This window comes from Balaenoptera musculus, chromosome 5, assembly GCF_009873245.2.
Source record: "Balaenoptera musculus isolate JJ_BM4_2016_0621 chromosome 5, mBalMus1.pri.v3, whole genome shotgun sequence".
Taxonomy (NCBI): domain Eukaryota; kingdom Metazoa; phylum Chordata; class Mammalia; order Artiodactyla; family Balaenopteridae; genus Balaenoptera; species Balaenoptera musculus.
This window is the reverse complement of record NC_045789.1, coordinates 42526610-42654301: the sequence shown is the minus strand read 5'-3', so window position 1 is coordinate 42654301 and position 127692 is coordinate 42526610. Positions and strand designations below refer to the sequence as shown.

The 127692-nt window shown below is 40.7% G+C and overlaps 1 protein-coding gene and 1 non-coding gene across 2 annotated transcripts; both read right to left on the bottom strand.

The window, feature by feature from the left end:
- Positions 1-13975: 13975 nt before the first annotated feature.
- Positions 13976-103837, bottom strand: TMEM150C (transmembrane protein 150C). The gene is given in 10 exon segments (XM_036853907.1): positions 13976-16256; positions 18860-19037; positions 22222-22349; positions 28915-28939; positions 28942-28984; positions 29452-29484; positions 29615-29668; positions 30925-31014; positions 93486-93608; positions 103779-103837. Coding segments are annotated over 8 exon segments (750 nt in total). The 5' UTR covers positions 31005-31014; positions 93486-93608; positions 103779-103837; the 3' UTR covers positions 13976-16047.
- Positions 35145-35285, bottom strand: LOC118896224. Its single transcript, XR_005020132.1, has one exon. It is a non-coding gene; the product is annotated as a U4 spliceosomal RNA (small nuclear RNA).
- Positions 103838-127692: the final 23855 nt, after the last annotated feature.

Genomic DNA, 127692 nt, shown 5'->3' with positions numbered 1-127692 from the left:
AGAATTGAGCTGGAGAAGTATCTTAGTCCATCTAGGCTGCTGTAACAGAATTCCAGACACCGGGTGGCTTACAAACAACAAAACTTTATTTCTCACAGTCCTGGAGGCTGAGAAGTCCAAGATCAAGGTGCTGGCAGATTCAGTGTCTGGTGAGAGCCTGTTTCCTCACACATGGCTGTCTTTTTCACAGTAACCTCACATGGCAGAAGGGGTAAAGCAGCGTTCTTGGGCCTCTTTTATACGGACACTAATCCCATTCATGGCCCCCAAAAGGCCCCACCACCCATACATCACCTTGGGGGGACACTAACATTCAGTCTACAGCAAGAGACATTTACTATCCATGATAAAAAGGGTACCAGAAAAACTGTGTAGTTTATCCTGAGTAGCTGAAGATGGAAATAGATTAAAAAATTAAGGGAAAGTTGTAATATCAGATTCAGTTTCTCAGAGTGGGGTGTGAAGGAAGGGAAAAAAGAAGGTGAGTGGAATATTCCTGAGGTCTTAGGAAACGCATTCATAATTAACGTGATGGAAAAGGATCTTAGGAAGAACTTGAGTCATAAAGTAGGCTGGTCATGAGGAAGGGAAAAGTGCCTAGAGAGTGGGTAGTGAGCTAGGAGGTGAGTCCAGATCAAATCATGAGCCTTAGTAAGGGAAAGGGGAAAAAATTCCCACCTCTGCAATTTCCAGAAACAAAGTTACTAAATTTTCTCAGCATCTTGTCCGCAGAGAATGCAGGGGACAAAGGCCCCTTAAAGTTGTGGCTCTTTTTCTTCCTATTTGTTAATCCAGATCTGCCTTACTTGTGCTCTTTCCCTCAGGGGCACTGATTTCCAATGTTGTGTCAAAACCCAAGTTGGTTTCTTAGAAGAGAAGCCTCAGGCGTCTCTAATCTTATCAGCACTTCTGGGGTAGCAGGGCTTCCTGTTTGGCCTTCTGCAAGGCTGGCTTGTGTTGCTAAGCCTAACTGGTGTCCAGTTTATGGTGGCACAAGAAGTTGAGAGCCCAGCGTTTATCACCAAGACAGGTGCACAGCAGTCTTTGCCCAGCAGATGGTGCTGTTTCTCTAGAGACTAGCAAGTGTGAGGCCTCCCCAGACACAGCAGATGGGAGCTAGGAGGTAGCATTAAGAGAGGAAAATGAGTATATTTTTTCTTGAAAACCATAACATGGGGCTTCTCTGGTGGCGCAGTGGTTAAGAATCTTCCTGCCAATGCAGGGGACACGGGTTCGAGCCCTGCTCCAGGAAGATCCCACATGCCGCGGAACAACTAAGCCCGTGCGCCACAGCTACTGAGCCCCCATGCCACAACTACCGAAGCCTGCGTGCCTAGAGCCCGTGCTCCACAACAAGAGAAGCCACCGCAATGAGAAGCCCGTGCACCGCAACGAAGAGTAGCCCCACTCGCTGCAACTAGAGAAAGCCCGCATGCAGCAACAAAGACCCAATGCAGCCAAAAAAAAAAAACAAACCATAACATGATATTGCAAAAATCAGAGTAGTTTTGAAAAAATGGCAGTAATCCTGAATGAAATCTACCCACTAATATTACTCTTTCCCCCCCTTGTTCCCTAAGTCACATTTTAAAAAAATCAGTGATTTTTGGATAGCTGGTGTTTCCAGCTGCAGTGTTAAAATGGACTTGTTTTGGGGTTTAAAAAAAACCCCATTGGAGTACAAAGTTGAATGTAATGTGTGCCAAAAGAATTTGTAATTCCCAGCACCCAAGCCTAGATGGTAAACTGCTGTTATCCTCAACTTAATATTTAAGAATAATTTGTAGTTTTTGTTGAAACATTGGAGTAACTCTATCTAACAGAAGTAAAATTCACTCTGCTTGCAGATTTTACCTAAGATATTCATGCAAATATTTATTAAGCATCTACAGTATGCTATAAGGGGACAAAGTCCCTCCCTACTCTCATGGTACATCCATTTTTGGAGGGAGCAGTCAATAATAAACAGCAACAAAAAAATAGACACCAGTAAGTGCTCTGCAGAGAAACTAGGGTAGAGCGGCTTTTTACAAAGGGGGTGCCAAGAAGGTGACATCTAATCTGAACATGAAAGACTAGATATTTGAGAAACTAGAAGGAAGAGCATTCCATGAAGATGGAACAGCATGTAGTAAAGATCTAGGGCAAAGCTTGGCCTATTCCAGGAATTGAGAGAAGGCCAGTGGCTGGATGCCATCAGAGAGGTGGGCAGAGCCAGATCGCTAGGGCTTGGTACCGCAGTAAAGAGTTTGGGTTGTTTTCTAGGTGTGGTGGGAAGCCACTGGAGAATTTTAAACGGAAGATGGCGTGATGTGATTTACATTTTTCAGGGAATTCTCTGTTGGATGGAGAATGGATTGTAGGTGGGCAAGTGTGGATGCAGGAAAACCAGTTAGATATATCAGGGTTGAATGCCAAGGCAGAAACCGCTTTAGGTATTTTATTCAGAGAAGGATTTAAAACAAAGAGCGAGACATTTACAAAATCGATGGGAAGGACTGGAGTAGTAGTAGTGGGGGGGCTACTGCTGGACTACGGAGCTGAAGGGCTCCCACAGTAGTTGAATCCAGAGTTCAGGAATCCTGCCACCCCTGACACTGCTCCTCGTATCCACAAAGCTGGCCAGATACTGGAATACCAAGTTAACCCTTACAACTTCCTCCAAGCCCTGGTACTCTGTGACCTCGCTCTCCAACAGCAATACCAATAGGAAGATTGCCTCTGTCTTGCTTCTCTTTACAAATATTGTGCTAGTGCTTTTAACTGGCAGTATCTGATTCTAACCCAGAACTCTACATGTTAGGGTGTCTGGGACATGTTTTTAGGTTTATAACATCTCCAGTTCATGAATAAAATGGTGCTTCAGAGAGACAGTTTGCTACATCGAAGATAGAAGGCTATTGCAGTAATAAAGGTAAAGGATGGTGGTGGCTTGGCTTCGGGTGGCAGAAGTGGAAATATATGGAAGTGGACACATTCAGAGTATGTTTTAGAGGTGACAATGATAGCACTTGTTTATTGATTGGATTTGGTAGGATAACTTCTAGACTTTTAGCTTGAGCAGTTGGATAGGTGGTGCCACTGACATAGCACGTAAAGTGTGAAAGGCCAGTGTAAACGTGACCAACAAGCAGTTGAATTTAAGTCTAGAGCTGAGGGTCTTGCCCTGGCTGGAGATCAGATTTGTGAGGGAGATTCTATTAGAAGCCATGGGATGTGGGCACATAAGAAGATACTGTTGATAGAAAGCCTAGACAGAGCCCTTAGGCTCCAACGTTAGAGATCAAGCTAAGGAGAGAAGCCAGCAAAGGAGATGGAAAAGGATTGGGCCTAGAGGAGGGAAAATCAGGAGAGAAGCATGAGAGCCAAATGAAGAAGGGGTGCTCAAATGTGTCAAGTGCTGGTAAGAATTCAAGTCATTTGAGAATAGCAGTGGCCCTTGGATTGGACACATGCAGTCTCAGTGGAGTGGTGGGAACAAAAGTAAGATTAGTTTAAGTTGAGACAATATGAGGTCTAAGTAAAGATTTATCAATTTTGTGGATCTTTTCAAAGAAGCAACGTTTGGGTTTTTTGCTTCTCTATTTTACTTGTCTCTAATCTTCATTCTTTCCTTCCTTCAGCTTGTGTTGGTTTTAGTTTGCTCTTCTTTTTCTAGTTCCTTAAGGTTCTCTATTTTATTTGTCTCTAATCTTCATTATTTCCTTCCTTCTGCTTGTGTTGGGTTTAGTTTGCTCTTCTTTTTCTAGTTCCTTAAGGTGGGTGGTTAGGTTATTGCTTTGAGATCTTTCTTATTTTTTTAAATATGGTCATTTATAGCTGTGAATTTCCCTCTGAGTACTGCTTTCACTGCATCCTGTAGATTCTGGTATCTTGTGTTTTCATTTTCATTCATCTTGAAGTATTTTCTAGTTTCTTTGTGATTTCTTCTATGACCAATTGGTTGTTAAAGAGTGTGTTGTTGAGTTTCCACATATTTGTGAATTTTCTAAATTTCCTTCTGTTATTGGTTTCTAATTTCATTCCATTGTACTTGGAGAACATACTTTGTATGATTTTGATCTTTAACAATTTTTTGAGACCTGTTTTGTGGCCTAACATATGGTCTGTCCTGGAGAATGTCCTCCATGCCATGGAGAAGAACATTGTATTCTGTTGTTAGGTGGAGTGCTCTGTAGATGTTCACTAGGTGTAGTTGGTTTATAGTATTGAGTCTTCTGTCTAGTTGTTTTTTCCATTGTTAAATGTGGAGTACTGAATTCTCAATCTATTATTGTTGAACTGTTTCTCCCTTTAATTCTTGTCTGTTTTTGCTTCATTTACTTTGGTGCTTTGTTTTAGGTGTATATATGTCTATAATTGTCATATCTTCTTGATGGATTGGCCCTTTAACATTATCATGAATAAACTTTTTTGTGTCTTGTAACAGTTTCTGTCTTAAAAGTCTATTTTGCCTAATGTTAATATGACCACTCCAGCCCTGTTTTGGTTACTGTTTACATGGCGTATCGTTTTTTAATTTTTTTATTTTCAACCTATTTTTACCTTTAAATTGAAAATGTGTTTTATGGAGACAGTGTATAGCGGATTATGTTTTAAAAATCCATTCTGTCAGTCTCTGCCTTTTATTTATTATTATTATTATTTTTAAAATTATTTATTTATTTATTTATTTATTTATTTATTTATTTATTTATGGCTGTGTTGGGTCTTCGTTTCTGTGCGAGGGCTTTCTCTAGTTGCGGCAAGCGGGGGCCACTCTTCATCACGGTGCGCGGGCCTCTCACTATCATGGCTTCTCTTGTTGCGGAGCACAGGATCCAGACACGCAGGCTCAGTAGTTGTGGCTCACGGGCCTAGTTGCTCCACGGCATGTGGGCTCTTCCCAGACCAGGACTTGAACCCGTGTCCCCTGCATTGGTAGGCAGATTCTCAACCACTGCACCACCAGGGAAGCCCCTCTGCCTTTTTAAATTTATTTTATTTATTTTTATTTGTGGCTGCGTGTGTCTTCGTTGCTGCGCGCAGGCTTTCTCTAGTTGTGGCGAGCGGGGGCTACTCTTTGTTGCGGTGCACGGGTTTCTCATTGTGGTGCCTTCTCTTGTTGCGGAGCACAGGCTCTAGGCGCGTGGGCTTCAGTAGTTGTGGTGCGTGGGCTGAGTAGTTGCGGTGCACGGGCTCAGTAACTGTGGCTCGCGGGCTCTAGAGCGCAGGCTCAGTAGTTGTGGCACACGGGCTTAGTTGCTCCGCGGCATGTGGGATCTTCCCGGACCAGGGTTAGAATCCGTGTCCCCTGCATTGGCAGGCGGCTTCTTAACCACTGCGCCACCGGGGAAGTCCCCCCTCTGCCTTTTAATTGAAGATTAATCCACCACATTTCACGTAATTACTGATAAGGACCCACTTCTGTCATTTTGCTATTGGGTACAAACTTGTAACTAGAAGATGAATAAGTTCTGGAGATCTAATGCACAACATTGTGATTATAGTCAACAATACAGCATTATATACTTCAAAATTGATTTCTATATTTCTTATATCTTTTTTGTTCCTCAGTCTTCCATTACTGACTTCTTTTGTGTTAAAGAGGTATTTTCTAGTACGCCGTTTTAGTTTGCTTGTTGTTTCTTTTACACTATATTCTTGAGTTATTTTCCTAGTGGTTTCTCTGGGGGTTATAATTAACATCTTAGTTTATACCAATCCAGTTTTAATTATTACTACCTTAATTTTAATAGGATATAAAACTTGGCTCATATGTAACTCCATCCCCCCCCACACTTATGTTGTTGTCACAAATTACATCTTTATTGTGTGCCTATCAACATAGATTTATAATTATTTCTTTATGCAGTTGTCTTCTAAACCAGATAGGAGAAAAAAAAGGAGTGACAAACAACAAACATATTTATATTTTCTTTCAATATTTACCTGTTGTATTAGTTTCCTAGGGCTGCAAAGTACCACAAATTGGGTGGCTTAAAGCAATAGAAATTTGTTCTCTCGCAGTTCTGAATGCCAAAAATCTGAAATGAAGGTGTCAGCAGAGGTGGTTCCTTCTGGAAGCACTGAAGGAGAATCTGTCCCTTGCCTCCTAGCTTCTCATGACAGCTGACAACCCTTAGCAGTGCTTGGCGTGCAGATGTATTACTCTAATCTCCATCTCCATCTCACATGGCATTCTCCCTGTGTGTCTGTGTCTTCACATGCTGTCTTACAAGCACACCAGTAGTATTGGATTAGGGGCCTACCTTACTCCAGCATGACCTCATCTTAACCAACTGCATCTGCAACAATTCTATTCCCAGATAAGGTCACATTCTGAGCTATTGGAGATTAGGACTTCAACAAATCTTTTTGGGGAGACACAATTCAACCCGTAACACCAGGAATATGTCAGAGCTTTTCAAAGCCCTTATTTGCCGAAGCATCTCATTCTCCACTCTTTCCTCTCAAGCTTTTTGGTTAGTCTGTCGTTTGTCCCATTTGTTATCCAGTGCTCCCGGTAGCTGTGACTAATACACTGCCTTTAAACGTTTTTTGACAAATGCCCCTGGGCAGCTGCCTCAACACTGGCAGAATTCTTAGTTCGGCAAGATAAAAGTAAACGCTTTGAGCCAGTCCTCCAAGGAGCCGCCAGGCAGGTGGTTATGGACTGAATTGTGTTTCTAGGCCTCGCCCCCCAACCCCGGCCCCTCTCAGATTCATATGTTGAACTCCTGACCTCCAGTGTGACTCTATTTGGAGATAGGACCTTCAGGAGATAGTTAAGGTTAAAGCAAGTCATCAGGGTGGGGCCCTAATCCGATGGGATTGAGGTCCTCACAGGAGGAGGAAGAGACACCAGAGAGCCCTCACCAAAAACTGAATCGGCCAGAACCTTGATCTTGGACTTCCCAGCCTCCAGGACTGTGAGAAAGTAAACTTCTGCTGTTTCAAACAACCAGCCTGTGGTATTTTGTGACTGCAGCTTGAGCTAATACACAGCTCAAAACAAACAACCACAGTTCTTGGCAAATGAGGCCCATTGTTCTGCTCCCTCTGGTGCTCTTGCCCGTTCCAGAAATACAGGCTGTTATTGTCTAGGCTACCCCTGAGCTGGGGAGCAGGGATGGGACCAGGATGAGTTAAAACACCACCAAGCTCTATGTCTTTACCGAGATTCAGCTGTTTTTGCCTTGATTAAGCATTCCCCCGGGGCTGCTGTAAGCTTTTATTTATTTTCCAGAATTTTGAAAAAGTTGATTCTGACAGTTTTTGCCAGTCTCTTTGTTGCTTTTTTTGGAGGGAAGGACTTTTGATGTTCCTTATTCCTCCACTTTCACTGATGTCACCCCACGTGCTCTTTTAACATTGTGACACTGACACTCCTCCCACTAAGAGGTGGGGGCCTTTGTTCCCGTCCCTTGAATCTAGGTGGGAGCTTATGACTGCTCCAACCAAAAGAGGCCCACAGAAGTGATGCTCTGTGACTTTTCAGGGTAGGTTATGAAAAGGATACAGCTTCTATATCCTTTTTTTCAGGAGCTAGGCCTCGGACACTTGCCCTGGGGAAGCCAGCTACCATGCTGTGAGGGCCCAAATTAGCCCATGTGGAGAGACCAGGTGGAGAGGCCCCTGGGGAGAGGAAAGGAGGCCCCAAGCTGACGCCAGCCTCCATCTGCAGACATGTGAATAAACTAGCCTTCAGATGCTTCCAGCCTCCAGCCTTCAAGTCTTCCAGCTGAGACCTCAGACATCGTGGAGCAGAAATAAGTTGTCCCTGCTGTGCCCTGTCTGAATTCCTGACTCACAGAATCTGTGAGCATATTGCATAGTTGTTTTTATGCTGCTATATTTTGTGGTAATTTGCTAGGCAGCCACAGTAACTGGAAAGTCACCAAGTGTGTCATATGGTACCAAGCAGTGGACAGACTTCTCATCCCTTTCAGCACAGATGGATTTAAAGGGCCCGTGCTGGAGAGTGCAAGTGAGGAGCATCAAGATTGTCTCATGTGCTCCCTTTTCCTCCCTCCAAACAGTGGCTTCTCTTGTCTTCCTAGATTTTGTGAGTGTCTCCACCTTCCCAATCATCCAGGCTTGAAACCTCAGAATGTCTGTGCTTTTTCCTTCCCCTTCACCCTCCTCACGTGGGTAGCAAGTGACACCCACTGTCTTTTTCACAGCCTCACAAATTTGTTCTTTACTTCCCATTCCTAACAGCCTGTACTTGAAATTCTAGGAGTTCATTATTACTTACAGAATACAATGCAGTGGGGTAGAAAAAGACTGCCAGTAATAATAGGCATTATGCTCTCAGGTTTCATACTAGCAAAAGGAAGCATTTAAAGCTTTCCAAGGGCAAGAAATGATAATGCTTATAGATATGAGATGGAAGTCTGCTGTATTTTGAGAAGGCGCCTCCAGGGCCATTCAAGAAGCAAATCACTGGGTAGTCTCTGGAGTACTTCTTTATTTTTTATTTTTTATTTTTTGTTGTTTTTTTAAAAAAATTTATTTTAATTTTTTTTGGCCGCACTGCACGGCTTGTGGGATTTTAGCTTCCCGACCAGGGATCGAACCCTGACCCCCTGCACTGGAAGCGCGGTGTCCTAACCACTGGACCGCCAGGGAATTCCCTGGAGTGCTTCTAATCCTTGGATCCACTTTGTTCCTGTGTTTAGTCAAAGCTCTTTTGCTCCAGCCCCTCTGAACGATCCTGGGCTACAAATCTAAACTTCGTTTACAAAAATCTAGAGGTGTTAGATGTTATTCCAATATTGACTGTTAAATAAATCCCTTAGTTCTACTTTCTACAAAAATATTCATTCAATAACTTACACCATTTTCTTTATCCTAATCCAAACAGTATTTGTAAGGAGAGTTTTTGACGAGTTAAATTTAAAAAATCTGAGTATGACCTGCAGAGTCATCTCAGCTTCCTGTCTTAAAACTATAAAATAGATGCAATTTTCCTCAGGTGAGGACCCAGTTATCCAAAAATAATGATTTTATTTTTGAAGCTCCATGAGAGAAAATCAGTTACTGACACAGAGTTTGCATAAGGATTATTTCAGGTCCTATTTAGAACTTGGGTATTTAACGTGTACTAGTTGCTGCAGACATCATAAGAAAAAACCCTTTTTATAATCTAGAATTTCCTCTTTAAGACCCAGAAAGCTGTTTGCTATGAGAAGCAGGGGGACAGTTGCATCCTCTGAAATCTGACCCTGTCAACCATTGTTTCCTAAGTGCCTTGAACACTGAGCAGCTCATATTTAAGAGACTAAATTTTAAAAAAGAAAAGAAAAGAAAAAGAAAAAGAGGGGGATAGTAGCTACCAGTCATTCATTTATTTTAAAAAATATTTACCAAAGTCAGAAAGAGAAAAATACTGTATGCTAACACATATATATGGAATCTAAAAAAAAAAAAAAAAAAAAAATGGTTCTGAAGAACCTAGGGGCAGGACAGGAATAAAGATGCAGATGTAGAGAATGGACTTGGACTTGAGGACACGGGGAGGGGAAAGGGTAAGCTGGGGCAAAGTGAGAGAGTGGCATGGACATATATACACTACCAAATGTAAAATAGATAGCTAGTGGGAAGCAGCCACATAGCACAGGGAGATCAGCTTGGTGCTTTGTGTCCACCTAGAGGGGTGGGATAGGGAGGGTGGGAGGGAGGGAGACACAAGAGGGAGGGGATATGGGGATATATGTATATGTAGAGCTGATTCACTTTGTTATACAGCAGAAACTAACACACCATTGTAAAGCAATTATACTCCAGTAAAGATGTTTTAAAAAAAATTTACTAAGCACTTAACTATGTGCTGGGCACTGTTCTAGGTGCCAGGTATATGGCAGACAAAAATCCCTGCCCTCGTGGAGCTTGCATTTTAGGGGTAGAGAGGATGAGATAATAAAATAAGTAAAAGGTGTTAGAGAGTGTTACGCACGTCAGACTTTTAAGTAATCACAGGACCATGTTTTTTTTTTTTAATAAATTTTTATTTATTTTTGGCTGCATTGGGTCTTTGTTGCTGTGCGCAGACTCTTTAGTTGCAGCGAGCGGGGGCTACTCTTTGTTGTGGTGCTCGGGCTTCTCACTGCAGTGGTTTCTCTTGTTGCAGAGCACGGGCTCTAGGCACACGGGCTTCAGTAGTTGTGGCAGGTGGGCTCAGTAGTTGTGGCTCGTGGGCTCTACAGCGCAGGCTCAGTAGTTGTGGCACATGGGCTTAGTTGCTCTGCGTGGGATCTCCCCGGACCAGGGCTCGAACCCGTGTCCCCTGCATTGGCAGGTGGATTCTTAACCACTGTGCCACCAGGGAAGCCCAGGACCATGTTTTTAAAAATGCTATGGAGCAAAATAAAGCTGGAAAGAGTGACAGTGTTGGGATGGGCTTGAGGAGGGTAAATTTTAGAGGCCAAGGAGGCCTTAGTGAGAAGGTAACACTTGAGTAGGTGAAGAAGGTGAGAGATTTAAATATCCGGGGGAAGATTGTCCAAGCCAGAGGTTTTAGCAAGTGCAAAAGTCCTGAGGTCAGAGCATGGCTGGCTGTTGGAGGAACACAAGGAGGCAGAGGGAGTGGAGCAGGCGAAATGAAAGGTGGTGAGGCAGGTCCTGTTGGGGCTTGTAGGGCATTTTAGTGAATGGGGTTTTTTAGTAGGAGTACAAGAGAAGCCATTGGAGGATTTTAAGCAGAGGAGTGATGATCTGAGATCATTGTGACTGCTGTGTTGAGGACAGTCTGAAGGGAGCAAATGAAAAAGCAGAGAAACTAGTTTTTGTAGGCTATTATAAAAGTCCAGGAGACATGGAAGTGGCTTGGATTAGATGGTAGCAGTGGATGAATTCTATTATAATTTGAAGATAGAGCAAACCAAATTTGCTGACAGATGTGGGTGGGGTGTGAGAGAAAGAAGAGATAAGGATTACTTCAAGGTTTCTGCCTGGTAACTGAAAGATGAGTTGCCCTTAACTTAGATGGGAAGACTCCTAGAGGAGTGAGTTTAAAGAGATCAGATCAGGACTGTTAAACTTTAGGTGCCCTTCAAGGGGAGATGTCACAACGGTAGTTGAATATACAGGTCTGGCATTTAGGATAGAAGTCTGGCATTTAGGATAGAGGTCTGGGCTGGAGAAGTTGGGAGAGGTCAGCATATGGCAATTGTTCAAACTAGAAGACTGTATGAGGTCACCAAGAGAGTGAGTGTAGATGGGAAGGAAGAGTTCCAAGGCCTGAGCCATGGGGGACTTCAACATTCAAAGATGTCAGGGAGAAGAAGGCCCAGCAAAGGAGACTGAGGAGGGGACAGAAGCAGGAGGAAAACTAAAAGAGCATGGTGTTCTGGAAGCCACGTGAAGAAAATGTTTAAGCAGGTAGGTGATCCAGTTGTGAAGTGTTGCTAGGTAAGGTATGAAAAGAATGAACTGTGTATATACCATGACAAGGTCTTTGGAGAACTTGAGTAGAGCAGGTCCAGTGAAGTGGTACAAGTAAGACTGGAGTGGGTTCAAGAAAGAATTGATCCTATTATATAGCACAAGGAACATATTCAATATCCTGTGATAAACCATAATGGAAAAGAATATGAAAAAAATATATATGTATAACTGAGTCACTTTGCTGTACAGCAGAAATTAACACAACATTGTAAATCAACTATACTTCAACAACATTTTTAAAAAAAGAAAGAATTGGGGGCTTCCCTGGTGACGCAGTGGTTGAGAACCCGCCTGCCAATGCAGGGGATACAGGTTTGAGCCCTGGTCCGGGAAGATCCCACGTGCCGCAGAGCAATTAAGCCCGTGCGCCACAACTACTGATCCTGCGCTTTAGAGCCCGCGAGCCACAACTACTGAGCCCACATGCCACAACTATTGAAGCCCGTTCACCTAGAGCCCGTGCTCCACAACAAGAGAAGCCACCACAATGAGAAGCCCACGCACTGCAACAAAGAGTAGCCCCTGCTCGCCGCAACTAGAGAAAGCCCGTGCGCAGCAACAAAGACCCAATGCAACCAAAAAAAAAAAAATAATAAATAACTTTAAAAAAAAAAAAGAAGAAAGATTTGGGAGAGAGGGGCTGGAGAGAGCAAATATGGACTTTTTTTTTTTTTTTTAGATAGGAGAAATAAAAGAATAGTTATGCTAATGGAAAGATCTTTGCTTTTCCAGTGAGGAACCTAGCTTTCTCACCCACCCTCCCTTCCTTGGACTTCAGATTTGGATATTTGCTGTTTCTTGGAACCCTCACTTTGAGGAATGTTAATAGGGAATCTGAACTGATATGGAACTGAGGATTGTGAAAATCAACTTATTTCACATGTGGAATTCTCTTTCCCCAACTTCCCACTACTTTGGGGGAAATAACACATGTGGCCAGGAGTCCACTTACTGTGGCCAGTAAGTTACTAGGCTGTTCACAAATGTTTCTCCCATTCTGGGCACATGGCAGGAGAGCCACTCTTGGGTACGGCCATGTGGTTTTGTTTGTCACTTCATAGCAGCTTTAAGACCAGTGAGCAGTCTCCCACATTGCCTTGGCTGACAGCAACTGTGGAAGCAGTGTTAAGACGAAGCATCTACCAGCCAGGGTCTGAGCCATAGTGATGAGCAGAGCCCCTTTGCTAAGCCGGGATAGACACCTAGTATGAGTAATAAACTTTAGTTTCGTTAGTTTTATTTTGGGATAGCAAAACCCAATCCATCCTGACACAATGCCTAAGGACCAAAATAAACAGTGATGTACCGGTCTCCACAATAACCAGCAGATTGCAAATTTCAGGGTACGCAAGTTTTACTTTCCCATACCAGGGGCAAAGAAAACCCAATAAATAACACAGGTAATAAAACTTGACCTCACTGTCAGTTCTCCATTAAATCAAAAACGATTGAACCTTGAAAATGTTAATATTGTTCTTAAAATATTTCTCTCCTAACCAGGAAGCCAACTTTTCTTCAAGAGACTTAGCTAGACTACCAGAAACATAGTGTAGTATATTTACTATTTTGTTCTCTGAGTCGTCTGCGTTTGCTCCTCCAGGAATGCTCACTCCAAATGCAGATTCCCTGGTCCTGTCCTCCTAGATGAATGCTGTGGTCCTTAACTCCTAAGAGGTTCTGTAATCTTGATCTTTATGTGTCTGTGTGGCCTAATACAAAAATTTATTTGGTCTTTGTCTTCCGGTTCCTGCCAAGAGCTGCTAAAACTCTTGGAATTTTCTCAGTGATAGGAATGGTTTTTTATTTTTTGTAATGAGCCCCTTTGATCACACTTGAGTTTATGCTAATGAGATCACTAAGGGTGAGGCCACTAGATGGCCTCAGGATGGAGCTGGTCACCAGAAAGACCAAGTGACTATACCTCCTGACTGACCTCCAGGCGTGGGTGGCAGAGGGGGCTGGAGAGGGGTCTATAAACTCAGCAACAGTGAGATTCAGAGAGCTCCTGGGTTGGTGAGCACATTGAACCCCGGGAAGATGCTGTGTCCCTGCATCCCTCCCCTTCCTTGCCCCATGCATCTCTTCCATTTGGCTGCTCTCAAGTTATATCTTTTATAATAAACCAGCAAATGGAAGTAAAGTGTTTTCCCAAGTTCTGCGAGCTGTTCTAGGAAATTATTGAACCCAGAAGGGAAGGGAATTGTGGGAACCCTCCAATTTTATGACCAGGTTGGACCGAAGTGTGGGTAATCTGGGGACATGATACTTGCGACCGGCATTTGAAGCGAAGGAGGTCTTGCGGGACCAAGCCTTTAAACCCATGGGGTCTGAGGATAACTTTGGGTAGTGTCAGAATTGAACTGAATTGTAGGACACCCAGATGGTGTCCAGAGAATCAGAGAATTGGTTGTTAGTGTTGGAAAACACCCTAGAAATATGCTGCCAATGTAACACTGAAGTTTTCAACATAATGTCTGAGTCAGTTTACACATGCTTTAATATTAGAGAAGAAATGTTCTTGTAAGAGACAAAAGAAAAATCACAATTCTGCACAAAAGAATTTTATTTAGTGGTCAGATCCCGATGAACAATGCCAGTCATTGCTTGATTCTGTTAAAATGCGCTATTAGATATACTCTTAAGAAAGTGTACGGTGCATCACCAAAAGCTATTGAATTTGGATTGTGTAGAGTAAAAGAAAACTTCATAAATCTTTGTTCTTTGATAAACTTTTTAAAATATAAAAATGAAAAAAAATCCCCAAAAGCAGTATTCAAAAATAATAAATGTCACCTTGGACTATTTACAGTAAGATGACTTTCTAATAAGAGAACACTCTCTGCTTGTCTCTTTTTTTCTCACATTTCACTTGTCCCGTAGAGGTGTTCTGCCTCCCCCATCTAACCCTTACTCGTGATTTCTTCCATTCCCGTCTTGCATGAAACGGTCATCTTCTATTCTCTCACACATCTTTGAGTCTTTCTCTGATACTCCTTTTTCCTACTGTAAATTACCAGTAATTCTATTCAACAGATGTTTGTTGAGCACCTAATATGTGCCAGGCACTGTGCTAAGAGGTGGGGATAAATATAGAGATGAAAAGTCATTGAACCCCCTCCTCAAGAAGCTCAGAGTTTGGGTTGGATTAAAAAAACGTTTTTCACATTATATTCTATGAAATCCCAAGCCCCTATGAAGTAAGTTTGGGGATTTCTTGAAACAAAGTGCACTCACGGAGGGTCTATCAGCTTGGCCCACTCCAATGCATTTTGATTTAGAATTCTGCCCTTTTTTATGAAGCACAGCCTCTAAAGCCCAGGAATAGAGTTTGAGTTCTAAACTCTTTGCAGGAGGGAACTACATGATGGGTTGTAGGGGACGAACTGAACCAATTTGTTTTTGGGGGAGGGTAATCTTTTAATTGGCTTCTACAAATTCTGAGTATGAAAAGTCCTTAACCCTCCGCCCCCCAGAATACTAAATTTGAGCAATAGATACATATTAAGAAACTCCTCCTTGATTTGGATTTACAACACGATCCTCTGAAACTCCTCTCTTTTACAAATGTCCAGCAGGAGCTCTTTTTATTACCTCCACACGTATTTCTTTGTGCTTTTCTGTGAACATTTTCTTAGCTTCAAACATAAAAGCAGCAAATTACACCTGCAGGTGACCTTTCTTTTTTTTTTTTCTTTTATCATGTTGAACCCCAAACAAGCTCAGTTCTTGCGTTTGGCCTACATCTTCTCTGTCCACGAGGCCTCAAGAGAACCATGGTAGTTACTTAAAAAAAAAGAAAAAGAAAACAAAGCAAACTATGAAATAGAAAATAAAAACTGAACATAGCATACTATGGAAGCAAAACCGAAACCACACCCTCACTGCCCCCATCTCTCCATGCCTGGCAGACCATGGCCCTACAAATATTCACATTTGGAAATATTTTCTCAGTCACAGTAAAGTCCACATTGTGGTGGTGGGCTTCCCCCCCACAGCTTGTAGCGTATTCCTTTTGTCGAATCTGCTCAGCCAACCACTGAACGATGATGAAGGGAGTTTTTGTGGGAAAGTTCTATCCTTGATCCAACATCATCCACAGGTTACACGGGGGTCACATCTCTGTACAGTTTCCGTCCAACCAAATGATACTCTGTCCATTCAAGAGCCCTAGTGCCAGATTCACAATGTCCTCATGAGCTGGTTCCAAGCCCTCTGGATCTGAAGGCAACTTTGGGAGTTGGCGTTATTCCCATGTTACAGTTGGCCTGCCCAAGGTAGGGTGATCAGGATGTCTGGAATATGTGAAGACGACAAGAAGAGCAGGGGGTGTTGGGAGAGAGGGGAAAAGAGAGGTGATCATGCACAAGCTTCTTGCTCTGTCGTGCATTATATTTTCAGTGTTAACAGCGTGTATTTCGACACATAGGGCTTGTGCTTTTTCGTTAAATAACTCGCCCTGAAACGCTCGTTTGGCAAACGTGGCCATGAATGTGTGTGTGCGTGTGCACGTGCCTGTGTTTACGATGTGTCATGAGGCTGTGTGTCAAGTCCTGTGGGTGTGCCTTGGCCCCTCCCCTGCTGCTACACCCACCTCGCCAGCAAGGAAAAACTGATGGGTTACACCTGGTCGGTTTGATATTCAGAAGCTTCAGACAGGCTTTCTGAGAAGCTTAGGAAAGTCTCCTGGTGTTCGGAACAGACGATCTCGTAACGATAATGCCGGAACTCCACAGCAAAGGTGCCAAAATAAGACAGGAAGCACATGACCAGGCCCCACTGGACCCTGGCTGCGTACAGGTGGATGCCCTGGGCCATGAGGATGAAGTCTGGGGGGAAGTAGTCAAGGCAAGTTCCTCTATCGGCCACATTAAGACGGGGCTGTTTTCTGGGCAGAGACAGGTTACAGGAAAAGCCTGGCTCCCCCACCTGACCAGCGGAAGAGCGTCACGGAGTCAGCTGAACACCATCTACATAAATAACACAAGGTAACATTACTGAGCCCTTACTCTGTGCCAGACATGCTTCTAGGTGCTTTCATGGAAAACCTAACTTACTCATCACAACACCCTGTTATCAGCAGTTCGTTTAAAATAGGGAAACGGAGGCCAAATGGGTAACACGGGTATTAACTGGTGGAACTGGGATTCAAACACAAGCACTCTGACTCCCTGGCCACGCATTCGACCGCTGTACTCTACGGCTGCCTAATAAACTGTGAGACTAGCTAAAGAATTACAATTCCAAAGTAATTAGTTGGCCAGGAAAATAACGATGTATTTTTAAAAGACACTGCAAATGATGATGGAACAATGTAAACGTATCAAATAGCTAACTACCTCCATATAAGCTGTGTTTGTCTCTGCAGTGCTACTAATAAGGTCTAAGCGGCCCCTCTTCTTTCTAGTTTTCAATGTTGCCTTTCAGACAATATTCTATAGGCTGGTTTCATTCCCGGTGTTGCATTTAAACTTGTGCCAAATGAAAGCAGGCAATTAAAAAACCAAAGAACAGACGAGACGTCTATGTCTGAATATACACAGAGTGTACACAGACACACACACACACACACACACACACACACACACACACACACACACACACACACACACACATCAGTATATATGAAGGTAGGAGCTGGGAAGGAGAAAGGTTCATAACGTTCTATAGTGAAAAGCTAAGAGGCCAAGGACTAAATAAAGTTATTTAGAAAAATCAGAAATGCTCCCTTAGAATTAGTTCTACCTTCAGAACTTAGCCTTAAAATCTTGGGAAATTTTCAGAGAGTGAAAAAGTCCATGACAACTACTTCAGCCAAACTTCGGTCTCCTGACTAGGCCTGGATTCATTCACCTGGGAACCACGAAATGGTTCCAAGTCTTCGGAAATATCATGGATCAGAATTGTTTGGTATAAGCTCAAAACTCAGAATGATTTAAAATCTGTACATACTCTTCTGACTGAGGGTTCAAAATGTTTGCCAAAGCAATATTAACTTATAGGGGAGGGATACATCTTCAAATCTCGCACTGGCAGAATTCTGACCCGTTTACTCATAAAATATTTTACCAGGTTGCTAGTAATAAGCAAGTTTTTTGGCTTGAATTTCAAGTCCTTAAATGTTCTCAATCTAATGTGACTTAAGAAAACCGCTAAAATGACTGAATGGCAGTTTGTGAGGGAAGAAGAAATAAATGGCTCCAAATACTCCACTAACGAACGTCTCTGAGCGCTAAATGTTTTCGTATTTTAAAGCCACTCTAAGCATAGTGGTTAAGAGTATAAGAACTGAGCCTGAGTTTAGAACAAATCGACACATACCATGTGTGATCTTGGGTAAATAACCTCCGTTTTTCACTATTCTTACTTGTTAAGTGAAGATTAAAAGGGTTGACACATTTAAAGTGCTTAGAATACTGCCTAGCACATCATCAGGACCCAATAAATATTGGCTATTACATTGATGATTGTAACTGTGTTAGTTATACCGTTTGCTGTCTAGGAACTCCCTTCTCCAGTTTCCAGAAGACCTAATGGAGTGAACACTTAGGACTGAGTGACTGATCTGATTGGTGGGCTCGTTCCTGGCCGACTTCCACTGGGCCCTGTGATAGTAGGTGGGGTCACTGTGCTCTACCTTAGACCAGGCCCTCTGCGATCTGTTTGGGCTTCAGCTGAGTGTAATGCTCTCCTCTGCCTTTCCCTGATTTCTCTGCTTCTTACTGGGTGGATAGATTGAATTCCAGGGTGTGAGATAGGAGGCCTGCACTATTTTCCTTTCCAAGTTTACTAGGAATGAAGGCTGATTTCTCCATCCCCATCTGGCTCCTTGTGACTGTTCTCCATTGGTTCAAACTCCGAGGGAGGAAGGGAAATAAATAGCACCTCAAAATTATTTGTTTAGGACAACAGTACATGCAGTGGTAATCTAGTTCTTGAATTTCTTTTCCAGAAAAGCTTACTTGCTTTCCTGAAAGATATAAATGTATTTTTGTCCCTAGAAATTCATTTTAGAGTTAATAGATTAAATGAAATAACAGAGCCACTAATAAAGTCGCAAATGAAAAGAATTTTTCAAGATGAAAGGAAAAAAACCCCACAATTCTCTTTTGGTTATGCATTCTGTGTTTTTCACAAAAGGAAACTTTACATCAAAAGGAGAATGCATGGCACCATTCCTACAGATTGAAACAGTTTTGAGAAGGCAGAGCTTGTTTTATCTTTAGCTCTCCATCTCCTCTTTGGCATGAAAAATAGGTCTGAAAGTTTTCATTTTTATACCCATTTATTTTTCTTTTTTGTCTAATATTCTGAGTTGATACGACAGTATATCCTAACCAACTGAGAATGGCAATCTTCTCATCTTCTACATGGACAACTTATCTGTGTTTTAATCTCACTGGAAAAGAACGTTTTCACATTCAAAGGATACAGAGGACCACGCAGAGAGTGACAGATGCTGAGAGAATAACTCGTGGAATTCCAACTTTCCGTCCTTCATTCTTGATGTTTACTTTGAGTGTCAATGCAGCCTGGATCCAGCAGGCCAATGTGCCAAATCCAAAAGTCAAGGAAGTTCCGACATTATGGATTTCTTCATCATTTGTGAGCTAAGGGATGAACAGATAATGACCTGTGGAGGCCCATTTAGAAAATACATACAAGCCACTGGAATACGTGAAGGAGAAAAAAATAGGTAAAGAGATGTCCCAATAATGGGATGATAGGTTGTAGAAAGAGTAGAATCCTTCATCTCCACTGGCTCTTTGTGTCTATTCTCCATTGGTTCCAACTCTGAGGGGAAGTAGAGAAATGAATAGTACGCCCACACCTCAAAACGTTTGGAAGAACCATACAGGCAGTGGTAATTTATTCTTTGAATTTATTTTCCAGAAAAGCTTTGTAGAAAAGTGAAAGAAAAAAGCAGGAGAGTTATACAAAAAAAGAGAAATGTCAAAGTTTCTACAGACATAAAGCCCAAACTCTGTTTTCTAGACTAAGAAATGAGACCAGAATCCGGCTGTGCATTTACTGATTGAGGATGGCCAATTCTAAGCAGGTCAAGATTTCACTGGCCTGGACAACTAATAACACTTGAGCTGTTCTTTACTCTTACAAAACTGGCCAGTCTATGTAATGCAGCCAATTCATTGTTAATGGGCTTTTGTTTTGTTTTCCTATTATAATAAGAAAACTGCACTTATGAGCTTTTGCCATATCTGGAGACCCAATAAAGGCAACAGTGTTGGAAGATTCCTGGTCAAGGCTTTTATACAGTTAATAGGTTAAAGGAGACCCATCTGGGTTATTTCAATTGGGGGTTAGAGATGTAAACTGCCCAAATCATTACCCACTGATTTAAAAAATATATCTGTCACTTAAAACACCTTTATTAATTGCATATATTTTTAACTACACATATAGTACCCCATATATATAGGAAACATACAGGAAATAAAATGTACTGTTGAAGAGATGGCTTTAAAAACATGGTGAAAATATCCTTTTGAATCGCCATTGCCTTCAGGTGTTTTATTGTTTAGCGTTGCTATGAATAATGGTTGTATCAAATCAATATTACTTTCCCTTTACAATTTTTTTCTATTGTTTTGGCTGTAGGACTTTTTTCTTCTTTGAAGAAGCCATTTTCCCCCCTCACAGTTCAAAACACATATTTTTGAAACATTTTATTTTATTGTTATTTATTTATTTTTTGGCTGCACAGCATGTGGGATCTTAGTTCCCTGACCAGGGATCGAACCCACACCCCCTGCATTGGAAGCGTGGAGTCTAAACAACTGGACCTCCAGGGAAGTCCTGAAACACTTTAAGTAATGATTCCCCAAATCAAATTTTACTTCTAGGAAACTGGTTTTCCATGCTCTACATAGTCTGTTCATTTATTTTTTAATTCTAATTTTAAAAGTAGATGATACAGTTACATGGGTCAAACTTTAAAAAATTGTAAAAAGAGTATAGATTGAAAAGTCTGTCTCATCTCATATACTAGCCACCTGGTTTCTCCACAGGCAACTAATGTGTTATTTGTTTCCTGTGTAATCTCTGTAGATATTCCAGAAAATGTTCTTCATATATAGCGTCATCATTTACAGTTTTGAATATCTGTGGTTCACCCAAACAACGCAATCACTGGGATTCTTCGGGGAACTTTAGTGAAAAACAAAATGTCTACTCAGTAACTTCCATCTAAGACCTGGTTGAGAGCAATGATAGTTACTTAGCATTTTACAACATGCCGGCCCCTGTAGCACAGATGGATAAGTGGAGGAAAGACTACCACCGAAATCTCAATAAAAAATGCTCTGTGCCCTAACATTTTGGAGCTTAACAGATAAACTCTCAAATATTCTCCTGATAATTCATCATCCTAGCCAATATGTTCTAAGAATGCAGCTTTCTCATTATCTAGGTTGATATGGAATGAGATCTAGAATAGTTAGAGGAATTGGTGGGATTGCCTGCCTATCTGTCAGACAACCCATTAAGTAAAAAATACTTATTGAGGGCTTCCCTGGTGGCACAGTGGTTAAGAATCCATCTGCCAATGCAGGGGACACAGGTTCAAGCCCTGGTCTGGGAAGATCCCACATGCCGTGGGGCAACTAAGCCCGCGTGCCACAACTACTGAGCCCGCGAGCCACATCTACTGAAGCCCACGCGCCTAGAGCCCGTGCTCCGCAACAAGAGACGACACCGTAATGAGAAGCCTGCACACCGCAACAAAGAGTAGCCCCTACTCGCCGCAACTAGAGAAAGCCCGCACGCAGCAACGAAGACCCAATGCAGCCACAAAAATAAAAATAAATAAATAAATAAATTTATTTATTTAAAAAATACTTATTGAGTTGCTACTGTGTGCCAGGGGACATCTTGGGGAATGAGTTATCCTAATTTAATGAATTATCAGCACCGAGGGTCAAGGACAAGAGACAGTCTTAGAAAATCCACTACCATATTTTCAGTAAGAACATTCCTAAACACTCACTAGAATGCTGAGTGTCTGGAATGCCTGTACCATTTGGATTTCACTCAGCAGACGGGGGAGAAGTGTCAGGACCGGTGTTTGACTGCAAGGAGGAAGTTTCTAGCAGCAGTATATCGCAGAGGCCGGAGGAAGCTGGGGAGGGCATGGAGGCAGGGAAAACAGAAAGCCACTGTAACTGGGCAGGGTCCCCATGTCTAGTTTACAAATGAAGTCATTTAGGTCAAGAGTTGTGTGAGGGTATTGGCAAGGGAAATTATGCTTAAGTGACCTTGGGCTTCTACATCTCTGGGAAGAAGAGTTAGGGTTAGTACCTCTTTATACAAGTCACAGGTGTTCTAGAGAAATTCTGGGTTTTCAAACTGACCCCCATGTGAGCTTGCTCATCTAAAATGCAAGGTTTCATCCAATAAGGATGTTCAATGTTTAATTACAGAAAGGCAATGATCCTATTAATTTTCTAGAAAGGTACATTAGAATACAATTTGTTATGAAAAAAAGTATACAGCAGTTTGAAAGCCCTATTTTAGTAGATACATTTCCCAATAGCTGTGCTGTATTTCCAATGCATAGGGAGGAGTTTCTTACGTTTAATTCAGACTTACGTAGGCGAGGCTCAAAGAACAGATGGGCTGACTGCTGGAGAAACTGTGCATATCAGGGACCACTGTCAGCATTTTTTTAAAGATTCATGGAGAATTCTATGGGCCACGTAGTGACTATACCTCAGTGGCTGTGATCATCATATAGGTGAAGTGTGAGATGGAGGTGAAAAAGGCCAAATGAAGTACCTGAAAATTACCAAGTAAGGTCATTCCGAAGGAAGCCAGACAGAGCGCCACCAATCCACTAATATTCAGCCACGGATTTAAAACCTTTGGTTTCAGTTGTATGAAGCGCAGAACAGCTACCACCAGAGCTGGGAATAAAACAAAATGTTATAATTGAAAAAGTTAAATCACACAGTCAGTCTAGGAAGCAGCGTTCTAAAGCCACAATGTGCAGAAGTAAACTTTTTGCCACAGTACACCTTTAAATCTCTCTAACGACAGATGCATTTTTAAAAGAAGTTTTCCATGTGATGTTTCTGATTATTGAGATGTTTTATTCTAGCTAACCCGGGGAAAGCAGAGAGGAATTGAAGCAGCGTGCTATATGTTATTTGGGTGACGCAAGACGATAGACTGGTAACAACTAGTGTTGTTCTCAGAGTTTTCAAAAACAAGGTCAGCACAAGACAGACTGGCTTAGGAGGACATCACAGAGGCTTGGCACGCAACAGATCAGACACAGAGAGACAGCCCGTGGCACGGGAATTCACTGATTCAATCAGTCTTTAGTTTAGAACCGTGTTAGAACAGATAGGGCAAGGAAACACGGGGAAGAAGACAAGGTTACCAATCTAGACAAACCTGCGGGTCCCTGTGCCAGAAATCATGCCCGGGGATAGGAAGGAAGATAAAGGCACATATACAAATCCCTTTATTACTGGTTTATTCCCTCTCCCTTCTGATTCTACCTGTAGGTGTTCATTGTCAAAGGACAAAGGCAGCTCATTCAAATTAGAGCAGTTACAGCAATCAAATCATGGAATCTGTATTTTAACATAGCAGATTTGGGGGTTTGGTATGTACTGAAAATCATATTGATTATATTAAGAAAGCTCAATTCTTCCAAATGATGTTAATTACTTATTTTAAAATCCCACTTTTTTGAATCAAATTGTCATCGGAGAATCTGCAGAGAGAAAAAGGAAGTTACTTAGATTTCAAATCTGACTTCTAATAGTAACCTTGAGACCAGTCCATACTCAAGTCACTAATCTAAGAATCCCCTTTTATTAATTGCTTAGTGCAGGGATATTTTCATATTTATACAAAAAGCTGGGAGAGGTCAGTCTACAAATGATTTTTAAAAAGCACTTGCAATTAATATGTTATATCTAGTATAAAGAAATGCACTTACTACTTCCTAAGGCAATTTATTTTGACATTAAGGTTTAGCAGGGAGGACAATTAGGAATTCAAGAATTATCCTATTTATACAGCAATTAGTAGGCAATTATTTGCTATAAGTCTGCCTTGATTTCAGGCCATTATTAGTAGCCGTTAACAAAGAAACCCATTCACAAGTTTGCATTTCCCAAGTATGATGAATTTCATAGTTTCAAGCTACAAAGTTAGTTCAGTGAGTTGACTTTCAGTTCCAAGTACCTCTGGTCAAAGAGTGGTATACAACTTGGTTAATAGTTGGATTTTGGAAACAAAATAGAAATAAACTGCAATCTATGAAATCTTAAATTGTTTGGATCTGATTTAGCTTTTAGTATATTTATGTTAAAGCTAATGCCCATGATTCATCATCAAATTAATAGATTATACTTGAGTTGATAATAGTTATTTTTTTTAACATCTTTATTGGAGTATAATTGCTTTACAGTGGTGTGTTACTTTCTGCTTTATAACAAAGTGAATCAGCTAAACATATACATGTATCTCCATATCCCCTCCCTCTTGCATCTCCCTCCCACCCTCCCTATCTCACCCCTCTAGGTGGTCACAAAGCACCGAGCTGATCTCCCTGTGCTATGCGGCTGCTTCCCACTATCTATTTTACATTTGGTAGTATATATAAGTCCATGACACTCTCTCACTTTGTCCCAGCTTACTCTTCCCTGCCACCCCCCGACCGTGTCTTCAAGTCCATTCCCTACATCTGCGTCTTTATTCCTGTCCTGCCCCTAGGTTCTTCAGAACCATTTTTTTGATAATAGTTTTTCAACCTAATGGCTTGAGGGATCCAGTTAGGAGTTATCATATTATCAGAAGTCTATTAATGTTGACAATAACTATCTTAGAGGATGAAAAAATAAGCACAATTTCTAATACTTTTGGGGATACGAATAGGAGGAAGAAGTGGGGAGATGAGAAATTCAACATAAGCACCCTGACACAAAGTGATCTTCAGATAAATAAGCCATTAGATTTAGACCAGAAATCTCCCCACAAGGCACCAGGGGAGACATTTGCTAATTAATTGTGTGTGGATATTAGGACATAATGACAGAATACCAAGGCAGCACATTTAATTTCTTTTAAAAACGACTAGTGGAGAGTATGACTCTGGGAACTTTCTGGTTGTCACCCAGTTTGGAGGGCTAGGATGGTGCTGGAACTCTGGCCGAAGCCCTAACCCACTGCCAAAGCAGACACCGAAATGGCTGTTCACGTTGACCATCCAGGTAGTTTGTGCCACTCTATCCAAAAGGACACAGTCAGTGCCACTGTCTGTGTTACTCATTTCTCGCCAGTGAACTCTGGACGTGTACCAGTCTCCTGGCTCCAGCATTGCTAGCCTTCTCATTTGTAATATGGATGGTAAATCACTTCATCAAGAACAGATGATGACATTAAGCAGGAAACAGAAACCTCCCTGAAGACAGGAACCAACCCAACATTCCCAACTTCCAGAACTGCATTCCAAACACCACACTTGGCCCTTTTAACCTATTAACTCCATTATTAATCAGCTGAGGCTAGGCCTACTTTCTTTCCAAAATAGGGTCTAGTTGAAATTTTACGGTTGTGGAAATAATAAAGCTTCCGGTCCATTAACGGTTTTATTAACAGGTTTAAATACAGACAGATTCAGACTATCTGTTATGAAGTCCATTTACAACCAAGTAATGATTTAATTATACCTTATTGAAAAAGTTTTCTTGGGCAGTAGGGCAATTTCAAAGCCATCTGTATATACGTCAACCAATTTTTACCACATTAACGTTCTGCTCAATAGATATATTTTTTGTTTCATTTAAAAATTTAAAATTTTACTTACAGTTTTAGAAAAGATTTTTAAAACCCACCCTTTTGTTGTTTTTGATATTTCCAGCAGTCCTTTGCTATACAAGTGTCCCTTATTTATCTGTCTGTTAAAAAATGTAAATATTAGAGTAATTCCTTATTTTCTTTGTTAAATTCTTCTATTTTGAAGCTGATCAAGTTTTTAAAGTTCAAACTCAAAATAGCAGCTCTTCACTGCAGTTCTAGACTGGTGTCTGGCTAAATTCTTTTTCATTTTGTTTAGTTTTACTGTTTATGCATCAATAATTCTTATTTATGACAGCAGTAGAACATGACAATCGATATGTTTTGGCTGAAGGAGGGAAAGACGCCACTATTAGGTGACCAAAATCATTCAGCTATTAGTTTATCCTCACAACCTCTCCAGGGCAGAAAATAATATTCTTTTTAAGAAATTTGTCTTGGTCTCCAAAGAAGACATACAGATGGCTGAGGCACGTGAAAAGCTGCTCAACATCATTAATTATTAGAGAAATGCAAATCAAAACTACAATGAGGTATCACCTCACATCGGTCAGAATGGGCATCATCAGAAAATCTACAAACAACAAATGCTGGAGAGGGTGTGGAGAAAAGGGAATTCTCCTGCACTGTTGGTGGGAATGTAAACTGATACAGCCTCTATGCAGAACAGTATGGAGGTTCCTTAAAAAACTAAAGACAGAATTACGATATGACCCAGCAATCCCACTACCGGGCATATACCCTGAGAAAACCATAATTCAAAGACACATGCACCCCAATGTGCATTGCAGCACTATTTACAATGGCCAGGTCATGGAAGCAACCTAAATGCCCATCGACAGATGAATGGATAAAGAAGATGTGGTACATGTATACAATGGAATAGTACTCAGCCATAAAAAGAAACAAAATTGGGTCATTTGTAGAGATGTGGATAGATCTGGAGACTGTCATACAGAGTGAAGTAAGTCAGAAAGGGAAGATCAAATATCGTATATTAACTCATATATGTGGAATCTGGAAAAATGGTACAGATGAACCAGTTTGCAAGGCAGAAATAGAGACACAGATGTAGGGAACAAACGTATGGACACCAAGGGGGGAAAGTGGGGTGGTGGTGGTGGTGGGATGAATTGGGAGATTGGGATTGACATATACACACTAATATGTATAAAATGGATAGCTAATAAGAACCTGCTGTATAAAAAGAAATAAACAAACAAATAAATAAATAAAATTTAGGAAGTAAAAAAAAAAAAAGAAATTACCCAGCCCATAAAAACTAACCACCCTGTGACCTGGGGCCTTTTGACTTCTGAGCTGACCCACACTCTGTCTGTGGAGGGTGTTTCTCTCTAAATAAATCCACTGCTTACCTAAAAAAAAAAAGAAATTTGTCTTAGGTCTTTACACCCCACCCCCCAGGAGAAACGAAAGTGTGGATTCAGGACAAAAAGCATAACTAATTCTATAAGGAAATCACTGAGCATTTGATCTTTGATCAGTCCATCAAAAAGATATAAAATCTTTGCTAACTGATTTTAATAAATGTTATACCAACTCATTTGTAGGTTGTAAATTATAATCTATACAGCTGCCAACAAACAGTGATTTATAGGTGGTCTATGTTGTTTCTTATAGTCAGTGATGTCGTCTAAAGTAACAGCCTGAGGTCTAAGAGGGATAGGCCTGGGGAGACAAAAGCAACCACAGTTTAGAGCAAGAATCATTAGTAAACTGATACTTTTTCATTCCCAGATAAATAATTGTTGGTTCACTCCCACTGAACACTAATCTTAATCAGTTCTGTGTTTACCAGATGGCACTAAAAATGATGAAAGATAATAAAGTATAAATATTGGATGCTGCAATACCTTAGAGCAAAAGCTAGTAAAAACTTAATTGCTTCTTGGTGGAGCAGGGGAGGACTGGAGAGTCAGATGATGACGAATGTCATCTGCAAGAGGGGAACTTGTTTTCATGATTATCCACAGAATCTGGTGTCCACTGTTGGTCCTGGGGCCAATCCCCCACAGATACAGAGGGACAACTGTTCATATTCATATGAATGTATTTGTAAATACTTTAAAATAATGTTTACTAGTTCAATCATGCTAAATTCCCCATTTCTCTTCCCTTCTTGTTTCACCCAAAGTAAATAATAAGAGCAAGTAATAAATTATGCAAAGCATAAAACAAGCACTTAGCATTATGCCTGGAATATTAAGTGACTGTCATTAATTATTGTTATTATTATGCTCCGTGGGGATGATCATATGAGTCTGTACCAACCTGCAGGCCTACGTGGTGTGATTGCAGAGGGGCTGGGAAGGGTGCCTGACCCTGCAAGTCCAGATTCACCCTTGGGACTTTGTGTTCTATTAAATGCAAATATCTCCTTAGAGGTCATTTATGCTTTAGCATGAATATGTTTATTAGAGCTCTTCAGAAGAGTAGTGTCAAGACTAGGAAAAAAGAGTGAGTCTACAGCTCCTGGCAACTTTGAGGCTAAAGGCAGTGAGGACAAAACCGGACCCACTAGCACTTCCCCTGGTGCCTCACAGGGAACATTCTCCATGTTTCTCACATTATCAGCCTTCTGAACCAACTAAGATTCTGCCTGTGTTGCATGTTGGACCAACCGTCTCCCTTGATTTTCCAGGGAATTCTACAGGTCTTCCCTTTTCCTACAGCAAACATTAAAAAGGAACATGTAAGAGTGAATAGAAATTTCTTTGTGGGGCGTTTATAAATAGATGAAATAACAGGGCACCTCTCTGGGGGACAGGTGCCAATACTCCCTCGGTAATAATATCATCATTCTCTCTTACTTGGAGTGAAAGTCTCACTATGCAAAAGAACCACTTCCAGAAAACCACTGTTGAAAAATTTAGCTGTCACTGGCCGACCCAACAATATGCCAGTGGTGGTAGCTGGTTGACCCTTTGAAAGACACCGAGGAGTCCTGGCCTGGAGGAGATGGGCTATAAGGTCATTTGGAGGAAGCAGAGAGCATGGCTGGTTCCCACGATCCCCAGGGAAACAGTACAAAGGGGACAGAATATTAAATGAGGGCCTTGGTCCCTAAAGGAAAAGTGGGGAATTGGGGCCAGACATGAGTACAAAAGGTTTCTTTCTTTCTTTTTTTAACCTATGTTTCCATTTGCCAGCTTGATATGTGTATAGGCGCAGGGGAGAGCATCACCCTAATATTAAGGCTGACCTTTAGATTTAAAGACAATATCTACACACATCAATATTTATCACAGAGCCTAAGCATTTTTTCATCCTTGCCAGTGAAGGAAAAAATAAGGCATTCTTTTTAAAGCAAACATATTGCACAATATTACATTCTCATGCAGGATTTTATGGCTCATGAAATATATTATTTCATGCAGCAAAAGAAATAAAGTCAAGAATTGGCTGAAATGATTAAAGATGGTAAAGGGAAAAGAAAACGTAAGGTAAGCAGGTGAATGTAAAAGGATTTATGAGAAAAAAAGACCCTCAAAACAAAAAGCCCTCTTCAGCATATTGACATGATATGACACCGAATTATCAACTAAGCCCACCATACATTTGATATGGGTTTGGGAGAATTTAAAATAAAAAAGAAACATACCAAAGCACATAAAGCATTCTTTATGCTCTTCTTACCTAGGAATGCTGCCATGTTCCATAACTTTGACTAAACACACAGCTTGCAGGAGGTTCATCACCTGCAATACTTGAAAAACAGGAAGTGTTTTATTATTACTATAGTAAAATCGATAACTCTCTGCCATTGACTGAATGTCTGTGTCCCCTAAAAATTCATATGCTGAAATCCTAACCCCCAATGTGATGGCATTAGGAGGTGGGGCCTTTGGGAGGTGATTAGATCATGAGGGTGGAGCCCTGGTGAATGGGATTAGTGCCCTTATAAAAGGGACCCTAGAGAGCTCTCTTGCCCTCTTTCTGCCATGTGAGGACACAATGAGAGGATGGCAGTCTGCAACCTGGAAGAAGGCTCTCATCAGAACCTGACCATGCTGGCACCCTGATCTTGGACTTCCAGACTCTATAGAGGTGCGAGAAATAAGTTTCTCACGTTTAGAAGCCACCCAGTCTATGCTACTTTGTCCTAGTAGCCAGAACTAATACACCCTAAATTTTCCTAAGATCCAACAGATCAGAAGAGAATTATCAAGTTACCTTATATATGGTGCATGCTTCACACCAGGTTTCCTAGATAACAGAAGAAAACCCAGAAGCTCAGGTTAAAGCATGGTCACTTGTGCATAGTTTAACTTCATCAGTGGCAAAGTTTTTGTTAAATCTACTGATGAACAAAGAATTACCCAGAGATAAATTTTACCTTTCAGCTGAGTTTAATGGGAAAATTTTGTCATCTTCCACAGCTATAAAGTATCTATGAAGAAAAAACAAAAAAATGTATAAAACAAAGTAATGTAAAAAAAACCCAAGAATCATTTGTTTCCCAGTTTTATTGGACTAACCACATTAAATCATATTCATTTTTTTCTAACTGGGAAAATGTTGTTTTACTACAATGCTTTACCTATAGCTCACCTAGCCCTCTGAACCGTAAATGTCATTAATAGTATTTCTTTAATTTTCAAAAGAAAATTAATGGCAATTAATTAATGGTAATCATTATAATCTGGAAACTGGGAAACAAAGAAATAAGACTATACAACTTTGGGCAAACTAAAATTAGGATTCAAAGTTTTTAATTTCTCAGGAATACGTGTCCACCTTTCTTAATGAACTGCAAGGAAATAAAATAATTTTCTAGAAGTAAACAGTACTTGAAATAAGCAAGTGTGGGAATGTTTTGTGATAAGCAAGACTTCTAATGTAATGATACCCATTTTATAAACGTACCAGACCCAGTCACACACACCAAAAAACTGGACTATGAACGGGGCTGTGAATGGAATCTTTCTAGCATGTTAGTGTCAAATTAGCAAATCTTGCAAATAATGAGTCCACATCACCAGTATTCTTCACCGTCTGCTTTGCATAATTTATTACTTGCTCTTATTATTTACTTTGGGTGAAACAAGAAGGGAAGAGAAATGGGGAATTTAGCATGATTGAACTAGTAAACATTATTTTAAAGTATTTACAAATACATTCATATGAATATGAACAGTTGTCCCTCTGTATCTGTGGGGGATTGGCCCCAGGACCAACAGTGGACACCAGATTCTGTGGGTAATCAAGTCCCATAGTCAGCTCCACATCCAAGGGTCCATATCCTCGAACTCAACCAACCATGGATCATGTAGTACTGTAGTATTTATCGAAAAAAATCCACATATAAGTAGTCCCTCGCAGTTCAAACTCCTGTTGTTCAAGGGTCAACTGTAACCTACGCACATCCTCCTGTATACTTTCATCTCTAAGTTATTTATGATACCTAATAAAATATAAATAGTTGTAAATACAATGTAAATGCTATGTAAGTAGTTGCCAGTGAGCAGCAAATTCAAGTTTTGCCTTTTGGAACTTTCTGGAATTTTTTTTCCCCGAATAATTTTGATCTGCAGTTGGTTGACTCCAAGGATGTGCAGTCTGCAGACACAAAGGGGCAACCATACTATCAACACTTGACATTTTTATCTACATTGCACCTGAGTCCTTAAATAAGAGAATACTCACACTATCCACAATCCAGCTGAAGTAAACAAGGTAAATACAAGGGGTAAAAACATCCATATGCTGCATTTCTTCCCATCCATGCCTGTACCCCTGAAATAAAGTGAACAGGTGTTAATAACTAAGGCAAAAATTGATCTCACTCTTTCAAGATGGAATGGAAGTTTACTTTAATCTAAAAAAGTGTATTTTATGAATCCGTGTTTCAAATCAGTGTCATTACTGTTACCTACACAGGTAGGAAATCCCTTGAGGAAGCAACATGGAAGACTGTTTTCTATCATTAGTTTAAATATTCCAGAGTATTAGTTAAGAACTGATGGAAAATTTCTCCTGAAGACGTGTATCATTATACAAGCATCAGTGTATTTAAGAAAAGACCAGAGAGTCTGGTTTAGGACTTTCAGGAGAAAAGCTAGATATCAAAGGCATACTCCAACCTACTTTTACTGCTATTATTAACATTTATGGATTATGGATCTATGGATCTGGCATGTACCTATGTCTACAGCTTGGCAGACAAGAGTGTGAGAAACAAATGGTTACTAAACAAATTAGCAGCGCAGGAAGAAATGACAAATGCTTTGGAAATCTGAACTTTCCTCATGACATGTTATCGAGCAACAATCTCAGAAGACTCTAAAGACAAATGCTCTAGAAAACAATGTATTGTGTATAACTTTAAATTCGCTGCAACCAACACAATCAAAAAGGATACAGATGTCAGGTACTTTGTATACTATATTTTAAAAGAAAAACATATGAATAAAAAGTTCTCCACAAAAATGAAGTGAAAACCAGAAGCTTCAGAAGTGTCTGTGAAAAGTTATTGGTACAGAACAGAAAGAAACAACTAATTATCACTTTCCTTCTTTGCCCAAAGCCATCGGACAAAATCTATTTGAGACTCTGGATGCCAACAATCCTTAAGGCAAAAGAAAAAACCTGTTTCAAGAAAATAAAGTGCCCTAGTGACTTCCGCAGGTGACCTGACAAAGAGAAGGGTAAAGTGATTAAATGGCACCTCTAAGGAAATATCACTGCTCATTATTTGGGGTTTTACAATTAACTGCAAAAAAAGTCGCTTACTGGGTTTGAACCAGCGCTGCCACATTTCTGAGCACCTCTGCAATACCTGCTTTCATGTGCTGAGACTCCCTGGCCCTTCCGAGTGTTGAGAACAGAGAGAGAACACAGCCTTCCCTTCCAGGCTGGTAATCTGCGAGGTCTCAGGAAGGTCTTAGTTCCCAGAACTGACCTACCTGATTAGGTAGATCTTTCAGATCAGGGGACAGACAACTGGACCTAATAATGTGTCTTTGAACAGACATGCTGTAGTGTAAACACCGACTTGGGTAGGGGTGTTAAATAAATTACAGGATCTAGGAGTCGAAACACATTAGAACCACTTTCAGTCAATTTAATTCAGTCTAATCCAATCTGATCCAGTTCACAGGTATTGACAACCTACTTGTGCCAGGTACTATACCGGGCAGTGGAAATACTGAGGTCTAATGAGTGTAACTCTTTGTATGTAATAGTCTATGCAATATATAAAAGCTATTATCTGAGCCAGTGGTGCATGGCTGCCCAGTTTATACGATGTCGAAAATGATGAACATTTTAAACATATACAATATGACTTTTCAGTGTCTATTCATTTATTTATGTCCAGAAAATTGTGGGCTCATAATAGAGCTATCAATAATGCTAACAAAAATAATTCCACCAGTAGCCAAGATGCAGAGGGAGTACAGAAAATAGGGATGTTCACTGAGCATGTAACCAATTTTCTGGATCTGCCCCTGAAATAGGGCACTCTGACAAGATGAGTACAGCCAAAAGGGTTCCACTGGAGTAAGAGTTAGGGGACCTAGTTCTCAGCTTTCGCTTTGCCTGTAACTGACTCTGTAAGCCTGAGCCAGTTACTTAAATCAGCAACACCATTTCCCCATCTTGCCGCATGAAGACTGAATTCTAAGAGAGGGAGAAGGGCATCAAAGACTGAGGCCTCACAGGGTGGGTGGTACCTTGAAGTTAACCCAAGTTCAGCATCTTATATTTTACAGTACAGAATGCTCCCATATCCCAGAGTAATCAGCTGCAGAAGAACTCATGCCTATGAACCATTTTCACACTAGGCTGGTGAGTAAATCACAGTGTCACTTACTGATATACAGTGAAAAACGCAACTGCCAAAAGGTTAATATTCACATGGGCTTCCCTTTTAAGGAATGTCTATATGGAAAATCAAATTTTGAAGCAGGAAATTAGAGTGAAGAGAGTTAATGAGATAATTCTAAGACCCAATGGCATCAAGCACAATAGCTTTGTGTGCTAATTTCCTTTACAGAGAAGCAGTATGGAGGACTGGAAATGGTATGGCCAGGCATAGGACTGAAGCCCAGTTCGCCACTCCACTAGCTGTGTGATCTCTGGCAAGTATTTATCTCTTAAGCCTTAGTTTAATGATGGAGATAACTTCTATTTTGTAGAGTTGTGCTGAGGATTACTGACAAGGCAGGTGAAAGTACCTCACACATAAATACATGTTCTGTAAGTGGCGTCCCTGCCAAACTCTAACTGCCAAGCAGATCAATACACCTGTTAGGACAAGGCAGGGGCCTCACGACAGCTAACACTTTCTTCTCTGGGCTCCTGCTTTTCTAGAACAAGGCAGACTCCCTTCCTGATAGTATTAATAATAGTTTCTTTCTTTAGATGACTCTCCAAAAAATTAATTAATACCTTTTTCTTACACATATATTGAAGGCCCACCTTCTTAAGTTTCTACCCTCTGGTTATCATTAAGTATGCATTGCTTTTCTTATTTTGTTTTGGAAGCAGCTAAGGTGGCTAATGGCTACTCTCCTACTAAATTATTTTAGTTGTACTAGTTTAATTCTCATAGGGAAACCTTATATCCAAATTATGAGAAAACCATACTGTATCCCTTGCCTAATGATAGATGAAATTTCCCTTTTTTAACCCAAAAGGATGCCTTGGGAGGTGATAAGAATAAGTCTATGGATAATTGTATTATTTAGCTTCTAATGGAACTACTTTGGTGCTTCTTCAGGAAGTTTACATTGGTTATGCTTTTTTTTTTCCCTTAGAGAAAACTGCAAATTCATGGGCAGTTGTAAGAAAGAAAACAGAGAGATCCTGTACATCCTTCACTCTGTCTTCCCATCCTGTATAACCACAGTACAATGTCAACACCAAGATACTGACATTGACATAATCCTTTCACTTTATTCAGATTCCACCAGCTTTACATGCTCTCCTTTCTGTGTGTGTGTGTGTGTGTGTGTGTGTGTGTGTGTGCACGTGTATTTAGTTTATGCAATTTTACTACATGTGTAGATTCATGTGTCCACCACTACAGTCAAGGTACAGGACAGTTCCAACACCTCAAAGATCCCTAATGTCGCCCTTTTATAACCACACCCACTTCCCTCCCCTGCACCCTCCTTAATGATCTCTAGCACCCATTAATCTGTTCTCCATTTCTATAATTTTACCATTTCAAGAATGATATACAAATGGAATCATGTAGTATGCAACCTTTAGGATTGACTTTTTTTCACTCATCATAATTCCCTGGAGACCATCTAAGGTTTGTGTTGATCAACAGTTTGGTACCTTTCATTGTTGGCTGGTATTCCATGGTGTGGACGGACAAAGTGTGTTGATTTACCTCTTACAAGATATCTGGTTTGTTTCAAGATTTTGGCCATTACAAATCAAGAAGCTATGAACATTAGTGTACAGGTTTTTGTGGGAACATAAGTTTTTTTTAATTGATTATTATTATTTTTAAAATATTTATTTATTTATTTAGGCTGTGTGGGGTCTCCGCTGCTGCGTGCGGGCTTTCTCTAGTTGTGGCGAGCAGGGGCTTCTCTTGTTGTGGAGCACAGGCTCTAGGCACATGGGCTTTAATAGTTGCTGCATGTGGGCTCAGTAGTTGTGGCTCGTGGGCTCTAGAGCGCAGGCTCAGTAGTTGTGGTGCACGGGCCTCGTTTCTCCATGGCTTGTGGGATCTTCCTGGACCAGGGATCGAACCTGTGTCCCCTGCATTGGCAGGCGGATTCTTAACCACTGCGCCACCAGGGAAGTTCCAGAACATAAGTTTTTATTTCTCTGGAATAAACACCCAAGATTGCAATTGCTGGGTCATTTGCTAATGCATGTTTAGTTTTTTTTCTTTTTTTATTCAATCTCCATAGAGACTGTCAAAAATTGCCATTGCGGACTATATTTCAAGTCGTTATGGTGGGGTATTGGGACAAGTTTTCAGTTAGCAATAATCACTCCTTGGATAAACCTCATTGGCTACAATATTGCCACTGCGCAAAGCTAATACATGTTTAGTTTTTAAAGACTCGGTCAAACTGTTTCCAGAGCAGCTGTACCATTTTATTTTCCTACCAGCAATGTATGATTGATGCAGTTTCTTCACATCATTATCACTATCGATATCACTATTTGGTGTTATCATTAAATAATCGGTGTTGATTGGTGTTATCACAATTTTTTATGTTACCCATTCTGATAGTCATATAGTGATACCTCATTGTGGTTTTAATTTGCATTTCCTTGGTGGCTAGTGATATTGAACATCTTTTCCTGTGCTTATTTGTCATCTGTATGCTCTCTTCAGTGAAAGGTCTATTCTTGTCTTTTACCCATTTTCAACTTGGATTTCTTTCTTTCTTTTTTTTTACAGTTGAGAATAAAAAAACAGTCTAGATTAGATAGATCAGTATAGATTTCTTCATATATTCTAGATACTAGTCTGTTTTGGGACGTGTAGTTTGCAAATTATTTTCTTCAAGTTTGTAGCATCTCTATCCTCTTATACAGGGTCTTTTTAAAAATTATTTTTGTGTATGTGTGATAAAATATACATAACGTAAAATTTTTACCATTTTAACCATTGTAAGTGTACAATTCAGTGGCATTAAGTACCTTCATCTTGTTGGGCAACCATCACCACTATTCATCTCCAGAACCTTTTCATCTTCTCGAACTGAAACTCTATACCCATTAAACAATAACTCTATTCCCTCCTCCCCCAGCCCCTGGTATCCACCATTCTACTCTCTATTTCTATGATTTTGCCTACTCTAGCTACCTCATGTAAGTGGAATCATACAGTATTTGTCTTTCTGTGTCTGGCTTATTTCATTTATTATAAAGTTCTTGAGGTTCAACCATGATGTAGCATGTATCAGAACTTCATTTCTTTTCTTTTCTTTCTTTCTTTCTTTATTATGTATTTATTTAATTTATTTTTGGCTGTGTTGGGTCTTAGCTGCGGCACGCAGGACATTTGTTGAGGCATGCGGGATCTTTCTTTGCAGTGTGTGGGCTTCTCTCTAGTTGTGGCCTGCAGGTTTTCTCTTCTGTAGTGGATAATATACCACTGTATGTATATGCCATATTTTGTTTACCCATTTATCTGTAAATGGACACTTGGGTTGTTTCCACCTTTTGGCTATTGTGAATAATGCTGCTATAAACATATATATAGCATACACAAATATCTATTCATGTCCCTGCTTTCAGTTCTTTTGGGTATATACCTAGGAATTAAATTGCTGGTACTTGGTGGTCACATGGTAATTTTATGTTTAATTTTTTGAGGAACCCCCATGGTAGCTGCACCATTTTACATTCCCACCAGTGATATACAAGGGTTCCAGTTTCTCCACATTCTCACCAACACTTGTTATTTTCTGGTTTCTTTTTTTTCTTTTTTATTTAAACAGGGATTGTGTCAGATTTTATTTATTTATTTATTTGGTCACACTGTGCAGCTTGCAGAATGTTAGTTCCCTGACCAGGGATTGAACCCGGGCCTTTGGCAGTGAAAATGTGGGGTCCTAACCACTGGACCACCAGGGAATTCCCTATTTTCTGGTTTCTTGATAGTATCCAGAACTATTTGTTTAAAAGACTGTCTTTTTAAATTTTGATGAGTTCTAACTTACCAAGTTTTCCTCTTGTGGATCATGATTTTGATGTCAAGCCTAAGAACTCTTTGCCTAGCCCTTAATATCGAAGATTTCAGCCTGTATTTTTTTCCCTAAAAGATGTATAATTTTACATTTAAATCTGTGATCTGGTTATGTCTTTTTAAACAATAGATTTCTATTGTCTTATTCAATTGGATTAGACCCTAGACCATTTATAAATCACTTTAACAAGGATCAGGAAATAGGTGATGAGCTAAGTCAGTCTTCTGACTTAGTAATAAGTAGTAAAGAAGATTCTTATAATGAAGAACATACATTTAAGCCATAATACACCCTACCATGCCAGGTTCTTTTGTCAACTGATGAGTATGAGGTTAAGAACAGAACAGTGAGGTGTATGTGTGTAGATGGGGGAAGTTCCCTTACTTACTTCACCTCCCTACCCACCTTTGAGTTACCATGGAGACCAGAAAATCAAAGTAAAACGCTCTTTCAGGACCGGCTTCTGGTTTTGTTAACCTACCAATACCCCATCTGACATATCTTGATGCTCTTATTTCCTTCTCCCTCCCTGGTGGGACTGTGTTAACCAAAGAAGGGGACTCTGCTACATATACTTTTCTTGTCCAAAATAATCTATTTGTCTTTCCTTAGCACATACCCAGCTGATAATGTAACCAAAGAACCTGCAATAGAAAAAACACTGATATGCTCTCTACTTTCTGTGCTGGAGGAGGATTTCTGGAGATGCCAGGAGATGAATGTTTGATTTGGTTTGGTTCATAAGGTGTTCTGGCTTGACAAGTTCAGATGTTTGACTGGAAGTACTTCTAAAAGAAAAAAATGAATAGATCTATTCAATCAACTCTCTTCATTGCCTCGATGTTATCTAAGAATTAAAAGTTAAAACTGAGAGGTGGTTCTCTTTCTCCCATGCTTCCAGACACCATTAAAATAAACTGGCCCAATGCTTCCTATCACAGTAGAAAGTGTCACACAAACTTTACTTATATTTCCAAGCAAGGACAAGTTCCACTCTTTCCCTGAGCTGCATCAACATGGTACCTACCAGCTATGAGGATACATTTTTCCTTGCCTTTTTAAAGAAAGAGGGGAAGAAGGAAGGACTACTCCATACTCCTAAGATAGTTTTATCTGTGCATTCTGAATTATACTTTTTAAAATTTTTGTGTAATATTTACCCCATTGATATTGATCTTCCAATAATACCTCATAGGAAAAAACTTAGGATAATTGCTTCCATGTCCCAAATGGTAAACTATATCTGGAACAATGTCACCCAATGCGTTTCTGACAAAAGGAGGAAAAGAGCCAGAATTGCATAAACCTTCTCGAAAGGGTTCTGGCATTTAGACTCAGTTTGGAAGACTCCCCTCCAAATGGTGTCATGTACCCAAATGATTTGCAAAGCTGTTATCCAGATGGTCAAATCCCCCTTGAATGCCAGTACTGCTAATCCCCTGTACATTTCTCTTGCATGTTCTTTTCTTCCAGTAAATAGCATTCTCAAAATTTGAGCGATCTTCAGTCTCTTTCATGGAATCTGTGGTAGGAGTGGGACTGCACAGTGGGGACTGCTGAGCACTCAGAGTCAAAGGCTGAAAATCTCGATCTGCTCCCTGCTTCCCTGAGCGTTCCTTCTTCCTCAGAGAGAAAAATGAACTGTCAAACGTTTGCAGTGGCTCTGCTGTCGACACTTTTGTTCCTCTGTAAGTCTTCTAGCTTTAATGCTCAAGAGAACCCTTGGTCATTTGAAAATTTACAATCTCATGGAAAGAAACAAAGTGTTATTTAAGCCCACGTTTGCTCAGCACCCAAGACTCCAACTACATGAACGTGATTTGAAAAACGTGATTTGACTCCAACTACATGAACGGGTCTTGATAAAGTTGAGGTCACATATTCATAATTTTAATCACCAAATTCCAAGCAGATGATTCTTATAGTATAATCTAATGAAGCCACTCAAGTCAAAGAATATAGCATACTGTTACCAATGATAATCCTTGAAGAAAAACTTTCCATTCTTTCAGGTGGTGGTAAAACTCCTCCAAGCCACAAATGGAAAAGGAAAGCCCATTGTATCATCTTGATTTACAGATTTTAAAACTTTATTAATAAGAAACTACTTATGACAGTGAAATGTCTCAAAAGTTAAGATAATATCTTTTGGGGCTGGAAACGATTTGCTTGTTATGAATTGGAAGGATTTTGTATAACCTAGGGTAGTGGTGAGAGGCAGCTAGAGTTCATGGGCTCAGGAGCCAGCTTACCAGGGCTTGGAATCCCAGCTCTGCCACTTACTATAGTGGTTGTGTGATCTCGGTTGTTCAGTCCTCTCTGTGCCTCAGTTTCTTCATCAGTAAAGTGGGAACAATAATAGTACCTACTCATCGGGTTTTTATGAGGGTTGAAAATACATTTAAGGCTCTGATAACAGTGCCTAACATTTGATGGCTTTTCAATAGGTCTTAACTATATGCCACTGCAAGTGATCTTCGGGGTCTTCAGTTATCTTTCTTAAAATTTTGTAATTTATCAGGAAATAAGCTCTCTGCCGAAGGAATTTTTCATTCTGCTCCCAGAGCCAGCTGGTATGGAGCAGGAAAGATTAACGAGTCACCCACTAATGACCAGGATTGTTGCACTGTCTATGGACCAAGAGCATCCTTGATTTTTTTTTAACCTTCTGGGAATCTCGAGTTATTTTCCATGTGTATCATAGACAAATGTGGAGAGCGTGTGTTATTTTGTAATTCAATTACAATTATAGATGGTAATGACAAGGACTATTTGTTTTGTTTTGTTTCATCCCTAAAATGTTTACAGGGTCCCAGATGTAAGTCAGCATAGAGATCTGCAATACAGCAAACTCAATATGCTGATGGTTAAAATTTTGCTTTCAAAATCCTAAGTTTGGGAAAGCATGATAGCTTGAGTGACTTGGTGTCATATAAAAATATATGACTTCCTTTAATCATACAGATATAAACAATACTATTCAAGCTATGAGGTCAATTTTGAGCCAAAATAATTTCCACGAGCACTGGAAAGAAACAATATATTAATTAATAATGGAATTCTTTAAAATATTGCCATCTCCAAAAGAATATGATAGTTTCTATGTAGAACGAATGGTGACTGGTTTTTCTTCAATGGGCTCTTGATTTCTAAAATCAATCACTTTCATTCAGTTGACAAATGACTTATAGGGATCCATTCACGCTAGTGGCCCAAATGATTCTTTTTCTCAGAAATAGATGGAACATACTGTCCTCACACCATTCACGGAATAATCCCAGAAGGAAGTCCCTTCTTCCAGTATTTCAATTCAATAATAACCTCTTAGAATTTCTATGCTGAGATCCTCCTCAGAGTCCATTTATATCTTCAATAATAAAAATATTTCCCACATATGGCGGATATAATTGCCAACTCAACAATCATTTCTCCTCTTTTTCTTAGCTAACAGAATCTAGTTTTACCCAGGACAGCAATGTGTTCAGCCCAAGAGTATAAGTCATGGCCAGTATAAGCCAATCATAGCTATCTCATTTTCCTTAGACAAATATCTTTCCAGACTCCCTTGCACCTGGCCAATGAGATACAATGGAAAGCCTCTTTTCTGCCCACTCTTCTCCTTTCCCACTTGGGATGCTGTTGTGAAAGTATGATACCTAGTGCTATGGCAGCCATCATGTAACCATGAGACAACAAACACAAGGACCCAAAGCCAAAATACTAAGAATGGCAGAGTAGCAGATGGAAAGAACTGACTCCTTGATAATATCATTAGACACTGTATTTAATTCCCGATATCACCAGCTCCCAAACTTCTTGTAATGTGAACCAATTAAGTCTTCATTGCTTTATTACTGTAGGTTGGTATAGCATCAAAATCCACTCTCCCTTCTTCCATTATAACTGGGCAAGTGGCTGCTCAACTACACTATAATTAGCAGCCTCCCTTTCAAGTGAGTGTGGCCCTGTGTGTAAGTTCTGTCCAATGGAATGTGAGTGAAGGTTCTTACAATAAAAATATTGTATTATATAGGAAAAGGTATCTATTTTCTAGAGATGCACACTGAAGTATTTGGGGATTAATTGTCATAGTGTCTAAAATTCACTTTTAAAAACTTCATCCATGGGGTGATGAAAGAATTTTAGAAATAGAGTGGTGACGGTTATAAAACATTGTCAATCTAATCAATGCCACTGAATTGTATACTTAAAATGGTTAAAATGGTACATTTTACGTTATATATATTTTACCATAATAGAAAAATAATTTAAAAAACTTACATCATCAAAAAAAGGTGCACCACATCACACTGATTAGGATGTCTATTATCAAAATCAAAACCAAAACCAAAAAACCCCAGAAAATAACAAATGTTGGTGAGGATGGAGAGAAACTGGAACCCTTGTGTAGTATTGGCAGGAATATAAAATAGGGCAGCTGCTATGGAAAACAGTGTGGTAGTTCCTCAAAAAATTAAACATAGGATTACCATATGGGCCAGTAACACATTTCTGGATACACACTCATAAGGACTGAAAGCAGAGACTCAAGAGATATTTGCACACCCATGTTCACAGCAGCATTTTTCAAGGTAGCTAAAAGGTGGAAGCAACCAGTGTCCATCAATGGATGGATAAACAAAATGTGGTGTAAACATACAATGGAGTATTATTCAGCCTAAGGAGGAAGGAAATTCTGACATATTATACAACATGGACATTTTGAGGTCATAATGCTAGGTGAAATAAGCCAGTCACAGAAGGACAAATACTGTGTGATTCCACTTATATGAGGTACCTAGAGTAATCAACTTTATTGAGTTGGAAAGTAGAATGGTGGTTGTTAGGGGCTGGGGGGAAAAGGGGATAGGGAGTTAGTGTTTAATGGCTACAGAGTTTGCAAGATGAGAAGAGTTCTGGAGATGGATGAAGGTGATGGTTGCAAAACAATGTGAATGTCCTTAATGCCACTAAATTATACACTTAAAATGGTAACTTTTATATGATATTTTACCACAATTTAAAAAAAAAAGAACAGACACAAGAAAAATGTCACAGAAGATCTAAACAGACATTTCTCCAAATAAGACATACAGGCCAAAAGGCACATGAAAAGATACTTAAAAATCTAGAAGAACTAAAGAACAAACAAACAGAGATGAACAACACAATAACTGAAATGAAAAATACACTAGAAGGGATCAATAACAGAATAACTGAAGCAGAAGAATGAATAAGTGAGCTCGAAGACAAAATGGTGGAAATAACTGCCAAGGAACAGGATAAAGAAAAAAGAATGAAAAGAATTGAAGAAAATCTCAGAGACCTCTGGGATAACACTAAATGCACCAACATTCAAATTATAGGGGTCCCAGAAGAAGAAGAGAAAAAGAAAGGGTCTGAGAAAACATTTGAAGAGATTATAGTTGAAAACTTTCCTAACATGGGAAAGGAAATAGTCACCCAAGTCCAGGAAGCACAGAGAGTCCCATACAGGATAAACCCTAGGAAAAAAAACACATATTAATCAAACTAACAAAAATTAAATTCAAAGAAAAAATATTAAAAGCAGCAAGGGAAAAACCAAAAAGAACATACAAAGGAATCCCCATAAGGTTATCAGCTGATTTTTCAGCAGAAACTCTGCAGGCCAGAAGGGAGTAGCAGGATATACTTAAAGTGATGAAAGAAAAAAATCTACAGCCAAGATTACTCTACCCAGCAAGGATCTCATTCAGATCTGATGGAGAAGTCAAAAGCTTTTCAGACAAACAAAAGCTAAGAGAAATTCAGCACCACCAAACCAGCTTTACAACAAATGCTAAAGAAAGTTCTCTAGGTGGGAAACACAAGAGAAGAAAAAGACCCACAAAAACAAACCCAAAATAATTAAGAAAATGGTAATAGGAACATATATACGATAATAACCTTGAATGTAAATGGATTAAATGCCCCAACCAAAAGACACAGACTGGCTGAATGGATACAAAAACAAGACCCATATATATGCTACCTACAAGAGACCCACTTCAGACCTAGGGACACTTACAGACTGAAAGTGAAGGGATGTAAAAAGATATTCCATGCAAATGGAAATCAAAAGAAAGCTGGAATAGCAAGACTTGTATCAGATAAAACAGATTTTAAAATAAAGACTGTTACAAGAGACAAAGAAGGACACTACATAATGATCAAAGGATCAATCCAAGAAGAAGATATAACAATTGTAAATGTTTATGCACCCAACATAGGAGCACTTAATACATAAGGCAAATGCTAACAACCATGAAAGGAGAAATCAACAGTAACACAATAATAGTAGGGGACTTTAGTACCTCACTTACACCAGTGGACAGATCATCCAAACAGAAAATTAATAAGGAAACACAAGCTTTAAATGACACAATAGACCAGATAGATCTAATTGATATTTATAGAACATTCCACCCAAAAGTGGCAGAATACACTTTCTTCTCAAGTGCACATGGAACATTCTCCAGGATAGATCACATCTTGGGTCACAAATCAAGCCTCAGAAAAATTAAGAAAATTGAAATTGTATCAAGCATCTTTTCTGACCACAACGCTATGAGACTGGAAATCAATTACAGGAAAAAAAAACTGTAAAAAACACAAATACATGGATGCTAAACAGTGCATTACTAAATAACCAAGAGATCACTGAAGAAATCAAGGAAGAAATAAAAAAATACATAGAAACAAATGACAATGAAAACACGACGATGCAAAACCTATGGGACACAGCAAAAGCAGTTCTAAGAGGAAAGTTTATAGCAATACAATCTCACCTCAAGAAACAAGAAAAATCTCAAATAAACAATCTAACCCTACACTTAAAACAACTAGAGAAAGAAGAACAAAGAAAACCAAAGTCAGTAGAAGGAAAGAAATCAAAGATCAGAGCAGAAGTAAATGAAATAGAAACAAAGAAAACAGTAGCAAAGATCAATAAAACTAAAAGCTGGTTCTTTGAGAAGATAAACAAAATTGATAAACCCTTAGCCAGACTCATCAAGAAAAAAAGGGAGAGGACACAAATCAATAAAATTAGAAATGAAAAAGGAGAAATAACAACTGACACAGCAGAAATACAAAGGATTGTAAGAGACTACTACAAATAACTATATGCCAATAAAATGGACAACCACGAAGAAATGGATAAATTCTTGGAAAGGTACAATTTTCCAGCACTGAACCAGGAAGAATTAGAAAATATAAACAAACTTATCACAAGTAATGAAATTGAAACCATGATTAAAAATCTCCCAACAAACAAAAGCCCAGGACAAGATGGCTTCACAGGCAAACTCTATCAGACATTTAGAGAAGAGCTAACACTCATCCTTCTCAAACTCTTCCAAAGAATTGCAGAGGGAGAAACACCCCCAAATTCATTCTGTGAAGCCACCATCACCCTGATACCAAAACGAGAAAAAGATACCACAAAAAAAGAAAATCATAGACCAATACCACTGATGAACATAGATGCAAAAATCCTGAACAAAATACGAGCAAACAGAATCCAACAGCACATTAAAAGGATCGTACACCATGATCAAGTGGGATTTATCCGAGGGATGCAAGGATTCTTCAATATATGCAAATCAATCAATGTGATACACCACATTAACAAATTAAGTAATAAAAACCATATGATAATCTCGACAGATGCAGAAAAAGCTTTTGACAAAATGCAACACCATTTATGATAAAAACTCTCCAGAAAATGGGCATAGAGGGAACCTACCTCAACATAATAAAGGCCATATATGACAAACCCACAGCACGCATCATACTCAATGGTGAAAAACTGAAAGCATTTCCACTAAGATCAGGAACAAGACAAGAATGTCCATTCTCACCACTCTTATTCAACATAGTTTTGGAAGTCCTAGCCACAGCATCAGAGAAGAAAAAGAAATAAAAGGAATACAAAGTGGAAAAGAAGAAGTAAAACTGTCACTGTTTGCCGATGACATGATACTATACATAGTATAGAAAATACTAAAGATGTCACCAGAAAACTACTAGAACTAATCAATGAATTTGGTAAGGTTTCAGGATACAAAATTAATGCACAGAAATCTCTGGCATTCCTATACACCAACAACGAAAAATCAGAAAGAGAAATTAAGGAAACACTCCCATTTACCACTGCAACAAAAAGAATAAAATACCTTGGAATAAACCTGCTTAAGGAGGCGAAAGACTTGTACTCAGAAAACTATAAAACACTGATGAAAGAAATCAAAGATGACATATACAGATGGAGAAATATACCATGTTCTTGGATTGGAAGAATCAATATTGTGAAAATGACTATACTGTCCAAAGCAATCTACAGATTCAGTGCAATCCCTATCAAACTACCAATGGCATTCTTCACAGAATTAGAACAAAAATTTTTACAATTCGTATGGAAACACAAAAGACCCCGAATAGCAAAAGCAATCTTGAGAAAGAAAAACGGAGTTGGAGAAATCAGGCTCCCCAACTTCAAACTACACCACAAAGCTACAGTAATCAAGACAGTATGGTACTGGCACAAAAACAGAAATATAGTCAATGGTACAAGATAGAATGCCCAGAGATAAACCCATGCACATATAGGCACCTAATTTATGACAAAGGAGGCAAGAACATACAATGGAGAAAAGACAGCCTCTTCAATAAGTGGTGCTGGGAAAACTGGACAGCTACATGTAAAAGAATGAAATTAGAACACTACCTAACACTATACACAAAAATAAACTCCAAACGGATTAAAGACTTAAATGTAAGACGAGAACCTATAAAACTCTTAGAGGAAAACATAGGAAAAACCTTTGACATAAACCACAGCAAGATCTTTTTTGACCCACCTCCTAGAGTAATGGAAATAAAAACAAAAATAAACAAATGGGACTTAATTAAACTTAAAAGCTTTTGCACAGCAAAGGAAACCATAAACAAGACAAAAAGACAACCCTCAGAATGGGAGAAAATATTTGCAAATGAAACAACAGACAAAGGATTAATCTCCAAAATATACAAACAGCTCATGGAGCTCAATATCAAAAAAACAAACAATCCAGTTAAAAAATGGGCAGATGACCTAAATAGACATTTCACCAAGGAAGACATACAGATGGCCAAGAGGCATATGAAAAGATGCTCAACATCATTAATCATTAGAGAAATGCAAACCAAAACTACAATGAGGTATCACCTCACGCCAGTCAGAATGGCCATTATCAAAATGCCTAGAAACAATAAATGCTGGAAAGGGTGTGGTGAAAAGGGAACCCTCCTGCATTGTTGGTGGGAATGTAAATTGATACAACCACTATGGAAAACAGTATGGAGGTTCCTTAAAAAACTAAAAATAGAACTACCATATGACCCAGCAATCCCACTACTGGGCATATACCCTGAGAAAACCATAATTGAAAAAGAGACATGTACCACAATGTTCATTGCAGCACTATTTACAATAGCCAGGACACAGAAGCAACCTAAATGTCTATCAACCGATGAATGGACAAAAAAGATGTGGTACATATATACAATGGAATATTACTCAACCATAAAAAGAAATGAAATTGAGTTATTTGTAGTGAGGTGGATCGACCTAGAGACTGTGATACAGAATGAAGTAAGTCAGAAAGAGAAAAACAAATACCGTATGCTAATACATAAATATGGAACCTAAAGAAAAAAAACGGTTCTGAAGAACCTAGGGGCAGGACAGGAATAAAGACGCAGATGTAGAGAATGGACTTGAGGACACGGGGAGGGGAAAGGGTAAGCTGGGGCAAAGTGAGAGAGTGGCATGGACATATATACACTACCAAATGTAAAACAGATAGCTAGTGGGAAGCAGCCACATAGCACAGGGAGATCAGCTCGGTGCTTTGTGTCCACCTAGAGGGGTGGGATAGGGAGGGTGGGAGGGAGATGCAAGAGGGAGGGGATATGGGGATATATGTATACGTATAGCTGATTCACTTTGTTATAAAGCAGAAACTAACACACCATTGTAAAGCAATTATACTCCAATAAAGATGTTATAAAAAAATAAAAACAAATACCATATGCTAACACATATATATGGAATCTTAAAAAAAAAAGGTACTGATGAACTAGTTGCAGGGCAGGAATAAAGAGGTAGACATAGAAAATGGACTTGAGGACATGGGGTGGGAGGGGGAAGCTGGGGCGAAGTGAGAGTAGCATCGACATATATACACTACCAAATGTAAAACAGTTGGCTGGTGGGAAGCAGCAGCATAGCACAGGGAGATTGGCTCGGTGCTTTGCGATGACCTAGAGGGGTGGGATAGGGAGGATGGGACGGAGGCTCAAGAGGGAGGGGATATGGGGACATGTGTATGTATATGGCTGATTCTGTTTGTTGTGCAACAGAAAGTAACACAGTATTGTGAAGCAATTATACTCCAATAAAGAGCTATTAAAAATAAAAAAAATTTTTTAAAAGCACACACAAGAAAAGATACTTAACATTGCTAATTATTAGAGAAATACAAATCAAAACTACAGTGAGGTATCACCTCACTCTGGTCAAAATGGCCATCATTAAAAAGTCTACAAATAATAACTGCTGGAGAGGGTGTGGAGAAAAGTGAACCCTCTTACACTGTTGGTGGGAGTGTAAACTGGTGCAGCCTCTATGGAAAACAGTATGGAGGTTCCTTAAAAAACTAAAAATAGAGTTACCACATGATCTTGCAATCCCACTCCTGGGCATATATTCAGAGAAAACCATAATTCAAAAAGATACATGCACCCCAGTGTTCATTGCAGCACTATTTACAATAGTCAAGACACGAAGCAACCTAAATGTCCATCAACAGAGGAATGGATAAAGAAGATGTGGTATATATATACAATGACATATTACTCAGCCATAAAAAAGAATGAAATAATGCCATTGCAGCAACATGGAGGGACCTAGAGATTATCATACTAAGTGAAGTAAGCCAGACAGAGACAAATATCATATGACTGTTAGCTGTCAACCTAAGTGTCCATCAACAGATGAATGGATAGAGAAGATGTGGTATATATATACAATGGAATATTAATTCATCCACAGAAAAGAATGAAACTACGCCATTTGCAGCAACATGAATGGACCTAGAGATTATTATACTAAGTGAAGTAAGACAGAGAAAGACAAATACCATATGATATCACTTACATGTGGAATCTAAATAAATGATACAAATGAACTTATTTACAAAACAGAAAGAGACTCACAGACATAGAAAACAAACTTATGGTTACCAAAGGGGAAGTGGGGGAGGCATAAATTAGGAGTTTGGGATTAACATGTACCCACTACTGTATATAAAATAAATAACCTATTGTATAGCTCAGGGAACTATATTCAATATGTTATAATAACCAATAGTGGAAAAGAATCTATATATATATCTGAGTCACTTTGCTGTACACCTGAAACTAACACAACATTGTAAATCAACTATATTTCAATAAAAATTTAAAAAGATTGCTAGCTAGCTGTCTATGAAAATCCACTTTCCCCTTCTTCCACTGTGTTAAAAGAATAACTAGGCATCATTTGGCTGCCCAGCCCCCTCTGCATGTGAAGTAGCACTGGGACTGAATTCCTGCCAATGAAATGTGAGTAGAAGAGATGGGTGCCACTTCCTGTCCCGGCGCACACGTCTCTCAAACACTCATTTCCTATGGGCTGAGACGGTGGTGACCAGAAGAAAGAAGTTACGTTGAGCACAGCCTGTCATGAATCTCTCCTCTCCCACTGATATGGGACACCTGCCTGGGACTGATACTTGAGAAAACAAACTTCATTTTTAAGCCACACTATTGTAGGGTTTCTTTTTACAGCAGCTGAACCTTTTACCACAGCGAATACATTCCGATACTCTGTTCACAGCAGGCCAAATATCTTATCTGATACCTGCCATCATTTCCCATAAAAATGATGAAGTCACTCTGTCCACGAGCTATTGGAGAAGTACATGGATTCTTAGGTGACAACAATTTAAGAGAATCCTGCCCTGATGAATCAGACGATACCCAAGCATTCCAAGTGACTCGGTGTTTTCTCTAAGTACATGGAAAAATTAAGGCCAGGGGACATCTTCCTCACTTAGCAGTGACCAATATTTTACATATAACTTTCAAAAAGACTTTACAAATACACAAACATATGTTTTTCCTAAAGAGCTAGCTGTATTTTATAGATCTGGAATCAAATGAATCCTCAGGGCATCCTGGGAGGTATAAAAAAGTTGGGTAATATTATTAATTTTATTTTATAGATGACAATGAAGTCATTGCTTTTAACTTTCCCGATTCACCAGTTCTAAAGAATCTTTTCTAGACTCTTTGCCACATGCAATTATTTCATGTGCCTTCCTATCCCTAAGGCAAAAAACAAACACGAAAAAAGACTATAAAGCCATCTGACCACAGGCTAACTGGAAATGAAATCCTTGTGCCCGGGAGTCCCTGATCCAGAGCTTTGAAACAGCAGCACAACAACCCCTTCTGACCCACAGTCACAGCCCCAAGTGCCAAAACAAACGACGACTCTTCATGATGCTGGCGCTCTCTTGCTGGGCTCTGACACCAACTCCACAGGCCTGAAACAAACGTGAAGCAAACAAGAGCAAAAAAGAAATCCCCAAAGGATAGGTAAGTTCGGTAAGTTCAAGACATGGGGATCTGAGAAGGAAATTCAGGTAGAATCTTATGTGGCCAAAAAATGCTAGGCTACTACTGCACATGACCATCAAGCCCCAAGCACTGAACTTGTATCTCCTCATCCAACAAACTGGCAGCTGCTCAGTGGATGTGATATACCAAAACTGAGTCAAAATGATAATTCTTCCACTCTCCATTACAGTGGGAACACAGAATAGAGCTGGATCCCTGAGCATGTGTCCTGGATCCAGAGTCTCTGGTTTTAAATCCAGGCTCTGCCACAGAGTTGCTGGCTGATGCTGTGCAAATCGCTTAACCTCTCTAAACCTCAGTTTTCTCATCTATAGAATGGGATCATAATAATACCTACTTCCTAGGGCTGCCATGAGGATTAAGGAAGTTAAAACAGGGGCTTCCCTGGTGGCGCAGTGGTTGAGAATCTGCCTGCTAATGCAGGGGACACGGGTTCGAGCCCTGGTCTGGGAAGATCCCACATGCCGCGGAGCAACTAGGCCCGTGAGCCACAACTACTGAGCCTGTGCGTCTGGAGCCTGTGCTCCGCAAGAAGAGAGGCTGCGATAGTGAGAGGCCCGCGCACCGCGATGAAGAGTGGCCCCCGCTTGCCGCAACTATAGAAAGCCCGTGCACAGAAACGAAGACCCAACATAGCAATCAATCAATCAATCAATCAATCAATTAAAAAAAAAAAAGACTCCTCATTTCCTCCTCTTCCCCTTTAAAAAAAAAAAAAGGAAGTTAAAACATGTAAGGCTCTTTGATAAGTATATGGCAAGAGCTCAATAATTGGAAGCCTATTATTATAAATTGCTGTCTTAATATCACTAGTGCCCACCCATCTGTGGTCCAGAAAAAGAAAGTAGAAATGTGCAGATTTATTCTAGCTTAACAGTGACTGCTTAGGAATTCAGTGAGGAACCTGAAAGAGAAAGTAAGGTAGGCTTTTAATGTTCTCTTGGTGAAGCAGGGTATGACCTTGTACAAAAATCCTTCAAACTGTCTCCTAGAAATTATGCTGATGACTTCTTTGGAAGGACCAAAAAACCACATGAAATATATGAGACCAGAGGTTGCTTTGTGGAGCTCAGATGTGCACTGAAGAAGGTTGTACATCATCCTGCATCTTTCTCAAGGCCAGAGGAACTAATCAGCAACTCAGAACCTGAACTCCCCCGAACACTCAGAACCACTACATCACCAGAATAAAAACCAGTGAAAGCAGGGATTAATAAAATGTAGTTTACTGCCTGATGCACAGCTGGGTCTTCCACACCCAGCTGGCATTCCACACGCCTTGTGAAAGGTGACCTAATGCAGTTTCTCATTTCATACAGTTCCCTTGTACAAAAAACAACCTGGAATAGACCTCATAAATCATCAACCTCTTCTGTCTTCCTCACATCCTCATTCCCACAGATGATGTCACTGCACGCTAATTTTAAGCACTTAGAAGGCTACAGGGTATACATAAGGGTGTGCCTGCAGAATTAAGAGCAAAATCAGCAAAATCACCAACAAAGGTGGCTCCATAGTGAACCAATGAAATCAAGCATTTTGAGCAGTAACACATCTGAACAACGACTTACAAGCATCTTGCTAAGAGACTGGCATGCTTCCCAACTCTCAGAAAGTAGCGATTGGCGTGAAACTGGAACTCTGAACCACTCAGTGTGCTGGGCCCAGCCGTTGTGCCCCTTGGTGGTTCTCCAAAGGCTCGAGTGTCCTTCACCAGACCCAGGATGCTTTGGCCTTGGTCCTGGGTTACTTCTTTAGGTCAATGCTCTCCCAATTGCCCCTTTCACAGCTCAGATGCCAGCTCCCTTCTGCGGCCCATCTCTGCTTCCCTGTGAAGATGGATCATACGTGATCATACATGATACCCAGTTCCTGAGAGTGGAAGGGAGGGGCAGGGTGGAGGCGGAGGAATCATCCCCTAGGACACACATGCCGTCTCTCCCAAGTGTCTTTTTGTTTCATTAAAATCAAACACAACTGGAGACCAGACTTGAAAATTCCCTGAGCAAAATCTGTTTAGTTATACAAGCAAAACTTAATTTGGCTTATTTTGCAAGACAAGCAAGGCCAACCTGGGTCACTTCTTGCTTCTGCCTCTGGGAAAGTCAAAAGTGAAACTTAATCGTTCCCCTAAATTGATAATGAGGCCATCACTAACCAATTCCCTTTCATTTAAGAAAATTCTAATGTTGTAACCAATCGCTGTGAAGAATAAACAACCAATGCCTCCGTACTATATAAGCTGCTTTACAGCAATACAGCAATACACCTCGGAGCCTCATTCCATGTTTTCGTTTGAGTGCTCCTGTCTTGCAAACTGTCTTTTTTGGTGTGTGCACAATAAACTTAAACTAGTATGATTACTTCAGTGATTCATTGGTTTTACTTTTGCTTTTTTCCGAACTTTTCATAGCATGAAAAGCATGTTCATAGCATGTTTCATAGCATGAAAAGCATGTTCATAGCATGTTCATAGCATGAAAAGCATGTTCATAGCATGTTCATAGCATGAAAAGCATGTTCATAGCATGTTTCATAGCATGAAAAGCATGTTCATAGCATGTTCATAGCATCAGAAGTGGAATCCAAAGAAGACTCCCCCAGTGACTCCGAGGCTGGCGAGCAGTCAGGAGTCAGGACCCACAGCCCACTGCACTCACTGCTTTCTCGCAGACCCTGGAGTTTGGGGGTTAAGTCTCTCTTGGGTCTGAGCTTTCCTCTCTTTGCATTCTGAGTTCTCCAACCTTATTGTGCACACTTGCTCTCTGTTTCTGTTTGCTGAAGCTTCTCGCTAAGTCACCCTTCTGTCTGTGAGGGGAGAAACCCGTGATTCCCTGGGGTTTAGGCAGCCGTAGGATTACTGGGCTCCCCATAGATAATTTGTTTCGGGGAATCTAAAGGCAGAGAGGGGGTCTACTTGATCTAAAGCTCCTCCTTCTCCCTTAAAAGACTCCTGCTTCTTATATGTATACCCACTAGGGACCAGGATCTTGTGCCTTTCTGGAAAAACGGGTGAACTTTTGAATAATTTGGAATTGCAGTGGCCACTTTGGGGAAATTTTAACTTAGGTAAGTCCACCTTAAGGGAGACCCTGGAAAAGAGAGGATCCCAAACCTCTCAGAGATAACGGAATGCATTCTTTGACTGGCGTGCAGGAGCTTCTAAAAGACAAAATGACTCCAAAAATATTTTCTCTAAAAGAATCCTTACAGAATGCAAAAAAAAAATCCTTTGTAAATAACTTTGTCCAACTGAGCAGGTTATCTTAACTTAGTCCACCTTCCAAAAACACAATTTGGATCCAGTTATTTTTTTGTCTTGTACCTAAGACATGGATAAAATTTTTATTTATTTATTTTTGGTCGTGCCATGTGGCTTGCGGGATCTTAGTTCCCCGACCAGGGATTGCACCTGGGCCCTCGGCAGTGAAAACTTGGAGTCCTAAACACTGGACCGCCAGGGAATTCCCAACGTGGCTAAAATTTTTAAATGAAGGCTACAAGATCTCTCTTCGTGTCTGTCTATATGTTTACGAGTATGTATGTATGTATGTATGTATATTATGTACGTGTGATATTTTTAAGAGTTCTATTAATTGACTTAAAGAAAAATAAATGCTCATATAAATTGATTCCTAAATCTCTCAGAAATGTAAAATCTAATCCAAATGTTTTTCAAGTTCACATGATCTGGGATAATATTTGATAAATAAAAACTAGTTTAACTCCTAGAGGTAAACATTGGGAGAAGACTCTTTGATATAAATCACAGCAATATGTTTTTGGATCCATCTCTTAAAGGAAATAAAATAAAAAATAAATAAATGGGACTTAATAAAACTCAAAAGCTTTTGCATAGCAAAGGAAGCCATTGATGAAACGAAAAAAACAATCTACTGAATGGGAAAAAATATTTGCAAATGATATGACTGATAGGGGATTAATATCCAACATGTATAAACAGCTCACACAACTCTACAACAAAAAAAGAAACAACCAGATTAAAAAATGGGCATAAGAACTGAATAGACATTTTTCCAAAGAGGAAATGCAGACACGTGAAAAGATGCTCAACATCACTAATTATTAGGGAAATTCAAATCAAAACCACAATGAGATATCACCTCACACCTGTCAGAATGACTATCATCAAAAAGGACGCAAATAACAAACGCTGGCGAGGATGTGGAAAAAAGGGAACCCTCGTACATTTGTGGGTGGGAATGTAAATTATTGCAGCAACTGTGGAAAACAGTATGGAGGTTTCTCAAAAAACTAAAAATAGAGCTACCATATGACCCAGCATTTCCACTCCTGGGTATATATCCAAAAAAATCCATAAACACTAACTTGAAAAGATACATGCACCCCAATGTTCATAGCAGCATGATTTATAGTTGCCAAGATATGGAAGCAACCTAAGTGTCCGTCAACAGATGAATGGATAAAAAAGATGTGGTATACATATACAATGTAATACCACTCACCTATAAAAAAATGAAATATTACCATCTGCAGCAACATGGATGGACTTGGAGGGCATTATGCTAAGTGAAATAAGTCAGACAGAATAAGACAAATACTGTATGATATCACTTATATGTGGAATCTAAAAAACACAACAAACTAGTGAATATAACAAAAAAAAGGAGACGCAGTTAGAGAGAACAAACTAGTGGTTACCAGTGGGCAGGGGAGGGGCAACACAGGGGTGGGGAAGTGGGAGGTACAAACTATTAGGTGTAAGATGGATTCAAGGATGTATTGTACAACTTGAGGACTATAGTCAATATTTTGTAATAACTGTAAATGGAAAGTAACTTTGAAAAATTGTATAAAAACTTAAAAAAAATTTTAAATAAAAGAACAACTAATTTGGAAAAAAAACTAGTTTAAGTTTGTTGGTTTAATAAAAACAGACATGTCTTCAGAATTGTCAACATTAAATGTAATACAAACACAACTTTTCCTACCTGGGTTTGCTTGTCATATAAGCTCATGCTATCTCTATGTTACAAAATTTGTCAACAAGAAAAATAACTTAAGATAATGTTTAGCTGCTTGATGTATAATCTAAGCATGATTGTTAAAGGTAAATTTAAAAAGTAATTTAAATAAACAGACGAGATAAAAGTTTATACTAAGTTAAACTAAATAATGGATATTCACTGATATCTAGATATTCAAATAAGATAATATACTGAGACTGATTGCTAAACATAAGTTTATCTACTTTTGGTTTTTTAATTTTTACAGAGAGACAAAATATATTTAGGTTTATTAATAAATATCTTTTACCACATTAAAAATTATACTATGAAAAACATATCTCTAAAAAGAATGTTTTCATAATTATATATTTATAAATTTGCTAATCTACTACTGGATGCTAATATGTGATAGACAGTTCACAATTGCCTGCTTCCCAGTTTTCACTGGAAGGTAAAATTTACTAATGGTTAAAATTTATAATCAATACATAAAAACAAAACTATAAGAAACAATAAGAGTGAAGGGAAACAACTTTGCATACAAAATATGGGAAGAAAATGGGATGTATTTTTATATGCAGAGTATGCAAGGAATATAGAATGAGTTTGTCAGGGAAAAAGAGAGTAATGCTGTCTAAAATAAAATAAGTAGTTGTTCTAGATTAAGAAAGGAAAAGAATAAGGCAAAACCTAAATGGATTTAGAAAGTTACATGTTTGTGGAAAAGAAATTTTATGTTGTGAAGTCAAAGCTGGCTAAAATTGAATGGTTTTGTTATAAGGATTTTAAAAAATAAGCTTTAATAAGTAGTGTCCTTATGTAAAACTAAAACTTATTGGACCATTGGTCTGCTCTTTTTTTTAAAAAAAATATTTATTTATTTATTTTGGCTGTGCTGGGTCTTCGTTTCTGTGAGAGGGCTTTCTCTAGTTGCAGAGAGCAGGGGCTACTCTTCATTGCGGTGCGCGGGCCTCTCACTATCGTGGCCTCTCTTGTTGCGGAGCACAGGCTCCAGATGCACAGGCTCAGTAGTTGTGGCTCACGGGCCTAGTTGCTCCGCGGCATGTGGGATCTTCCCAGACCAGGGCTCGAACCCGTGTCCCCTGCATCGGCAGGCAGATTCTCAACCACTGCGCCACCAGGGAAGCCCCATTGGTCTGCTCTTGATAAGCTTCTGCAAGCTTTTTCTTTACCCTTAAAGTAAGCTGCCTAGAAAACAAAGACTCTGTGTTTTATCAAAATAATTTCTGGGGCTTCACGTTGTCTTCATCATGTCTTTGATTAAGAAAACTGAGTTTTCCGTATTAAAAGAGCTAAGGTTTTTTACAACTATATAACTTTCTCTATTAGCCTTTGAAATCTTCTAATTGTCACTTTGGTTGAATGGATAACTAGGTATTGTTTCACAGTGACCTGTGATCCTATTTGATCAAGTGTTTTAAACTGTTTGACATTTTGGACAAACTTCCCCAAATCAAATTCTGAATGAAGTCTTTTTGACCTCAAACTAAACTTGGGATTTTCCAGAGGGCCGAGGGAAGATCTCAAAAGATTTGCTCTCTCTCCTTATAAAAGAAAAATGTTAATTTATTTAGGCTTATTTGATATGTTAAATTACATGGGAAACAAGGTCAAATAAAAAGTAATGTTTAACCTTCTTAGATTATATTTACATGGTTATATAAGTGCTCCAGAAATTATACAAAATTCCTAAAAATCTGATGTGTCCTGGTATAATGCTATCAGTCATAATTCCAGTTATTATTTTACAATCTTGTGTATCACAAAAATAATTTGCTTCTCAATTGCATCATTTTAGGTGAACTTTCTCTCACCAGGTGTTTAACGATGGCTATTTAAGTCTTTTGTCACTCACAGTTAGTTATTGTTTTACTCTCCATTCTTCTCTGAAAGCATTTACAATCAACTACAGGCAAAAATCTCTTCATCTTCAAAGAGATTCAAGGCCAAGACGCTGACAAGTACAGGTTTCTGATAACTTTAACATCATACTACTGAACTGAGTAAGAATTTCTAAATGCTAATGGAAAACTGATAGATTCATAAAGCTTCAAACCCAAGATGAAGCAAAACAAAAATTAATTACAGGAGACTGAATGAACTGATGAAGATGACTACAATTTTTATGACTTCATTGAAAACATTGCTGCTTCTTTAATGTTTTGTTTTCCAGATTTAAAGAGCCTCTTTCCTCCTCTCTTTTAAAAAAGCTATTTATACCTTACAGCAATTTGATAAAGTATACTTTTGTAAACAAAAGTTGAAACATTTCTCTTTTTCTCCCTATTCAATCCCCCCAGAATTCAGAAACCCTTATTAAATATTTTTATTTTTCATAACAATATATGTATTTGTATAAGCTCAATAAGAATCTGTTCTCCTTGTAACAGGACACAACTAGACAAGTCCTTAGCTTGGCTTCTTATCTTAAATAGACTTTAAAGGTCTAATCTGAGATTGCTTGTTACCAGACAACATTAAAGACCTAAGGTTGACTTTATCAATAAAGCCCCTTGAATATTACCAAAACTTCGGCTGAAATGTCATATTTGAGAATATGCATAGAATTACTATTGTTACTACATTTATGTAAATAATAAGACTAGACTTATTATTTTGTTTTACAAACAAATTAGTTTCACTGTAAATATTTTTGATAAAAATGGGTTACTATAAAAATTGTATCTCAATACAAAACTGTAGCATACCTATTCTCAGATTCTGGTCCAGTTCATTATCTTTGAGGTTTTGTTATCTACTTTAAACTTCAGAGAAATTACTACAGTAAATCACATATGGAAACTTCATGCCTGTTGCTATATGGGCCACTCAAGAAAGTTCAATAGAACACCTGATGACTTCATCAAAGACAGTCAAACTGCAAACCAGGGAAATCCATCAGACTGAGGCTGCCGTCCTCATTCCATCTGCTAGAGATGCTCCGAACTCAAAACCAGAAATTTTCTCAACTAGCTGTTCTCCAAATTCAGAAACTGAATGTATAATCTGCTGAAACTATTACCCTTTGTTTTCCTTTTCTTTCCATAGAAATGTCTCTTATTAGATTACCCGATTGCCCACATCATATAGAGGCCTAACTTAGGTGAAAACTCACCTGCAGCACCACCTCCTGAAATAAAACATCCTCACATTCATCCTGTCCTAAGTAATCATGAGAATATGTGATCGTTAATACATCATGTTGTGCTAATAAATCACTCAAAATAGAAATGTAGATTGACTTAGAAAGGTAAAGTCTGAATCTGATTATAATCCATTTGAGTTGTTTGGTTGGTTAAATCTTGGCCTCTGGAAATCTCTGCTCGGGAGAATTTTTCAGTCCTTGGCTATTAGTTTCCTTATAGTTATCATATTAACCTTTTCAGCGTGCTGTTTCCTCTTAAGGGTTTTAAATACCTTTTGGCAGCCACACACACATCAGTGATATCCATCAGGATTAGACAACTTGAGGAACTCAATGATCTGACCTCCCAGGTCTATGATGACGATGCAACTGTTGGTAACAGCAATTGCATGACCCTCTGTCCTGACAAATATTGGATACAGCGAATATGTGATTCTTCAGCCTGGCTACAGCAACAACGGTAACCAAGAGTAACGCTATACAAGTTGTTCACACTCTGAGCTTGCTGAGAGAATGACCAAAGGGGGGAGACTGTTAAAATCAAACACAAATGGAGACTAGACTTGAAAATTCCTTGAGCAGACAAAACCAGTTTAGTTACAAAAGCAAAGCTTAATTTAGCTAATTTTGCAAGCCAAACGATGCTAACGTGACCTGGGTCACTTCTTGCTTATGCCTCTGAAAATCATAAGCGAAACTAAAATTGTTCTCTCAAATTGATATGAGGTCATCACGAACCAATTCCTTTCATTTAAGAAAATTCTAATATTGTAACCAATCACTGTGAAGAATAAACAACCAATGCCTCCATACTATATCAGCTGCTTTAGAGCAATATACCTCTGAGCCTCATACCATGTTTTGGTTTGAGTGTTCCTGTCTTGCAAACTATCTTTTTGGTGTGTTCACAATAAACTTAAACTAGTATGACTACTTCAGTGATTCACTGGTTTCACTTCTGTTGTTTTTTCCTAAACTTTTGACGGTTCCCTCTACCATACCTAGACCAAATCTCTTTCTGACTGTGATTTGGCTGCCCAGTTTCTGGACTAGCACTGTTCTACTTTTCAAGACTTGCCACCTGCCCGTGTTACTTTTCCTTCCAGCTATGGCATCTGCAAAATTCTCCTTTAATGGCTCTGCAGTAATTGGTCCCCTTACAAAAAACAGATTGAGAAAATAGTTTTCTTTTAGAAATAGCTCATCAGCAAATAGATAACCTGTTCTCTCTCTGTAGATAACTAATTTCTAGCATATTATTCAGATTCTCAAATCAGCTACACTCCCCTTAATATCTTGAATTGTACCTTGCCTGGTGTGAATTAAGGGCAGATTCGTGAACTGAGCAAGTTGATCCATTAGAATTTTTAGCGTGTCTGAATAGTGTTGGATTGGGGAAAAGTTTCTTTGATTCTGAGGATGATTAGTTTTCTGGAAAGAAACAACTCGACAGAAAAGAATAGCAATTTGCCAAAGTAGTCTTGCTTGGTAGAAATATCCTCACTTCTATTGTTCTAAATCTATATTTACCAAGTCACATTTTGGCTTATAATATGGTTTTCTGAATGGAGTTACTCACAAGAAAGGATTTTCCTAAGCAAACAATTATTAATATTACTTTAAACCCATTGTGAATACATTTCTATTCTGATTTAGAAATGTCTTATGAATTTGTTGGTGTGAGTTGGCCTTCAGAGTTTGAGCACCTTCTGGAGAATGATGAAGGAAACCTGCAAAGCTGAGAGCTTAGAGCTTGGACCTGGGTCGACTCACCGGGTCTGATCACCCTACCTTATCCAGTTCTGCTCTTTGCCTTCTCACATGCACTGCAGTCAGGCCCATGTCTTATGCATTTTTGTACCCCTCATATCACCTGGACTTGTGCATTGTATACACATGAAAAATAGAAGGTGAAGTCTCCAGTAATGCCACGTCCTAAACAGTTAACTGCTAGCACTTAAACATACATCTTCCCAGGCTTTCCCCACCATATGTATATGTGTGAAATTTTTTACTTAACACACCATGGGCAGCTTTATACATCACTAGACACAGATGTCCTCTTGACCTTGTTGCCCCAAACCTGGAGTCTCCACTCCTCATTAATGGTGGCTCCATCCTTCCTATTTCTCAAGCTGAAATCCTTAGGGTCGCCTTAAATGGCTCAATTTCTCACACACCCTACATTCAGTGTGCCAGGAAATCCCATTCCAAAAGAGATCCTAAGCCTAGCCACTTCTCACCACAGTGGTCTGATCATTTTAAAACACAGGTCAGATCAGATCACTCTTTAGCTCAGCTCCTGCTAAGGGTAAACACCAACCCCTACCTCCGAAGGCTAACTCCTCTCTGATTTTGTCCATGTCTTTCCCCTGGCTCCGGCCACTCTGGCCTCCAGGCGGACCTTGGATACCCCCAGCACCTCCCTGCACTGCCCCCCAGAAATGCACATGACTGCCCCCTCACCCCTGCAAATCTTCACCTAAATGGGACCTCCCTTGGGAGGCCCTCCCTGAAAACCCAATTTAAATCACCCTCACTCCTCACCTCCAGAATTCCCTGAACCACCTTGCTCTATTTTCCTCCACAGTACCCAGCACTGTATTTTATCCATTTTATTAGCAGTCTTTCTTCTTTGGCTACATGTAAGCTCCATGAGGGTATGGATTTTTATTTATTTATTTATTTTTGCCTGCCATTTCCATGTTCTAATCACACGTCTCTGCCTTGGGAGTTCTCTGGTTAAGAATGGTGAGCTAGCCTGGGCATGCCCCGTCCTTGTTACCAAAATCCACAACTGACCAAATGAAACAATGTGGAGAAACCAAAACGTTGACTATTCTTGAAATGGTTTTGACATGATGGAAGTAAGCTCCAACAAAACATCACAGAACATAATCTGAAAATGAGTTAGGGGTCAGTAGCATGCAAAATTTTATTTCCTGTTGAGTTAAATGGTGAATTTACAAAGATAAAGAGATGCTTCTAGGTTTATTTGGGGTGCAAAGAAAATTTGGCACCTTAATGCATGAAATCAAAAAGTGTACTGCTCTGAGAGGCATCAGATAGCCAACTGTAGGGTCCTGAAGCACTCTATATGATAATAAAAAAGTGAGAAGAAAGACGAGGTAGGGTCAAAATAACCTACTTCATTAAAACACAACAACTAAAAACATTACCATACTTCAAAACTGGGGGACTTTCCTGGTGGCACAGTGGTTAAGAATCTGCCTGCCAATGCAGGGGACACGGGTTTGAGCCCTGGTCCGGGAAGATCCCACATGCTGCGGAGCAACTAAGCCAGTGCGCCACAATTACTGAACCTGCGCTCTAGAGCCCGCGAGCCACAACTACGGAAGTCCGTGAGCCACAACTACTGAGCCCGCATGCCACAACTACTGAAGCCTGTGAGCCTAGAGCCTCTGTTCTGCAACAAGAGAGGCCCCCGCAATGAGAAGCCTGTGCACCGCAACGAAGAGCAGCCCCCGCTCTCCGCAACTAGAGAAAGCCTGCACGCAGCAACGAAGACCCAACGCAGCCAAAAATAAAAATAAATTAATTAAAAAAACAAAAACAAAATTGGGTTGCAGAGACTAAATTATCTCAGATGTACCATTTTATTCTTTGATCTTTTTTGAATAAAAAAATCTGTTTTTTTCTTTCTACAGACATTCATTGTACATTTAGGTAGATACTATACATTTCTAAAAAGAGAGAAGAGTATCTTGGGAACCCTGCCTTTTATCCTCTGGCTGTGAAGGAATAGCCCATTTCTTTTAAACTACAAACAAATTACTTGTGGCTTTCTCTAGTTTCTTCAGAAAAATATCTAAGTAATTGTCTTCTTTATTATGTTTTTTCTTCTTTATATACCAACCTTAAAAAAGGAGATTGCATTTTCATTCTCTCAGCAACTATTTACCAAGTGCCTTCCCTGGATCAGGTATTATATTAGGTAGTGGGGAAGTTACAATTATGAAGAAGGCAAGGATTCTGCCCTCAAGGTGTCTAGAGGAGGAGATGGACACAAATAATTACAAACGTGAATGTAATGACTTTTGTAATACAAAGAAGCTCTACCAAGCCCAAAGTAAGGCATGCATAATCCGACTGAGGAAGCTGGGGAGAGATGAATAGAGAAGGTGACATTTCAGATGGTCTTGAAGGAATTCATCAGGCAGACAAAGCTAAAAGGGCATGGTGGGCAGAGGGACAGCTTGAACAAAGCCATGGAAACACGATTCGATTATGAACCTGTTTTACCAATGAAGAGGATTTCAGTATGGCTGAGGTACTAGGGGAGTTCTTGCACTGTCCTGCAGAGACACTGATATCCTGAACCAAAGCAGTAGCAGTTGAGACATCATGAAAGAGAAGAATTCAAGAAATACTTTGAAGGTGGGATGTGAGAGCAGAAAGAATGCTTGAGGCATTTCATTCTTGGAAACATAGCTGAGACAGGGCCTGCAAAATACACATTTCAATGACTAGGAACCCTTTAATTTATTCTACTGAGGGAATTTTTGTAATTGGAGTAAAGTCAGTTTGGGCTTAGTAAAGAAGGAAAAAAGTATTGCTTTGATAGGATCCATAGATTTTGTTTTAAAAGAGAAGTATGTAAATGAAAGTACATTCTGGGGATCCAACCAATACTGAAAATGAGTAATAAAACCAGAAGGGACTGTGTTATTTTCAAATTGTACTTCAATGATTTTTCTCCAGTTAAAGAGGCCAAAAACCAGAAAATCTAATTAAAGATGGGGAGGGGTGGGGGGAGAGGATGAGATTGAAGATTTACAGATAGAGATAGAGATTTATGAAAACCCAAAAATGATCAAGATAAAAAAAGAGGTTAGGATAGCTCTTTAATTAAAGGATAACATTCCATTCATTGTTTTTTATTGTTTAACAAAGATAAAGAGATATGCAGGACTTTCCCTTAGGCAGAAAGAGGCTTAACAGCTTCTGATTATGGTTATAAATTGATACCCATGGCTGTGGGCGGACTCAGTCTGTTTCTCCCTGTCCCCACAAAACAAGTCTCTGTACTCTGCTACAGGGAGACCATAACATTGCTTTAACCACATCCCATTCTTTCCTGCTAGCACCTGGGGGTGGGTCAGGTGACCAACCATGGGTGGTGTGCACACAGCCACACCCCTCGTGAACAGGCAGGCAGGCTGGGACTCCAGCCATTGTACCCTGGGTTCTCAAACCATCCTTGCCCAAGGCCTGGTAGCACAGGTAGTGGAGAAAAGCTGCAAAGCCCATTACTTAGGCAAAGGAAAGAGAACTTTTACAGGAAAGTGGAGGGATACATTTTGAAGTTGAGGCTGAGGAGATAAGGGCAACTATATTTGAATCCAAAGAAAAGATAAATAGAAGGAGAGCAAATTTCTTCTGATAACAATGCTGGATCCTGTCTGCTAAATGGGCTTCATAGTTAGAGTGGTAAAGGTATGACTGAACCTTTGGAACCAACCTGCTTGGGAAGTATTTCCTAGAGAAATAATAGCATCATCAGTAACAACATCAACAACACTGATGATGAGACACTGGCAGCAGTTAACATACTATGTCCCTAGTATTCTGCCAAGTACTTTACATGGATTCTCTCATTAAGTCCTCACAGTAACTTATGAGGTAGAGACTATTATTAGTACCCATTTACAAATGAGAATACAAAGGCTTGCAGAAGTATTGTATAATATATTGCTCTGGGTCACAGAGCTAGTAAGTGGGGAGTCCAGGCTCTCGCCCACTACATTCTACTAAACTCTATTATCCTTTATTACACTCACTAATACAAAAGACCTCAATAAACTATAATGCATGAAGGATATTCTAATTAATTAAATTTAGATGGCTTTGCTTTTAATTCTTACTGATAATCTTTCTAAAATCTATCTTACCTCAGTAAAGATAATGTCCTCAGCATAATTATGCCTGTCACTGGTGACTGAGGGTCTTCTGTTGAGAACCATGATTTGTCTCCCCTGGGATGTCCTAGTCTTCCCCCATGTAATTCTTATCGATCTTTCTGGAACCAATTCCACTGCCAGCCAATCTAAGAAGAGTTTTCCTCCACCACCCAGCCCATAGTTGGGTTTTCTAGCAAAATATTGCCCATATCTCAGATTTTTCAGTTCAGAGAGTAAATCTCAGGTATTTCAGAATCAGATTCATGGACATTGTGGTGGCTATGTAAGGTGTCAACTTGCTAGCCTGAACTAAGTTTTCCAGAATTTCCTTCCCGATATGTTCCTGGTAAGAATGGGGCACAGGGATATTTTCACATGAGATTTGGAGGTGAAAGTGAAGCAACAGCCATTTATTTAAAAAGTTTATTTTGGAGTACTTTTAGGTGCACAGAAGCATTTGTTTTCACACTCAGAAGGTTGGGGCAGGCGCTTTTGTGGCTCCCACACGCAGTTGTTTATCTGCTGGCTCCCTCTTCAGTGAGGGGCAGCCGCTGGGCCTGCAGCCGCTCCCCTTTTCCAGATTCTCCGTCAGCGCCTCCAACTGCTGGGTGGGGAGCGTGTTTAGCTCCGTGACACAGGCACTCGCTACACTGGTGGGACATCCATGTCACCAAGGTTGGAGACAGAACTGACTGGTTCCAGTCTGTCCTTGGGTTCTAGTTCATGCTCATGAGCTCCACTAGGTGCTGTGGGATCCAGTTTTCCTTTGCTCTCCCCACACACCCCTTTTTCATCTATCTTTCCCTTCCCAAATGTCTAACCAAGTGGACTCAAGCTCCAACTTAGAAGCACAGACAGTTTAACTAGCATATAATCGTGTAAGTTCAAATCCCTGTAACCAATCATTCAATCACATCACACACACACACCCTTAAATATCTCTACTTGTGGTTCTGCTTCTCTCTTTGAACCCTGCCTGATAGATATGAAAGGGTTGAGTGCTTGAATCCAATGGAAACATTGCCTTTAAATGGTAAGATCTCACTGTGATGATTTATTCATACCCAGAAGCCAGGTTCAAGGAAAGGAAGAAAAAGAACAGGTAAGAAGGGAGTGACAAGGGGTCATGGGAGCAGAAAAAATAAAAGTAATTTGTGATAATGTAACATGTCTACTTCATACCAGGCACTATGCCTGGTGCTAGAAATATAAAGATCAATAATAACCCTGGACCTTATAATCTGTGGGGGAGGAAGGATTCTTAAAGAGCTAACTACAATAGAATAAGTGCTATATAATTGGCATGGATAAAGTACAATGGAAAACAGAGGAGGAAGTCATTAATTTTGTCTGAGAGGATTGGGGAGGGCTCTGCAGATGAGGTAACACTGACGCTGGGCCATGAAGAATGAATAGGGAATTCACTAGTGCAGGCATAAGAATCACCTAGAGAGCTCATTAAAACACAGATTTCTGGGCCTCACCTCTGAGTGTCTGATTCAGTAGGCCTGGGGAGGGGCCTGAGAATCTGTATTTCTAACAAGTTTCCAAGTGATGCTGCCACTACTGGCCTGGGGACCACACTCTGAAAACTACGGCTCTAGTGTGGAAAAGCAGGGATGGGGTGGCGAGCATCCTTGACACAGCAGAAGCACAGTGGGAGAAACATAAAAATTCATTGACAATTTATTTCCCCTTCCCATGACCCTCCCTCTTGTTCTCCCTTCTCTCTTACTATTTCTATAATACTTTCTTTGCCCTCTTGGCCCACTATTCTGGATGAGTCAAGTTTTACGGTGTCTTTGAGGCATGACGGCAAGAGATGATCCAGGGCTGGAGTTCAGGAAAGCAGTCAGGCTGGACATATTGATTTGGGAGCTAAACGTCCTGGTGATGGGGGGAGCCATGAAGTGCAGGGGAGATATCACTCAGGGAGAGTGTGCAAAGGGCAGGAGATGAGCAAGTGGGGAGGGAAGGGGAAGAGAGCAGAGCAGAGCTCAGCAGGGCCAAGGACGGAGGGCCCAGGCACACCAAGAGTGGGAGGACAAAGGAGAGTGAGTGGGAATAATCAGCCAGACAGAAGAACAAGAGTGGGTTTTGTTATGGAAGCCAGGGAAAGGTTTTGAGAAGAAGGGAATGGTCAACTCTCTCAAAGGCAAGGAGGTCAAGTCGCGGGATGAAGAAAGGCCGAGGGATTTGCCAATTAGTAGATCAGTGATGGTCTTTATCTGAGCAGTTTCAGCAGAATTGTGGAGGGAGAAGTCTCACTGCAACAATGTAGAATGAAAGGAAAGTGAAGAAGTAGATAAAGTGACGTGGACTACCTTGCAGAGAAGCTTGGCTAGGAAAGGAAAGGTATGCGACCATAAGTAAAGGAGATCGAGATAAAGGTCAAGAGAGAAGCTTGTTTTTCAAAAAACAGAGATTCAAGCATATTTTATGGCCAATGGGGAATAAAAGCAGAAGGCTGAAAATGTTCGGAGGTAGAGACGCAGTACACAGTCGCTCCAGATCCTGCAGGGGCGGGACTGGCTCAAGAGTGCGGTAAGGATGATCCGCCACAGGAGGGAGGTGGTGAAAGACAGGAGCGTGAACATCTCCGTTAGTTCACGCCTGATAATTTCCACTATTTTTCCTGTGAAAGTAGAAAGCCAAAGCAAAGTACCTCTGTTGAGAGAGACAGAAAGAGAAGGCAGTGGGCGGGACTTCCCTGGCGGTCCAGTGGTTAAGACTTCACCTTCCAGCGCAGGGGGTGCAGTTCGATCCCTGGTTGGGGAACTAAGAACCCACATGCCTCACGGCCAAAAAAACCCCACAAAAACCCAAAACATAAAACAGAAGCAATATTGTAACAAATTCAATAAAGACTTAAAAAAAATAAAAGGCAGTGGTATATAGGGGGCCTGGAGAGGGTAATCACTTACAGGTTTTGGGAGAGTGAGCAGACTTATGAAAATCATCCAACTCCACACCTGAAGGCCTAAATTAGGCTGGAGATCCTGAATTTGTCTCGCTGCACAGCAGGAGGTAAGCGGTGGGTGAGCTAGTGAAGCTTCACCTGCCACTCCCCATCGCTCGCGGGCATTACCGCCTGCACAGTCGCTCGCATTACTGCCTGAACCATCCCCCAACCCCGTCCAGTCTTCCACGAAACCGGTCCCTGGTGCCAAAAAGGTTGGAGACCGCTACCTTAGAGTTTTCTTCATCAGTGATCAACAGACAATATATAAAAGCGTAAAAGCCGGCTAGCTGATGGATCCAAGGCAGGGCAGCTGCAGCAGAACTCAAGGGAGCAAAGGCAAAGACTTAGTGACAAGTAAGGTTTTATTAACTAAGATAGGAGTAGCAAAGGGAGAATCAAGATGCCCAAGGAAGCAAACAAATTTGATAGTCTGGACAAGCTGCATTTGAGATGCCTTTGGGACATTCAGAAAAGAAGTACATATCTCAGAAGTGAGGGTGAAGTTAAAGACAGAGGTTTGGGAGTCAGCTGCATAGAGGGTCAAGCCAAGATTCAAAATCCAAGCCAAGGTAGCCATTGCAATAACTCAGACATACTCTGTAGGATGAGAAGAGTTGACAGAAAATTAAGAAAGAAATCTAAGAAAGAAATGAAAATTTTTATTTGAGGATTATAACCCGGGGACAGCATCTCAGAAAGCTCCAAGAACTGTTCTGTCCCTTGGAAGTCAACACACAGTTATATAATTTTTCTGAGACCAAGGGCTGTACATTAGATGACATATTATTGATATTTTACACAATCCAGACCTAACCATCATTGTGGTCCCTTACAAGATCAAGGAGGAATGTTATCTTTTAAGGAGTTGTCTTGTTGATGCTGGGAGAATGTTGCTGTTTATGGTTGAGCAGGTATTTCTGCTGATGGGGGAGGTTTAGTCCATGCATAATGCAGATACACAATGCATGGTAGAGGGAAGAGAGGAGGCCAAAGGGCAGAGAAAATTTTTTATTTTTCTTGTCTTGGGGATTTCCCTGGTGGCGCAGTGGTTAAGAATCCGCCTGCCAATGCGGGGGACACGGGTTCAAGCCCTGGTCCGGGAAGATCCCACATGCCGCGGAGCAACTAAGCCCATATGCCGCAACTATCGAGCCTGCGCTCCAGAGCCCGCGAGCCACAACTACTGAAGCCACGCGCCTAGAGCCTATGCTCTGCAACAAGAGAAGCCACCCAATGAGAAGCCTGTGCACCACAACGAAGAGCAGCCCCTGCTCGCCGCCACTAGAGAAAGCCCGCGCACATCAATAAAGACCCAATGCAGCCAAAAATAAATAAATAAATTTATTAAAAAATTTTTTTTCTTGTCTTGCCATAAAATATGAATTTTATTTTACAGAAGAAAGGATGCAGAACACTCATGTTTAGAGGGCAATGGAGGAAGGGAGGCTGAAAAAGTGGTCATGGAGTTTGAGCAAAAGGAGAGAACATATTGTTAGAAAAGAGATGGTCAACAACATCAAATGTTTTGAGAGCTCAGCAAAGACCAGAAACAACATGGAATCATTGGATCTGACAATTCAGAAACCGTTGGTGACACTGGCATGAATGGTATTCATAGAGTATGGCTCAGAAGCTAGAGTACAACTGGGTTGAGAAAGCGGTGAGGCAGCAGGTACTCTTTCAAGGGCTTTGGCTATAAACAGAGAGATGGAGCAATAGTTCAAAGAAGAGCCAGGATCAAAGATCTTTGGGGATGGGAGCTATGGCAAGACTGAGCACAATGGTTTATATAGGCTGAGAATAAGAAGCCAGTGGAGAACCTATAAAAGAGTATGAATAAGACAATGAGATAACATGTTTGCTTATGAAGTCAGCAAAATTTTAATAAAAATGACAAGAATTAGTGCTGGTGATAACGCATATCGGCATAATCTTTCTGAATTTGTCAAATACTGTATGTAGGAAGATGCAGCCCAGGTTACACTCAGGAATAAATGGGTGACCTTAAATATTTTCATTATAATAAAAAAAGGAAGGAAGAATAAAAGAAGAATTCTCTTCATGAATTTAGGGGAAAAAAAAAGGACAAATGTAAGGGAACTAAGAGGGAGAATATAATAAAGTTAAGAGCAACAATCGACGAATTATAAAAAAGAGCAAATTAACATAAAGAAAAATCCAAGAGCTGGTTCTTAAACCAGCTACCTCCACCACAGAAAATTTGATAAATCAAATATCTTAAAAATAAAAATATGCAAAAATACTGTTAGAAAATATCTACCATGTGTATTTACATTGATTGGTGCTGCCAGCTAAAGAGCAATGCTTCCCATCTGGCTCTACAAGGATTAGGTCATTAACCACTGCAGGCTCTGACCTCCAACACACCCTGAAAGGAATTCAGGGCAGAGATGAGGAATGAGGCACTCTGTGTTCTGGGAAAAAGTGGCAGAATGGGCCTTCTGATAGTTAGATATTTTCAGGAGGAAATTTTATGAACACAAATTCTTTCACCTTCTCACACATAGAAAAGCACTAAAATCTTTAACGGAGACATCTGTTCCTCGTGACTAGCAGCAAGCCTCTGCCAAAACGTGTGCTTGACGCACGTGCCTCCTTCACCAAAATCACATGCATACTGATCTCCCCCCACCTGCACCTCTTCAGAGCAGTTGCTTGGAGCTATTAAGGGGGCTGTCTCCCAGGCACAGTCCTCAGCCAGCCCCCAGTAAAACTGAACTCACAGCTCTCATGTTGTGTGGGGTTTTTTTAATATATATATATGCACATATGTGTACGGTTTTATATACACACACACATATAAAACAAATAGTAGTTACTTGTTGGGAGGAGTGGGAATTAGGCAGATAGGGGAAAAGATAGGAAAGATATACTTCACCATATAACTTAATAATTTTTGATATTTGAATCATAGGAATTCAAAAATAATTTCAAAGAAAGTTCTAGAAAATACAGATTTTTTTAATCATAAGAGAATATTATAAGCAATTGAATGCTAATACATTTGAAAATCGCAATGAAATAGACTATATTCTGGAAATATTCGAATTTCCAAAACTGAATCTAAACGTAGGCAATCCAAATGGATCAAATTCAGAAAGAAATTGCCACTGGATAGAAATTCAAACTTTTGTTGAATAAATGTATGATTTCTTTAGCTTTACTAATGTGTCATTTTTTGTAGGAAAAAAGTTGTGTGCAGTGGAAAACTGTATCATCTAGAGGACAACTTTCCAGGTTATCTGATTCTATGAAAGCTATTTTACAATTGTAAATTATAGGTAACTGAGAGCAGTGCAAAGTAATTCTTATCAATAGACATGCAAATTCTGTTCTGTCTGGTAGAAGTTCAACTGATTCTCCTCTTCCCTGTGAAAGCTTTTGTTTTCATTTGCACATTTATTCATTCATTTCAATATTGCTTATCTATAATTCAGTATTGTTGATCTGTAAGTGTGTCCATTTTAAAAAATTCTCTTTGAACTGGTTATAACATCTTCCTGGTTCCCTCACTGACTACTGAGTACCATAAAGTCTATAACACATGTTCATTTTTATATCTGTGTGAGAGTCATGAATTTTCCTTTTTCTCAATGTTATTTTTTTAACAGTTTCAAAATTTTAAGGAAAAGCTAATTTTAAAGCTAAATATATTAGAACATGAAAAAGATGGGAAGCTACCCAAAGTTTTTTGAAAATAGGATATTTCTGATACCCAAAACTGAAAAGCATTATCTCCAAAAAAAAAAAACTATAGACCAATTTCATTTCTGATTAAAAACAAAAGACATCAACTCTCAGTTTTGATTTGATGAAATTTTATAATTCTTTATCAAAAATTATAAATTCTTCATTTTTTTTCACATATCCACAGTTTATGCCCTTATACAAAAAAAAAAAAAAAAAGGACAGCAATCATTTCTGTCCCTGGATCTTGTGGGTGAGTCTCCTGAGTGGATCAGAAAGATCTCTTTGACTCCCTGATGGATTGACCATTAGGGAACCTCCCCGAACATTCCAGTAAGTACTCTAATAATCCCCTCAAATGACCATAGTTTAAGGAGTATTTAGCCAAATTTGTAAAAACAAAAAAGGGAGACTTCAAGTCCAAAGCATATTCAGTCTCTCAATGAATTAGAAAACCACAGAAATGTTTTCTGATCAACTGAAGAATGTGAATCAGAAAAAAAGTTACCTATCAACACAGGTTTTAGTATCAACAAATCTGGTTTGTGTTGGAAGAGGTTACCACCTAGAACTTTCCCTTTACTGAATTCAGTTCCATATTCAAAACTGAAGTTGGTTCCTTACCTCAGTCTCCTTTAAAACCTTGGTTTTGACAACTGTAGTTTTGCCAGGCAAGCTACTTTTTAGAACTAAAATTCTCACAGTTGGAGAGATTGCTTTTGTAAGGAATAAAATTCAGAGTGCACGAAAAGAATAAGCTACAACTAGGTACATGAATTATTTCAGAAGCGTGAAGATGGGTTGGGAATTTTATTAACATACATTTTTAAAAAAAGGCAAAAAAAATTATCACTTAAATAGACACTGAAAAGGCACTGTGTGAGATCTGAGGGGTTCAGGATATGCTACCCCAAAACATGCCCCTTTGATACGGAACTATTTTGAAGTAAAGGTGTTGTAGTTCCTGAAATCCCTCATCTGCCTAAAAGAAGAGCTTCTCCAAAGGAACTCAGTTGTTCTAAATCCCTTCAGGAGCAACTCTAATCTCTTTGCACAGAAGAAAAGTCAGATATTGTCACACCGTCTGTTCTCCCAAGGAAGGGCCCATTCCCTAAGGATTTTTCCTTAGGAAACATCATTTGCTTTTCCCTAAGTTCCCCTTCTCCCCCTCCCCTAGGAAGTTATGTATATATCCCAAATTCTTTTTATTATTTGAGGTATAATTGACATACAACAATATATTAGGCCCCAAATCCTAACCACCTTTTTAAAAAAGTATTTATTTTATTTTATTTATTTATTTTTGGTTGTGTTGGGTCTTCGTTGCGGTGTGCAGGCTTCTCATTGCGGCGGCTTCTCTTGTTGCGGAGCACGGTCTCTAGGCGTGCGGGCTTCAGTAGTTGTGGCTCGCGGGCTCTAGAGCACAGGCTCAGTAGTTGTGGCTCAGGAGCTTAGTTGCTCTGAGGCATGTGGGATCATCCCGGACCAGGGCTCGAACCCGTGTCCTCTGCATTGGCAGGTGGATTCTCAACCACTGCGCCACCAGGGAAGTCCCTAACCACCCTTTTGAGTTACTCATCTCTGGGGGCTCCCAGGTGTAAGCGGGATGCACATGCTAATAAACTTGTTTGTTTTCTCTTGTTCATCTGTCTTTTGTCAGTCCAATTTATAAGGCCCCAGCTGGAGACCTAGGAGGGTAGAAGGAAAAAGAATTTTTCCTTCCTACATATTCTACACCCATTCCTTATTTTCTTTTTTAAGGCAGCTTTAAGAAGAGTAGGAATAGAAGGCTATTTCCTTAACATAATTTGTAAAGGTGTATGGAAAAGCAATAGTCAGAACCATGACTATCCTAAACCATGAAACCATAATAGAGGCATTCCCCTTAAAATAGGAATAAATTAAGGGTGAACCTTACAAGTGTTTATTTAGCAGTGTTCTGGAAGCTCTGGACAATGCAGTGACACATAAACTAGATATAATGGGCTATAATAAATATACTGTTGTAAGGGAGGAAGTAAAAATCAAGCGTTCCCAGGTGCCGGGCTGGTTTACCAATCTCGCCTTCCCCTCATCCTCATAAAAGGTTTAACTGAAAAACTATTAGACTTAACAAGAGAACTCAGCAAAGTGGCCGGATACAAAACAAACATCTAAAAATCAATAGCTTTCCTGTGCACTAGAAATAGCAATTACAAGATATAACAGGAAAAAAAACTCCATTCACAATGTGCAAGATGTAATATGTGGAGAGAAAACTTTGCTAAAAGATAAAAAGAAGACCTAAATAAATGGAGAGACAGTAAGAAATTGTCAGTTCTGTGCAAATTACTCACAGTAACGTATCTCTAAAAGGGGTCTAGGGATTACTGCCTTAAAAACCCCTCAGACGCTTATTAAAATTCATATTCCTGGGCTGAGCCCAGACTTCACAGAACAACAAGAGGGGGAAGGTAGGTTTTGAAGGAAATTGTCTTCTTACCAAGTTCCCCAAGTGATTCTAATACACATTACAGTTTACCAACCACAGTTTTATGTAGGTTTCATAAAACTTCAATAAGATTCCAACTTCATCTGGAATGAGAACCAAGAAGGGGGCTGCCCTAACATATGTTAAAGTATATTATAAACTTAAAGTATACACATAAGGAACATCGAAAACTTCAGTAATAAACATAATGTGGTCTTTTGCAAAATAACAGCAAACAAATCAACTGAACAGTAGTCCCAAGAGAAATTCCTACATTAAGTTACAGAAGTATAATTGTTTCTCTGTGTTAATTATTACGTCACCAGAAAACTGCTGCATCTTTTTTCACCCACTTTGGAGGCTTTGTTTGGAATGATCTGAGGCTATGTGCACCAGAAGTAATTTGGCTGGGGATGCCACAGGTACGTGTGTTGTAAGGAATAATTATGTCACTTAAAATGGGTTTTTGTTGATGATCAGTCTGGTGCAGACCTGGTTTAACACCATGGGGAGGTGTATGAAAGTGAAAGAGATGGATTAGACTCACAGGTCCTAGAAGGGAGAGGCATGGCAGGGGACCACATGGAAGGAGGGACCAGCAGTCACTGAGTGGGTTCAATCAAGCAGCATGGGGAGCAGAGAGAGGGAAAGAGAGAAAGAATCCATAGTCAGGTGCCTTCACGGGGGTCGGGGTGTGTACACAAGCAAAAGACAGGAGGGGATTTCACTGGTGCTTTTGAATGTCACTAGGTCACAATCAGGGGAGGTCAAGAAGGGAAACTTGTGGTAGGAACTAGCTTATCACACTAACTGGATCACCTGGGCAGGGTGCACACAGCCTGTTTGTGGGGATGTTGAGGCAATAGGAAAATATGAAGTTTTAAAAATTTATAATACAATTGGCCCTGTGATGCCTCCACATCACTGACAATACCAAGTGGGTTGGATAACACTTGCTCCCTGGGCTGTGGAGATGTTAAAGGTGAGTGGGACCGCTTGACTTAGCCATGGAAGGGAAACTGATACAGGTGACAATTAGGAAGAGTCCTATTAAGCATCTGACAAGAGTTTGGAACCCAGTCGCACAGCTAGGCACCCCACTTTGTGGGCAATAGGCAAGAAGAGAACAGGCCAAGCATCTCTGATTTTAAGTGAATCTGTTGGAAGATGTTGGCTGGTATGAGAGATCTTTACCTCTTGGCCCATTCCTTGTAGTTTGGCCTGTACCTGTGCAGAGTTAATAATGTTGTACAGCAGGAAGTACCCTGTGTGATGAGAAAACAGCTATTCTGAGTGGCTGCCTAGGCATTTTATAGTATATTTTATATACTAGGCATTTTACAGTATAACCCTGCTCACACCCAGAGTCTGGACATTCAGACAAGGACCTGAACTTAGGATTCCTGCCTCAAGTGCCTGCTTTGATTTTCCTGGGGCACCTTTAAAAATAACCATTTAGAGTTGAGCCCCAGAAAAGTTAGTGACCTCAGACCCAACTGCCTTATAGGTCATAGGTGCTTGCTACCCTGCTCTCTATCTTCTGCTCCCCCCTGATGGAGGGCTGCCCTTCCGCCAGCTCACTGCACACCCCCATTTCTGGGATCTGTAAGTGATAAATCTTGTAACTTAACTTTCTTTGTGTGATTGTATTAAAACTGTGCCTTCAAACAAAAGGACCTAGGTTTTCACTTCCCCAAAGTGGGAGCTCGGATGCTGAGGGAACCACCTGCCGACCCAGTGTGGATGGCTCATGCCTCCTCTTTCAGCTGGTCATGATCTGCATATTCTTAATGTAATGCACCAGCTCCAGGGTTTGGGGGAACACACCCTGAATGGCACAAACCCCTCCCTCCCTGGCTAGTAAGTAGTCAAGAGCCAGCCTGTTATACATCACCATGTGGGTTAGAGACTCATGGGCTTGTTGCGTAAGGGACAATATTTTGTCCAGCCTCTGATTGATCTGAAAGGGCCACGGAGAGGCGCTGGTTGGCAGTTATGATTTGATTTTGTTTGAGAAAGGCTATACTGGTGCCAATGCTGGCTGCTCCTGAGGTCTATGGCAAGTCTTACTGGGACAGGAATAAATATTGTCCTTGGGTTGACGGAAGCGGGAAGCACCTGGCAGATAAAGAACTGGGAAACCCTAGTGTAACCGTTGCACCCTGGGGTATGGTTTCGTTAGGGAAAAGATGGGGGAGCCAACAAGAAAAAATATATAAGGTGTTGTGCCTATGAGTCTGGGCCACAATAGTACCTGAAGGTGCCATTATCGAGAGCACAATGTATTGGTGAGAATGTGGTGGTGTGTTTAACCAAGGGAGAAGAGTGGTCATGGTGGTCATGGTCAGAGACAAAAGGCAAGAGACTGTGGTGGCAAACTGGGTGAGGGTGGTAGGCAGTATAGGAAAAGGCATCAGGGAGTGGGTGGTCCTCTCCCCAGGAAGTCAAAGGGTTGGCTGACATAAGACAGGTGCCTCCTGGAGAAAGCAATAATCTCCATTAATTTTAGCAACCTCTATCTGATTTCCCTTTAGGCAAGGACGCATAGGGTGTATGTTTTGGCAGAGAGCAAGGAGTATACTAGAATTGTGGGCTAAGTGGACTGCAGGCTCAGGAAGAAAAGCAAGAATGTCCCGTGCCCACTTTGTGCCATAGGAGAGGTGGGCCATGAGTGTCCCTGGGTGGAGGTTTTAGTGTGAGAGGTGCCCCTCAGGCACAGGGGGTGAAGCCATCTCCAATGGCAAGGTCTTGGGGTTGGAGCGATGTCATCTCTAGCCGTGAGATTCTGGGCCAGGACAATGTGGTCTGGGATGCGGGATTGGGGGATCCTTTCCAAACTGGTACCCACTCGAGTTGTTGTGGGCTTCCAGATTGTAAACCAATGAAAACACCCAGACCAGTAGTAATAAGACCAACAGTCAACAGAATGGTGTACAGCTGCACCTGACAGGTTTTTGTTTTAGTTTTGGTGGAAGTTTTGGTTCAGATGGGTCCTGTATCAGATGAGCAGCTGCCCGGCCTGTGGAACAATCTGTGGTTAATGAGTCCTAGGAAAGTATGTGCCCTTGACCTGATCCCCAGCCCTAAGGGATGAGAGGTAAGATTGAAAATTTATAAAAATAAGTTAAGGCTTGGGGCAAGATAGAGAACTTTAGAGTTTACTATTTGTTGTACTAGAATTTGAAAAGGGGTTGTTTGAGAGACCATATGTCTCTCAATTCAGTTGGTTATTTGGGACCTATCAGGGACATAAAAGTTCTGTTTGCTACCTCTTCCTAGAGTCCAGTCTTGTGTATTTTGAAAAGTGAATATATGTGTCTTAGTTACTGCCAGTAATGTCTGAAGGGAATAAGGAGTGACCTGGCCTTAGTATCTGCAGAGGCACGTGCAATTGTGATTTATATTTTGGGTACCTGTGAGGCAAGAGAGTTCTAAAATATTTTACCCTGAAGGGGATCACTTTTAGGCAATGGCCCAACAGTTTATAATCAATATGAAATGGGGTCACTGTTGGCCAGGGCTTCCAGACACTGAGATGACTGCCTGGAATTTGGCTGAGTATGTTGTTTCTGGGATCCCATCCTTTACCGGGGACAATGTGGCTCAGGGATGGAAAGTAGTGACATTCCACGGAGCTCCATCACGCATGATGGTTAGCAGTGCTGTCTGCACAGTATAGGAACTCCCACTGCTCTTCACTCAGTTAATCCAAAGATGCTCCCCAGGTAGCCAAGTGTTCTGGGGGACAGGTGACCTCCTCCAGCACCTTGGCATCTTGCAAGGGACTGAGGGCAAGGGAAGCCACCCCCTCCTGCAGGTGGAATACACCAGAGGGTCCAGGTTTGGCTCCATCTTGTCTTAAGGAGGCCTTGGTAACCATGCTGAGCTTGTGAGGTGTCATTTTCATGATCCAAAGCATAAGGGACAGCTGGGTGTGGAGGGTCACAGGCTCAGGGTGTGTGAGAACCTCTATTTCCAGGAAAGCTCAGTAAGTAGCCAGTCACTTGTTTTAATGGTGTATAGCACGAGACCAAGGGGCAGTTTCTTGTATCAGAAGCCCTGGGGCAACCAGTGGCTATTACAAGTGGTCCAGAGACTCCAGGAGGCATGAGAAGAGGTTGCCAAAGCCTCTATAGTGAAGTTTTTGAAGACACTAACAGGAGTGCCTGTAGATTTCAATTTGTAAGTAAAATTCATAAATGAGAAACATGCTGTCACCAGAATCCAAAAAGGACTAAATGATGTTTAGTTATTAACACACACTAATGTGCGTCCTATGAATGTCCTTGGAGGAAGTTGTTATCAATGTACTGTCATACCTGTGCTCCTGCAGAAAGGCGAAGGTAATCAAGATCTTGTCTGCAAAGACTGTGTGTGATGGCACAGCTGAGGTACCCCGTGGTACAGGTGTATCGTGTCCCTTTGGAGGTGGGGGCAAACTGCAGCTGAGAGGCTGCTGAAATAGGCACTGAATGGGACATGATAGCCAATCTATAAGAGCAAAGTTTTTACTTGTTATTAATTGAATAGAGTCGGTCATTTCAATAACATTGGGTACTGGGTATCGGGGCCTTGATGAATGGGACCACAGCATCAAGGTTGTAGTACTCTATCACAAGGCACCTTCACTTATTTATTCTTCAGATTTAAGAACAGACAAAATTGGGCTGTCAAATAGAGAAGCAGGGGGGATAATCATTCCTTTATTTACTGGGTTTTATACAATAAGTTTTCATCTTTGAAGGTCTTAATTTATTTTGGGCCATATTAACTATTTTAACTGGGATACATAGGGTTCCATTTATCAAGCCAATTTGTAAGTGCGCAAAACTTACATTGATTTTAATTTATTATTCATGATATTAGAGCAACTATGGCTAATATGGAATATTTTAGGGCAAGGGATTACAGTTAAATTGAGTTAAAGTGCAATGGGTTACAGTTAAAGGTTATAGTTAGCGTGTGGCATATACCTATATTTTCCTCTCTTTTATATGGATATTTAGTTACCTTTTTAAGGTTATAGGTGGCACAATGTTTAAATTTACTGGGATGCCCAGGTATAACTCTAATTTGAGCCCCAGTATTATCATTAGGTTCAGGAAGTTTTGTTAGCTGGTGCATTTTAGCAAATGTTAAACCTCTAGGTTGCCGAGGCACAAATGCCAATCAGCACCCTTTTCATCTTTTTGTTACAGATATTCTTCAGTGTACAAAAATTGTACATAAATTTTGGATTTCCAATTGGATCAAATATGGACCCTTGTTTTAACTTAGTTATATATACACATATACATATATAATTTATTTAATTACCTGTTATTTATTATTTGTCCTCTATTTAGGGTTTTTTTGTTGTCATTGTTGGTTTAATCAGCAAGTAATCCAGGACTAGGATTATGTTTGATACACCTGGTCTTTGCTGGGTTCATAAGGTTTACAGTTCCTTCCTTCCTTCCTCCCTCCCTCCCTTCCTTCCTTTCTTTATCCTTGGGCTTGTAGCCACCAAAAGTGGCAGTTTCTCTACCCAACGGCTTTATTCATTTAGCCACCTGAAAGCAGTGGTCTTTAGTTTTAAGAAAAGGGAAGGGTGAAGAGGAAGGACCACCATAACTCTAGGCAGACGCCTCTCTCTGGGACAGCTCCCCACCAACCCTTCCTTTTCTCTGTTTTGTTAAAAATCTGTTTGAGTGTTTGGTATCTCTAGGCAGCTAAATTTTTTTCCTTTCTTTGGACAAATTCCTGGTGGTCCCAGTGACGGCTGCTGTGAGGGAGGGGGCAGGAGACTCCCTCTCTAGAGGGTCCCCTTCAACCTCCCTCTAGAGGGGCTGGGGTCTCCAAGTAGGAGATCAACAGGGCCTCAACTTTGTCTTCTAAATTCTTTGTTTTGTGACAACTTAATTCTAAGGAGACTATTAGCGTGTCAGTAGCGCTAAAATTGACCGGGAGATTTGTCACCTCATGCAAACCGAGAAACTGCCTCAGGTGTTTTGGGGGAGGTGTTTTGGGGGAGCAGGATTAATGTGCTCCGCCCCCTCACCACCACCCCATCTTTTTTTTTTTTTAATTGAGCCACCCATCTGCATAGATGGGATCCCTGATAACCCAGGGGCTTGGGATTCGCAAGAGGGACGTAGCAGACAAGGGGTCGCCAACCCCAGCAGCACTGACCCTTACAGGACCCCACGGCCGACACTCAGAGGCGGGGATCTCCCGACACTGAATGGGAAGGGAGCAGTACTCCTCCTCCACGGTGTCACTCAAAGTCACAAGGGCGGTGTGGACCGGGTCACGAGTCCGGTGTACTCCGGGACACACCGATCCCTCCGTTTTGGGCGCTAACACTCAGCGCTTGGCGCCACCCTGCGGTGCCCTAACCAAGACACAGACAGGGGTTCTTCCCTAGTTAGTCCAAGCTCCGGGACCGCAGGCGAAGTGACAGGCAAGCTGCCCAGCGGCTCTGTGTCCGGGCAGCCCCAGGACGACCTGACCCCTCCTGCGAGGCTCACGGCTGGGAAATGGGATCCTGGGAAGTTCTGCTGGGCTTGAGGCAAGGTCCGCCCTTTAGAGTGGGGAGTCTTGGCGGCACTCGGAGGGGCGACACAAGGCAGCGCGCTTGAACGCCATGACACAGAGCCTCCCAAATGCTGAAGCCCAGGCGCCACAGCCCACTCACCAGCCACGCGCAGTCCGTGACTTAGATCACCCCATCCTCCTCGCCAGTTGTGTTGCAAGGAGTAATTATGTGACTTAAAATGTTGTTCGGGGTGGTTTTTGTTTATGGATGATCGGTCTGAAGCAGACACGGAAATAACGCCGGGGAGAGGGGTATGAAAGTGAAAGAGCTTGATTATATGCACGGGCCCTAGAAGAGGGAGGCGCTGCGGGACGCGCAGGGGACCACGTGGGAGGAGTGCCTGGGAGCGGCTCAGTCAAGCAGGTGGGAGCAGAGAAAGTGAGGGGCCCGGGGCAGTGCCTTTACCGGGGGTCAGGGGAAAGTGCACATGCAAAATGTGCCAGGGGATTTCACTGGCATGTTTGACCGTCATGAGATCACAGTCAGGGGAGGTCCAGAGGGGAACTTGTGGCAGGACCAGCCTATCACACTGACAGGGTCATCCGGGCAGGGTGTCCACAGCCTGTTTGTGGGGATGTTGAGGCATCAGGAAAATAGGAAGTTTTAAAAATTTAAAATACAGTACACCTCAGAGGTGCCAGGAAACCAGAACAGGGAGAGGCTATGTAATTCCCAGTCAGGTGATGCGTTCCATATGTAAAAACATGTAAAAAAATCAGAAAGGGCCTCTGAGTTGGAAAAAAAAAAAAAAAAAAAAAGGAAAGCCCCAGGAAATGTAGGTACCAACCTGAGACTGAGCTATTTCTCACATGGGCAACTCTGTGTAGTAGGTTCTGGAGTGAGAAGCAGCATAGTTGTATATTTAACAACATCGAATATCTAATATGGGGAAGGTCTACTAGTCTAAGATAAACGTTAAAGTTTCTCAACAGTGGCACCACTGACATTTTGAGCTGGATAAATCTTTGTTGTGAGGGGGCTGCCCTATGCATCCTAAGAGGTTTAGCATGATCCCTACCTCCACCCATTAGATGGCCGTAGCACTCCCGTTCCTGCTATGACAACCAAAAAGGTTTCCCAACATTGTCAAATGTCCCTAGGAGGCAAAAATCACCTCTGGCTGAGAACCACAGCTTTTAAGGAATTAACGGGGAATACACACATTATTTAATACATGTGCTGGGAAAATCAACTTTAAAATGGGGGAAAAAACTCCATCTATTTAGATCCTTATCTCATATCATACACGTAATCCAGGTGAAATAAAGAGTAAAATATAAAACTTGAAACTATAACATGGCTAGAAATCTTAGCTAATATTAATTAAGCATTAGCTAATATTCAGCTAATATCTGGATAGGGAAGCATTTTCTGAAGTTTAGAAACAAAGGAAGAAACCACAAAGAAAATATTGATATCCTTGACCACATAAGGCTAAACTTCTGTAAAATTAAAAGGTAAATGACAAACTGGGAAAACATTTACAAGCAATACAACAAAGGGATAATATTCTTCATCTATAGTGACTGTATCAACAAGAAAACAACAAATGCATCAGAAGAAAAATGGGCAAAAGACATGAATAAAGATTTTACAGAAAAACAAATGTTCATATTAAGTACACAGAATATTGTCAACTTTACGAGCAATTGATGAAATGGAATTTTAAAAATCAGTTTCCATTTTTACTCTATCCAAAAGACAAAGTGTTGTTTTTTTTTTTAATGGTAATACTTAGGGACTTCTCTGGCGGTCCAATGGTTAAGACTCCGCACTTCCAATGCAGGGGAGTGCGGGTTCAATCCCTGGTTGGGGAACTAGATCCCACATGATGTGAAGTGGCAAAAAAAAAAAAAAAAGACGCACATGGCGATTTTTAGATAAACGATGTGGGCACAAAGTGAGAGCTCAATAAACATTTGTTTAAAAAAAATACTTAATGCAGGTGAAGATGTAGATAAATGAGTGCTCTTTACACGGCTGATGAACCAGGGCCTTTTACACATTTCGGAAAACAATCTGGTAATAAGTATCAAGAGGCTAAGAAGGTTCCTATCCTTTCCCTTTGTATTTCTACTAACAGAAAGTGTAGTGGGTTAAATATTTTCCCTCTCAAGTAAGATATGTCCAAGTCCGACCCCTCGTTACCTGTGAACGTAACCATATTTGAAAACAGGGCCTATGCAGATATAATTAACAAAGTATCTTAAAACAAATAATCATGGGTTTAAGGTAGGCCCTAAATTCAATGACTGGTGTCCTTATAAGAAAAGGAGAGGACACAGAGAGACCACACATAGAGAAGAAGGCCATGTGAAGACAGGCAGAGATTGGAGTGATTTTGCCACAATCCAAGGAATGCCAGGAGCCACCAGAAGATGGAAGAAGCAAGGAATCATTCTCCCTCTCCCTATAGAGCCTTCAAAGGGAGCATGGCCCTGCCAACACCTTGGTTTTGAACTTCTGGTCTCCAGAACTATGAGAGAATAAACTTCTGGTGTGTTAAGCTACTAAGTTTGTATAATCTGTTGTGGTAGCCCTTGGAAACTAATACACTACAGAAACAATCAGCAATATGAACAAACTTTTATATATAAAGATGTTCATCCCTGCATTATTTATAGCAGTAAAAAATTAGAAAAACTTAAAGCAAATAAAAAAACAGGAAGATTAAGGAAGTTAAAATAACCCATAATATATTGTACAGCCATTGAAATATGTTTTGAAGAATTTCTAATGCCATAGGAAAATGCTATGGTATATAAGTATAAAATTCAGGATACAAAAGCATATGTACAATGTGATCCCCAAATGCAACTGTATATAATATGCATACTTATGAGTATGAATAATGCTGACGAATAACATGAGTAAAAAGTCCTAAATAGAAAACAGCACATAAAGTCAACAGTATACCAAAAGAAAAATAAACCATGGCATAGGAGAGTTTATCCCAGGAAATATATAATTATTATTACGAAGATAACGCAATAATAAGCCAAATAAAAGAAACCCTACGAGGATGTTGAAAAGGCATTTGACCAAATTCAGTGCTCATTCCTTGCAAAATATCTGGAAAACTAGGAATAGAAGGGTTTTATAATAAGTATCTCTCATTATTACCATCAGCCAATATCATTTTTTTGGTGTAAAAAGAGAGCTTTCTGATTAAATGAAACCAAGATGAATGAATAGATTACCATGATTATGTTAAATGAGACAACAGTCCCCAAATGGAGTCACTTGTACTAAGCCCATATCACCAAACCAAGAGTTAATACCTAACCTAACTGCTGTTTTAGCCTCTCCCAGGATGTAACCAGTTGGTCTGAAATTACTTGGTCAGCACTAATGAGGTAATCTGCTTGAGAGACCCCTGTCTTCCCCTAAAGGAAGGGGATACTGCCTGAAAAAAATCCACTCTTTGCTAGAATAAATTCCTTGCCCCGCCTCCTTCTGCCTATAAAATCTTCCATTTTCTACAGCTTCTCGGAACTCCTTTCTATCTGCTAGATGGGATGCTGCCCGATTCACGAGTCGTTAAATAAAGCCAGTAAGATCTTTAAATTTTACTCAGTTGAATTTTTTTTTTTTAACAACTATTAACACTGTTTGGGCAGGTTTTACCAATTCAATAAAAAAGAAACAGAAATTAGGGGTCTAGTTATAAGAAATACAGAAATGGAATTATTATCTGCAACAGTAAGACCAGAGACGATTAAAATATTATTGGAATTAATGTGTGTTCATATAAAGGGTTGGATAAAAGATGAAAATTCAAACAGCTTTTAATTATACAGGAAAAAAATAGAAACATAATAGATTTACAATAGCAACAAAACCCATGAAATATCTAGGACTATCTGTAATGAAAAATGTACATGAAAAAACCCACAAAACTCTGAGAGACACAAAAAAACTTGAATAAATGCTCCTGGAGGGTTAATTAGAATGCTGTGAAGAAAGCCACTCTCGCCAAATTAATTTAGAGATATCAAAGAATTCAACAGAAAAAACTCAAGGGGATTAATTTGGAATTTGACAGTGTTTTTAACGTTCATCTGGAATAACTGCTGTAATACATAACTACATATAAAAATTGTGCCTAAGTCCCCTTTGCAATCTACGTAATAACCCTAAAGAAAGTTAGTTTTATTTGAAGATTCACAAAATAATCATTCAATATCTCTACCTGTTCTTTTAGTGGTCAAACTAATAAATAAGAGATTACCATTCATTACTTGGGAGGCTTCAAAACTGAAGGGTATTTTCTTTAAAGGGTTTTTTTTTTTTCCCTTGTGCATCATATGTTATGTACTTTATTCCCTTTTGTCCTGGCTAATTTCCTCTGGGGAAATGCCAACCTCTGCAAAGCTTTGTGGTTATTTTGAAGTACCCATCAAAACGTTCTTATTTACATATTAAACTTTATTTTTATACTGGCATAAAGACAGGCTGGTATAGTAAAATAGTGGGCTAGATTTGAATCACAGCTCTGTCTCTTTCACAGTGTGCTCCCATTTATTTATTTCTGAAAAGTAGATTAAAATACCTACCTCAAATATTTGTTGTGAGGATATAGTAACATAATTATGACCTAGCACAGAGCTTAGCTCATACTGGAAACTTAGTAAGTGTGATTTACTATGTTTATACATTGTACTTTCTAAGCTTCGCCTTCTTTCTCTGTATTTACCCAGTATGAGTATGCAATTATTTATGCTTATTTAATTCAATCTCATATTATCGTTAGACCATAGTTATTCACATGTGTCTCCAGTGTTAGGCTGTGACTTCTTAGTGGGAGAAGGCAATGTTTTACTCATCCACTTGTTCACACAGCTCCTTCTAGCCCAATGCTCTCTGCATTTCAGATGCCCATTGATGTGAAAGAAAAGAAGAAAAAGAAGGAAGAGAGGGAGGAAGAAAGGAAGGAAGATGAAGCTGATTCTCATGACATATGTAGTATGTTTGTACTCTAGCAATAAAATTTTATTTCATTATGTCTTTTATTTTATTATTTATTTATTTATTTTTGGCTGCGTTGGGTCTTCGTTGCTGCACGCAGGCTTTCGCTAGTTGCAACGACGTGGGGGCTACTCTTTGTTGCGGTGCGCAGGCTTCTCATTGTGGTGGCTTCTCTTGTTGTGGAGCATGGGCTGTAGGCACGCGGGCTTCAGTAGTTGTGGCTCGCGGGCTCTAGAGCGTAGGCTCAGTAGCTGTGGCGTACAGGCTTACTTGCTCCACGGCATGTGGGGTCTTCCCAGACCAGGGCTCGAACCCGTGTCCCCTGCATTGGCACGTGGATTCTTAACCACTGCACCACCAGGGAAGTCCATTATATCTTAAGTTTAATAAAATTGTAATATTTTAGAGGATCTACTAAATTAGTACAGAGAAGTGAATTGACATGTACAAATCAGACTAAATCATTGAGGAGCCAAAAATAAACCACAAACTAATCTGTCCACAACAGTTATTGAATTCTTACTATGTACTTAAATGATATCAGGGTTCTGGCTCTTAATTCTATCGCCTATCCTATCCATGGTTTAATAGTGAAGAAATGTTGATATATGGAAACAGCCAAAGTCTCATGTATTATAAAAGTCAAGAAATAGAGACTTATGAGTCCCATACTAGGAATAGTAGCCCTGCCTTGCTCAATTATACTATTTTGTTTTACTGCATATGGTCTGGACTCCAGGGCTTTATTTATAGGCAGTGCGGTGTAATTACAGCTGCCAAGAGGAAAAAGTTAAATTTTTTAAAACTTACACTACTAAGAAACTAGTACAATTTTCCTGAATGTGTAACTGGTAAGCTTATAATAATTTTAATACTATCAAGTTAACATCTGAGTCATTAATGAGAAGATACTAATTTTCAAAATGGCACCTAAGAAAGCTCTATATTAAATATAACCAAATGTAAAAATACAGGAGAACCCAATTAATGTTCAGGAAGAGATAGGGTTTATGAAAAAGGGGGGCCTTAAATCCATGGGCAAATGTAAATAAACAGAATGGGCAGGGAGGTCATTTCAGTGTGGGGAATCATGAAAATGAAAGAAAGACAAGACTACACCCCAGTGAGTGGGCAGTAAAAGTCTACATTAGAGAGGAATTGGAAGTAAAACATGGACAGATAAAATGGGCTCAGAGGGGACCTCCCTGGTGGTGCAGTGGTTAAGAATCCACCTGCCAATGCAGGGGACACGGGTTTGAGCCCTGGTCCGGGAAGATCCCACATGCCACGGAGCAACTAAGCCCGTGTGCCACAACTACTGAGCCTGCGCTCTAGAGCCTGTGAGCCACAACTACTGAGCCCACGCGCCTAGGGCCCATGCTCCACAACAAGAGATGCCACAGCAATAATCCCGTGCACCACAGCGAAGAGTAGCCCCCGCTCGCCTCAACTAGAGGAAGCCCGTGCACAGCAACGAAGACCCAACACAGCCAAAAATAAATAAAGAAAATACAGAAAAATTTTTTTAAAAGGGCTCAGATTATGCATGGCCTTGAAAGGCAACACCGGTAGCTTGGATTTGGTCCTATAATAAGATACTATCTCAAGAGAGTTCCTGGGCTGGGGAGACCTTACGAGAGTGAAATAACGGCAAGATGAGGCAGATAGCACTGCGCACATGAGGCTCTAGTGGCCAAGAGGCAGGAGGCAGGGACACCAGAGTGGAAACTACTACAGTGTCTGCACATATGAAATCAGAATTATTTAGCATAATCTTAACAATCTTTACTGCCTGGGAATTGACCAGAGTTATTTCTACATAGCAAACAGTGGAAAAAGAAAGCAGGCAGCAGTGCCAGGCCAGGGCAGCCAAGGTCAGGCCTTCTCTGAACTTATACTTTGCATTCAGGTGGTCATGGGTGTCACTAAAAGGGCCCAGGTGAAAGACACTGTAAGAGGGCTTTAGAAAATGTGAAACGGAACTGAATTACCACTAGTTAAGATAAGGAAAGACCCAGTACTGGAAGTATTTCACAGTGTGTCCAACACTGGGTAAGACATCATTGAAAAGTACTACCTTGATGTGAATAGCACTTTTTAAAACCCATTCACACGTTACATCAATGGCTGGTATGGGGCTTCCCTGGTGGTGCAGTGGTTGAGAATCTGCCTGCTAATGCAGGGGACACGGGTTCGAGCCCTGGTCTGGGAAGATCCCACATGCCGCGGAGCAACTAGGCCCGTGAGCCACAACTACTGAGCCTGCGCGTCTGGAGCCTGTGCTGTGCAACAAGGGAAGCCGCAATAGTGAGAGGCCCGTGCACCGCGATGAAGAGTGGCCCCCACTTGCCACAACTAGAGAAAGCCCTGGCACAGAAACGAAGACCCAACACAGCCGAAAATAAATAAATAAATAAATAAATTAAAAATAAATAAATAAAAAATAAAGTAAAAAAATAACAGACGATTATGTTACTGAAGGCAGCAGAATTAAAAAAAAAAATAGCTGGTATGTATATAGCAATTACTGTGCACAGGCGCATCTAATACAACCCTAGGAGGTAGGTACCACCATCCACTTTCACAGATGCCCAGAGAATAATTACTCACCCACTGTCACTTGCTGGAGCCGGGATTGGGACCCAGGGGCTGAGCTCTGAGCACTATACTCTACTGCTGTTCATCCTACCTGCTCTTTCAAACAACCTATAAAGTAAGTAAGATGAATCTGCTTTACCTGACAAATATTTATAGAGTTCTTAACCTGCCAGGCCGCATCCCAAGTATCGAGTTTCCAATGATGGATGAGCCACACCACCCCTAATCTGAAGAAGCTTACAGTCTAGTGAGCAAGACAGACAAACCCACAGTTTACTGATGAACAACAGAAACTCTAGGCTTCCATAAATTAAATAACTTATTCAAGCACACAGCCAGCTAGAGGGTGGTCAGGCCAGGGCTTAAATGCTGACATTTACATCTCCAAGTCTAATACTTATTCTGAGTAATGTTGCTACTTCCTTTTCTGGCCTACTGGGAAAAACAAAAGAAAACAAAACAGGGATTTCCCTGGTGGCGCAGTGGTTAAGACTCCGCACTCCCAATGCAGGGGGCCCAGGTTCGATCCCTGGTCAGGGAACTAGATCCCACGTGCATGCTGCAACTAAGAGTTCGCATGCCACAACTAAGGAGCCCAAGAGCCACAACTAAGGAGTCTGCGAGCCGCAACTAAGGAGCCCGCCTGCTGCAACTAAGACTCAGGGCAACCAAATAAATAAATGAATATTTAAAAAAAAAAAGAAAGAAAACAAAACAACAGTATCATAACCAGGACTATCTAGTCTAACCAAACTTCTACAAAAAGAGTCTGATCTCGGTAAGCGGGAAACATTAAACTAAGCTATTGTGATTCTGATGCAAACAGCACAGACCACCTATGCCAATAAACTACATATCGTTTCAACAGCTGAAAAACCTATCATTTCAAACATTAAATGTCCTGTCATCAATAATTTTTGCTAAAAATATTTCAGATACTTTGGGTGAATCACTTACATTGGGCCACTGTTCTCAAGGAAAACCAAGATAAATCCTTGTGGTCTGATATGCTGAAGATGACCCCAAATAACTCAGTTCCACAGTAATTAAAACTATTTTTCATTTTTCCTTCTGCTCTTTTAATGCTCCCTAAAGGAGACCTAGAATCCTTTTTTAATATGTAAGAGAATTGTCCCAAACTACCTAACTGTACTGGCCTGCAAAACTTGTTTTACCACACTTGGCCCATTACAGCTTTCAGAGTGAACTACTATTACTCACCATATGACTTTAAGCCCCTCTTGGTCCAGGCTTAACTGGCAACATCAAGTGCAGCAAGGATTCGTTAGTTGCTTTTACCCACAGGATGCTTAAACACAGCACTCAAGCCATGCCAGTAGTAGATCTTTTTGCTTCTTTTTTATTTCTCAAAAGGGTCCTGACTGGGATCAACCATACATGTAGTGTAGGTAGCTAGTCACTATCACATGACTTGGAGGGTGACAATAAAGGCCTCCCATGCCCCTAAATAACCCCTATCCCAGCCTGTCAAAGTAGCTAAATTTACGGAAGAGAGGTTTGATCACAGGGAGCTACTAGGGTCATTAAGGAGGTTAACAGGTATTTACCAAATGTGTGTTATGAGCCCAACACAACAGGAGACTAGGCATGGCCCATGTGACCAAGGATAGGGGCCAGAGTTCACCAGTATCGTTAAGATAGAAACGTAGTGCTTTAAATAATTTTAATATCTAATTTATTTTTAGTAAAATGTAAAGTATTTTCACATCTTCACACTGCTCACGCAAGGGGCAGCAGGGTGTAGTGGAATGAAGGGCCTTGGGGGAGGTCTTCCACGTCCTCTTCCAGCCTCATTTCTGAGCATCCAGTGAGCCAGCCCCTCTGAACAACCAGTGGCTCCCCAAGCTGCCCAGCTCTGTTACCCAGGCTCTGCGCTAAGGGCTGCAAATACAAGGATGACTACACAGTCCCCTGACCCCAGGCAGCTCACAGACAATCAGGAAACAAGTGCAGCACCAGATTGGTACAGGGATTAGGGAGCTTTGAAGGGAGGAAGGTAACCCAGCACGGAGGGCAGGGGGAGGGCAAGCGAGGAGGAAATGACCCTGGGCTGAGTCTTCAGGGACGCGGAGGTTTCCCATGCAGCTGTGGTGGCGTGCGCGGGGCAAGCAAACAAGGCATCCAACCCCTGTGCGCACAGGAACCAGAGTTTTGTGGTGCTCAGAGCACAATGGGTAAGGCAGTGAGTGGTGAGTGATGAGCTGAGGGGGAGGGCAGGTGCCTGGCACAGGGATGGCTACACCGTAGCTGATGCAGTGCCGCTGAATGTCTGGTTCCTTGTTTGGCATTTACACCAGGGAAGTGTGCTCATTGCAAATACCGTAGAAGGTACACATCAGGAAAAAGAAGATGAAAAGTATGCAAAATCCCACAGTTTAGAGATAACCACTGTTAACATTTTCATGTACAATCTTTTATATATATGTATGTGTGTTTATATATTATATATACGTACCTATACTAACAAATATATTTTTCTTCAAAAATGAAATCATTTAAAATGTGATATATACCCACATGGAATATTATTTAGCCTTAAAGAGAAAATTCTGACATGCTACAACATGGATAAACCATCAGGACATTGTGCTAAGTGAAATAAGCCAATCATAAAAAGACAAATACTGTATGAGTCCACTTATATGACATACCTAGAGTAGCCAAATTCATAGAGACATACGTCAATGGCAGTGGCCAAGGGCTGGGAGAGGAGGGGGAAACAGGGAGCTATTGTTTAATGGGTACAGAGTTTCAGTTTTGTAAGATGATGAGATTTTGGAGATTGGTTGTACAACAATGTGAATATACTTAACACCCCTGAACTGTATACTTAAAAATAGCTAAGATGGTAAATTTTATGTTATGTGTGTTTTTTTTTAACCACACTTAAAATAAAATATATAAGTAAATAAAATATAAAAAAGAAATTCACTTGATAAAGCTATTTTAATACTTTTTCCACTTACTTTTGTGATCACCTTTCCACGCGAGATACATACTCCGCCATCAATATTTCAGATAACTGCATAGTATTCTATTGCAGAGATCTACCTTAATTTATTTAACCCAGGAGAATTACTTTTTAGGATGGAAGAAACCTGCAAACACTTGGCTGATAAGAAGGAGTCAGTGACACTTGGCTGATGGCATGGAGCCAGTAAAGAGCAGAGAGAGATGCAAGACCACAGAAGAGAGAGGGATATTAATAGAGCAAAGGTTCCAAAGAAGGCATGAGGAGATGGCATTCGGGGTTCAAGTAATGGGCTAACCTTAAACACGGGGAAAAATGGATACCACATCCTCTGAGGAAAGGAAATGAAGATAGGTATGAATAGATTTGCATGTGTAAAGAAGACTTTGGGAAATTGAAGAAGTCAAGAGATGACATCTTAATGAAGATAAAGTGGTAGAGAAGTAGGGTATGAAAGAGTTGGAAGGATACATAGCTATGTTCAGAGAATAAGACACTGAGGTTAAAATTTCTGAGGTGAAAAAGTACCAGCTGGACGAGGGTTTGGGTGGAGGGTTGAGAGTGAGTAGCTGTGGTTTAGTGCCAGAGAACTCACTGAGAAGGTATCTAATGATTTTGAGGCCAGATTCATGGTCAGATCATCTAGGATGCCACCTAGATGATCTGACCAAGGGTTATGATGACAAGAGTCAGGAAAGGGAGGTACAGGAAGACCAGGTCTTCAGTTCTTCAAGAAACAAACGAAAGTGACTGGGAGCTGGATGGAGAGTAGTGATGAGAAAGGGTGAGAGGTGGTTTACCACATTTAGCCTCAAAGTTGAGGATGGCAAGCCTTTTCATGCAGTGACCCATAGAGGAGGGTGACAGAGCAATCAGCCAAAAGGTCGAGAACTTTATTAACCATGGATCCCCTGGGGTGAAGAGGAAAAGAGTGGGGGAAAATCAACAGAGGACTGGAAGTGAAAACGCTAAGAGGGAGTGAAAATACAAGATATGACACACGTGGGTGGGGAGGTGGGTATGGGAAGTCATGTCGGCACAAGTTATGGTCCTACAGGAGGCAGAAGGACATGGGGTTATGGACATAGGTGGATGGCCAGGCTTGAACAAAGGAGGGAAAATGACTGCGGAACCCAAGTCCAGTCTTAGAAAAGTGTCAGGAACTGCTACTAAGTTTGCAGAGGGACACAATGAGACTTCTGGTTCACAGAGTACATTTTCCAGTATCTCCAAATTCCTTACCGTAACTTATTTTCCTCCCTAGCACATTAGCCATACACTATACTATTTCCCTGTATATTTTTGGTTGGTCTTCTCCACTAGAATATAAAGCTCCCTGAGGGCAGGAATGTTGTCTGTTTGTTCACTGCTCTATCACCAGCATCTACATCATGTCTGCACATAGCAATGACTCAATAAATCACACTTGTTGAATGAATGCATGAATGAGTGAATGAATAAATGATAAAGGCCCGTTAGGATAAGGATATCTCATGAGGTTTGCTAAAACGGCAGGGAGGGTCTTCACCAGGAGGCAGATATCTTACAGTGGTCAGTCCTGAAGGGATGGAAAATGTCGGTCAGGGCCTCCTCCCAAGCTGTGTCTGCTCCTTTTTTTCATTTCCCCCTCTTCCCGTGACTACTCCTTCTGATTCTCCAAGACTCAGCTTGGGTGTCACCACCTCTGGAAAGCCCCCCCAGTGTCTCCTCTGCAGTGCTCTCAAGGCACCCTATGATTCTTCTATTACTATGCTTACACCCTACTGTATGATGACTGTTTACATGTTGGTCTCCCCAACTAGACTGAGCAAGAACAGCGTATCTCCAACACCCAGTAGGGACTCCATACATGTGTGCCGAATATACAAATAGAAAACACTGGACGTGTGAGTTGGTCAACAAAAGCCTGTACTTTTCCTTCTTTGAAGCTCAACCCTGCCATACACGAATTTGTACTTTGGCACCACTGAACAAGGGGGCCGCTGTTGCCACGGCAATCAGGTGGGAAAAAAGCTCAGCTTCCAAAACCAAAGGTAAATTGGAGTCTTTCTGTTTAAATAAGAGGGGTCCACTGTCTTTCACGTGCCCATTCCCCTGTCCATCTGATCCTGGGCATGCCTGTGATACTCTGGTAGTGCATCATCAAAGTGCATGGGTTGCCTTGCCCACCTGTGGTGCTGCCCAGCTGCCAGAATATGATAGAATACCCGGTGAGCTTTGTGAAAATGTCTGATTTAACTGATCTGGGGTGCAGCCTGGATTTTTACAGATTTTCAGATGATTCTATTGCACAGCTAGGGTTGAGAACCTCTGCCCTCTGGCTCTTTGCCATTTTCCCCTGACTTGCGGCGCTGTCCAAGGTAGCAGCTCATTAAGCACTTCTTCACCCCAATGTCTGCCCAAGCCCTCCATGGGCAAAGGTCAGCGGTTGTTTGAACAACCCAAGGGGAGGGTGCTATCCCTTAGGACTTAATAAAAGCCAAATCATGCAGTTAGCTGTGAGAAAACCATAGCTGGGTGTTCAAGCAAAAGCCACTCTGTCCAATAACCACACGTGGCTATTTAAACTTAAACTAATCCAAATTTGAAATTGTTTTAATTAAAAGTCCAGTTCCCCAGCTGCACATTCAAGTGCTCAGTAGCTAGTGGCTGCTGTACTCAACAGTTCAGAGATAGAACATTTCCATCACCATAGAAAGTTCCGTTGGACACTGCTAATATAAAAATATCCTTTTCTTCTGAAAATAATCTGGGTGCTTATATTCATTTTCTGCTAATCATGGGCAAAATGAGCCACATGGTATGCAGAGGGCGAACACACTGAATCTCTGGTCATTTTTTCTCAGATGACTGATGGTGACTCTTTACCCCTTTTCGGGAAAAAGAACAAAGAAAGGAATTCTATGCTATCATGAACAAAAGTTTTTCTGAAAAGTCCCATCTATGTATTAGGGCAGCAGTGGCTTCCCGACTTTTTTGACTGTGTGTGACAGTAAAAAATATATTTTCTATCACAACCTTGTATACAGATATACATGTATATAACAGAAATTACAAGTTTTACACATCAATATTTATCCTTACTACATGTTTTGCACTTGGATATTTTATAATTCTATTATATTCTATTTTCTGTTTCATTAAAGAAAAATAAACCTACTTAACTGTTCTCATAGCTCTGGTGGCCTATAGCTTGAAAAACCACTACCTTAAGATAGAAGTTGCCCACACAAAACTGAGACTCAATTTCACACTGTAGAGTTAATAGCCAGCTAGGTAATAATTAATAGCTAACATTTATTGGGCACTTCCTATATGCCAGGCATTGTGTTAAATGTTTTATATTCACTGCCTTATTCAATTCTCATAGTAACTCCATAAAATAGTTGTCCAAGAACTATGAAAGGGCTGAGATTTTACTTGCACAAGTTAGCCTACCACAGTTTCCTGGCTGCTGGCAGAAGACGCAAGACTTCTGGGTTGGAGACAAAGGACTTTATCACAGCAACAGCAGTAGCCAGAGTATCAGCATTTCCTTGCACTAGTTTCCAACTCCAGTTCCTGTAGGGCATCAAAAGAGGGCTATGTAACACCTGCACATGCAGTGAGTAGCATTACTGGAGAGGAACTCAGCTGCAAGAACTTAAGTCTATTATATTGGATATAAGCATGCCTGCTCTGGGCTTCTGAGGGCAACACTAATACCTATCATCCAAGACCATTTACTACACAAACATCCTTAAAAAGACAGTTTAGACTGAAAGGGCAGTCAGTGCCTCTCTTTGAAAAACCTGTTGAAATGCATGGGGCGCATGGAGAACTGTCCCCCAACAGTAGGTGCCATACTTATCCCCATTTTGTACACGAGGAAACAATGACTTAAAGAGGATTAAGTAACTTATTTAAGGTTACACAGCTAGTGACCCAGGTCTACATGACACCTAAGCCTAGGCTGATACCACCTTCTTTCATAGCCAATGGACAGTGAAATAGGAAGAGAGAAGAGAGCTGTCATTCATTTAGTCATTCAGGTCTGAAATTTGTCCCTACAGAAAGCAATTAGCCATATATAATTTGTAATAGACCATTTTTTTTCACATTTTCTTCAAGAATTCCATAGGAAGAGTATCAGATGAACAGGGGTTGACAAGCTTTTTCTATAAAGGGCCAAAGAGTAGAGATTTTCAGCTTTATGGGCCTCATGGATTCTGTTTTAATTGCTACTCAGCTCTGTGGTGGGAGTGCAGAAACAGTCACAGGTAATACATAACCAGTGGGCATGGCTGTGTTCCAATAAAACTTTATTTTCAAAATAGTTTGCTAACTCCTGTTCTCAGATAGCCCAGTGGGATACCAAAAAAAAAAAAAATGGCATAGTAATTTCTACACACAGAAAACCCAATGATTTAATTGGAAAAACAAGGTAAATAGGCAACAAGCAAGCAAACCAGGAGCTATATGAAACTGAAGCGAGCCTAGGTTCTATGTTGGAGTCCTGTTAAGTCAGCCTGGATAAACAGTATGTCAAGAACTAATGTAAAATATTCATGGACTAAAAGTAGAATGGAGTCCACACATCATCTCTCTGTGATGACTGGGGTCATGCCAAGACTCTAAGAAATAATGTGACTTCCAAAGGCTTTTTCTAGCTCGTAGATGCTCAGTAGGGGACCAGTTATCCAAAACAATCCTCTTTAATTTTCCATGTGATGACATGAGTTAAAACCTATGTTATGAATAAGGGGGAAGTAACAGTGAAAAAAATGTTACCCTGGGCCAGGGACCATTCTAGGGATTTCACAAATATTGCCCAATAGCTAATAAAGAATACCATTTCTGAATTGCCAAATTTATGGCTCTGTAAGTGAACACTCACTTGGGTCAGTGGCCTGATCTTAAAAAAAAACACGATGTGCCACTATTTGACCACAACGGTATCCTTCCCCCAAATCAGTTACTGGAAAATTTTTGTCTTTATTTTTACATGCATACATATACAATCAAAATTTTGTTTATTCTTCTTTTTCTAATTCTTTTAGGTGGTACGTTAGGTTGTTTACTTAAGATTTTTCTTATTTATACAATCAAAATTTTGGTATACAAATGGCAACCCACTCTTTTTCATATAATCAATTTTTATGTCACATATAAGCTCAAATTAAAATGGAAAAATGCCAATCAAAATGTCATAGAAAAGATAGCTTTCTCAAGAACAATTCTATTAGCTGCTAAAATTACAGGGAGATAAATATGGTTCTTGTAAACACTGTGCTGTCATTGACAAGACTGGCAAATTTTTCAAAACGACATACTTTTGAAGTCTAGGCTACACGGGAACATAATAACACAAGGAGGAAAAACTGTCACCCGTAAGTTAATATTCCTGCTACTGCATGGAGATATATTTTAGTTACTAGTGTTTCTATGTAAATACACTTTAAGTTTTAGTGAAAAGTAGAACTTAGAAATTCCAGGAGATATATTCTCATTGAAACTCCAGGACAGTTACATTACAGAATTCTAATTATAATTGACAAACACTCCAAGTTAAGTAAAAACTTATATTTCTATTTGGATTGCTTTACAATGGTATCAATATCTCTTAATTAACACCTTGTCACTCACGAATCAATAGAATAAAAAATAATTTGAAGACTATTTTATTAACCAGCCCAGTTAAAAAACATACATCACCTATTTTAGCTATGTAGAGTCAGTTTTAATTTATGCTTTAAAACTTCCAATTATTACCATTTAGGGCTTCCCTGGTGGCGCAGTGGTTGAGAATCTGCCTGCCAATGCAGGGGACACAGGTTCGAGCCCTGGTCTGGGAAGATCCCACATGCCGCGGAGCGACTGGGCCCGTGAGCCACAATTGCTGAGCCTGCACGTCTGGAGCCTGTGCTCCGCAACAAGAGACGCCGCGATAGTGAGAGGCCTGCGCACCGCGATGAAGAGTGGTCCCCACTTGCCGCAACTGGAGAAAGCCCTCGCACAGAAACGAAGACTCAACACAGTCATAAATAAATAAATAAATAAATAAAAGAACGTGAATTTCTAAAAAAAAAAAATCCAATTATTACCATTTAAAATATTTCTTGGGCAGCTAAGTCATCATAAGTGTAAAAAAACCCAGGAAGATATCTACTTTGTTAATAAATGAAATATTTGATGAATAATAAGGCTATGCTATTTTTGGAGACATTTATGTTTACAGTCAGTTGAAAACCATTATAATTCATTATAATTACTTCATTGTTAAATAACACCATTTAAACTACAGGCTAATTTCCACTACTGCCATAGTTAATCACAACTACTTCTTCTTCTTCTTTTTTTTTACTTTTTAAGCTTTGTCTACATTAGCCTAAAAGTATTACATGACTCTCAATGTTTTGTCAAAGACACTTCATCTCACTCCTTTGCATTCCACAGATAGAGTCTGTATCACTGTCCTCGGATATGGATGATTCTGAAGCCTTGAACAAAATCTGCATATCGTACAAATTTTTAGTATGTTAGACACAGCCTCTGTAACCATGATGACAAGCTGTTGCCTTTTTTATTCTAACTGACAAAGTCTATGGATAAGTGGTTGCTCATATTTAGTTTGACCTTTAAGAAAACTGAACTCTACTTCCAAAATGAAATTAGTTTTACTTTCCAGATTGCACTGGGTCGGGGCAGGGAGACTCCCAGCCTCAATTTTAAGACATCTCCTTTTATATGAAATTCTCGAAGCAACATTGTTTTCCACTTATCATATTGAAAATAGATCATGAAGCACTAACAGGCAGAAAGTGATTTTGAAAAACAAACAATTTAGAATGAAGTAAAAAGTGGGGGATTTATGGGACGGGCATATCTATTTAGACTTTTGTGACTATTTGCTACAAACCAGTATGCAGAAGTTAGGAAGTGGTCAGGAGGGAAGAAGACTGAGCTCTTAGCCTCTGGGACATTTGGGTTTCTTTGGGCCCCAGGCTGCCTGTCCAAGGGCATTAACCTTCAGAGGCCACAGGCTGGCAGCAGTGAGGTCTCTTCCAGCCTAAATGTGCAATGACTCCCCTCTCACTCATCAGGCCTCATCTTACACAGAAAACAACTGTCATCAGCTCATTTCCACACTTCTGCAATGCTGTACAGTGTTTGAGTCTCACGGGTCTGCAGATGTCCATCTATGTATCACTATTGCATTGCAATACGGGAGCTGAAATTGTTGAACTTGTGGGCTCGGTCAGCAGATTGCCCAGGTTCAGCATTTAGCATGGAGTCCTGTCTTAGATCGGTGTTTCCCAAAGTGATTCTCAAGCCTAGTTGCAGAGGTAGTATTTTACATCATGATCCAGTATACACACACATTTATATAATAAAAAAACGGGGGCTTCCCTGGTGGTGCAGTGGTTGAGACTCTGCCTGCCAATGCAGGGGACGCGGGTTCGAGCCCTGGTCTGGGAAGATCCCACATGCCGTGGAGCAACTAAGCCCGTGAGCCACAGCTACTGAGCCTGCGTGTCTGGAGCCTGTGCTCCGCAACAAGAGGGGCCGCGATAGTGAGAGGCCCGCGCACCGCGATGAAGAGTGGCCCCCATTTGCCACAACTGGAGAAAGCCCTCGCACAGAAGTGAAGACCCAGCGCAGCCATAAATAAAAAAAAACAAAAAACAAAAACCAAATAATGACCAAGTTTATATAGTGCTTATTGTATATGGAGAGTTAAAATTAGAACCCAGGGGTCCTGTTTCTGCAGTGCTCTTGACCACCACTCGCCACTGCCTCGTGGCCTTGCACTTGCATGCGTGGGGGAACCAAACGTTTCATCAAACACTAGTAACCCTCACTAAGAGGGATTCACAGTGATAATTCCTATTCTATTATATATCCCATCTCATTAAAAAAAAATGCTGATGCTAACCTGTTAAATTGATTTCAAAACTCAGGACACATGGTTTGAAAAATATTATGATAAGTGTTGTATGAAAAATTTTTTGAAAAACGTGAACAATAAAAAAGCAAAACAAGTATACGTATCTCATCTTAGAGACTTTACTATGCTATAGTGCATCATAAATCTCAAAAAGAAGGCGGGGGTGGGTGGGTGGTTAAACGGAATAGTTCCTAAATTTACTCAAGCATCTCCATCCCCTCGTGGAATGGACACTAATTTGGGAAATGTTATCCTATAGTGTTAACACCTTAAGGGAAGAGACAATTTGGGGGTTAATTTAATTTATATTTTAGTATGCACAAACACCTTTGACAAATTTCCAAATAACTGATTTAGGGAGATTCCTTCCCGGAGAAGGTGAACGCCCAGGACCGCGAGCTCTGGCCTGGGGAGAGGTATCCCAGGTACCTAGGCTGGGATACGTAGGTGAAGGAGGGTCACTCATCCAAGATATATGAGAGACAGTGTCTTGAGAAAAAGTCTAATTAAAAATGTGTCCCTCTTACAAGCAGCTCATGCAGCTCAATATCAAAAAAACAAACAACCCAATCCAAAAATGGGCAGAAGACCTAAATAGACATTTCTCCAAAGAAGATATACAGATAGCCAACAAACACATGAAAGAATGCTGAACATCACTAATCATTAGGGAAATGCAAATCAAAACTACAATGAGGTATCACCTCACACCAGTCAAAATGGCCACCATCAAAAAATCTACATACAATAAATGCTGGAGAGGGTGTGGAGAAAAGGGAACCCTCTTGCACTGTTGGTAGGAATGCAAACTGATACAGCCACTATGGAGAACACTGTGGAGGTTCCTTAAAAAACTATAGAGCTACCATACCACCCAGCAATCCCACTACTGGACATATACCCTGAGAAAACCATAATTCAAAAAGAGTCATGCACCACAATGTTCATCGCAGCTCTATTTACAATAGCCAGGACATGGAAGCAACCTAAGTGTCCATCGACAGATGAATGGATAAAGAAGATGTGGCACATATAGACAATGGAATATTACTCAGCCATAAAAGAAACGAAATTGAGTTATTTGTAGTGAGGTGGATGAAGTTAGAGTCTGTCATACAGAGTGAAGTAAGTCAGAAAGAGAAAAACAAATACCATATGTTAACACATATATATGGAATCTAAAAAAAAAAATGGTTATGAAGAACCTAGGGGCAGGACAGGAATAAAGACGGCAGACATAGAGAATGGACCTGAGGACACGGGGAGGGGGAAGGGTAAGCTGGGACGAAGAGAGGTGGCATGGACATATATACACTACCAAATGTAAAATAGATAGCTAGTGGGAAGCAGCCGCATAGCACAGGGAGATCAGCTCGGTGCTTTGTGACCACCTAGAGGGGTGGGATAGGGAGGGTGGGAGAGAGACCCAAGAGGGAGGAGATATGGGATATATGTTATATGTATAGCTGATTCACTTTGTTATAAAGCAGAAACTAACACACCATTGTAAAGCAAGTATACGCCAATAAAGATGTTAAAAAAAAAGTGTCCCCTCAATGGTTAAAATGATGGCTTTAATGAAAGCCAACTTAATTAAAAAATTGAAACAACATAGTAGATGTTAAATAAAATCCCATTCTAATGGTTTTACTAAAATAAAGGTAGGTTATTTTTTAAGTGGATTTGTTCACCCATAGGGGCTGGGCTAGGTGGGAGAGTCTGGGTTGAAGGTTAAGGGAAAGAAACCAGACAAGAAGGGCCCAAGGAAGGCAGAGGCTTCAGCCACTCCTTGAGGGGCACTCACTTGTCAGACTTTTCATAGGGTCTCTGTGAGCGCAGGAGAGGTAGGGGGGCTGCTTGTACCTCATCATCAACTTCCTGCCCCTCTAAATCTCCCTCCCTTAGAAATACTGAAAAGTGCAGAAACTGCCTCTAAGAATGAATGATTCTATAATGCGCAAAAGAGCAAAAAATAAAACAAGTTCAAGAACACACACACATGGGCCAAGCATCTAACAACTCTGGGTGATGCTTATTTTGTGGCTAGCAGACATATGGAATTAAAAAGGGAAACTATTTTAGAATAGAGTTGAACTTCAGCATAACACACTTCTTCACAGTAATTGCAACTAGTTTTTCATAACAACAGGGTTACAAAGTGAAATCTTAATTCCTAGTTCTATCAATGCCAATCTCCCACTTTCTTCTAATTAAGGATAATTGCCATTAAGTGCTATCTCTGCAGGAAATGGTGGAGAGAATTTAAAGCTGCACAGTCCAGTATGGTAGCCACTAGCCCATGTGGCTATTTAAATTAATTAAAATAAATAAAATTTCAAATTCAGTTCTTCAATTATGCTAGACATATTTCAAGGATTCAAGAGCCACATGTGGCTCATGGCTACCATGTTGTGCAGATTATAGAACATTTCCATCACTGTGCGAAGTTTCATTGGACAGCGCTGATCTAGAGAAAGGCCATTCACAGATGCTAAAAAGAAAATTGTTCATTTCTCCGTTCATCTAGAGTTCCAAGTGCTACCTAGCAGAGCTGGTTGACTTAGGAATACCACTGGTTGAATTTGAAGGCTACTGCAAAGATTCATTATTATTTCAAAATATCATTGCAGTTGGCCAGTGTAAAATCTCTTTACATTAAGTCTTTCCATTGCCACAAGTTATCTTTCAAAATCCAAACATGCTAGGAAATGATATTTGGTGATAATAATAACTTGTTTAAGTTCCACTAATTTTTGAGCTAGTGCTTAGAGCAAATTATGAAAAAAACAACATAAAGATATATGGCACCATCAGCTCTGGGAATAAAAGTTTATAGTTAAAATAAGTAAGGATGCACATCTGTTGTTGCCCTTAGGATAAAGAAAATATATATTACACACCTGGGTCTTTTCCTAGCTTTTTCGTTGAACTAGACTCAGATTCTGTAACGTTTGGTCTTTGTATCACATTTTGAGAAATTCGCATATATATAATTTGAGCCTCACAGCACCTAATCCCCTGTTATAGTGTGGATTCTGAATGCTGTAGATTCTTCTTGTGAAGGGGAAGATTGAGAGGTAATACATTATCTTGTCAGTGTCTGTCTGCTTAATTGTTTACTGAAACTGATCCCCAAGTGGCCGGATTCCGTTGAAACCAAAGTGGCTAGGATTGCAGGGACCCAGCTTAGCTTTTCGTTCTTCATGACTCCAGGCTGCCCTGCTAATCTGGCCACTGTACTGCAGAGGTGTGTCTAGGTCACAGGGGAAACAAAGCAGGAGGACACACAGGAGTGCAAAGTCAAGTGTCGTCACTCTTGATGACCACAAAGCAGATAAAGTGAGTACAAGAAAACCCTGCAAGGTCATAGTAAGCATGACTGTGGTATCTCTATCTAGAACAAAGCCTAAACATAAGGCATTACTATGTTCATACAAAAAAAAAGAAAAAATTACTCCACAGAGTAAACTATCTCCCCAAAAGCAAGCAACCTGTAAAAGGCATTTGATGAGAAACACATGAGTTAAGTAATTGCTATAAGGACACTTTAAGGTCAATTTAAATAATACAAACACATTTCCTTCAGCTAATGGCAGATTATAATAAACATGCGTTTCCCAAACACTTTAATGTGTTTGTTCAATGTCGTAACATCTACCAACTGTCATTATTGTTAGCAAAACTTCTTTATCCTTTTATTTACCATGTCCAGTTTTTGAACTTCCAACTTTGAGAGCTTGCAAAATATTTATTAAATACTGTATAAATAAAAGACACCATTAAAATTCTTATGCTTATGCCTTGAAGATTAAACTCACATTTCTATCTCATTAAGAGACGGTAGCTATAGTTAATCGTAGAAACATGGTGCGTCTGGGACGCACAGAAGAAAAAGTTTGGGATTATTTAATGCACGAGAGCTGAGAATGTAAAATTCTATGATCTGCAAATACCACACATATGGGCTTCCCTGGTGGCGCAGCGGTTGAGAATCTGCCTGCTGATGCAGGCGACACGGGTTCGAGCCCTGGTCTGGGAAGATCCCACATGCCGCGGAGCGACTAGGCCTGTGAGCCACAACTACTGAGCCTGCGCTCCGCAACAAGAGAGGCCGCGATGGTGAGAGGCCCGCGCACCGCCATGAAGAGTGGCCCCCGCTTGCCGCAACTGGAGAAAGCCCTCGCACAGAAACGAAGACCCAACACAGCCACAAATAAATAAATAAATAAATAAAATTAAAAAACAAAATACCACACATATGAACCTAACAATTTTTCCTTGAAAACTTTAAGTAGGTCAACTTATTAACTGTTACCATGGAGTTTACACATCCACATTTGCCTATCTTTTTGATGAACTGCAGCCCGGAATGGAGTTACAACCCTGAATTATTAAAAATCTGCCTTTGATTCAAGCAGAGAAATGAAGAAGCAGAAACTAATATTACCATTTAGGCTGTGTTATTGTAATAAATCCAAGAACTTTTTAAAAAAACCCATGTTATTAGTATATCTGGTTGCCTAACAGGACCTCTCCTGGTCTCCCACAGGAAGTGGGACCAGGTTCACTCCAGGAGAGGGGTTTCCATCCCAACTGGGCTGTGTTCTCACATTTGTAGTCAACAGTCCTTGGCTCAAACGTGAAAGACGGTCTGACCGGAATAAATTTGACCAAAAAAATCAGGGAAGTGTTTGGGATATAATAAAGTGCTGTGGAGGTAGGGGTGGACGGAGGAGAGGGGTGAGTAGAGAGAAAAGGAATATGAATCTAGAATGGGAAAAACCCTCTCGTTCTCCATTTGATTCGTTTAAGGAGGAGAAAATCACTCGACAAGGGCTCTCTCCAGAACCCAAAGCTAATCACTCTTTTATTGCAATGGGTGGTCAAACAGCCTCGGTCGGTCGCCCACTCACCGGCATCTCGCCGGAGAAACCGAAAATCCCATTTCTTCCCAAGTGTGCACCCAGGAGAGGAAAGCGAGATTGTTCATTTAGAGCGGAGGGCTGCGCACAGGGCAAGGCAAGTTAGTGCCTCCCTCCCGGCTCCCCTGCTGCCCCCGCCAGCCTGTCTCGGCTAACGGGAAAGTGAACGGTGAACGGCGAACGGCAGGGAGACCGGGAGGCCAAACTTGGGGTTGTTTCCGAGTCCCCCGACAACAAAAGGCCTGGGTATCGGATGGGGCGGCGAGGGGGGGAGGGTGACACCTGTCAAAGGACGGGATCCGAACCGCAGCGGGCGGGAGGCGCAGGGGTTCGGCTGACGGCACTGCGGCGGCGGCGGGGACTCCGGAACGCCGCCAGCCCCCGCGCCTCGCTCCGGGAGTGCACCCGCGGGGGCTCGGGAGGCGGCGCCGCGCCCGGGGCGCTCCGGGGCGGGGGCCGCCGCCGAGCAGGGCTCCGCGGCCGGGAGGACCCCGCCGCCCGAGCCCCGCTGCGGCTCCCGCCGTCCCCTGTTCTCCGCCTCCGGGCTGGGCGCGGAGCCGAACCCTATGCCCCCTGGCTGCCCGGCGGCCCCGCGCGGAGGAGTGGGCGCCGCGCCTACCTGCTCCGGTGCGGCGGGGCCGCGGTCGCCTGGCGGGGCCGTGACCTGCGGCGGCGGCAGCGGCGGCGGCGGCGGCGGCAGTCGCGGCGAGGAGGGCGCTTCCTTCAGGAAGGGGTGGGATCTGCCCGCCCGCCGCGCCGCGGCCCGCCCCCGACTTATTCTGGGGTCCCGGCTTCCAGGCCTCCCAGGGAGAGTGACCCCTCCACACCGCCCCCACCCCGGGTCTCCGGCTTCCACCATCCCTCGGGGCCCCGCATAGTTACCCGGGGCTGGAGCCGAGCGGGGACGGTGGAACCGCTTCTTTCCAAAGCCTTTGTGAACGCGATTGCCTGGCGCTCGCTCCTCACTCAACAAAAGGAAGGACTGAATCTGGGATCCTCCGCCTGGTGGTTATTTATTCCTGACCTGTTGTAACCTTCTGGTCGGCTCCCTTCTGTCCACACACCTAGGGTTTTTGCACAGAGCAGCTAAAACTCATTTTCGTGCCCGCTGGCTGAATGCAGTTCGCCGCCGCTCAGCGCTCTCCCGCGGTTTTCTTTCATCGTGAAGAGCAAACACAGGGCCAACTTCTGACCCTGGCAATGAGCGGAGACTCCAAGGCCGCCCTCCCAGCGCCAGGTTGCTCTCTTCCTGCCAGTGTCTCGTCTGAGTCTGTTATAAAACTGTATTCATCGGCATCTGAGTAGCTTTCCCCACCGCAGACCGCAGCCTATCAGTGGCACCATGTCAGTGACCTCTGGCAGCAGCGTGGATCAAGGCTATTTTTATCTCACGCTCACCGTTAACTTCTCTTCCAAACGCAGCCTTCCGGGGCTCCCACGGGAGGACCTCCTTTATCCACCTGCCTTAGGCTGACCTCCATTCTTTTAGGAGGGCCCCCCCGTACCACACCTGCCTCTTCTCATCTGCTGCCTCTCAAAGCACACGGTTCAAATTCTCCAATTCAACATTCCAGAACTCTTCCTTCCCCCACGATGTACTATTCCCCCATAATACACTATTATGTGTGTATTGATATGTTTTTACTGCTTTCTCCTGGCTACTAGACTGCGAGCTTCTTGAGGCCAGGGACCTGGCCTCTTCTGTTTACCTTCTCTTCAGGTTCAAACATCTGGTTAAAACAGCAAAAACAAAAACTTTAATCTAGATCCCCTGCTGAATTTTGTGGAGGATAGCCTATGCCCATTCTTTCTGAGGAGAGTGACGACTGCTTTCATCAGATCTTCAGTGATCTGTGACTCCCCAGAGTGAAGAATTGCTTGAGGCCAGTCGGTGAATGAACCTCAGCTCTGAGGCGAGGACCGCTCCCCCCCCCCTCCCAATTCCATCCCTTCTATACCATTCATTTCTCTCTGTGATGACTGAAGGCACCCTCTAGCTACACCTGCTTCCAGTTCATTCTTTTAAAACTTCTGGATTCGTACAATTAGTAGTCCTTCTTAACTCTGTCTGCGTATCTGAATCACCAGTGGGAGCTTTAAAAAATACAAATGCCTGGATCTACCTCAGACCCCCTAAGTCAGAACCCGAGGGCAGGGAGTGTTGAGCAGAGAGGAGCGATCAAAACAAGGATATTTTTACAAAGAGCCACAGGTGATTCTGACATGCCCATGACTAAATCACTGCCTTTCTTGGGAGAAGGGGGTCCCTATTTGTAAAATGTCCTTACTTTTCCTTGTCTTTATGGAAGGATTGAGAACCCTTGCACTATGTTAATTTATTTGAACATTTTCATTTTCACTCAGAGCCAGGCCCACTTGTGCTTAAGAAACAAACTTGAATTTGTGAAGGTGGCAGGCTCGGTGCCATTTGTCAGCAGCGCTAAATCATCTCCACCTTCATCTCTAAAACGTCCATCCAAATAAACTCAAAGAGTGGAATAAATTACATTCCTGACAGTGATATTGACAGCTGGAAGATTATGTTAAAATCCCAGCCATGAAGGAGAGTTGGTTGTTATAAACGGATTCCATTAATGTCATGAGACTTCTAGTGAAGCTTCAAGAGAACTGAAGACAAACTAAATATGTTTATCCATGCTTTGATTTTTCTTTTATTGGTCTTGGTATCCCATCCGTTAAAATTCATCCATGATGTACTCAGTACAATCTTAGATATATTAAATCATGTATGGATGTAAGAGCAAAATACTATCCTGGAGCTGGTTCTCTTCTTTAAAAATGTATATAAAGATCTATCCTGTATTCTAAAATGATCTGTTAACAATGTTCCAAAATGCTTCAGGCTTTGAGGAAAGGGCCAAGTGCAGATCAAACAGGGTTTAAGACCTGGAAAGAGAGGCCAGCCACAAACTTGGTGGGTAGGATGGTGATCCTTACGCAGGGATAGAATCATTCCACAGAACCACGATGAGGCGCCATGATTCTGACACCATGGTGCTCTACCAAGTCCACTGACCTAACTCACAGCACAGGTATCCCTCCATCTGAGTAGGGGTGGTGGCTTTTCTGATATAAGTGAACTTGTTACCCAACTGAAACCACTACAGAACATTTAGAATCACAAAGAAATTCTATATTCTCTCATTTTCTTTCTCCCTGCAGCCACTTTATTGTTGTTTAAGATTCAAGTCAGTTCCTTTGTTCAGCTGGCAAAACAGACTTGAGAAGCACGGCTCATAAATAACACTCCTGGGATTCTGGGAATCCCTGCTGCTGGTCCAATTGCAGTGAATCTCGTTGTAATAATAATCTCTGTATAACAAAATTATTCCCAGCCTTATCCAATCATTACCAAGCCTTATCAGTTGAATTATCCAACCCAACTGATGATTCATCTCTGGTGAGCAGCAAAACCATACAAAGTTCATTGAAATGGCATTTGATCTCTACCAACATCTACCTATTAAAGAAAACCTCACGGGGTAATTGGAAAGTGGACATTAAACAGGATGTTAAATGGGAGCTATTATTTTATTTCCATTTTGACAGGGGCCCCAGATAATGGTTGCCAAACACTCTCACATTCCAAACAAGTTGCAGGACCACCAAGTAGGGCTTGCAAAGGAGTGTTGCCTGACCTTTCACTTGTTTTGAAGGTATAAAAGGGTTGAAATGGAGGCTGCCGGAAGTGCTGTGGATGAAGAAGGGTTTCTGTGGAAGGAGTTGTAGGTGTTCTAAGAGACCCCTCCTATGCAGCCCCCAGGGCGAGGGCGAAGGGTGTTCTTCTCTCACCTTGAGTCTGATGAGAGGGACTTCAGGCCGGTCTCTCAGAGAGCTTGAGATGTGTCCCCTGCAGTTTGGGAAATGCCATGGACCAGGGTCTGGCTCATGCCTGAGAAATCTAAAGGGCCAGAGTTGGCAAAAGTGGCCTGAACACAGTGGGGTAGGGACTCTAGTAGGGGAAGTAGTTTACTCCCACGGAAGACAAGTCTAAGGTAGTGAGACAGACAGTGTGGGCTTGACTTTGATCTACCCAAGAGGACTGCTTGGAAGGGCAAAGAGACCTCAGCAGATAGAAGCCAGAGGTTTGCCTCCGGATGCCCCGGGGGCAGAAGACTCTAAGGCAACCATCAGAGGCAAAATGAACTTGTGTGGGCCAAGGCGACAGGTGGTGAGAGATTGCCCAGCAGGGTGCTGGTGGCTCCAGCAAAGCCATGAGAGCACCAGTGAGAGGAAGTGTCAGCTCCATGGCCGCAGGAAGCCAGGCCCACCTAGAGCCAGCTTTTTGCCTCCTTAGCCGTCTCTCTTTCCCACTTTAGTCCTGGAGGAGTTAGACAGCCTCCTGATGTGCAAGGAGGAGAGAAGCCAGGCTGCAGAAATACAGCGAGAGCCTACCATTACGTGCCTTTGCCACTGAAGTGTGGGCTTTTTATTATTACACTAGACTAGACATATTAATTACTGATATAAGACTATTTTTGACTACCAATAACCAGAGGCCTTTCGTTTTGTTTTGTGTTTCTTTTTGAAATTGAAGTATAGTTGATTCAAAATGCTTCAGGTGTACAGTAAAGTTTCAGTTATACATATACATGAATCTTTTTCAGATTCTTTTCCAATATAGGTCATTACAAGATATTTAATACAGTTTCCTGTGTTATACAGTAATACAATTTTATATATAGTAGTGTGCAGATGTTAATCCCAAGCCCCTAATTTATCCCTCCTCTCCCCCTTTCCCCTTTGGTAACCAGAAGTTTGTTTTCTATGTCTGTGAGTCTCTTTCTGTTTTGTAAATAAGTTCATTGTATCATTTTTTTAGATTCCACATATAAGTGATATCATATGATATTTGTCTTGCTCAGAGGCTTTTTTATTATTTCAGAGTGACCCCAAAAGTCATAACACCTACACATTAATTTATTCAAGGGGTGGGAAAACAACTAGCCCCACAGAGCAGGTTTGAACAGGCATGACAGAGGAGTATAGAGCTGTTTTCTGATTATACCATGAGTCCCGCCGGGTCAACATATCAGCTATATATTCAAATATAATGCATTCCCTATTATACCTTAAAACCTCTGGGGATGTGTCAAGCTGGTATCTTACCTGAATTGCAAATAAGTGAAATGTGTCAAGAAACTCCCTTCATGTGTAATAAATTATAACTTAAGCTTCCCAACAAGAAAGAAGTAAGAATACTGGATTAAAAGATCCAAATGGATCTATATGTTGGTTTAATCTTTGCTGTGGTTTCCTCATCTAGGGGACTGGGATTAGATAAAAGGTCTCTTTTAGTCAGAAAATTCTAGGTTTTCTAGAATTTTCTAGAGGCTACAGCACATACAGCCTGCCCTAGATCAGGGACCAATGAATTCTTCAGGGTCTGCTCCACTGGGCCAGCAGCACTCAGACCAGCATATCTGGTCCTAGAGGACTGCAGTGCTTTGCAGTGATAAGGGAGAAATATTTCTGAAATGCAGACGGACAAGTATAGGGGTGCCTTCCTTTGGAGACCAACGTGTGGTTGAGGTTGATATGATTTCCTTGCTGACAGTTTCCGTATTATGCACTTGGCAGTTGTGGTCTGGGAAACCCCGAGCCCTTCACTGTGTTCTCCTGAGTGCTAGGTATTATCATCTCGCTCTCCTCCTCCAGTGAGAAAGCAGAGTCTGAAAGAGATCTGTGGCTGGTGCTCAGAGGAAGAAACTCAAATAAACACCAGATTCCGTGCTCTGAAAATCACTGTAACCCCATTATCCCCCTTTGAACTACGACACTGTCCTTTATTACAAGAGAATAAGCCAAAAGAGTGTGAACAATTTTTATTTCAATTAATCCCCTCTCTTTGGACCTTTTGCCAATATGCACTGTGTTTATGAAAGGCATCCATTATTTATTTGATAAAAAAACAGAAAGAAAAAGCCCTCCTAAATCAGAGAGCTAAAGATTAATCATTTTATGGTATGAGATTCTTTTTGTCACGGGTGACTGTTTTTGAGGAATTTAGATCATTTGTACTCAGTCTTTTAAAGCTCTTGCTAGGAGATGTTGCTTCAGCCCTAGAGTTTTTGTTGTCTCACTCTGCTGTCTGCCCCAGCCTCTACCCTGAGACTTCGCCTTGACTAGCAACTAAAGAGTTAACACGGACGGAGAAGTCCTCCATAGCGGTGTCTGGACAGTAGGTGCCCACCAAGCCCTGGTTGTTAAATATTTTATATTTCACCCCTGGATGGAGACTCAACTTCCCTCCACCAAAAAATATCTTTTTATCTTCTATAATTCTCCCCCCCCCTTCAAAGATGAAGTTCCTCACTTTATTTCCAAGCCTAACTCTACCAGTTGTTATTCTTTATTCTGTCCACTCCCAAGACTCTCTTTTGTGTGTGTGTGTGTGTGTGTGTGTGTGTGTGTTAGTTGGGTACCTAGGCTAACTTTTTTTTTTAACATCTTCATTGGAGTGTAATTGCTTCACAATGGTGTGTTAGTTTCTGCTTTATAACAAAGTGAATCAGCTATACATATACATATATCCCCATATCTCCTCCCTCTTGGGTCTCTCTCCCACCCTCCCTATCCCACCCCTCTAGGTGGTCACAAAGCACCGAGCTCATCTCCCTGTGCTATGCGGCTTCTTCCCACTAGCTATCTATTTTACATCTGGTAGTATATGTAAGTCCATGCCACTCTCTCACTTCGTCCCAGCTTACCCTTCCCCCTCCCCGTGTCCTCAAATCCATTCTCTACGTCTGCATCTTTATTCCTGTCCTGCCCCTAGGTTCTTCATAACCATTTTTTTTTTTTTGATTCCATATATATGTGTTAGCATATGGTATTTCTTTTTTTCTTTGTGACTTACTTCACTCTGTATGACAGACTCTAGGTCCATCCACCTCACTACAAATAACTCAATTTCATATCTTTTTATGGCTGGGTAATATTCCATTGTATATATGTGCCACATCTTCTTTATCCATTTATCCAATGATGGACACTTAGGTTACTTCCATGTCCTGGCTATTGTAAATAGAGCTGCAATGAACATTGTGGTACATGACTCTTTTTGAATTATGGTTTTCTCAGGGTATATGTCCAGTAGTGGGATTGCTGGGTTGTATGGTAGTTCTATTTTTAGTTTTTTAAGGAACCTCCATAGTGTTCTCCATAGTGGCTGTATCAATTTGCATTCCCACCAACAGTGCAAGAGGGTTCCCTTTTCTCCACACCCTCTCCAGCATTTATTGTTTGTAGATTTTTTGGTGATGGCCATTCTGACTGGTGTGAGGTGATACCTCATTGTTGTTTTGATTTGCATTTCTCTAATGATCAGTGATGTTGAGCATTCTTTCATGTGTTTGTGGCTATCTGTATATCTTCTTTGGAGAAATGTCTATTTAGGTCTTCTGCCCATTTTTGGATTGGGTTGTTTGTTTTTCTGATATTGAGCTGCATGAGCTGCTTGTATACTTTGGAGATTAATCCTTTGTCAGTTGCTTCATTTGCAAATATTTTCTCCCATTCTGAGGGCTGTCTTTTCATCTTGTTTATGGTTTCCTTTGCTGTGCAAAAGCTTTTAACTTTCATTGTTTATTTTTGTTTTTATTTCCATTTCTCTAGGAGGTAGGTCAAAAAAGATCTTGCTGTGATTTATGTCATAAAGTGTTCTGCTTATGTTTTCCTCTAAGAGTTTTATATGTCTGGCCTTACATTTAGGTCTTTAATCCATTCAGAATTTATTTTTGTGTATGGTGTTAGGGAGTGTTCTAATTTCATCCTTTTACATGTAGCTGTCCAGTTTTCCCAGCATCACTCATTGAAGAGGCTGTCTTTTCTCCATTGTATATTCTTGCCTCCTTTATCAAAAATGAGGTGACCATAGGTGCGTGGGTTTATCTCTGGGCTTTCTATCTTGTTCCATTGATCTATATTTCTGTTTTTGTGCTAGTACCATACTGTCTTGATTACTGTAGCTTTGTAATATAGTCTGAAGTCAGGCAGTCTGATTCCTCCAGCTCCATTTTTCTTTCTCAAGATTGCTTTGGCTATTCAGGGTCTTTTGTGTTTCCATACAAAATTGTGAAATTTTTTATTCTAGTTCTGTGAAAAATGCCATTGGTAGTTTGATAGGGATTGCATTGAATCTATACATTGCTTTGGGTAGTATAGTCATTTTCACAATGTTGATTCTTCCAATCCAAGAACATGGTATATCTCTCCATCTGTTTGTACTGTCTTTAATTTCTTTCATCAGTGTCTTATAATTTTCTGCATACAGGTCTTTTGTCTCCTTAGGTCAGTGTATTCCTACGTATTTTATTCTTTTTGTTGCAGTGGTAAATGGGAGTGTTTCCCTAATTTCTCTTTCAGATTTTTCATCATTAGTGTATAGGAATGCAAGAGATTTCTGTGCATTAATTTTTTATCCTGCAACTCTACCAAATTCATTGATTAGCTCTAGTAGTTTTCTGGTGGCATCTTTAGGATTCTCTATGTATAGTATCATGTCATCTGCAAACAGTGACAGTTTTACTTCTTCTTTTCCAATTTGGATTCCCTTTATTTCTTTTTCTTCTCTGATTGCTGTGGCAAAAACTTCCAAAACTGTGTTGAATAATAGTGGTGAGAGTGGGCAACCTTGTCTTGTTCCTGATCTTAGAGGAAATGCTTTCAGTTTTTCACCATTGAGAATCATGTTGGCTGTAGGTTTGTCATATATGACCTTTATTATGTTGAGGTAAGTTCTCTCTATGCCTACTTTCTGGAGGGTTTTTATCATAAATGGGTGTTGAATTTTGTCAAAAGCTTTTTCTGCATGTATTGAGATGATCATATGGTTTTTCTCCTTCAGTTTGTTAATATGGTGTATCACGTTGATTGATTTGCATATACTGAAGAATCCTTGCATTCCTGGGATAAACCCCACTTGATCATGGTGTATGATCCTTTTAATGTGCTGTTCGATGCTGTTTGCTAGTATTTTGTTGAGGATTTTTGCATCTATGTTCATCAGTGATATTGGCCTGTAGTTTTCTTTCTTTGTGACATCTTTGTCTTGTTTTGGTATCAGGGTGATGGTGGCCTCATAGAATGAGTTTGGGAGTGTTCCTCTCTTTGCTATATTTTGGAAGAGTTTGAGAAGGATAGGTGTTAGCTCTTCTCTCAATGTTTGATAGAATTCGCCTGTGAAGCCGTCTGGTCCTGGGCTTTTGTTTGTTGGAAGACTTTTAATCACAGTCTCAATTTCAGTGCTTGTGATTGGTCTGATTATATTTTCTATTTCTTCCTGGTTCAGTCTCGGAAGGTTGTGCTTTTCTAAGAATTTGTCCATTTCTTCCAGGTTGTCCATTTAATTGGCATACAAAGGATCTCATGATCCTTTGTATTTCTGCAGTCTCAGTTGTTACTTCTCCTTTTTCATTTCTAATTCTATTGATTTGAGTCTTCTCCCTTTTTTCTTGATGAGTCTGGCTAATGGTTTATCAATTTTGTTTATCTTCTCAAAGAACCAGCTTTTGGTTTTATTGATCTTTGCTATTGTTTCCTTCATTTCTTTTTCATTTATTTCTGATCTGATCTTTATGATTTCTTTATTTCTGCTAACTTTGGGGTTTTTTTGTTCTTCTTTCTCTAATTGCTTTAGGTGTAAGTTTAGGTTGTTTATTTGAGATGTTTCTTGCTTCTTGAGGTAAGATTGTATTGCTATAAACTTCCCTCTTAGAACTGCTTTTGCTGCATCCCATATGTTTAGGGTCGTCGTGTTTTCATTGTCATTTGTTTCTAGGTATTTTTTGACTTCCTCTTTGATTTCTTCAGTGATCTCTTGGTTATTAAGTAGTGTGTTGTTTAGCCTCCATGTGTTTGTATTTTTACAGATTTTTTCCTGTAATTGATATCTAGTCTTATAGCGTTGTGGTCAGAAAAGATACTTGATATGATTTCAATTTTCTTAAATTTACCAAGGCTTGATTTGTGACCCAAGATATGATGTATCCTGGAGAATGTTCCATGAGCACTTGAGAAGAAAGTGTATTCTGTAGCTTTTGGATGGAATGTCCTGGAAATATCAATGAAGTCCATCTTGTTTAATGTATCATTTAAAGCTTGTGTTTCCTTATTTATTTTCTTTTTGGATGATCTGGTCATTGGTGAAAGTGGAGTGTTAAAGTCCTCTACTATGATTGTGCTACTCTTGATTTCCCCTTTTATGGCTGTTAGCATCTGCCTTCTGTATTGAGGTGCTCCTATGTTGGGTGCATAAATATTTACAATTGTTATATCTTCTTCTTGGATTGATCCCTTGATCATTATGTAGTGTCCTTCTTTGTCTCTTGTAATAGTCTTTATTTTAAAGTCTATTTTGTCTGATATGAGAATTGCTACTCCAGCTTTCTTTTGATTTCCATTTGCATGGAATATCTTTTTCCATCCCCTCACTTTCAGTCTGTATGTGTCCCTAGGTGTGAAGTGGGTCTCTTGTAGACAACATATATATGGGTCTTATTTTTGTATCCATTCAGCCAGTCTATGTCTTTTGGTTGGAGCATTTAATCCATTTACATTTAAGGTATCCCAAGACTCTCTTAAGGGTATCTAATCCCTCCCTCTCACGTGGCTCTTCCCCTTCACCTATAAATGTGGGCATATTCCCTCCATCCTAAACACACTTTCCTGATGTGTGAGTCTTCCAACTTTGTTCTTTTTCAAGATTTAAAAAATTTTTCTCAGTCCTTCTATTTTCATAAGAATTTTTGAATCAGTTTGTCAATTTCTGCAAAGAATACAACTTCTATTTTATCTTTTTAAAAACTATCTATCTATTTATTTATTTGGCTGCACCGGGTCTTAGCTGCGGCCCACGGAATCTTCATTGCCATGTGCAGGATCTTTTAGTTGTGGCATGTGGGAACACTAGTTGCAGCATGTGGGATCAAGTTTCCTGACCAGGGATCGAACCCGGGCCCTCTGCATTGGGAATGCAGAGCCTTAGCCACTGGACCAGCAGGAAAGTCCCCCAACTGCTATTTTTATAGAGACTGCATTTGAACTGTTAGATTAGCTGAGGGGATATTGCCATCTTAACAATATTTGGTTTTCCAATCTATTAACATGGGATATCATTCCATTTACCTAAAACTTAAAATTCTTTCACCAATGTTTGCAGTTTTCAGAGTATAAGTGTGCATTTTTTTGGTTTAAATTTATTTAATTCTGTTGAACATAATTATTTATATTAGCCATTGGGAAAATGCAAATCAAAACCCCAGTGAAATACCACTACACACCCACTAAGAATGGCTAAAATTTAAAAAAGACAATCACAAGTATTTTACTTTTTGATGCTATCATAAATGAACTGTTTTCCTAGTTTTATTTTCCCCTGCCCTTTCATCCTTTCTCTTCCCAAACACATGTTTGCACGAGCCAGGGCTGATCTAGCAAATCCCACCACTGCCCTAGAAATGTGAAGGAAAACCACACTCCTTCTGTGTGTCCCCTCTAGTCTCAATGCTCTGCCACAGCACTGCTTCACTACTGATACCAGACGTGTGGGTTTTCCACACATCAAACAGTCCTCTGACACCAGCTGGGTATCTTATTAACTCTATTCTGATAGGTAGATATACCTGGAGATAGTGTTAGATCTCACATGTTAAGGGTTTAGTCCCACAAGAAAGTCTCCTCTCCACTTAGATGCCCACTTCAAGTCCAGGTTATTACCTGTGCTTCTGACAATAAACTATAGATTGGAGATTCCAAAGACCCCCTCTTTAGGTTCAGTTACTTTGCTAGAGCTGCTCATAGAACTCAGGAAAAGAGATTACTTACTAGATTATTGGTTATCATAAATGGATATAATTCAAGAACAGCCATATGGAAGAGATGCATAGAGCAAGGTGTGTGGGAAGGGGAATGGAGCTTCTGAACCCTGTCCTTTAGGCTTCGTTATATAGGCACAATTGATTAAATCATTGGCCACTGGTGACTGAATCAATTTTCTTCTTCCAATTTTCTTCTAATGCCTTTATTGTTTTGTTTTTTATTTTTGGTTTTCCGATACATTTGGAATTTCTTATTTATGTTGCAAGGACCAGGGATCTAACCTGATCTCCTTCCAGTTTGATTGATAATAATGCCAATACTTTTCATTAAATAAACAACCATCAAAATGCCACATTTGTAATGGACTAATTTTAAAATCAACTTGGATTTATTTTTGGGTTCTTTGTGCCAATATCATTCTATTTTTCATCATTTTAATATAAGGCAAATTCTTCCTTGCCATTCTTCTTTTTCATAAATTCCTTCCTTATTCTTAGGCATTTATTCAGTCATATTGTAGTGAACATTGTTGGTTGCCTTCTCAGCTTTCCAAACATCACTCTCCTACTGGGAAGTAGTCATGCATTTTGGATGGATTGATCTACTCTTGGCCATGGGGGTGGCCTCAGTTGGCCTAAGCCATCAGTTTAATCCTATTTATCTGGCTCTGGCTCATGAACTTGTTCGTGTGGGAATGAGACCTAAACTGGTCTAATCAGAGTGAAACTTTGGACTTTTCATTAAAGGTGAGGAGAAATAGCAACTAGCCCTGGTGGCAGCAGTCTTGCAACCATGAGAGAAACAAGTCTGAGGATGATGCCAACACATGGAGGAGGACAAAGCTAAGATAACCATAGAGAAATGAAACCGGGGTCTTGATGAAATTGTGCCTGTAGTCTACCCTACATCTGGAATTTTCAGTTGTACAAACCACTGAATTCCTTTTTTTAACTTTGTTAGAGTCAGGTTTTCTGTTACTCTCAATGGAAAGCCCCCTAACTGATACACATATGGGCTTTACAAGAATTTTCTTTTTAAAAACTAATATGAAGATGATCTTTCATTGTCCCCTAACCCTTCAATCTCCCCATTGGATACAAAACTAGATTCCAGCTCTTTAGCATGGGCCTTAAGCCTCGCTATGATCTGATTCTATCCCACTTCCCAGCCTTCTTTCCCATTACTGTTGTCCCTCTCTTCAACCCCACCACCTAAATCTCCCTCAGATTCATCACCCAATCCCCATCACTCTATTGGCACTCATGTAGGTTCAGCCCCATATTAAAGTTGTACCCACATTTTGACATACAGTCCCCAAACATGTATTGAATGCCAAGTCCTATGGGAATGGCCTGTGCGAGGTGCTGGGAACACAGGCATGAGTGAGACATGAATACTGCTTTGTAGTGGGGGAGTCAGACTCATAAGCAGATGGCTTTGATATGACGTGATAAAGGCTTTCATAGATGCCTGTATGACACCCCGTGTATAGTGGTGATGAATAAGTATTTGTTAAACAAAATGGGATTTGAGGCCATGTTAACTAATACAAACATGGATTCTAGATCCTTACAGTTAGATGTATGCCAAGATAAACCACTGCGACGAAAAGCGAAATAAACATAGGAAATGAATAGGACCTTTTAACAAAGTATGGTCATTTACAGCTCTTTTCTTGTGATGTTTTTTGTCTGGTTTTGGTATCACGGTAATCTGGTCTCAAAAAAGGAGAATTGAGGTAAGTTATTTTTTAACAGCTTTATAATATTCCACAATTTGCCAGCACATCTCCATCTCTCCCTTTTGGGACTGCTGCTGAAGGCCCCAGGCTGCTGAAGATTGAAGCGGGATGAGTAGAACCAATTGGTACTAAGAAGAAAGTGAGCCCCAGACACATACACTCGAGTAGAGTGTGGGCCAGTGAAAGGGGGGCCTCTGCTTTGTTCACCTTAGTAACCTCAGTCACCTTAGATACCCCAGTACCTTAGCACAGCTCCTGACACATAAAGCAGGCACTCAGTTATTGCTTACCAAATTGCAAAAGTACTCATATCTTCCCCCTCAAAAAGCTGGACCTGCCTCTTGCTAACAAAGTCCTATTTTATCTCCAGGCTATTTGTTTCTTTTTCCAACATCTTTTCTTACCCTCTTCTCCTTAAAGGCTGTGTCTATCTTCATTTGAACCACAGTGACCTGTGAAAGAAGATGGACGGGGCCAGTCAGCACAGGGTCTGATCCATCCTGATTCCAAACTCATCTGGGGCCCATCTCCTAGGACAAAGTTACTAACAAACCTGAGCTGTTCGTTTCTGGAGAACAGGTCCCTGAGAACCAGGCCGTGCTGTCTCAGGCCACAGCTGCCACTGTGTGAGTCTGTCAAGTTTTTATATGCAGCTCAACCCTGCAAATACACACTTAATTATCTCCCTCACCTTTTGCTCCTTCAAATGCACTAATTGAAAGGTAGGTATCCAATGCGACCATCTGGCAATCTTGGCCCCTGGCCTCTGCAAATACTGTCTCCACAGTGCCAGCCCTCCAATCTCCCCTCATGCACCCCTTTCAAACCCAAAGAGCTCAGAGCCTTAGAGAGGTAGGCTGTCCCAATCCTTGCCCTGGGAGTGCTGGCTGGACCTGTCCTTGGCTGCCCTTTGTTAACGGTTTCTGTCACTATAGATGCAGTATTTGAAAGTAACAGAACTATCCTTGTTTTAAAGTCTTCTACAAACGCTTCCACTCGGCTCTCCCCATAATTGTGAGTCAGTGAGACTAAGTTTAATTTCAGGACTCCACAAGCACAACTTAGCAAGAGGCCATTTTGCATTATAAACAAGCATGATAGGCTTTCACGTACTGGGTGAGAAGCAGGTCCCTGCTGGAGTCAAGCCAATTCAATTAAACTCCACCCACCAACCTCCTGTCAGAGAACTGAGTTAGTCCAAGATGATTCTCGGGCCATCAACTGTTTGTGTCACCTTGAGGCAGCCAAATTCTCTAGGTCTCAACTGTAAAATTAAAGTCTTGTAGACTATGATTTTATTTTATTTATTTTTCATTTAAAAAAAATTTTGTTGAAGTATAGTTGATTTACTATGTTGTGTTAATTTCTGCTGTACAGCAAAGTGACTGAGTTATAGATGTATATACTTTTTCATATTCTTTTCCATTATGGTTTATCACAGGATATTGGATATAGTTCCCTGTGCTATACAGTATACCTTGTTGTTTATCCATCCTATATATACTAATTTGCATCTGCTAATCCCAAACTCCCAATCCTTCCCTCCCCAACCCTCCTTCCCCTTCAGCAACCACAAGTCTGTTCTCTATTAGAATATGATTTTATAGATGTAGTGTCACCCATTCGGTATGCAGCAGAGGCAAGTCACTGTGGGATACCCTGTCCTTTCCCATTAATAGGTTTACACAGATGAAACTTGATTGGAAATAACATCAAGAGCAGCTTTGGGTGGTTAATTAAATCTTCTAATACTAAAAGGGGAGGGAGCATCATGGTTGCCAGGTAACCATCCATTGTCCTTTTTGGCAGAGGGGTGGGGCCGGCTTGGGTCTTTTTTTAGTTGCAATTGGCGGGGCCATCCTGTGGCCTTCTTCCTGACCATTGCATCCTGTGGAGCTCCACCTATCCATCCTCATGGGAGTGTAGAGACACTCCTGCCTCCTTCCCAGTCCCAACATTTTCAGACTAGAGCAATGGAACCAATTTCTTGTTCTGTAAGAGCAGGTCTACCCATATTCCTAGTGTACATATATGTATGTGTCTCCTTACTATTTGAAAATATTAATTAATGCAACCTCCCCCATCTTATGGAATTCTTCCCCATTTGCCCCTGAGAGCCTGCCCCTGCCCTAGATAGATAGAGTCACCCACTTCAGAAACAGAAAACCAAGATTGCAAATACTCAATTTTTCAATCTACCTGTAAAACAGAGAGATTCAGGTGACCATTTGTACAGCAAGTTTCCCACCACTACTGTGGGCCTGGAGGAGAGGAGGAGGGGGAAAGAATGATGAGGAAGATTTGAAGTCTGAGAAATGTCAAGCTTCTTCCAGAAGCCTCACTTCTCACCTGCCCCAGGGGACCTCCAAGTCAGTGTCCAGTTGTCTCCCCTGAGGTCCACTAGTTGCCAGTGATCGGCACACGCCTGTCCATCCTTCAGCCAGTGAAGCTTGCCTCTCCTCTGACCGCTTCACGTGGGCAACTACCTGTTCAACAGCCCTGGACCCTTGCTGGCCACCCAGAAGCACTACCGAGAGGTGAAGGTGTGGTCTCTAGATACATCAAGGAGTGGTGGTGGAATGAGAGGGCAGCCAGTGCCCCCTGACCAAGGTGAGAAGACATGGAACAGTTTGAAATCTCCCACTGAGCCAGCATGATGGTGGAACACATGGTCCTTATTACACACACACACACACACACACACACACAAATGGTTCCCTGGATTCCTCTCCATTTTCTTTGCCACCATCCTCATTCAATCTATCATTGTTTACAACTGGTCTCCCAGAGTCTACTCCTGTCACCCTTCAATCCACAAAGCAGCCAGAGTGATTGAAAACAAACACATTATCACAGACATAGAAAGCAAACTTGTGGTTACCAAAGGGGAAAGGGTTGGGGAAGGGATAAATTAGGAATTTGGGATACACACTACCATATATAAAACAGATAACCAACAAGGACCTGCTGTATAGCACAGGGAACTATATTCAATATCTTTTTATAACCTATAATAGAAAAGAATCTGAAAAAGAATATATATAACAGCTATATATATATGTATATATAAAAGTGAATCACTTTGCTGTACACCTGAAACATTGTAAATCAACTATACTTCAGTAAAAAAAAAGTCTACAAAAGACAAACACATTATACAGGCCATTTCTGTCTTTGGTGGCTTCTCATTGCACTAAGACTAAAGCCCAAGCACCTTCCCACTGCCTACAAGGCACTATGTGGTGTGGGGCCTGACTTTCTCTTCAGCCTCACGCAGGCCCCAACCCCCTCACTCACCTTATTCCAGTGATATTGGTTTTGTGGACAGTCTAGAACAGGCCAAACGCTTTCCTTCCCCAGGACCTTTGCACTAAATGTTCTCACTAGCTGGAAAGTTCTTGCCTTGGTTGTTCCTATGACTACTCCACTGGTCAGATCTCAGCTTAATTGTTCTTTCCTGCCTTAAGACAATTGCTCCTTCTATTCTCTATCTCCTCTGTTTATTTCCTTCATAGTACTTATCACAATCTTAATTTTTATGTATCTGTTGACTTATTTATTATATTCTTGAATATAAGAATAATAAATTCTTGACTTATTTATTATATTCTTCCCTCAGAATACAAGCTCAGCAAGGTCAAGGGGCACTCTATCTTGTTCGTAGTTTTATCCAAGTGTCTAGCTCACTGCCTGGCACATATCAAATAGTTAATAAATATTTGTTGAATAAAAGATGTACCAAAACAACACATTTACATGCATTCTCACACATACATAATATCACTTATGCAGTGCTTACTATGTGTCAGGCATTGTTCTAAGCACTTTCTATGTGTTAACTCATTTAGTTCTCACATAACTCCGAATAGGTGTTATTATTATCTCCAGTTTACAATGAAGGCAACAAAGTCACAGAGTGGTTGACTAACTCCCCTAAGTTCACACAGTGAGCTAGGTGAGGCTGGGATTGAACCTTAGCAGTCTTTCTCCAGAGTCTGTGTTCTTAACTTTTATGCTCTAAAAACTCTGAACAAAGAATAACATATTTAACACATTTTGAGTTTCATGGTGTGGGAGACACTCTGAGCTGCCCACTCAATATCCATCTCAACACCCTGCACCCCTGATTCTTGCCAATAGAACCTCCCTTTTGTTCAGCGAGGCAATGTGGCCAGCGCCAGCACTAAGCCAGTCTTGGTAACACCACTCCCATTTGCTATTTACTCATAATTTCAGCCTTTTTTTGCATATGGGGGTGACACGTGACCTGGTTCTGCCCAATGAGAGACCAGAAGAAGTCTGTGGGGGGACGTCCTCTTATAAAGGAGACAGGCAGGAGCTGAGAACTCAAGGACGCCATTTTTCTTCTTGCTGTATATGTGGACCTGATCCTGGAGCTGCAACAGCCATCACAGGACCGTGAAAGGACGAGCGTGAAGATCAGAGGCCAACATGCTCTGATAGTACGTTAGTACTAGACTAACATAGGATAGTAGACTTAAACTAACTAGGATAGTAGACTTAAAACACAGTAAGGACATGAGTCTGATGGCATTGTGAAACTGCTGAACCAAGCTGGGAATCACCTACTTCAGACATCTTGTTATAAGAGATAATTTAATATCAATATGCAACTGTTTTTTTAAACAGCTCTATTGAGGTATAGTTTAATTTAGGCACCATAAAATTCACCCATGTTAAGCATACAATTTTAGTAAATTTACAGAGCTGTGCAATCACCACCACAATCCAGTTTTAGAACATTTCCTTCATCCCCTAAAAATTCCTTGTGCCAGTTTGCAGTCAATCCCCATTCTTACCCACAGCTCCAGGCAATCACTGATTTGTTTTTCTGGTCTCTATAGATTTGCCTTTTCTGGACATTTCATAAAACATCTTTTTTTGGTAACAAAGTATTCCTAACTGCTTTTCATGGCATATGGATATGCAAATTGTAATGAAACCCACACTCAGGTGACAGCAAAATGAAGGAAAAAGGGTGACCGCCAATATGGTGTGGCGGAAAGAGCCCTCAAGACCAGGACACCCAGTTCTGGTCCCAGCTCTTCTCTTAATCAGCGGTGTACCTCTGGTAAGTTGTTTTTTTTTTTTTTTAATATTTATTGATTTATTTATTTTTGGCTGCATCGGATCTTCATTGCTGCACACGAGCTTTCTCTAGTTGTGGCGAGCAGGGGCTACTCTTCATTGTGGTGCACGGGCTTCATGGGCTTCTCATTGCGGTGGCTTCTCTTGTTGCAGGGCATGGGCTCTAGGCGCACGGGCTTCAGTAGTTGTGGCATGCGGGCTTCAGTAGTTGTGGCTCGTGGGCTCTAGAGTGCAGGCTCAGTAGTTGTGGCACACGGGCTTTGTTGCTCCGTGGCATGTGGGATTTTCCCAGCCCAGGGCTCGAACCCGTGTCCCCTGCATCCAGGGCAGGCGGAATCTTAACCACTGCACCACCAGGGAAGCCCTCTGGTAAGTTTTAAAACTTCTCTGTGCTGATTTTTCTCATCCATGAAATGAGGGGATCCAAGTGAATGGCTTCTAAACTCCCTTCCAGATCTGAGATTCTAAACTATTTTCTTAAGAAACAAAGACAGTACTTGAGTTATTTCAGGTAAAACTGTATCATTCAACTAAAACTGATTGACTTGTATAAATCTAAAGGGTTAATCATGTTAAGGTGGATAATTCTGCTAATGCAGAGAACTGAGGATGTTATAAAATATCTATCAGAGAAAGAGATCTGTGTTGGGCAGGAAGATAATTGTATGCAGAAGAAAATGAATGAATTGTTACAAAAGGGTCATGTTTGGACCGCTTGTCAGAAAGAAGGGTGAAGGATGCTTAGAAGACGTTCTGTTTATGGTGTATCTGAATGCCTAGACATGAACATTTCTTTTGTAAAAGGGACTCTGTGAATTAGAGTGTTGTCTCATGACTGTAGATAAATAGGATCATATTTATCTTTAAAAGTCTGTTTGTTACTGTCATTTTTTAAGAGATGTAATAGTAGGATTGTGGTTATAGATTAAAAAAAAAAGTCCTCTGAGGGATGGGACTACTCTGTATCATGATTGTAATAATGGTTACATGAATCTACACTAAATGATGTTAAAATTCATGGAATTATACATACCGCAAAAAGGCAGTTTTACTGCATGTTAATTTAAAAATTGAAATTAAAAAGTCCTTACCTTTTAGAGATACATACTGGAATTATACAATATCTAGTATTTGCTTCAAAAGAATGTGGGAGAGAGGGGAATGTTGGGGTATGGATGAAAGAAGATTGGCCATGAGTTGATAATTTTTGAAACTAGGTTCATTATACTCTCCAGGGGTTCTGTATGCTCTCTTCTCCCTTTCTGTGTCTGTTCAAAGATTTTCATTTTAAAAAGTTAAAAGTAAAAGCATTGGTGAGCAAGAATAAAGTTTCTTCCTGCTTGCATGTTGAAAAGAAGCTCATTTTTGACTTCCTGACTGATGGCTCTCTCTAAGGGAAGGAATACTCTACACAGGTAAAGTGACGGGAAAAATATATCATCTCTCTATATAATTTATGCACATTTCATGATGTGAAAAAGGATATTTTAATGTATTTGATCCAGCTGGGCTGAGTACATTTTAAAAATTATCTTTATATTAAATCAGAATTAATGGTTTACTGAGTTCCTGTTTATTATAGTCCTCAAAATAATCCTTCAAATATAATACCTTGAATTTTTACACCTCCCCCAGAAGATACAATTACCATTTCACAAAGGAGAGAACCAAGGCTTAGCCATACATGCTACATATCTAGCATAGTGGAGTCGGAATGCAAATCCAGATCTACTTCTAGAGACTGTGCTCTTACTTTCTGTGCAGTCAGATTTCTGGACTGGACTATCTTCCAAGCAGGATGCTTTTTACAGGTTCTGTGTGCCCATCCTCCACTTCTGCCTGCTTCTGATCTAGCATCTCATACCTGGGACCTTCTTCAGAGGGCTCCCAAGGGCTACTGGTTTCCTTTGCCATAGCCCAGAGAGCCAAAAGTGCGCAGAGTTTATATCCCCATAAACTGGCCCAAAGCCAGTGATTCACTGCGCAGGAGTACCAAAGTTCAACTCCCTTGCTTTGACTGAGACAAACGCCGAGGAACAATTAACACACCAGAGCTCCCCCGGGGATCAGGTGGAAAGAGAAACATCGTCTGAAATCGTCCCCTTGCTCAGCATCTCCCACGTCCCTGTCCTGCTTCCCCAACTCCCTCACTGACTTCTCCTGGGAGTGTTTCCCCAGTAAATCACTCGCTCATGAACTGCTGTCTCAGGGGCTGTTTCTTGGGAACCCAACCAAAGACAACTTCTTTTTTCTATTTAGATGCAGGTTCCTTGCTAATAATTTCTCTCCTAGGAAACATTTATGAGACTATGTATGTGTTTTCAAAGAGGCAATTTCATATATCCATATATATTTCTGTATGCAATTCCCACAGTGATGGAAATAGACATGTCAAAGATGGAGAGACAGATATTACCTGCTATGAAGATCAAGCTGACTCATAATAAGAGGCTAAAGAATGTGCTCTTCGTTGCCACAGCATCCATGCAAGTAATCTAGTAGCACAGCTAAATCAGAATGGGCTTCCAGATGGTCATCCAAATACCGTCTGCTGAATCAACACTGCTTTAGTCCATAAAGTTGGGGTGAGGGTTGGGAAGAGGGCCTGTTAGTGTGGGTTGAAGAGGAAAGAGAACACTTTGAGTAGACTCAAAACCCCATCTCAAGGCCTGAAGCACGACAAACACAGTGCTTTCCAGTAAGCCCCTTGCTGGAAAGCAGGCATTACATTTACGGAAAATAGAGCCCAACTGAGACGCATCCCCACTGAGCAGGGGATTTCGTCTGTAAAGGAATCTCATATTGTGTTACCCACGGCAGAGTGTGGCGATTAAGAGTGTGATTCCGTATCTCACCTGTGTGAATCCACAAACTGGCTCCATGACTTTCTAGCTCTGTGACGCTCACAAGTTACTTCACACTTTTGATCCTCTATTTCTTATTCTGTAAAATAGGACAATAATAATAAAGACCTCATATTGTTGTTGAGGGAATTGTATGAGGTCCATAAACCACTGGAACATGATAAGAGCTCAGTAAATGATTCTTACTATTAAGAGAGCTGCAAATTGCCTTCTTTGAATGTCTTTAGTAATGACATTGGGGCTGGAGAGATTGCACCCATGTATGCTGGGGTAGAGAACATCTGCATCCTTTAGAAAGCAATGTGGTAAATCAAGCACCCCCCAGACAAACTCCGTTTGGGCTTCCACAGCAATGTGTTCTTATCTATGTTACAGTGCTTGACCGTGATATATTCTGGCTTTTCTGTTAATGTGTTTCTCCATCGCCAGGAGGAGAGTTCTTTGAGGGCTAGGAATCATTTTCATCATTGGGTCCCCAGCATTTAGCAGCTAAAGCAGTAGGTGCTCAGTAAATATTTGTTGTCAAATGAAAGCAGAGCCTTATCCCAGTAACTGGGCTATGGGAAGAATTATTCTGACTTAAGCTAAAGAAGAAAAGAATTTACACAAAGATGTCCAATGCGATTATAGTTGTAATAGCAGAAAGAAAAAAGAAGGAAAGGAAGGAAGGGAGGGAGGGAGGAAGGAAGGCAGGAAGGAGGAAAAGGAAGAAGGAAGGGAAGAAAAAAAGGAAAGAAAGAGAAAAAGAAACAATGTGATTGTCCATGGTAGGAGAATCTAAGTAACTTAAAGCATATCTAATCAATTAAGATATTATGTAGCTATTATAACTTAGAAAGTCTTTGTAGCAACATGGAAAAATAATTATGATGTACTGTTAAGTGAAAAAGAGAACACATTTTTATCTTAATGATGACATCAACTCTGTAAAAGTTATATAAATGCATACAAACAAGGGCTGGCAGGCTTGTGGACTTAACGAAAACAGGTTATTTTATTGTAGTGATGACATCATGGGTGAAATTTTTTTAATTTTTAGTTTTTCATTAATATTGCTACAATATTTGTGTGTGTGAAGTTAAACAGCGTTCTTAAATAAAAGAGAGCAGCTAATCTTTCACGGCAGAACTCTCTCAGTTTTCATAGAACAACGGCCTCCCAAGGTCCCTTTCAGCCTGGGAGTCTGGTATTTCCCAGCTCCTAGCACCACACTCTGCGACTCCTAGGACAGCTGAGAAGCAATTGCTTGTATGCAATGTCTATGCTGTCAAAACCCAGTGGAAACCAGAGTTAGAATAAGGCAGAATCAATAGAAGTTGTGAAAAGGATGACCTCTAACTCTAAAAGTACTTTCTAAACATTTACTGAATATCTGCTAATATGCCAATCACTCCCCTAAGTGCTGGGGATACAAAGGATGAACAGGAACAGGACAAAGTTCTTGCCTCAAGGGAGTTCAAAGCCCAACAGGGAAGGGAGACAGCAAATAAACAGCTATAGTATAGTATGGTAATTGCTAAGAGCATAGACTAGGCGCTGTGGGATGGTTAATTAGGGGCAAAGAATAGGAATGACTTCAAACTGGCTGAAATCAAGGAGGGCTCGTTCTAAGGATGTAGGGAAATGTCATGGAACCCAAGGAGGAAATGTATCCTGGATCCTCAAGATTCAGGAACCCCAGTTCCTAGATCTGAAATACCTTGGGGACCAGAGCAGCTAGTCCTCTGACCATTTCTCTCTCTTTCTCCATCTCTATCTCTTTCATTCCTTTTGGGGTAATGAGATCTTTTGTCTCCTCTTCCCTTGGCACATCTATTCCTCTCTCCAGACTCATCCCATTGCTCTGTTTTCACATGGTTCACCATGGCTTCCCTCAAATGGTGCCAAGCTCTAGACTCTGCATGATCTTCAGATCCAACAACACTTAGAGCTAATTAGAGTTATCAGGTCCCAATTCCAAAGTTCTAAGGAAGGGAATGTGGTGGGTGAATCTTGAGTCAGAGCCAGATGTAGTTGAGGGCAGGGTCAGGTAGCCTACTGTCTGCCTACTCAGGAAGGGCCATGGGACTGCCTTGCTAGAAAGGGGGCATCTTGAAAGCAGACAAATTGACGAATGCATCCCCTTTGTTGGAAAGCAAAAGACATAGGGATCTGACTAGAGATGCTGTGGTCAAGAAGGTGTTTTTGAGTTGAGTTTTGGGGTGACAGTGAGGGATTAGACGAGAATAGGGTATAGATTTCAAATATAATTAGGTGGAAGAATCAATAAACGTGACTGGATGATAGAAGGAGGGTTGTAAATTGAATCTCGGTTTATCACATAATTGCCTTAGCTCTTCCTATTTATTAAGGGACCTTTTAAACTTCACTGTCCTTGGAACTATCAGAGTTTTTTCCATAGACAAAACCAGGGAACACCCGTCTACTTCAGCAATAGTACATTGTATTAATCACCAACTCCAACTACACTAAGAGCATAGTTACAGGAAACAGCCTGATTCCTCAGAGGAATTTGAGAACTCCATCTATAGTCCAAGCTTTTTGCAGCATTCCAAGTCCACATACACGCACACCCACTAACACCCACTCTGAGCACTTTCATGAAATGATGCAGAACATTTTTGCCTGGCTGTACTTGTTTTATTTGTTTTGCATAATGTATGGAATAAATTCACCATGCTATTAGTTGGAGAGAATTACAGCCAGCATATGAGGTGTATTATACTCTGTATATATGTAAATACAGCCCATTTATAAACACAGTGTTTGTGTGCATATGTGTGTTTAAAGTTAGTTTTTTAAAAATAAATTTTATGTATTTATTTATTTTTGTCTGCGTTGGGTCTTCGTTGCTGCGCCCAGGCTTTCTCTAGTTGTGGCGAGCAGGGGCTACTCTTCATTGTGGTGCGTGGGCTTCTCTTGTTGTGGAGCACAGGCTCTAGTCATACCGGCTTCAACAGCTGTGGCTCGCGGGCTGTAGAGTGCAGGGTCAGGAGTTGTGGCGCTCAGGCTTAGTTGCTCTATGGCATGTGGGATCTTCCTGGACCAGGGCTTGACCCCGTGTCTCCTGCATCGGCAGGCGGATTCTTAACCACTGTGCCACCAGGGAGGCCCTAAAGTTAGTTCTTTTAAAACAGGAGCTGTCAGTTTACAAATCCTTATTTATGTTTTGCACATTGGTCCTTTCCATTCCCACTGCCATCACCTAATTCAGGACATTACCAACTCATCCTAAGTTATT